This window comes from Ylistrum balloti, unplaced genomic scaffold, assembly GCF_031769215.1.
Source record: "Ylistrum balloti isolate Yb309-2 unplaced genomic scaffold, AGI_CSIRO_Ybal_v1 Utg370936, whole genome shotgun sequence".
In the NCBI taxonomy this organism is placed as follows: Eukaryota; Metazoa; Mollusca; class Bivalvia; order Pectinida; family Pectinidae; genus Ylistrum; species Ylistrum balloti.
The window spans coordinates 3215-147393 of NW_026782529.1; the positions used below are offsets into that span (position 1 = coordinate 3215).

At 33.8% G+C, this 144179-nt stretch overlaps 6 protein-coding genes across 7 annotated transcripts; 3 read left to right on the top strand and 3 right to left on the bottom strand.

The window, feature by feature from the left end:
- The first annotated feature begins 8974 nt into the window (after positions 1-8974).
- On the top strand, positions 8975-38741 carry LOC132559570 (uncharacterized). The gene is made up of 16 exons (XM_060224201.1): positions 8975-9056; positions 10282-12477; positions 13462-13923; positions 16730-16800; positions 18995-19231; positions 20578-20790; positions 24314-24365; positions 25782-25925; positions 26347-26553; positions 26792-26974; positions 29667-30277; positions 32024-33191; positions 34359-35123; positions 36141-36691; positions 37419-37636; positions 38654-38741. The coding sequence occupies exons 1-16, from the start codon at positions 8975-8977 to the stop codon at positions 38739-38741; spliced, it is 7248 nt and encodes a 2415-aa protein (XP_060080184.1).
- Positions 38742-51452: 12711 nt separating this feature from the next.
- On the bottom strand, positions 51453-55699 carry LOC132559568 (lim and transglutaminase domain protein ltd-1-like). The gene is made up of 6 exons (XM_060224199.1): positions 55488-55699; positions 54028-55184; positions 53599-53879; positions 53091-53276; positions 52787-52922; positions 51453-51490 (listed from the first exon to the last, which is right to left on the bottom strand). Exons 1-6 carry the CDS (start codon positions 55697-55699, stop codon positions 51453-51455), a joined length of 2010 nt encoding a protein of 669 aa, XP_060080182.1.
- Positions 55700-61900: 6201 nt separating this feature from the next.
- On the top strand, positions 61901-63877 carry LOC132559572 (amphoterin-induced protein 3-like). The gene has a single exon (XM_060224202.1). It carries the CDS (start codon positions 61901-61903, stop codon positions 63875-63877), a length of 1977 nt encoding a protein of 658 aa, XP_060080185.1.
- Positions 63878-77646: 13769 nt separating this feature from the next.
- Positions 77647-105656, bottom strand: LOC132559573 (zinc finger protein castor homolog 1-like). Its single transcript, XM_060224203.1, has 9 exons — positions 104000-105656; positions 85227-85356; positions 83964-84216; positions 82796-83012; positions 82386-82523; positions 81333-82179; positions 80770-80892; positions 80249-80366; positions 77647-79836 (listed from the first exon to the last, which is right to left on the bottom strand). The coding sequence occupies exons 1-9, from the start codon at positions 105654-105656 to the stop codon at positions 77647-77649; spliced, it is 5673 nt and encodes a 1890-aa protein (XP_060080186.1).
- A 13015-nt stretch (positions 105657-118671) lies between these two features.
- LOC132559576 (leucine-rich repeat-containing protein 23-like) lies at positions 118672-127902 on the top strand. Of its 2 annotated transcripts, XM_060224207.1 has the most exons (9): positions 118672-118861; positions 119929-120041; positions 120419-120672; positions 121355-121485; positions 121906-122042; positions 122715-122794; positions 123498-123652; positions 125129-125171; positions 127619-127902. In XM_060224207.1, exons 1-8 carry the CDS (start codon positions 118691-118693, stop codon positions 125159-125161), a joined length of 1074 nt encoding a protein of 357 aa, XP_060080190.1. In that variant the 5' UTR covers positions 118672-118690; the 3' UTR covers positions 125162-125171; positions 127619-127902. The 2 variants fall into 2 exon arrangements, with proteins under 2 accessions (XP_060080190.1, XP_060080191.1); XM_060224208.1 differs by lacking the exon at positions 125129-125171.
- A 1615-nt stretch (positions 127903-129517) lies between these two features.
- LOC132559569 (transcription factor HES-2-like) lies at positions 129518-134819 on the bottom strand. Its single transcript, XM_060224200.1, has 4 exons — positions 134766-134819; positions 134199-134294; positions 130357-130435; positions 129518-130086 (listed from the first exon to the last, which is right to left on the bottom strand). Exons 1-4 carry the CDS (start codon positions 134817-134819, stop codon positions 129518-129520), a joined length of 798 nt encoding a protein of 265 aa, XP_060080183.1.
- Positions 134820-144179: the final 9360 nt, after the last annotated feature.

Here is a 144179-nt window from a genome sequence, read left to right on the forward strand (position 1 = left end):
TGCATCATTGAGGTGAGAGAAGTAAGATTGCATGATACATGCATAGGCCTGTTCTAAATCCTTGCTCATTATCTATCCTCTATTTCTGCTCTTTCTCCCTTAGATATGTATATAAATACTTATTGTATACATGTACACGAATTATGTATACTTTTTACATTATATAAACAGTATCATTCTTTCGAAGTTTTATTGATCGTTAAACGGTATTACTTGGTGATTTCGGATATCTCTTTCCGTATTCCTTCTTAATTTGTTTACTTCCCAGCCCAGTAAACACTCTCAATTTTTCTCTCACTGTCTCTCTCCCTCCCCATCTCCCATCTCCCCTCTCTCTCTCTCTCTCTCTCTCCATATCATTTACTCTCCATTTCACTACATTTTCGTACTGTTTTTTTCTTCTCTCATTTTGTGGTTTGTGTTGGTGTGAAAGTTTGTACTTGTATATTTAGTAATAATGATTAATAATAATAAAGATGATGATGATGATGATGATGATGATTGAGCGAGTGAAAATGATTGTACTTGGATGATACTGATTGTATATGGTATGATGATGATTGCACATGACATGATGATGACGATTGTACATGGCAGGATGTGGATAATGAGGAGGAGTATGCATGTGGTAATGTGATGATGAGGATGTTGAAGATTGTACAGGAGATTATGATAATGATGGTACAAGGGATGATGTTTGTATATGAGATGATGATGATGATGATGATGATGATTGTACAAGGGATGATGATGATGTTTGTATATGAGATGATGACTGTACAATGATAAGATGCATGAGGTGTACAATTGCTTTGGTGTATGAGGTGTGCAAGGTTGTTTATCTGTATGTTTAAAATGCTTTGAAAAATAAAATAAATTTAAAAAAAAGAGGACGTCTTTTCTTTTTTAAAGGAAACCAATCAGAATATCTAAATTGTTTATATAATAGACATTTCTCACAGGATAATGAAGAAATGAGTGGGGTTTTGAATCGTTTATTTCTCTTTTTGTGGAATTTCTTGTGGGGTTGCCATTCTTCTGAAAAATAACTTTGAATACACAATCCATGATACTGCAGGATAACTGTGGTAACTATATAATTTTAGATATGGAAATAATTGTGACCATCAGCATATCACTCTCATTAACATATATGGTCCAAATCAGGATTGTCCTACAATTCTATTAAAAAATTTCAAATCTAATTGATGTTGACAATTCTCATATTATCATATGCAGTGAAATATATTTAGTTTTGAAACCCGACCTGGACAGTGTATATATATATATATATATAAACAACCCAAAAGCTAGAGATAAAGTATTATTGTTATTGAGAACTTTGCATTCTCCATAATTGTGGGCCTCAACCACTGTTTTATTAAAGAAAATGAAGGTCAGGAATTTTTGCAGGTGATTTGTCAAGTTATCAATATCTGATTACACTACAGGAGTGTGAAAGTTGCCGACTGCAGAGGTTATTCATCTGTGACGTGTGGTGTGGATGACTTGTACTCTAATTGTGAGCTTTGTGTAACTCTCCCAGCCAGTGAGTCGGTGTGTGTGAGGGAGAAGGCGAATGTTTTATATCATAACATTCTCTGTAGACAGTGTAAAATTTGACAGGATATTTCATGTTCATGTGTGAAGTTATTCAGTAGTACTCTACTAAAATTAGTATTGATGTCTGCAGCTCTCATGAGAACTTCAATTTTCACATTTAAAAAAAAAACCCACTATGAATGTCAACTATGACAGCAAATAGATAAGCTGTCTTTTTTTTTGGTCAAAAGGCAAAGATTTTGAATACCCTTGGCAACGAGTTATTTCTGAGTATTTTGGAGTTATTTGTAGACGGTAAATACTAAACCAAAATGACAATGTATGGTCCTCTGTATGTTTGATACCTGTTATAGTTGTCGAAACCGGATCTACACTGGTCCTCTGTATGTTTGATACCTATTATAGTTGTGTCGAAACTACATTGTATGTTATACAACCCGATCTTCACTGGTCCTCTGTATGTTTGATACCTGTTATAGTTGTCGAAACCGGATCTACACTGGTCCTCTGTATGTTTGATACCTATTATAGTTGTGTCGAAACCGGATCTTCACTGGTCCTCTGTATGTTTGATTCATGTTATAGTGGTGTCGAAACCGGATCTACACTGGCATTGTTTAACTGTCTGGGATTTGTTGTCATTAGTCGGGGCAAAAAAGACACCAATGAACATTTTCACTATATCATTTTGATAATATCTAGACACACCTCAATCTTAGTGGTGCTTTGATATAATACAACATGCTTAATTGTATAGCACATATCAAATTATTACACCAAATTAAAATTAAATTACAAAGATCTTTGCATCTCGTGTTAGGTCCTGTCAAATGGAGGTATGAAATACATATATAGTTGACTTAAATTCATACGGAAGACATTAAAACTCATTGATAACAAGCAAAAATACAAAATGAAATGATCACATTTGTGTTCCAACGAACAGAAAGCATTTGCCTTTTTCATCGACGTCTAACTTTCAGCTAGGATTTCACAGGGCAGCTTTCGTATTGCCAATAGTGTTATAATGTGGGAGGAAAATTGGTTTTTTTTTTCGTGTGAAAACTTGGGCTACTACAAAGTTATATTCATTTCAACATACTTGTGCACTGTACTCGAGTTACCTCAAGTGACACCAAGCATTTTTGTAAAAATTTTATTTAAATGTTGATTAATATGTAATACTATTCCTATTAGAACGAGTATGTATTTGTTGGTTGAACCATGCAACTATGTTTTGTAACAATTACACACTTAAAAATACTGTAAAGCAATTTCTCTAAGCCAGGAATAGGCGTCCTTATACATTGCCTAACAGCAAGCAGTCGTGATGCGTGGTAGAAAACCCCAATCTCAGTTGCATGGAACTTGACCAATCACTTATTTCAACCAGCAACACGTCATCAAATAGTACATAATTTTATCCAATATAATCTATTCTATTTTTTAAATTGGCTTCACCTGTATTTTAGGAGTTTCGTTAGGTAGTTTTCTAACTGATGTAAACGGAATGAAGTGCCAAACAAATTGGACTGGCTTGAAAAAAATGAACAACGCATTACTGTCATTTGATTGCATTTGATACTGAACCTTTCAGGCATTTCAACAAATAAAATGAAAATAATGAATAATAATAAAAAAAAACATACGTATAACAAATGAAAAATAAAAAGTAAAAAATACAGACATTTGTAAGTTAGATATATGTAAATTGAGAACTTTTTCAAGCTCTTGTATCTAACGGACATTTTTGTGCAAATAATCTATTTAATACATCTAGATTTCAAACATTTTTTTTCAAAATACCCTAAGCTTTCAGAGTTATATTGCTTAAGGAAATCAAAAGCAAAAATGTGTTCACCTTTTTATAATTTCATGTAACGAGAGAAAAGTGGTCTTTTCTAAATAAATGATCACAATATTACGAACCATAAATGTGTATACTGGTAAATAATCATCTATTGGATATAAAATGCTTTTTGGCACTTAACAAGAAAATAATGAAGGAAATGAATTTGAATCATAAAACATGTAATGAAATACCATTTTGATTTGAATTACATGTATTAACCAACAATATTTAAATGTGCATTATACAATTAATGCAATTCAAATTGGATTATCCAATCAATATCTAAACATATGTTACACAACACATTTACCGAGTGTTTTTTCAGAGATAGTTGAACACCAAGACCATCTGGAGTAATTTCAATATTGAACTTAAGAATTGAATTCAGCCACAATCTTACTGATAGTATGATTTCTTGGAAGTGCTTTAAATAACATACTCAATTCATGGTATGCTTCATTACTAATATTGAAAGTATCCAAGATGTATATGAGTGTATTTATGTCATCAACATTTTGATTCAACTCTGAATTTTCTTTAGACTCGTAATCAAAAAGTTTCAAAAACTCTTCTTTGTTATTTCTCATAACTGATACTGAAATAGGAGTAACCCCATTTTCTGTCAGAAAACTCAATGCTGTTCTACACTTATCTGTGTCTCGTTTCCAAAGTTTTGATTGATACCCAGGCGTACATTCTGTGAATTGTTTGCGCTTCGATGTTTTTTCATATCATTAGTTTCTGTTGCTAAACTAAACTTCCATAACTTCTTTCTTAAGTCATTGTTTTCTTTTTCCTTTTCTTCTAACTGCTTCTGACTGACTGTCTTTATTGTCTCAACCATTAACTGTGTCTCTTCCTTGTCAACCATGACATCCCAACTATATTTTGATAACCCGAGTCCCTCCTTAAACTTCTTGATCTGATTCCCACTTTAGCTTTCAAAGCCTTTGTCTTTAATCTGAAAAAGCTCTGCTCTTTTAAATCTAAAGCTTTCTTCCAAAACTGATCTGATGATAAAATCTCATACAAAATTTCTCTAGAAGTTACAACCATTTTCTATGACAGTATAACTAAGATTTCTAACCAACAAAGTCATAAAAGCAGAAGTCTTTTGATTATTTAAAGTAAGGGGTCATTAAGGAGATGTGACAACATTCTGTGGTTGCTAGTACACAAAAGTAAATACTAGCTGTGTTCCTCTAGAATTTGAACAAGCTTTCAATTTCAATTCCAGTTGATCACTCTCAGGTTTCTTCTTGATTTCATATTCTCTCAAATCTCTTCGTACTCTTAAATATAATTCCAAAGTGACAGTTTTAACATAGCAATTGTCCCCTTCTGCATTCAACACACGGTAGTCCCAAGTTTTCCTGAAAATTTTGGTCAATATAAATCTGGATGTAATAGTATATGTGGTCCTAGATCTTGTCACTTCGTGGACAATAGCAACAATTCTTAATATTTCAAAATCTTTTTCAACTAATGGAATCCTTAGGCATACAAAACTGTCAATCTTGGTACCAACAGTAAGGTGTTCTTTGATAAGGACACCTAGATCCTCCAGAGCCTGAGGGTTGTTTTCAGTTTCAATGAATGAATGGTTCCAATTTATCTTCTATCAGTCAATCATATTTTTTAATCCAACCTGTAACAGAAATGGAATAGTATACAAAAATATTTGTATGATATAGAACTATAAAAATGTGTCTCGGCTACCTTATAATCAGTGGATCGCTATATATAGTGATTTGGGACAGGGCACAATGTGGCAGACAGATGAACATGGGTACAACGCCTGATTTCCCCCCCCCCCCAACCTATTTAATGGCGAAGGCATCATAAAATCAAAATAAAACTAGCTAATTATAAATATGTGCTTATATATTCATATTGTATATATGATTTAGGGGGAATTTCCAAATTCATTCAAAGTTCTGTCTGCAGATCTTGAAAGCAGTATGATTGAAAGTAGAAGGTTATTATGATGCAATGAAAAACACTTAAATATTTCATTGATATACATATCATATTTACCAAATGTAATTCTCAGGGCTTTATATAGATATTGTTAATTCCGATTTAATTCCGACTTGAGACAAGAGTTTCAATTGGAATTAATAAATTGAAAACAATTAATTTGACAGTTACCTATGAAATGGATTTTCACATAGTCATCGTTAGTTTCTGTGTCTTCTAATATCCAGACAGAATATAATCCAAGAGTAGGTCTATCATCTGCCCCGAGACACTTTCCCCTTGCAGGCCCAATATCAACAGAATTCAGTTCTCTGAAATCATAATAAATTAATGAATTTCATTTCAACACAACCCGGTACATAATGATATATAGGCATAGGCTGGTTAGGGATGGGATTGGGGTTATGTCGGGGAGATGTCGTGTAACACAATGACTAAGCATAGTGTTTACTTGGGTTGGCCAAAACTTTAATTTCATTGTATAGCGGTTTTCCATAGTTAGTACTTCACCTTAATATCCATTACAAAAGATAGTTCCTAATCAACATACAGAAGCATCCTGATGTTTTATAGGTTACCTGTCCATATCAAAGAGTTCCATACAAATGTCCTTAAGCCAACTTGGCCAGGGCCCGCTCCATCGCGGAGCAGGTCCCATACGGGACTCTGCCCCTCTCCACATCCAACTCCCAACTCTTTCTAGCTACTCGATCTCAGACTAACTTCTGCTGGCTTTTGTCTTAATATAAATAATACCCAAATACTTAATTTCAGCCTAGTCCCTATTGGACAACAACAACCCAACCCACGGAGCATCTAATTATGAAGGCACATGCGACTAAGAGTATCCATTATCAACTTCCCATCTTTGATCTACCTTATACACTGTTTCTTATCTTGTTTACTTACAAATGTGTTCGCCAGTGCGAGGCAGACAGAAGAAAAAAAAAGCATCTACCTGTTCTGATAACTCATACCGGCGATATTCTGCCACGGTGTTTCAACACTGAGGTACACACCCCGGCCATTATCAGGCATGCATCTCTACCTGTCATCAGAGACATATATATACGTCTCTGCTCTCATTCACAGGATTTTTACCTCAGGAAGCATTAACTGACTTTTGACCTGATGTACTGCTCCTCTCTACGATTTCAGATTAGTCGCTATCTCATATGTATGTCAAATGTTGAAAAACTATTGTCAGTAATCTGTTTTTCTGGTACATATAAGTACCAAAACCCTATATCTTGAAAATGTGTTGAAAGAATAATTTAGTGAAATACTTCTAATTAACTATCAAAACATATTGTAACTGTATATATATATATGTGCGTGTTGGTGTGTACGTGTGTAAATTTATGTAATTTATTGCTGTTTATATAGTTGTCTTTGTAAATCTTCATATTTGGAGGAAAATAAAGATAATAATAATAACTCCCTTATCACTTCAGTCTAAAATCTGAAACTATTATTTCAACACTCACTTCAACTATAAGTTAACATTCATATTATACTCACTTATAAGAACCTACCGGGTCTCCAGTAGCCCCAGCTTTACGATTTGTAATTCTCCGCCTTCGGGCTGTTGCCATTTTTCTTTTCTCCCGGCCTCAGGATAACAAGGGCAGGTAACTCTAATTCGCTGTGCAACATAAAGTTTATATGTTTTAATAGACATTTTACTATATCTGGTAAATCATTTACCAAAATGACAAATACATGGGGCCTAGGAATGATCCCTGGGGAATGCCAGATGATACGTCATTCCATTCAGACTCTTTGCCATTTATTCTTACATGCTGTTTTCCCCCCTTCAAAAAGTTTTCTATCCATCTGACAATTTGGTCCGAAACTAGCTCAAATGGCAGAATTTTTTCGGTTTAACACGTGACAAGAAACTTATGTGATATATACGTCCCTGCTTGACGTTGATTAGGTCTGAGCGGACAGGTGAAAATCGACAACTTTGAGCTTTAATAACTCGACACTGGGGCGACGGATTTTGACGGGGTTTTCGTTATTATTTTTACGGCATTCTTAACATTATATCTAAATATAAAATTACACTAAGGGTACATTTTAACATATTTGATTGTATTTAATTTAGTAATTTTGTTACGCTATAATTATTCTTAGTTGTGCTATGAACTCCCTTTTAGTTGTGTTAAAAACTCATTTTATGGTGATGCCATGCCTTATACATTATGCATGTTCTGTTATTTTATTTCAATATTCCTTCAGTGATTTTGTTCTTTGTGTTATATTTTTGATATTTTGTCGTAAACGAAAGAAAATTAAAGATAAACAATGGGATTGCGAATAAGTAAAAAAGACTCGGTTCTGCCATCAAACCGTTTTAACCGCTCCCGTCGAAATGACCTAATGCCTTGTCCAATTGGATTGCTCGTCTTAAAATCACTCGGGTTGTTGAATATTTCAACTTTTGTTATGTCTGGCAATATGAAGCAAAACGACATCCTAGGTGGCCATGCTGCAATAAAAAGTCACAAATAAGTACTACGAAAAGAGTTTTAACAACATTATTACTTACAGACAAGATTGAACAAATACGTCACCGAATTGTATGTTATCTGCAATTTGATTGGACGAAGATATATAGTTGGTATTTCTACTTTCGTTTCTGCTGAAATGCGACGTCCATATTAGAGTAAAGAAATGCGCCTGTTGATGTAGAAAAAGACTCTCGGTGAGACATCTTATTGTAATGATTACAACACCTGTTGTTTTCATTTATCAAGGCATTTTACACTTGATGGAAGATACATAAATTTGAAAAAAAAACTGCACATTGACAAATTTCACCCAAACGTTACATTTTCAAACCGAAAGTAGAATTTCCGTACAGTGTTAAATTGTTGGTATGAAATATATTGTTGTAACTGCTGTATTTCCTGGCGAGAAGACACAGTGAGCGTTGTATAAGGTTATCATTAGGTTACTAGGAAACTGATATAATCCAGGAAATGACTGGATAGAGTGAAATTTACATGTAACAATGACATTCAGGGTTGAAAGTATCAAGAAAATAAACACCGCTTTATTTTGGTTAACTGGTTAGTGCTGCAAGAAATTAAGAAAAAGTTGCATGCTACAGCGAATGATTAATCACACAATTATTGTGCTGTTGACGTTTTGTGTGCTCTGTACATTAGGTGTTGAAACGTGATAAAAACCGTGTGTGAAAGTAAAAGCAACTAGTTTATTTACGGTCATTTAGTTTTGTTTTTCATACTTTATCCTACAAATGTGTCACCAGGTACTTCTTAGTATGGAGAAGAAAGGCTAAAAAGTACAGGGAGATTTTGTTAAAATGAAAATCTAGGCACCAGTGATGGTTCATTTAAGATCAGCTTTCTGAAAAATGTAAAATGCAATTAAGCCCAGGTGATGTGGAATTGCATAAAAAATTACCTCTTGATCTTGACCTTCTTCTGAAATTTTATTGATTTTGTTTCTTGTTTTTTTGCTTCAGCAACTAGGTTTTCTCCAACAAAACTGTTTATGATGTGAAGAGAAATTACAGAAATTTTTTTGGTCAAATTAGCTTAAATAGTTATGGCAGAAGGTGGTGAGAGCACTGGTGTGGAAGATAAATGGATTCCGCCTGTATCCACAAATTCCCAACCAAGAAAAAAAGGTATGTATGTAAACACCAGAATTTATTTCAACATGTTAAAATTAGTCAATTTCCATCCCCTATATATCAAATCTGTGGGGGAAATTGGTACCATATATTATGGCATTATGTTGATACTACTTTCAGCCCATGTTCAGTTCAGATGATGGATGGTAATCAAATGAACGCATGGCCTCAAGTTTCACATAATGTCACAGAGGTCAGATATGTTCAAGAAATCATGCATGAGAGAAAAACAATATTGTCCATATCCTCCAAAATCACCCTTGTCCCTGAACAAGAGTTAACATTTCAGTATCTTTCAACTGAACTTGGCTTACCAGGGTATTTGGTTTGGGTCAGAGCTAGATTATGCTGGAATATTTGAAAGCATGATTATACTTGTGGCTCCTGGCTGTACAAATTATATTTGGGTTAATGTTACTTTCTATGTCTCATTATCATTTGAAATGCATCTGATTACACACTTCATTCACCTTGCCGCACTTTGTCCAGGATGTATGTTATACTCCATTATGTAACTTCCACACAAGAAACACCTCGAGTGTCAAAACATACAAAGATTAGTTGTCATGCTAAACTGTTAGACTTCTGTAAATCACTTACCAATGTTTCTTGTGAGATTGATTTTCACATTAATACAATAGGAGAGTTAATCTTGGATTTGTATCCCTTACAAATATTTGTACAAAAATAATTCTTGTTGGCATCCATTTTGACTCGTTACCAATATCAGAGCCTCAAAGAGTCTGTGTCTCTTATAGCTCATCATTCGCAAAAATTTTAAGTAATTTCTAGATGAGTGTTTGCGAAATAATATATATGCAAATATATCTGAAGAGGTAAGTCTGTGAAAAAAAGCATTCATGAAATCCAGGTGATTTACACAGTAATTGCCATTTATTTACTTTTAATCATTTTTCTGATGATCAGGTGGCACAGTGTCACATTCTCCATTCATTTAGGTGATCACAGTTTGATTATCCAACTTGAAAAACACATAGAGTCTTCTGCCAAACATCTAGGTTTCTTTTGCACTCTCTGGTTTCCTTCAACAATAAGCAAACATATTCCATTACGAGCCAGCATTCAGAATAAATCACAGCTCTCTTGGATCAGTGACAGTTCTATATATGGTATTGACTATATAATGGTGTTCTGGTTTTATAATATTGATTTTAGTCTGTCTTTTTCATCATTAAATATATGGTTGTTGTTTTTTCAGATTCACCCCAGACCTATCATGTTGATAGCGTTTGGACCACTGGCAGAGTATGTATCAGGAAACCAAGGAATGATGAACTTTACATCTTTGTTCTTAGAGATGAGGTATACTATGGACAGTACTTGTTCAAACACCGTAAAGGGTATCTAGATGCTCATGGCTGGGAATTTGGACACTATAAAGGGTTGCCTTGTATTTCTATTTCAACTGATAAGGTTAGGGAATGTGAACAAGCTGTGCATCAATGGATTTCAGATCAGCGAAATGTCCTGAAGGCGAGGAAATTGGAGTTATTCTCTGATGATATCAATGATTCCCTCCAGAGGTTTCTGTCCTCTCTCATGCCAGCTATACAGAACACAGATGGTGAAGTTGATGTTTTTTATGATAAGGCCATGGACTGTTTATACATTGTGGGATTTAAAAAATCTGTGGATGAAATATTCAAAGATGCTAAAGCTGACATGAAAAATTATGAACTATCAATAGTAGAAAGTATAATTGATTTACAGTCAGAATTACATGGAGATGTCCTGAGATCTTTCCACATTTTTGATAAGTTGAATCAAGATTTTCCAAAAGTTGACATTCATCTGCAGGATTGCAACAAAAAAGTGAAATGTAGAGGAAGAGCAAATGAGATTGAAAAATGTAGAAATAAGGTGGTAGAATTTCTCCGTGGATTGAAAACAGAAAGATTTGACATGCCACCATCTCCGACTAAACTTCTTTTGAAACCTGTGACAAAATCATATATCAACAGTTTGTTGGAGGAAGACAACATATCGTGTGCATTGGGTGTTTCAAGGGAGGGCAAACTACAGCTTGTATATCAACAAGCATCTGATTTGAAGGTGGCTCATTGCAAAATAAAGGAAAACATTAAAGTATTTGCTTTTTCAGCAAGTCAGTTTACACGTTTTATGGAGATGTCATCAAGATTGTTAGGCCTGAGTCAGAAACAATTTGAAAGGCTTATCATAGAAGAAACAACAGAAGGAGTCAATGTTTTAGCGACTTCAGATGTAAGTAAAGATATTACAAAGTGGATACAATCCAGTGCCTGTGGAAGTCAGATGCAACATGCAGCTGTGCAGATGGAAATACCACCTCAAGCTTCAAACAAAAAAAAGGAACGGTTGGCAGTTACAGATTTTGAATTGTGTTTGTGGATTGATTTGAGGTTGGCTGATGTTTGTAGTAAAGTACCAGAAAGACATTACACAACTGAAAATGGATATATTGTGATAGAGGCATTGGAAGAGGACATCAAACATATTCAGGAAGACATCAAGGGGGTCCTTCACAGGATAGAGAAAGATAAGGCAGCATGTTCTCTACAGAAAGATTGTGGAGGTCTTCTTAAAAACCAGAAAGCTAAAGACTATGTTTCAAACAAGCTGAAAAGGAACGAACATAGATGTGTTTGGAAGCTTGGAACAGAACTTACTGTATATGTATATGCACTAACAGTACAAGAAGCTTCTGCTGCAGCACATAGCATTGGTGGAATGGTATCTGTTAGGTCTTTAAGTGCAGATTTCCAACGTGTACAAGAGCTGTTAAACGAAGATGCCTGCAAAGAGGTGCTGGAAAAATACCAAGGGAAGGCTAAAATGCTGTCGGCAAGTGATGAGTTTCCATTAGTTGCAACAACAGATGCCATGGAGGAAATTATTCAAGTGTTTAAAGCTTCTGATAAAAAGATCAACACTGAAATGTCAGTCTCTCTGGAATTGTCTGATGGAATCTGTGCATTTCTCCTGGAGAATCAGTCCAGTTTTTTTAAACAAGCACAAGAAATGTATGGTGTGCGTCTAATTTCATCTGAAGACAAAAGACAGCTTAAGTTATTAGGACATGAGAAAGACGTACGTGCTATAAAATCTGCTCTAGAAAGCCGTATTTCTGATATCACAAGCAAAAGTCAAAGTATGAACTTCCTTCCTGAATTACTTTCAGATGAACGACAAAAGCAACAATTTCAGATGCTTAACCACTGTAACTTATCAATGGAAAAGGCAAAGATACCCAGAAAACCCTGTCCATCAAATACCTGGGTTCTGAACAATTCCAATTACCTGATGCTGGTTCAAGGAAGCATAGCAGAGACAAATCACACCATGTATGCTGTGGTATGTCCTGTCGATGGTAATATGAGGCCAATCGGTGCTGGACAGGCAATCATGGCACATGGTAAGTACCCGGTATATGATATACAGAAATTGTTCAATCCAATGAGTTTGAGGAAAGAGTAAGAGTCCTTGCAGCCCAAGGGAAAGCCCAAGGGATAATTCAGGTCCACGATACGATTGTAAGTTTCCCTTCATCCAAAACCTTAATTTGGAGTTAGGTAAATTTATGGCATTAATTTTTTAGGCTTTCAGAAGGGAGAGTATATAGTCACCACTTTGTCCATCTGTATGTCCCTCCATCTGTTATAATTTTGTCTGGAGCATATCACAAAAACTTTAAAGAGATATCCACATGAAATTTAATAAGTAGGTAGATCTCGAATAGGAGAAGTGCAGTGTACAAGAACCATAACTCTCTTTTGCAATATTTAGGAATTATTGAAACTTGGTGTATACATTGATCATACTATGAGAATGAGCAGTATGAATTGATTGCCTGCAACCAAATTACAGAATTATTGCCCTTTAATTTATTTGTCCAATAAAGTCATTTTCGGGAAGTATTCATCATTTTCACTGATACATTTTTCTTTTGTGTACTTTTTATATATAATGCAAACCAAATCATACTGACCATCTAACATGTTTATAGAGGTTTAGAATCTGTACTAAATTTATAATTTGTAAATGAAACCGACTCAAAAATATAAAATATATACTTTTGTTCCGAAATTTTCTTTCATGTTAAGCTCTGAAATAGGATCTGGCGGATACAAATATGATGTGACACTGTTTCAGTAGGATTTGAAGAATTGCACATTCCTTTGTTGCCTATTAGCTTGCTTTCAAAGACTTGTCCAACTTTCATTCATGGTAAAATGTGTTCAGATTGAAATAAGGCATTTCTTGTTAAGATATGAATTGCCTTTGTAGGTATGCATTTACATATCTATAATTCCATAATACCTCCTGGTGTTGAAGCGATTTGTCTTGCAGGAATAATTTTTTTTTTTTTTTAATTTTTTTCTGCTTTTATTCCTAAAAGGAGGAAACTCTTTAAAAAATGACATTCAACACAATAGCAGTCATGGCCAATCCAGCAGTACAGGAAAATCTGACCCTTGGACATACTTCAGCGACGAGACTGGCAACCTTGACTGTCAAAGCATCATCTACACTGTGTTCCCTTCACAAAAGGAAAAAGGAAGCCAAATGTCCGTATCAAAATCTGTTGTTGCCGCCAGAGTTAAAGAAACATTGGAACTTGCTGATTCAAAAGAACTTTTCAGCTTAGCTATTCCATTTGAATTGTCTGATGTCATACCTGTAGCAAACTGTATTCAAGCTGTAGCAGAATGTTTGTTGAAATCTGTTGGCACCCTGAAACATTTGAAAGAAATATACCTGTACTGTAATGAAAAGGACCTTGGTGTTACCAGGGTTATTTTTAGTCAAGTTCTTCCACCTGAAAGGCATTGGAATTTAGATTTTTCAAAACTGATAAAAGGTGAGTTTTTTATTTATTTACAATTTTTCTATATCTGTCAATATATCTCTACAGATACAGAAATAACTTTTACTAGATTTAAAATTTGATAAAACAAAAAGGAATCCCAACAACACGAAGACTTTTTGTAAAGCTGTCTACATGTTTCGGCCGCTATGCGACCGTCATCAGGACAAATTTTATATTGGAAAAAAGCATCTAAGGTATGAAAATGCGGTGTATCAGATTTTAAATTGTGAAATTTTGACAAGTTTATTCATTAATTTATGAACATGAGTGCTTTCCACACAATTACTGGTGCAATGTATTTTTATTAAACATATGCATTATGTGCCAAGCCAAGTTATCAATTTTTCAGGGACCAAATCAAGTTATTTAAGATATCTAATGTGTTCTGTTGTATATGCATACCTAATTAGGTAACTGGATTTGTGTCCACTTAACATTAACAGGTTAGTGATATGTGTACCCAGTTTTACAGTCAAAAAAATGCTTCCCCCTTTACTCAATATTTTTGTTTTTTTTCCCAGAATTAAAGAAAATTAGGAATATCTTCTAAACTAATAGAAAATGAAAACATTATTTTATTCCCATATCTCCATCTTGGGTAAAGGTGGGGTATGTATTTATCACTTTGTCTGTGTTTCCTTGTATGTATGAAATATACATGTGTGAATAGGTATGTTTGTTAGTCAACGCATCTGTGAACATTGTGCACACATGTCATGATCTTACAAACAGATTTTGTTCATAATAAACATAGTGAAAGCAGACATTAAACCAGTAAACCAACCAACAAAACCATTTAGGAGGGATAATGTGTGGCCTTGCTCACTTTGGTTTTATTCAAATAGCTGCCTTGAAGGTTAAATACATCCAAAGTCAATTTCATGATAAGGTATGTTACCTTTGAATATTTTGTTAGTTACTTCCAGTTTTCTGTAAACACTTGTTTGATCAATAAATCTCGTTTACGGTAATTCATGATTGTAATCGGTAAACATAAGTTTGATCAATAAATCTTGTTTACGGTAATTCATGATTGTAATCGGTAAACATAAGTTTGATCAATAAATCTTGTTTACGGTAATTCATGATTGTAATCGCTAAACACTTGTTTGATCAATAAATCTTGTTTACGGTAATTCATGATTGTAATCGGTAAACATTTGTTTGATCAATAAATCTTGTTTACAATAATTCATGATTGTAATCGGTAAACATTTGTTTGATCAATAAATCTTGTTTACAATAATTCATGATTGTAATCGCTAAACACTTGTTTGATCAATAAATCTTGTTTACGGTAATTCATGATTGTAATCGCTAAACACTTGTTTGATCAATAAATCTTGTTTACGGTAATTGATTGTAATCATGATTGTAATCATTAAACATTTGTTTGATCAATAAATCTTGTTTACGGTAATTCATGATTGTAATCGCTAAACACTTGTTTGATCAATAAATCTCGTTTACGGTAATTCATGATTGTAATCGGTAAACATTTGTTTGATCAATAAATCTTGTTTACGGTAATTCATGATTGTAATCGCTAAACATTTGTTTGATAAATAAATCTTGTTTACGGTAATTCATGATTGTAATCGCTAAACATTTGTTTGATCAATAAATCTTGTTTACAGTAATTCATGATTGTAATCGCTAAACACTTGTTTGATCAATAAATCTTGTTTACGGTAATTCATGATTGTAATCATAATGTTACACACAAAACTCTGTTGAACTCCTATTTCATTATTTTAGAATAATTCTTACATATTGTTAAAAGTAACACACAATTTTTTGTCAGAATCTTGACATGCACATTTTATGTTATGAACTGTACTGAATGACTACCCAAAAATCTGAAGTATTGTTTTTTCAGTCATTCAACCACTTTTTCATAAAGTTTTGAAGAAAAGAAAATTGCATCTGATATGTGACATTTGAATTATACTCACTGGTTATTTGGAAAATATTGTGACCAAGTAATTGTTCAATCAATAATAAATGTGTTTCACTTTCATCAATATGTAAGAATTAGTCTAAAAGGCTCAATTGTACATGTTGAAGTTTTGATCTTTGATAGTGAAAAACTAGGTCAACTTTACTACAATACAAGTAGAAATTTGCCGAAATACGAATGTCACCGCTCACGATGTTTTCTGACATTATTTACAATCAAATAAAAAATAAAACAGCTGTATTATTTGCCTTCTGATCCCATCATCTTAATGGGAGACTTCAATTGTGATAATAAAAGATTACTAAATGCATTGTCATTAAAAAGATACGCTTATCATCAGCATATCAAATTACCCACCCATCATTTTGGTAGTTTATCAAACCATATCTGAACCAGAAACATTCTTGTCATCAAATCGGGCACCATTTTCCATCCAAGACACGCACAATTTTACTTATTTATAGTAGCTGTAACCTACATTTATACTACAAAAGATACAAACATGGATTCTTACAAGAGGTCATGTTTATGAATATGTGTGGGTTTCCATTTACTCTTACCATGTCATACAAATTTGAGGTGTGAGGGTATTTGTATTGTGTGCAATGCCTTGTTTTGTAGGTATCTTGGAAAATCACATGCCCGATCATTTGCATGTTTACTGACTTTTGTAGCCGGTTTGTGGTCTTCGGATGAAATCTCTGGGCTCACAAGATCTTTTATTGGATGTTCTTCTTGTTTACATTGATCATTTTTATGTTGGTGATTCTGCTTTCTGTTATTCTTAAGACTGAAATTTCTTTGTTTTCTTAAGACTGAAATTTCTTTGTTTTGGAGATCAAGAAAAAGACAAAAAGCATTCGCCAATCCAAATGGAGATAGTGAAAGGATCTTTGACTGACCAAAAGGTAAATAAAAGCATTATTCAATGATACCCAGTCAATTTTGATATTTTTATTTCTAGCTCTGTAAATACAATCACACAAATAGCAAAGTCACTGTTTATATGGAAAAAAATACAATTTCAGTATCGTCATATTTAGTTATGAGTCAATGACAGATAATAAGTCAATGTCTGTTAATAAGTCCATATCTGGTAATAAGTACATATCTGGTAATAAGTCAATGTCTGGTTATAAGTCCATGCTGGTAATAAGCCCATACTGGTAATTAGCCCATGTCTGGTAATAAGTACATGTCTGGTAATAAGTACATGTCTGGTAATAAGTCCATGTCTGGTAATAAGTCCATGTCTGGTAATAAGTCAATGTCTGGTAATAAGTCCATGTCTGGTAATAAGCCCATGTCTCATAATTAGTCAATGTCTGGTAATAAGTCAATGTCTGGTAATAAGTACATGTCTGGTAATAATTATATGTTTGGTAATAAGTCAATGTCTGGTAATAAGCCCATGTCTCATAATTAGTCCATGTCTGGTAATAAGCCCATGTCTCATAATTAGTCCATGTCTGGTAATAAGTCCATGTCTGGTAATAAGTACTTGTCTGGTAATAAGCCCATGTTTCATAATTAGTCAATGTCTGGTAATAAGTACATGTCTGGTAATAAGTACATGTCTGATAATAAGTCAATGTCTGGTTATTAGCCCATGTCTGGTACTAAGCCCATGTCTGGTACTAAGCCCATACTGGTAATTAGCCCATGTCTGGTAATAAGCCCATGTCTGGTAATAAGTCAATGTCTGGTAATTAGCCCATGTCTGGTAATAAGTCCATGTCTGGTAATAAGTACATGTTTGGTAATAAGCCCATGTCTGGTAATAAGTCCATGTCTGGTAATAAGTCAATGTCTGGTAATAAGTCCATGTCTGGTAATAAGTCCATGTCTGGTAATAAGTCCATGTCTGGTAATAAGACCAGTTCTGATAATAAGTCCATGTCTGGTAATAAGTCCATGTCTGGTAATAAGTACATGTCTGATAATAAGTCAATGTCTGGTAATAAGTCCATGCTGGTAATAAGTCCATGTCTGGTAGTAAGTCCATACTGGTAATAAGTCAATGTCTGGTAATAAGTCCATGTCTGGTAATAAGTCCATGTCTGGTAATAAGTCCATACTGGTAATAAGCCCATGTCTGGTTATAAGCCCATGTCTGGTAATAAGCCCATGTCTCATAATTAGTCAATGTCTGGTAATAAGTCCATGTCTGGTAATAAGCCCATGTCTCATAATTAGTCCATGTCTGGTAATAAGTCCATGTCTGGTAATAAGTACTTGTCTGGTAATAAGTCCATGTCTGTTGATAGGCCATGCCTGATAATATCCTATCATAAGTACATGTCTTATAATAAGTCCATATATGATATGAACCCATCTTCTGATTTGATTCAGAATTTGTCTATAAGCTATTTGGATGTTTTACTGCAGTATAGATACTGTTTGTCATCACTGTTGTTAGCATTCTGCCTTTACTGATTGGCTTTAATGAAACTTGCAAAGGTTTTTAATAGAAATATTTTACTTCTCCATTGCATTGCTGTCATTTTTTTATTAAATGCACTTAGGTTGCTGTGATGTATTTGGTAAATCGGAGACCTAGAAAGTGGCCTTATTTAGGTCTCTGTTCATTCATACATAGCTGGTGACATAAATTTATAAATTCATAAATTGACACATTGAAAATAAATTTTACTTCCACCACAGCGAAACAGAAAAGTAATCTTTTTTATGTTTTGAATGTGAAAATTAAAAAGACAACAACATTTGAATGTAATGAATCATAAAATTTAGTTTTTTTTTTGTTGAAGTTAAAAAATCAATTTCTATAAACATACTTAATTTTACACAATCAAAATTTAGCACATTATCTCATTTTCATAAATTAGCATATCAATGAAGAAATTATAATAAGCACGATCATATTTTAGCACAATACTTTCAGTGTGAATAGTGCAGAAGTAAGATCACAGCGAACATAAACTCAAACACAGGTACAGTGTCATCGTAAATGAATAATGGGTACAAGATAATTTGAATAATTCATAAAGACAATGTCATCTAACTTGTGAAATAAAGATGTTCTAAAACTGCTGTGTTTCCTGCTTCACAGATTGTTAAATAGATAAGATCTTTATTTTCAAGGTGGATGTTCTAGTTAACACAACTAATCAGAGACTGGATCTAGATATCGGATTTGTTTCAAAAACAATTTTGAAAATGGGTGGAAATAGAATCCAGCGTGAATGCAATACAACTTACAAAGACGGGATCTGTATTGGTGATGTTGCTGTGACTTCAGCTGGAAAGTTTCAACGGGTGCGCAATATATTTCACGTAGTGTTGCCTAGCTGGAAACCCACAGGCAACCTTTCTTTGATGGTAAGTCAAACAACCATTATTGTTTCTCAACAGCTGAACCTTAAAATCAAAAATTTCTTTAAAAATTTATTCTTAAAAAGATGTTAAAAATCAGATTCTTGATTCTGGTTATTTTTTTTATAATAAATGTCTTCAAGTTTTTAAGGATTATCATTTTGGTATGCAAATGCTATGTCATTCTTTGTCAAACTTTCAAGGTTCGAATTTTTATTTTTAGCAAGTGATACATGAATTATGTGAAATGTGAAAAATGTGTTTGTTGTGTTTGTTGAGATTTCAGGTCAGCAAAACGGAGTATTTCTGTTATTTTTGTGTCTGTTAACTTTGGAATCAATAAAAACATAACTGTAAAGAGAAAGAATAACTTTCTATCTTAATCATTATTAGGGGATTCACCAGTTATTCAATTTTATTGTTATTAGGGGATTCACCAGTTATTCAATTTTATCGTTATTAGGGGATTCACCAGTTATTCAATTTTATCGTTATTAGGGGATTCACCAGTTATTCAATTTTATCGTTATTAGGGGATTCACCAGTTATTCAATTTTATCGTTATTAGGGGATTCACCAGTTATTCAATTTTATCGTTATTAGGGGATTCACCAGTTATTCAATTTTATCGTTATTAGGGGATTCACCAGTTATTCAATTTTATCGTTATTAGGGGATTCACCAGTTATTCAATTTTACTTAACTTCAATTGTACATTCATTTATCTGCCGATACCCACAACAAGATAGAAATTTATTCCTTAAATACAAAACAAAATAAATAATTTTGAAAAAATATGGAATAGTACAAAATATAACACAACTGTTATATGATATTGAATATTTTTCACTTTTCATCTATTCTAATAACATATACATTGTATGTCACCATATACTGCTCAGCTAGAGAGAACTTCTTCTTATCTTGATCAGTTGAGCGTCAAGACTAGTAAGCCAGGGGTCCTAGGTTTGAATCCTATCGGAGGCATTGAAATAAATATTGACCTCTGTTACATAAATATTATTGTTAGCTCCTGGAGTGTGTGATGAGAGGTAGAATTTATTTTGACCTGAAAAGAAATCTTTGCAAACCTTGAAACTTTGTCTCTTGATCTGAAGTTTTCCAGAGCACTGAAATTAGGTCAATGTGATCTTGATGTCAAAGGTTAGATGGGTGCAAAATTGTCAGTGGAGTTTTACACCATAAATGACTTTTATCAGGTCATGGTGAATTTGAAACCAATTATAGTGATTAAGGGGCAACTTCAGTGTTTCTGTTTTGAAATATTAGTAATATTCATATCTTTTAATTTCCTTCAAGGGATTTAAAGATTATATGCATTTCTCACTTAGGTTCTCGAGTTGCTGATGACAAAATGTCTTATTGAAGCAGATAAAAGGATGATGCAGAGCATCGCTTTCCCAGTGCTTGGGACAGGAAAACTGCTATATCCAGTCCATCTTGTCATCAAGACCATGTTTGATACTGTCATGAAATATGGTACCAGCAAAAAGACAAATATCAAGGTTGTGAAGTTTTCAATTTTTGAAGATGATATATTGAAGGTAAGGATTCCTTAAGTACAATTTAAGGTCGATTTATGGAATCTGTTCATTGGTATCAGTAAGACGTCGTTATTTTCTCTGAATGATTGAATTCAAGAACATTTTTGTCAAGGAATTTGCAGAAAGAACGTTTTTAGCCAATCTGATAATTACCTTCCATTAGCCACTTTGTGTCCTTGGTCTCTTTTTCTGTCAGTAAAAATGTCTCACTACTATTTCCTCATAGTTCATAAAGGATCTACTGTAAAATCACCTATTTTTGTGGGGTTTAATTTTCATGGTTTTCCAAAAAATAATTCAGTTTCATGGACATTTGATTTTGTGGATCAATGCAGTCAAATTTTGTTACCTTCAAAAATGTTCAATGTGCTATTTTGGGACCAAACTTTACTTAAATTTAATTAAGTTTTTGGAGTTTTCCAAATTTAAGTTTTGCAAATCTCTGTTTCTAAGATTAAGAAAGGACTTTGCCAGGTTTTCGAAACTTCCCAGTTCGAATTAGCAATTTTAAATTATTGTATCGGTTTATGGACAAGAATTTGTGGTCTAAGTGTCCCCATGATATGAACAAAAATAAATCCTCCACGGAAATTGATGAGTGATTTTACATTACATGGACATGTATATGAAAATTTCCAAACATCTTTATTAGGGGTCCTATTTATATTTTACATGTCACAGCTTTAACTTTTGAACTAGACAAGATTTGTAGAATATTTGTTGTTGAAAATGGAAGTTAACTATGTATGGTGCCATGCCTTAGTGTCATTTTTATTCTTTCTGAAAAACACTGATGAGGTCTCGAGTCCAGAAGTACTGACAATTGGTGTTAAAGGGCTTTGAATTTGATGAAGTGGATAACACTGACCCTCCTTCAATGTTACATGGGTCAGATATTTAAAAAGAAAGCTTCTATAACTTCATATACCACATGCAAGAAAGATATGATACTCAGTTTGCAATAGAAATGTAAGTTGCCAGAAAAAAATTCTATACAATCCTATCCATGTCTGTGTTGTACAAGCTTTGATGTCCTAACAAATTTACTTAACATAATTGTTTGTGTCCTTTTGGCCAGATGTGAAGTTATGGAGATAAGCTGACAAATATATGATATTATAGATATATATATATATATATATATATATATATATATAGAGAGAGAGAGAGAGAGAGAGAGAGAGAGAGAGAGATAAGAGAGAGAGAGAGAGAGAGAGAGAGAGAGATAGAGAGAGAGAGAGAGAGGGAGAGAGAGAGAGGGAGGGAGGGAGAGAGGGAGAAAGAGACACAGAGAGAGAGGCAGACAGATAGACAGACAGACAGTTTGTGTAAATAAAGGACTCCTTTCGTTTTGATAAAGTTCCACAAACTTCATCTTAGACAACATGCTTAAATTCAGCATTGTGCAATTTGCCATTGTCCTTTGTTTAAAACTTCTATGATGGCTCTATCTCTGTGTGTTCAACGAAACCAACATTATTCATCACATGTAGCACAGCCTAATGTGACAGCAAGCATGGAAGTGTGGTTACCTTTAACTGTGTTAAATGTGATGACATTGATATTGTGAAGCACATAGATCATGCTTTTTGCCTGCTTAGTTCACTTCTGTGAACATATTTTCCTGTGTCCTCTGACAGTGAAGCAGGACATTCTGTACCAAGTCTACATTTTTCAATTTCATATGTTCATGGATTTGAATTGTAAAAATTTTTTGTAAATGAAATTTTGTCATTGCAACAATATATTTTCACCGCAACAACAAGTAAGGATGTACACAAAATGTGGCAAAAAGGATGTATTTCTCAATTGAAAGGTATTCTGGAATCCATTGAAATCCAGAAATGTGTTACTATGATAAGCTCATATAGTTCACGTAGATTCACATAAACCCATAGAACAGGATGTTATACTCAAAGAAACAAAAGAGTTTTTTACCTGAGATGAAAACTCTTTCTGATAGAAAATGTCTATTTAGCTACCAAAGCGTGGAATTCGTAAAAGGTCGTGAAAATTGTTTAATTCAAAAAGTGTCCTTTTCTTGGTAATTTTAAAACCTATATCAGAAGTCACACTAGACACTTCTCTGTTCTTGGAATAACTTGGATTTAGCTTGTTCATTAATTATGATTTCTTTGTGATTGTGTCAAGTTTTAAATAAATCTGTTATTTTGAAACATGATTGTCCACTAGTATGCCATATTTCCGGTTTGTAAGCTACGTTTTTTTTTCCTCGGTGGTTGGATGTGTGCCTTATATGTGGACAAAAACAAATCAGCCAAAGAAAGTGTATCTATTCTGAAACAAAGTCTAAGGGTGACCTATACCTATTGCAAACCCCTTTTATCTGGCGTAGTGTGTTGTGCGTTGTAAACTTGTAACATTTTGGACTTCTTCTGGAAAACTCCTGCAGCAATCTTAGTGAAAATTTACAAACACATTCAAGCGCACCAAAATTGTAAATTATGTAGACCCCAGCCCCCAAAAATCTTCTTCTCAAATCCCAGGTATAATAGAATCCAGCACTCTTCATTGATGGAAAGGCTTTCAGATGGTTTACCAAAATTGTAAGTTTAGTGATCCTAGAGTCTCACATTTCCCCATAGAGAGGGGGTAAAGTTAACTATAGTTTATAAAGGAAAGTTAATTTTTGAACATTATTTGTTTATTTTCTAATGAAAGTTACGTTTTAGAACATTATTTTATTTTCTGTTGGAATTTGTTCAAACCAGGTTAAAATTATTAGATTAAGATGACAGTTTAATGAGATGCACATATTTACCAAGACTGATCTCCAGGTGCTGATAGGCGGGGCCAAAAATGGGTCAGATTGACTGAATGTGCTACTGTTCCTTGATGGAAGATTTCATATAGAAAAATTCAAATCTTGAGTGGGATTTCTTTTAATTCAAACTTGGTTAGAAGCCATAGCATAGGATAGCAGTTAATATATAAGACAATTTACATTATGTGTACAGTATAGTTAAAGTTCTATTTCTAAATCATTTCTATGACATGTTACAAAAACCATTGTGACTCAGGTGATCATTAAGGCCCTTGGGTCTCTTGTTCTTTATTGTTTACATTACTGGATGGGACTTCCTTGCTATCTGTTTTTATTTCTGCTTTCACTCCAAACCTTCTTCCTTAACTGCTGTTTTTCTGCTCTATCGTCAGTCGGTAGGAAGCTCCGAGAGCTGGTGCAATTTATTCTTTCTTTTTTTTTTTAAAAAAAAACTGGGCCGTACTTTGTACCATAGGGGCTCTGTGTTATGTATCTGTCAACCTGTCTTTCTCTTCAATATATTTTAATAAAATAAAATTAAATGCTCATGAGAGTTGTTTCTTTTCTATTTGCTTCATGGAACCCCTAGCAGAACCCAGGGTTTGGTGACAAGTTGGCTCAGTCCTAAAGTACAAAAAGAATGGTTGACATCATGTTTTAACCAATGGTCAGTAATGCTGGTTGTTTATGATTAAGAATTATTAATGTTATTTATTTTTTTTTTTTTTTTTATTTTAGGCTTTTAAGATTTATGAAGAACACAGAGGCTTTGGAGCTGCTAGAACTGATGGTATGTAACAGCAGAAAAGAACTGATGTATGATGATGAAATAAGCCACTATTTCTGTAAAATAATTGATTGTAATCATAAGAATTAAGAAACACTTTATTAAGGATTATATATGTCTATGTAAATTACAGAGTTATTGCCCTTTGTTAATATTTTGTGTCTGGAGCTCAACTTCTAATTGCTTGCATTTAAACAAGGACAATGTAACTTGGTGGATATAACATTGATCATACTATAATAATGTACAGTGTGCATAATTCAGGGCCCTTGACCCCTCAATTACAGAGTTATTGCCCTTTGTCTGGAGCATAACTTTGGCCATAGTTAAGCAAGAAACAAGGGTCAAGGTGACCTATTGCTATCATGCATCATCTGTCGTTGTCCGCCATCCAAAAACTTTTCATTGAAATCTCTACTCCTGCTAAACACCTGAGCAGATTTCAACCAAATTTGGTCTGAAACTTCATTTGGGGTGGGGTATTATTAAATTCAGAAAGTGAATTTGACTCCTAGGGACTTTGGGACTATGGGGCCCCAAAAATGTATTTAGATAATACCTTGCTTTAAAATTCTACACTTTCTTAATGCTTGAACGAATTCCATTCAAATTTTGTATGAAACATCCGTAGAGAGGGCAATCAGTTCCTAAATTCAGAAAGTTTATCTGGCCCCTGAGGGACTTAGGGGAGGGGCAGCAAGTGGAGAAGTTAGTCAATATTTTGTTTCAGAATGTTACTATTCCTTAATGCTTGAATGGATTTAAATCGAATGCGGTCTGAAATATCATTGTGGGAATTCATCAGATTTGTCAGACTACCATCTACAAATTCTGTGGTTTGTCCATTCATTCTTCAATTGTCAGATAACCAATAATAGCCATGCCCTCTTTTTTTAAAATTTTGTGTTGTATTATTACTTTGCCTGTATTTAAACTAGGATATTGAAAGGTGATATATACATCAGACATACAAAGGCAAGGTGCAGTGTAGCAAAGCCAGGGCCTATATCCACTGAGAATAGAGTTATGGCCCTTTGTTAAATTTTTGTGGCATAAGCATAGCGCTGCTTACATCAAGACTAGGAGCATGAAATTTGATGTTTAAAATTGCATTTGGTCATACTAAGGAAATATGCAGTATACCAATTTAAAGGGCCACAACCCCTTGATTACAGAAATAGTGTCCTTTGTTAAAATTTTGTGTCCAATAAAGTCATTTTCGGGGAGCATTCATCAATTTCACTGATACGCTTGTTTGTTAACAATATTTGTCACAGAAAGTTACATAAACAAATAATGCATTCTAATTTTTTTAATCAATCATATGATTTTTTGACAACATCATAAAAAACAATCCTGGGATATTTACATATATTTGATTTTCTTCTTTGGTCTTAAAAAATTTTCTATGCATTGTAGACAAAGAGCCCCCTTGTAGTATCCTTGAGGCCAGGGTTCCAACTAAAGGGACATCAGTTCAGATACAAGTTCTGCTTTTCCGCAGATGCGCATGGCGAGTTCATGCCTTAGTGGAATTTGTCACAGCTGCAGAATGTATTTCAGGTATCTATATTGACCATATAAGGCATTTAGTTGACAATGTTTGTGCTTTGCGTGATGATGATGATGATAATGATGATGATGATGAAGATGATGATGATGATGATGATGCTGATGATGATGATGATGATGATGATGATGATGATGATGATGATGATGATGATGATAATGATGATGATATGGTTGATTATATCAAAAAGAAAATTACAATAGTTGGATAGTTGGTATCGTAATCATGTATTTTTCTTAATTCAACAGAATTAACACCCATTATTACAACCTAAATCTTAGACACATATATGTATAACCTGTCTGTCAACCTGTAAAGACACCATTAACTTCCTATGCATTTAGCAATGTTTTTTAATTCAATTTCTGCAGACCAAACTGTTTTGAAATACATTACTGTCAATATTTCTTTCAGATCCACAGTACCAAGAACTTACTGCTACTGGCTACACTTCAAAATGGCTTACCAAAGGCTCACAGCATTATCTAAGTATTAGGGCACTGTTTGATTTTGACGATAAAATTACCAAAATTATCCAAAGAGCACTGAAGGATTCATGCGAAGGAAGAGTAACATCTGTGGGATTTGTTGCGAAGACTTTGGAGTGCCAGAAGTCAAAACGTAAAACAATTGTATTCTTATATCAGTGACATGTCTCCATCCATCTGCCATTACATTACAAATAACGGGCTATTCAAATCTTCCTTGGTTTGTGGTCCGTCTGTTTCTTGATGATTATGAGGGTTGTTCCGCTTCAGTTGGTCCTCTTAGAATATTAATTTGTTTTTGAAATTGTTTGTAATGGCTTGTTTCACTATATCACTGCTGTGAATAACTCAGTTTGTCATTTTCACTGCAGGGAAACTGACGTGCAAAGACCTAGCAAAACTGGTCAAGAAATCAGTTAAGGAATTTAATGGAGACAACATGTACTTACAGGAAATTAAAATACTTGTCATGGCAGAAGAAGATTTTTACATGTTTCTGGCAGAAAAGAAATCAAAGAGAAACACAGGAACAAGAAAGGAATTCAAATTATTTGGTAAGCTTTCTGGGAAGTTTACTATTTGTATGGTCAGATGGCACAGTAGCAACACATTTGCCTTTCACTGAGGTTCCAGGGGTTTGAATGCTAGAACAGTCATGAAAAGGTGTAGGGTCATGTGCCCATTTTTCCCAGCTACTCGGGATATCTCCCACAGCAAGAACCCTAGGGCAATTCCATCAAGGCCAGTAATAAGGAAAAATGGAAGCTTAAAGCTTGTTTGGCAGTTGTTGTAAAATTATATTTAAAGTTCATTATACAGTAGAGTTTTTACTGCATCTCTGTAATGGAATATGTTGTCGTTGTGTGATATTGAAGAAACATGTGCATTTCATTAATCTTTTTTTGTTTTGAAATCAGTTCATACTGAAATATCATTTGTAAAATTTGATTTTTGGTTTGATTTTGTTATTGTTTTCATCTTTCTTACCATTAGGGAGATTTTGATGGTTGGCTGTTTAAAAAAGCCTTGGTCTGCTGTTAAAATAAGCCTTGGTCTGCTGTTAAAATAAGCCTTGGTCTGCTGTTTAAATAAGCCTTGGTCTGCTGTTTAAATAAGCCTTGGTCTGCTGTTAAAATAAGTCTTGGTCTGCTGTTTAAATAAGCCTTGGTCTGCTGTTGAAATAAGCCTGGTCTGCTGTTAAAATAAGCCTTGGTCTGCTGTTAAAATAAGTCTTGGTCTGCTGTTTAAATAAGCCTTGGTCTGCTGTTGAAATAAGCCTGGTCTGCTGTTAAAATAAGCCTTGGTCTGCTGTTTAAAAAAGCCTTGGTCTGCTGTTAAAATAAGCCTTGGTCTGCTGTTAAAATAAGCCTTGGTCTGCTGTTTAAATAAGCCTTGGTCTGCTGTTAAAATAAGCCTTGGTCTGCTGTTATAATAAGCCTTGGTCTGCTGTTTAAAAAAACCTTGGTCTGCTGTTAAAATAAGCCTTGGTCTGCTGTTAAAATAAGCCTTGGTCTGCTGTTAAAATAAGCCTTGGTCTGCTGTTTAAATAAGCCTTGGTCTGCTGTTAAAATAAGCCTTGGTCTGCTGTTAAAATAAGCCTTGGTCTGCTGTTTAAAAAAGCCTTGGTCTGCTGTTAAAATAAGTCTTGGTCTGCTGTTGAAATAAGTCTTTGTCTGCTGTTTAAATAAGCCTTGGTCTGCTGTTAAGATAAGCCTTGGTCTGCTGTTTAAAAAAGCCTTGGTCTGCTGTTTAAAATAAGCCTTGGTCTGCTGTTAAAATAAGCCTTGGTCTGCTGTTAAAATAAGCCTTGGTCTGCTGTTAAAATAAGCCTTGGTCTGCTGTTATAATAAGCCTTGGTCTGCTGTTAAAATAAGCCTTGGTCTGCTGTTTAAAAAAGCCTTGGTCTGCTGTTAAAATAAGCCTTGGTGTGCTGTTAAAATAAGCCTTGGTCTGCTGTTTAAAAAAGCCTTGGTCTGCTGTTTAAAATAAGTTTTGGTGTGCTGTTAAAATAAGCCTTTGTCTGCTGTTTAAAAAAGCCTTGGTCTGCTGTTAAAATAAGTTTTGGTCTGCTGTTGAAATAAGCCTTGGTCTGCTGTTGAAATAAGCCTTGGTCTGCTGTTTGGTCTGCTGTTGAAATAAGCCTTGGTCTGGTGTTAAAATCAGCCTTAGTCCTTGGTCTATATCACATGTTTGCCTTAACCAACTCCTTAAAATCGCTATTTCTAGAGAATGGATCTTTCTCCAATTCTATGTATAGACATTATTTAGTATTTGTTGAGTGTGGACGATGAAAAACAAAATGATGACAGACAGCAATCTGACAATTTGAAAGTTGTAAGTTTGTTGTTGCTATTTTTTCAGGAATACTGGATGGATCTTTGTCATATATACATGGACTAAACCTTTGGTTGCCATAGTAACAAGATCACTATACACTGCTCACCTGTCCTTCGATTTTAATAAAAACTTTGTCAAATATTGTAACTTATCAAAATTGATTTTGCGTCTGCAGGGGATTCTGGTTATATTCATTAGTTCTGAAGTTTAAAAAAAAATTGATCTTTCTCACATTTCATCTGTAGACTGCCATTGGTCCCATATGAAGTTTGTTATTGATATTTCTTGAGATTCGCTGGAAGGTGATTTCCTATGAGAGTTCACCTTGATTCCTATCTGCATTGTGTATTTTGAAACTGATTAAAATACCAATATAGCTGTATTTCGGAAGTAGATTGTAAATAGTTTATGATAACTATATAGATCTATATAGTTAATGAGAAAGGTCAAGTATAACAACAACTCGGATGTCAAAGTCATGGTTACTGTTACTATTTATAGAAATTTATATCAATCGATATTCAGTGACATTAATCTATTCTCTTCCTAAAGGGATTTTTATCAAACTATAGATACTGGTTTACTATAACAATACACAGGTGCTTCATGTTTCAGAGGTCAAGGTCTTTATTACAAAGTACTGTTATAGAAGATTGCCAATCTTTACATTGACATCAGTAATATCATGTTTCAGAGTTCAACTTACTGAATTATTGTCCCAGTCTGAGTGACATCACTGTAATTCATATGTATACCTGTGATGAGGTAATGATAATTATTCTATCAAAAAGTGTGTTACATCATCAACATTTTAGAAATTTATGGTATCTTCGTCATTAATATCATCACCATTGATAATGCAATGCTTTACATATCCTGTATACAAGTGTCCATCAATTTTATTTCTAGGTAAAAAGAAGTGCCCATGGAAGGTAGTGAGATACATGAAGCAGTCAGATTTGAGGTTTAAAGTCACCTTGGTTGCAGACAAAAACAACGTTGAAAAGGCTTTCGAAAGTTTTCTGTCAGAAACTGCTAAACAGGATAACACAGGCCACCATTTTGTTAATGAAAATGGACATCTGACTGAGAGAACAGTACAGGGGGCCACTGGTGGATATACCAGTTACCAAACTGACACTGGGCATCCCGCTGAGTCATCAGGAGAGGGTGCCACAGGTGGAGTCATTGGTTACCAAAATGACACTGGGCGTTCTGCAGAGAGAAGAGTTCATCCTACTAAAGGCAGTCATTATGATTTCGAAAATGACATGGGCTTTTCCGGGAATAGAACATCACATGTTAATTCTAGCAGTGAAAATCATCTTCTGCTCAACAATAAGCATGCTAAACCGCATACATTGCATGGTCCAAACAGCTCTCCTGGTTACCAGCTGGACACTGGACAAAGAAGAGATCTTGATAAAACAATGCTGCATTCACAGGAAAGCCATCGCTCTGTTCCAAGTGAGCAACTTCCACTTCAAAAGGATCAGCATCCTCCTGTACAGGACATTGATGTAAGTTATCGCGTGAAATAATGTTTAGCTCACCTACTCTGAAAGACCGGTGAAGTCATATCATGGTGCTGTATCCTGTGTCCATACGTTCATCAATATTTAGCTGACCTGGTCCAAAGGTCTAGTACCATAGTGCTTATACCTTGATATGGTGTCTGTAATCCATGCGCTGGTTAGGGTCCATCAACTCTTTACTAAAAATCACTTTACTAGTCATGAATGACTGAACAGATTTTCATCAAATTTGGTATAAAAAAAAGACCCTCCAGGAAGGGAAACTAATGTTGAATAAAAAGTGTTTTTCAGCCCCCTGGGGTTCTACAAATGAACTTGGGCGGGTGATCTTGATGACTATGTGCTTGTTAAATTTGTATAACAATAGCAGTTAAGATGTTTTATTAGAAACAGAGAAATGTTTTAATGGAGTCAAAGAAACATAAAACATATGTAAGCACATGTCCATTATAGGTTAACTAGTCATTAGGAACATTAAAATCTTTCAAGTTAATATTTTGATTTCTTTACACGAGCTTAAAACTATATTAAAATCATGTTTGAAACAAGTCATTTTGATTTTATAATTTGTCAGAGGGAATTTGCAATATATCGAAGAAACTGATTTTATAGAGAATTGGCAATGTAAAGAAAAAAAGTAAATTTTTAAAATTTTTTGTCAGAGAGAATAAGCTATAAATAGAAAAAAAAATTATTTTCCGTTTGTCACATTAAAGGGGAATAAGCAATATATATTGTAAGTGCCACATTGATCCACAACATATAATTGGGATTCACATGTACCTTATTTACATAAAATACATATTTATCAAACATATTTACAAAGTTTTAATAAGAGCTTCTTTTAATGAAATGATGGTTTACATTGAAATCTGCTATCTTTATCTTGTCATATTTCATGATAGAATATTACAATACACCCTAAGCTCTCCATGATGTTACAACAATACAGGCTCTGAAAATAAGGTTGAATAGGTTACCAAAACAAATCTTCACTCTTAAACAAAACATGCATCTTAAACAAAGTACATGTATCATTAAAAAATAGTGCAAACTGTTACTATGAAAGAAAAGAAAACTTCTAAATCTAATTTTTAAAGTATTACAGAAGAAAATTTATGGACTGTTCATTAAGCTTATGAGCCTTAATCATTCTTTATGAAAGGTAGATAATTTACAACCCCAAATGGTAATATGATAAGTTCTTTACAACTGATATTCAGAAAGATCATAATATCAAAATGACTTCTTTAGAGATTTGATTGTGAAAATGCTGCAGCTGCATTGTCATACAGATGAGGATAGTAATTAGCAAATACTTTTTTCTAGTACCGTTATTGTTCTCTCCCTCCCCGTCTAAGTGCAAGAGCTTGTGAGATTAGCAAGAGCGTCACAGAACGTCATAAGCTTTGTAGTATTATTTGAGGTAAAAACAACTGAGTTTCAACTTAACTAGTTAAGATTTCTGCTTGAGTTTTGAGAAAACTTTTGTTTTACCAAAGGCTTGTTAAGGATATCAGTGACCATTCTAAAACCAAATGGATATGGTTGGACTTTGTTTATCCTGAGGTTATGGGATGGGCTTGTTACAGTAGAATAAAGTAGTAGTCTTGCTGAAAAGCATTTAATAGACATGGGCTTATTACCAGGAACTGGCTTATTACTAGATAAATGTTATTCCTACTATTGTCCTCTTATACAAATGTGATAGAATCCATCTTTATCTTTCAGGTATTTGAAACATTAGTTGCTGGCGTGAATCCTGGGATATCATCACATGCCTCAGAATGGAAGACAGAACTGAAAAGTCTTCATTGTGACGTGAATAAAGATCAAATAGTTTGCAAAAGTCTGCCTAGTCTTGAGAAAGTTGATAAAGCACTTCAGATCAAATTCTGTTCAGATCCACTCCTGGTCAACTGCATTGATGATCACTTCAACAATTCACAAGATCACGGTGTATATGTGGAAAGTATTGATATGTCAGAGGAAACGTTTCTGGCTGTTAAACACTTCAGTGCTAAAGATTACTTTTCAGATCAGATATCTTACAAAAATGGCAAGCTTCGGGTATCTTGCACTGACAAAACAATAACAAAGGCTGTCAAAACTTCTATTGAAAGTAAAATGAAACACATAGAGATCATGAACAAAGATGATTTCTCGTTCTCTGCAGATGAAGAAACCAAAATCAGCAGAATCATTACAGATATTCATCAAAATGTCGATGCAGTTTTCTGCTATCAGCTTGAAGAAGATAAAAGAAGACAGGTCCATTTAATGGCACTCAATTATAGTGACTTACAAGCAGCAAAACACAAGTTTTCACTGGGATTAGGTCGGATAAAACAGACAGAAACACGAAGAAATAGGAGATTTGACAATTCTTCACTTCAACAGGGCACTCCATCAGAGAGAGATAGATTCCGTCATTCATATCATGGAAGCCGATCAGCCGGAAAATCTAACTCAGCTACTGGTTATAGTAGTGTAAGTTCTGTTGACTTTAAAACAGCAGAAGGATTGTTAGTACAAGTTTACTCGGGTAGTATTCTCCATCTTGATGTGGACTGTATCGTAAACGCCGCCAATGGTGACTTACAACATGGAGGGGGAGTGGCCCAGGTGATATCTAGTGCTGCTGGTTACGAGTTTGACAGAGAGAGCAGGGACTACATAGCTAGATATGGTCCTCTGGGAGTTGGAAATGTGTGCACCACGACCGCGGGGAATCTGAAGTACAAAGGTGTTGTTCATGCTGTAGGGCCAAGGTGGTATGATTACAGTCATGACCAGAAGTGGCTTTGTCTGAAAGATCTACAGTCAACTGTCCAGAATAGTTTAGATGAGGCAGACATCCAAGGATACAAGTCTATAGCTATACCAGCTATCAGCTCAGGTAACTGTTCTGATGCAGAAATATTAGAAAAATGCATTTGTTTTGAAAATAATATCTTAAAAAGCAAATATTTTTTCTAGAATTCGTCTAAATTTTCATATAAATGTTATACTTACTTGATAAATGAGCAGCAACAGAATTTGAGATCTTGATTAGAAAAGACTTTCTGGGATAATAGAATCTCAAAGCATTCAATGATTTTTCATATAAATGAAATCTTCTCACAAATTGTATTGATTAAATAAGCTGTAAAGCTAACAGTTCAAACTGTTGTAATTTCAGCAAAAGCTCATTACAAGAGGATGTAGTATTTGTTGATATCCCAAAATGATCCTAAGTGTTTTTTTTGTTAATTTGATTTTAAGCTATTTCTTTTTTTTGCAGTTTTATTTCAAAAATAGCAAAATTCAAAATCTCTTAATTACCTTTGCAGTATACAAATTTATTTATTTAATAACATATTAATTACTGGTACTGATCATAAACAATTACTATCGCTGTGTTACAATGAAATGTTTCATCAATTAGTAATTAAAAAAAAAACACTGTAAATATGTATGTATTGGTTTACTCAAATTTCGGTGTATAACCAAATTTATACAGATTAGCACAATGATGAATTAGTGTACCCACAGTAATTGCAGCAGAAAAAAAGACAGCGAGACTGCATTAGCACAATCGTAATTTAGCAGAAGTGGTTTATACTAAAATATGAACTTTGGCAGTATAGAAAAAAAATCTATTTGATGCCATAATTATTAAAATATGAAGCTCATTTCTGATGAAAAACTCCCCCACATCTATAGCTGTTAAGTAAACATTTAACTATTATTCAATGCCCCTCAGTAAACCCATCCTCCACTTTCAGTTAATATATCGCCCTCCAACTAACCAACCCGAAACCCCAACCCCCTACCCTTAGGCCTGTCATAAGATAATGTATCATGATGGTTATGAAATGTCAGGTCTCTCGATCTGCCGATATTCGGCCCCATTCCCGATGCAAAATAGTATCTTTTTTTCCCCAATTTAGACCCCAAGTTTTCCCAATTCTAAGGAAAACACCGCTATTTTTCCCAATTCTAAGGGCCCTGGGTCCCAGTCCCAAAATGGGGTGTGATAGCCCTGAATGTGTCACTAATATGAAATAATTTCTTCATCACACAGGTATATTTGGTGTTCCAAAAGAACTCTGTAGTCAACAGTACTATCGTGCTGTAGAAGAGTACAGTAGAACAAGGGGACATGACTCGTCCTTGACTGAGGTTCATTTTATAGATAAGGACACCGAAATGTGTCAGCTGATACAGACAACTTTCACAAAATGCTTTGGGAAAAGTGATAGTTATAAAAGTGACAATGGAGACAGGAAAAAATCACCTACATCCACCATTCATCATACAAAACCTCCATCAGTTATTCTAAGGTCCAGAAGTGTGCCATCAGATACAGATGGTTCCCCTGTAGATTCTCCTAGTCTGCTGTCTTTCACTGAGCAGCATTCAAAGCCAGGTGTAAAAGATTTTAAGTACCAAATTGGAAATAATTTGACTGTACACATAGTCCATGGAAATATTGTGGAATTGAAAACAGATGCCATTGTCAGCCCTGAGAATGTCCAGTGTGACAGTACGGGAAGGATTGCAAGGGAAATTGCCCGAGTAGCTGGACAAAAGTATGTAGACAATGAAAGATATGAACTGACACTTGAGCAGAGAAAACCAAAGTTGACAGAGGTACGCGACACTTTAGCTGGAGATTCACATTTTAAATATGTACTACATGTGGTTGCACCTAAATGGAATGTTGAGGCCGTGCAAGACCAGAGTAAATTCTGGAAACAGCTGGACCAATCCTACAGCAACATTTTCTCTTTATGGGATAAAAATTGTCCTGATGTAGCATCATTAGCATTACCAATCCTTGGAACAGGTAAGACATTACATCTTCACACACCTTGTAATATCATAATCCAGTATTAGCAACTCAAAGTTTGTAATGTATGTCATTTGATAATTACACTTGTGAAACTTTATCCAAATTTACTTAACAGTGGACAGGGTGTAAATCTATGATAAGTTTAATACAAGGACTGGAAACTTACAAATAATCAAGATTTTAATCATTATTAGTGTTACATTTGCAACATTTTCAAGGTCATTAGTATAAGTGAGATTGGTTGTTCTGATTTTCAGATTAGAAAATGATACAGAAATCACTGAATTTTTTTCTGTGAGTTTGATGAAATCTGTCATATTGAATACTAATACATAGCAGATACAATGGCTAGTAGACTTTTGATGTCTAGTTGATATAAACAGGTACATTTTCTATTTGATATAAACAGAAACATTTTCGACTTGATATAAACAGGTACATCATTTTCGACTTGATATAAACAGGTACATCATTTTCTAGTTGATATTAACAGGTGCATCATTTTCTAGTTGATATTAACAGGTGCATCATTTTCTAGTTGATATAAAAACAGGTATATTTTCTAGTTGATATAAACAGGTACATCATTTTCGACTTGATATAAACAGGTACATCATTTTCTAGTTGATATTAACAGGTGCATCATTTTCTAGTTGATATAAAAACAGGTATATTTTCTAGTTGATATAAACAGGTGCATTATTTTCTAGTTGTTATAAACAGAAACATTTTCGACTTGATATAAACAAGTACATCATTTTCGACTTGATATAAACAGGTACATCATTTTCGACTTGATATAAACAGGTGCATCATTTTTCAGTTGATATAAAAACAGGTATATTTTCTAGTTGATATAAACAGGTGCATCATTTTCTTGTTGATATTAACAGGTACCTCATTTTTTGTTGAAATTTGAAAATTCAGTCTGATAAGGTATAAGTCAAAAGTAAGATTTTATTCTTATATTCATTTCATAAAATTTTATTCTTATATTTATTTCATGAACAGGAAAAGTCCCCAAGCTTCCAGTTCCAATCATTAGTATATCCAAACAGATAGCTGATGTTTGTAAAATGTATGCTGACAAAACCACAACAAGGAAAACACTGTATGTCTGCTCGGATGACATAGTAGCAGTACGTAGTTTGAGGGATATATTTGACAAGAAATTTATCAAAAGTGATGAGGAATCAATGGCCGACAGGAAAGATCAGACAGCTGACCAGAGAGGTCAGACTACACCTGATGTGAGTGGACATCCCCAAGGGGCAGTTAAAGAGGTTGTGGAAGACTGTTGTATCTGTATTGACACCATCACAAAACCTAAGAAATTATCCTGTGGCCACGCATTCTGTACAGACTGTATTGATCAGCAGTTTAAATACAAACCCGCTTGTCCCCAGTGTGGGGCTGTACATGGGAAGATCATGGGGGACCAGCCAACAGGGACAATGACTACGCAAACCATGAAGTCATATGGAAGCCAAAAGTCCTTGCCTGGTTACAGTGGATGTGGTGTTATCAACATCATTTATAGCTTCCCTAGTGGAATACAGGGAGTAAGTATGTTGTGGGATATTGAAAAATAATGCTAACTCAATCCTAGATTAATATAGTAACTTTACTATTTGTAATTTTTTTTCAGTATGCACAAGAATAAATTCTAGACTTGTTGACAACCTCGATACTACAGGAGTTATGCTCACTATTGCTTCCTGCACATCCTGAAATATTTCATGTTAAAATTGTACAAAAGTACAAAAAAAAAGTACAAGCAGAGTAATTTGATTGGTATTGAGTGGGTCACAGGTGAAAAAAACTGAACAATCAGAGACTGAAAAATCTGACCAATCACAGGCTGATAAAACTGACCAATCACAGGCTGATAAAACTGACCAATCACAGACTGATAAAACTGACCAATCACAGACTGATATGCCCCTTTTTTAAGATTACAAAAGAGGAACACTCAACTTCAAGCCATTACAATATACCGTTATGTGACCATGAGTTCAGTTTGATGTACATCAAAGGATCAGACTAGTCTTTTCGACAAGGTGTTGCACATGGAATCTTCAATTTTGGCATGATGTGTTCTAAGGTTGCAGAAAGTGAATGTAATCATAACCCATGGAGTATCAACAAAAGATTTTTTGTTAGTTCAAAAAAAAATCTCTGTTTATTTTGAATAAGAACTTATAATACTTTTCAGTAATGAATCCCATTACGTTGACTTGATGAAGAATTTCAGGTATTTTCTGACAGCCTCTTTTTCTGTGTTTTTAGCCTGACCACCCCACGCCTGGTAAACACTACCAGGGTATTACCAGATGTGCTTATCTCCCAGACAACGAGAAAGGCCGTCTTGTGGCAAAACTGTTAAAGATAGCTTTTGACAGGAAGTTAGTTTTTACTATTGGAAGGTCAAGGACAAGTGGTTACGATGGTGTCGTTACCTGGAATGATGTTCACCACAAAACCAGAAAGGAAGGTGGTCCTCAGGCGTAAGTATTGATAATCAAGAAACTGGTTCATCAACTTTCTTGCTTTTCATCAGAATCACAGCACAGAAGAGTTCTACCCTGTCTAACACAAGTAATCTTTACAATGTTTAGCCTTAATCCATCCAATAATGGTGGACTGTTCAAATCACTTTACTCTCTAATATTCATTGTCCATCATTAAACAGTTCTTGTTTCGATATTTCTTGAGAAGCACTGAACAGATCTTTCTCAGATTTCATGTTGGTTCCCTTTGGTTCCTATTTGTGCAGTTTTGATTTTGGAACTGATCAGAAATGCAAAATGGCCGCCAGGTGGTCATCTTAGATTTTGGTCAAAGAAAACTTGTTATTACTATTTTACAGGAAGTCCTTGTTGGAACTTACTCAAATTTACTATGTAGATTCCACATGGTTCCTAATAATTTTGGGACTGATCTGAAAAAAAACTAAATGGCATACAGACAGCTTTACTGTATTTTGACTGCAAAAGGTTGCCATGGCTACTGCTGGATGAATTCTTCTCAGATTTAAGATACAGGTTCTCCGTAGCCCAAAGTTACACCCTTTTGACTTTGGGATAGGTTTGTAAGGAGAAGCAGTTTACAGTTGGCCATGTTGAATTTTGACAATTAAGTTTGTTATTGCTATTCTTGAAAAATGCTGGATGGATCTTTCTGTCAGATTTCGTATATAGGTTCCTCTTCTTACCTAGTTGTGCCTTCTGGATTTTTGGGTTGATGAGAGAAACAGAATTGCTGCCTAGCAACCATCCGTAATTTGTCAAAGATAATTTTTGCTATTCCTAAAGAGAAATTCTTAAATTTCATATATTTTTCATATATTTGTATAACTAACAGAAAATAAGAGAAGAGAAGGGAAAATTCAAGTTTTAAACAGCATATATTGGAGATCCGTGTTGGCAGTCAAGGTCCTGCTATAGAGATCTCTTGTTAGCGTAATAGATTGTATGTTTTTCATTCATCAACTTATTTCTATGTTTCAATGTTGTTTGTTTAAGGTTTGCGTACCCAGACCCTACTTATCTGGACCGAGTTCTGGATGAGTTGAAGGTCAAAGGAGTCACAGAGGAATCCCTTCATGAGTAAAATGTTTTGCACTGATCATTTAATGAGTCACACAGGAACAAACTCATCTTTAACTCGGAGAGCTGTCAAGGTGCCATAACTTGACTGAGTCAATTATCAAGATTTTCCAAAACACTGCTGCTGGACGAAGTCTAAGAGAAAATAGATTGTTGAAGTACAATGCACTCACAATAATCTGGAGGCAGATAGATTGGAAAACTCACAATCGAGATGGAAATGTTAGAGCTCAGATTTCCGTAATGTTCATGAATCTGAAAATTATAATCTTGCTTCCGAAAATGCTTTATGGGGGCAGAGGAAACTCTAATTCTGGTTTCGGAAATACTTCATTAGGTTGGAAGAAATGCTAATTCTAATACCAGTAGTATTTCATGAGAACGGTATGGAGTTTCAATAGCCATCAGGACACTTTTTGCAATCATTTTAAAAAAATTGGTTGTGTTCAGTCACCCATGCCATAAGTGTACAACAAACCCCTAGATGCTGTATGTAGTCATAGCAACCATAGCATCACCGCAGAAGTTCACTCGTAGAATTCATATCTTGGGTTAAGAATACTACTATACCTGTTAAAATGAATTAGTTGGAAACAGATAGTCTAGGTCTGGTCTCGATTTCAAACAGTTGCTGATTAATTCTGAATTATTGAATATTTACACATGGCAAGTTGTACATATGGAGAGAGATGTTATTACTGTTCATCATATATTTTGTATCTTTTTAACATTTGATAGTTACCAAGATAATGTTAAACACAATTGTTCATGAGATAAAACATAGAACAACTTGCAATTAACACTTGATATATAAATATGTATAAACCATATTGATAAAAGTAAAATTGATTAATTATGATAGACCCATTGCCCCTCCATACTTCCACATATTTTAAAAGTATGTGAACTGAAAGGAAATATATAGATGTTTCAGTTTATATGTCACCATATTATGTTGATTTTAAATCAGTTAAGTCTCCTTCAGCTAAATGTAGGATATTTTTCATCATTAAATGATTTACTTGATTATAAAAAAAGAAAAAATCCAGTTGAGAACAAATTGTCCTCTTCATCAGGTCAGCATTCAAATTGTGTCAAAACACACTTAATTACACTGTATGCAAAACACGTTCAGAAAGGACAACAGCTTTCACTTTGGAAGCTTTAATGTATGTTTGATAATCTATGGAAGTAAAACATAATTAGACAATGAAAGACATTTTTAATACCTGCATTCAAATTAAATAATATGAAGACATCCTAAAAATAACTAACAGCATACTGAGGACTTTTAATCAAGGGAGATAACTCTGGTTAGGTTGTAATCTTGGTTATTTTTGCCTGAAACGAAAGTATTGAGGAGTCATTGTGTACCCATCTGACCTTTGACTCAAATGAGTCAACATTCTATTGTACGTGTAACTGGAGGAGTCATATCAAATCTTGCAATATCATCATGAAGTATTTTGTTTTGAATTGTAATATGATAGCTTGTATGTAACCACATTTTATAACAGGCCTACTGTAAATTCATCCAGCAATAAGCCCATGTCTGGTAATAAGCCCACCTGCTTATTTTGCAGTTTTAGTAAGAATGCTAACAAAGGCTACATCATTATCACATGACAAGCCCACCACCTGACTTATGTCGGAGTTATGTGTTTGCACCTGGACTTATCAAAGAATACATATGATATACATGTCAGTCTTGATTGATTTGTATTTGTGTTAAGAATCATTTACAGTTTGAGATTTATTTCCTAGAAATATTACTATAGTCACATAACACAGAAATCATATTTAGGGGATTAAATTGCAATTTATAGCCATGTGAAATATGATTGTGGTGATCGCAGTGTTGAATAGAATATGTATATTTGTATAGATTTGTTATTAATCAGTGACATTATTATCATCTTTACAATTAATCATTATTTTTATGGTAGTCATGCCAATATATTTAATATTTTCCTTCTGTTATAAAAACCATTTGCCCTACGAACACATATTTAGTTATAATGAATTTTTTTTTATTATTTTTTTCTAGTTAAAATCTTACCATGTATAATGGTTTTCAAAGTTAGCATTATGTTGGGTTTAATTCTTCTGATATCTTTTCAGGTTTTGAAACCTTTCTTACTTTTTCACAAGATTTCTTGAGAGAACATAAGGTAAAATACAAACTTTCAAATAATGTTCCAACAAATTTTTACTTCAAAGTTTGCAATTAAATATTCACATATGAAAGGAGAGTTAAAGTTGCTCTTAAGTTCATGAAAAATTATCAAAGAACAATCTGTTATTTATTTTACCTAAAATAACCAGAGAGATATGATTTTATGTTTTTGTACACTGACAAACAAAAATATGTCTATTTTACCATTTTTTGAATTTTTTTGTGCTAATTCATTATGATATCACACATGGCATCGTCAATGATTATTTGTTTACTTATTCATTTCACGAGCTTCACTGAATTACTTGGGTAGTGTGAAAAAAAAAAAAAAAAAAATTCTATTTTTCCAACAGTTCGATGACAGTGTTATAGCATTGTGAATGAGTGACAAGCCTGAAGTGTCAATATTCATGCACTGTTGTAGACAAAATGACATCTTTTATCATCAACATGTGTTTATCTATGTTTAGTTTTCAGAAATTTAATTGCCTTTTGATTGGTCTTAAAATGTTCAGGGGAACTTATCTGAATTCCATTTACCTTTGCCTGTATTTCTATTTTTATCAATAATTTTGTGTTTTATCCTGTGACCTTTCCCATGTAAAAGCTATTTTGGATAACGGTATTTTACTCATACAATATACCTGGGTGTGTTTTTGCATTGGTTGTGTCAGTCAGAAATCCGTTGTGATGTCATATACGGCCATACTGTCACTGTTTGATTTTGTCCTGCACAAATTTTGTTTAAAAATCTGTTGAAATTTAATTTTTCTGAGCGTTTAGATAAAACATACCTTAGATGAGGTTTTATTTATGAAACTCATCACAAAGTTTCAATTCTGCTAGCTAAGAAAAGCAAAAATAAAACTTCTAAGGCTTGTTTGATTGAGTCTAAATATCTAGACTTACCACATTACTGCGATGTTTTTCAATCAATATGCTGACAATAACTATGTAATACTTTTGCATATAGTACTTATAACTCATTGTGACGGATGGCTTAATGAACTGAAGTCGTACACTCACAGGTTCCTTCATGACATAACGGTGAAGATCTGTAGATTTCGAGCTGAAATTTCTTCAACTTTGACATGAAAATGTCCATTTTTACGATATTGGCCTGAATAATTTATCGTCTCATAAATGGATCTATATTAAGATTTGCATCCGTTTGAAAAGTTATTTATGAAACTTATTACAAATTCTTCATATCAGAACCACAGTTGAACCTTGTTGTCTCAAACTGGTATAAATTGAAGACCTTGTTTAATACGAAGTATTTTGTCCATCCCGGCCAAGCTTTTCACCAAGTATTGGATCTCGTTGAAATCAAATCCTTGGATGACTCAAAAGTTTTTTTAACCGACTCTGAAATAACAAAGTTCAACTGTATTTGCCTTGGAATAAGTTTAATAAGTCATTTATCAAATTGAAACTTGTGTTTCCATTCAATTCAAGATGGATTATACATAAATGGTATTTATATCATACAAAGTTATGTATGCTGCACTATCACACAGCTGTGATATTTAGATAAGAGAGTTGTATCATACATTACCATTTTTAACCCTGTTTTATCCTACAAACTGATAGAATTAGTACATATAGTTCTATCATTATGATTGTACCTTTCATTTTTGTTACATTAAGTACAATAAATTTACAAACAAACATGATAATATAATTTTACACTTAATTATGTCAAGTATAGATAATGTATACCTACATACATACTTATGTTTTGTTTGTTATTTTATTGCACAAAGTACTAAGAGGTACATGTATATATAGATTTAAGTGTATCAATTTAAAATTTACCATGTTTTTCTGGCCTTGTCGGCTATCTCTAACAGGATACTGTTATGTATTTGGTATAAAGGTCACTGTCATACCATTGTTTCTCTCAGTAATTCTTTTTTTTCTTTTTTTTTGGCAATGATTTTAGATACGATACTGGTTGAGTTGTAAAAAGCATAAAGCATGTATCATTTTAATTTCCATGTAGACTGTTCACTGGCCACAATATTTCCATCAGCTGACCGACTTTTCAACACAAGGTGTATGATTTGTTCCATATGCCAGGCAGCTAGTATCTTTAGCTACAACAGGTCTTGCTGTGCTGTCATTTTTTAAACTTAGGCAAGATACTTTATCTAAATTTTTCTTGATGCATATTGTGGGCCTCCCTCAAGATGATCAGTGGTTTTGCCACCAACTAATATCAGGAGAGCTAACCTCATAATAACCGTTCACCCATTATAAATCAAGCCGATATACAAAATTTTAGAATCAACATCTTATGTGGTGTATTTGGTAACCCAGATGTGACTGAATGCTTGTCATTACCCCATTTTTGATTTTTATTTGAGTGTTGGCCCCGTGAGGAAGGCCCAGGGTTCTCTCTGATGGCCAAGACAAACCATAGTCTCTAAACATGGTAGTAAACCCTCTGCTTACTTTTTAGTATTATTAAAGTGTAACAACGTGTTTGCCATTTGTCAGTATAATGTGACAAGATGGTGTGCTGGGGGCCTTTGATTGTATATTTCAGTGTGCTAACACTATAGATTCATTTTCAGTTTCATAGTAAGAGGCCTACAAGGATATCACAGCCTCTCAAAAATATGTGATCTCACCTTGCATTCCTAGAGAGGTTGTACTTACAAAAGCATAGTTGTTGAGAGCACATTGAACAATACAAACCAAACATAGCCAACAGACGCATTGGTCAGAGATTATGTGTGGTAAGCTAGGTGTTGCTATCTATCACTGCAATACTTGATATTTCTAACTCAGTGTTAAAATGAAAATTGACAATGCTTTGTGGATCAGAGAACACCACAAAAGTGACACATGATTTTAAATCAACACATAATTACAACATTAATTAAAAATTTACACAGTTTTTCCTAATAACATAACAAACACCTGTGAATTAATAATGTTCTGTATGATGATGATTCATTTAATTAAATTTCTTGTTTTAGAATATTATTTTTTGCTTTGTATGTTTAATAAATCAAATGTGGTATACATACTGAATTTGGTGACCACACGTTTGCTACTTAACGTCTACAAGTCAACTTCAGCACCAAACATAAAACCCATTTCCATCTTGTCATCTTGGAGAAGTATATATTGATGTAGTCTGGATATTGCTAGCTTCTCTGATTTGTTATATCTGTATGACATTATGATAGAGACATTTGTAACCAGATTTGTAATATGCAGGGTAAAGAAAGGAGAAATTGCTGTCAGGATTACCAACAGAGATTGATCTGGTTGGTTAAGAACAATATGAATTAGAAAATTTGCAGTACTTTCCAATTTTGTTTTTGAACTGTATGTTTCACATTGAACTTTGTGGAATTTGAATCACTTATAAATTTTTTTTTATGTCGAAAGAATGTGACCTACAGTTTACAAAATTTCTATCAGAATTACTTTCTATACTCCATTCTATACTATTTAAGACTTCAAGACTGATATATTTCAGAGACAAAGATTTTTCTCAGCATTTTCATAAAACGCAAAGATTATTTATCATTATAAAATATTTTAATTTCCACTGGAGTTGAGCTCAATGAAATTTCAAAATTTAGCCTGTTTCATTTGTCCATGAATTTGACCACCAGATTTTAACATTGATCTGAACATATGAACATAATATCCTTTATAGGTTCTGTAAGGGGAGATAACCCTTATACATTATTGATGCTTAAATAAAAGTAATGAAATTTGCTCCAGATTTACAGAATATAAATTGATAATGATAATTGTTAAATATATAATGATTATTGAATTTATTAAAATATGACATTTTTGTCAAATTTTTAGAAGAACAGATTTGTTTTTCACATTTTGATATCTAAATGAAACCTTTCAAATGTTGTCACCTAAAACAAAATAGTAAGCAATTATGAAGATTTTAACATTCCGCTGCCTGAGATGTTACAGAACTGTTTTATGACTATGTTCTTGTTGCCACTGATACAAAGAAGGCTTACAACTAACTCTGTGACAATTTAAAGTTAGCTATTGTCCAGTTTGGAGAAAAAACACAGAAATCAGTAAAGATGTTACTCTTTAAGCTAACTGAATTTTCATAATATCTATATATTTATTGACGAAATCAATTGTTACAATTAAATTATGTTGTTTTGTAATTTTCATTTTAAATGTGCTGCATAATTGTATTTTGCTTGAGCAAAACTCATTTGAACATTCTCTAATTCAAAATGCCGCAGTATATTTTTCAACAGTCCGTAAGACTTGCACAAGTTCATGTAACTGCAGGCTTGGATTTGTACAAATCATTAAACACTTGAATACACATTGTCTTAACTGAAGTATAAGCATTGAACTGTGCTTTAGCCCATTTCATGGCTGATGAATTCAGTTGCTCTTGAGACAAACTTCATAAACTGCAAAGCAAGATCCAAGGCTTAATCAACCATATACATGTGTACATATATAAACAACTGTTTGATGGAATTTTTCTTGTTTCTTGCCTATAACTTTTAGATATTGAATTGTAGTGTACCAGTGGGTTTTCTTACAGGTGTATGTGTTTTCATATTTAGTTGATAATGAACCATTGTATAATGACAATGTTACATTATTGTTGTAAAGTTTGGTTTTCAATGGTCAACATTAATCATGTTGAATTTAGATTTTATCATTAATCATTGTAAGGATTTGGAAAAGTTAAATCATTTATATACGTTAACACGGAAATTTTTGTGGGTAAATTTACACTAAATACGCTGAAGTCATTCGTCCAGGTAAATTTCCTGTCTCTATTGCCAGTGGAAATCGCAAAATCAATCCCCGGAAAAAATAATTATGACAACAGTATTTAAATGATATCTGATACTGCCCCAAACACCTTACCTTGTTCAATTGTTTTGTTTTCACCTGAAACCATCGACTATAATCATTTTATTTATCAACTAGGAGTACATTTTTCAACCTTAAATTCAATATACATTTAGATCTTAGCCTGTACAACACAAATCAAAGATTTGGATTTCTTTGATCCATTTTAGGCAGATTTCAAATATTGCCGACCCCTTGATAAATTTTTATGCTCTCCCTTCACCACTTTGTCCATTCATCCATCTGTTTGTCCATATGTCATAATTTTGTCTGGAGCATAACACAAACACTATAAGAAGTATCAACATGAAGTGTCATAGGTAGATAGATCTCAGCAAGTAGGAGGGCCGTGCACCAATACCATCATTCTCTTTTTCATAATTTAGGAGTTATTGCCCCTTGTTACTTTTCATACTTTAATTTTGTTCAGAGCATTACACTAAAACAATAAGAAGTATCAAAAAATGAGACTTCATCAGTAGATAGATCTCAACAAGGAGAAGTGCAGGGCACCAGAGCCATCATTCTCTTTTTCATAATTTAGGAGTTATTGCCCTTTGTTATTTTTCATATTTTAAATTTGTCAAGAGCGTTACACTACATAAACATGATACTTCCTAAGTGGATAGATCTCAAGAGAAGGTGGGCAGACAAGAATCATAAATTTCTCATTGCCCTTTGTTGTTTTTCATACTTAAATTTTGTCCCATTTGGGGAGCATAACCTGTCTCTGACGGCCCTTGTTCTTGTATATTCACTTCATAGTTTGCACTTATTTTCAATGTGTATCATTACGATTTAATATAATGAGCAAGTTTAATTCTCATTAAACCAGTTTCTTTCTCTTAGAAATTTATTCATTTGATACCAAGTCATTTTGGAATAGTGTGATACATGAATTTGATTGTACAGGAAAGCAACATTTCTTGATATGATATACTCATAATGGCAATATATATCAGTTAATCTAGATCTATTTCAGCTTCATACAGTTTGATCAGACTTTCATCAGCTAGCCCGATACTATGCAATCATACATTTTTCATGGAGTTCAATTTTCGTGGTTTATTAAAAATCCCTATTTTCTGGAAACATGATTTCCTAGATAAGGTTGATAAATAAACTAATAATGCTTTCTGTGTGTGTGAATTCGTGGATTGAGAGTATTCACAAAATCAATGAAAATAAATCTTCCACAAAAATTAAGGACTTTACAGTAAATTGGCAGTTAGAGAAAAGTTTTTGAAAACTGTATTTTCGTCTTTGAATATGTACAATGCATATTTTGATATTGTTACCATTGATGAATTCATAATATCATATCGCTTTCATTTTAGCATATTTAAAGGATAATATCATTTTGTTACTTTGTGTCAACATCATATCCAGCTTAATTTCTTCAGAGGAGATTTTAAAGTTTCAGATCGTAAGGAACAACATTTGGAACTTCTGTTAGAAAATACATATTAAAAAAAAGTTTTATCTCTCAGACAAAACCTCAGTTACTAACAAGTTTTCCTGTTATAATATTGATAGCAATAAGGAAAAATTTTTAAAAATTAAATGAAATATGCTACAGTTAATTTGAAGCTAGGGTGTTTTTAGACTAAAATTGCTGGACTAATGCATAAACTTGGTTTTGATTTACAAAATGAGGTCATGATTAATATCAAGTACTAAGTTTGAAATAGTTTACACCTTATATAAAATGAGGTCGCTGTGTTAATATGCATGTAATTTAAATATTTCACATCATGTGTAAAGAAATGCTGATAAAGTTAACATAATCTTACGTCTTTGGCTGGTTTCCATATATGTTTTAAATCAAAAAGTGTTCAGAAGTATGGAATAAAGATATACATCTGCTTTCTTTCATGCAGCGCTCTCCCCTTTTTAGTGATGCGTTTCCACTTTTTAAGTTAATCATTTAAATAAAAGCTTGTGAAATCAACTGCTTCACTGTAGTTTTTATATAAACATATGATATCTAGATATACTGCCATTTTGTTGATTTATTTTGGCGCTCCGACAGAAGGACAAACTTTGTCGTTGTGCCTACAAGAATTATCATCTTTTCTTAGTAACAAAACAAAAATGTGCCAAGATTTATCTTGAAATAAGGAAACAATTGACGTTGCTAATTTGCAGGGCAGATAAATTACCTCATTTTTTTTAATTTGCACATAAGGATAGACTTCGAACCACAAATTATCGTCTTTTGTCTGTGACAGGACAAAGATAATTGTTTTTCACAAGGAAAAGGCGTTAAATAGCACGTTTCAATTTTTTGTTATTTCTCATCAAGTTGTGGTGTCTTTTCATAGTCTTGCTGTGGAAAGACAATAATTAAGAGAGTGTGAGAAGACAAAAATATCGTTCTGTCGAGGTGATAAAATGAAGCAATGAAATGGCAACGAGGAGCCACCATATTTTAACGAGTTCGGCTCCTCGTCACTTTCATTTAAACAACGTAGTGAAATCTACTCATACAGTTTTTTTTACTAGTTTCGTATGCAACTAGATTCTGGTTCACAGTCTGTAACACCTTCCTTATTGTTCTCTTCAATAGTGTAACCTAGTTTACATTTCACCACACAGGCACTATAAAATTAGTCATTTGTTAATTTTTTTTTCTTTTTTGAAATTCTGATTGAGATCAAAACCGATCAAAAATGATAAATAATGTGATTTTGATTACATTGTGTCAACAGGAAAATTACATTCTGGTTGATTTCTATCAGTTTACAAGAGAATTATATAAAGTTTGATTTGGTAGATTATTTCAATAGATTCGTGTGTGTATGTATTTGTTCACATAACTGAAGGATTAGCGATATATTTTGAAACTTCATCAAATGCTTGTACACACAGGCGACAAAGAATTAAGAGGTTTGTCAAAAGGAAAAGAAAATTCAAAATGACTAAAAATCAAGTTACATATTTTTGTTGGCAATTTAAGATCTCGTGTCTATATTGTTGTTATAAAAATTCAAACGTACATTGTTTTCATTTATAAAATACTTGAAATTATAAAATGATACAATTAGGTACACTTCTTAACCATTATGTCACACACACACACACACATATATATATATATATATATATATATATATATATATAATATGTTTAGTTATTTGTTGAGTTCATTAATATATATATATACATATATATAGAAACCTTTGTGAGTGTTATCGTGTTCTCAAAATAAATGACCTTTTCTATGATCCAAGATTGCGGCTACATACATTGTATGTGATAATAAGGCCTGGAATAAACTTACATCAATATTTTGGTCTGAATCACTAGACATTACAAAGTGTACACGATCACGAACGAACTAACTAAGAATACACGTGCTGTTATTTTTTTTCACTTTTGAATTAAGATTCAGGATTTTATGAAATGGTTTATTCAATAAGCACCTTAGTCGAAATGTGTTTGAATCCTTCCTCTTGTGACCATAATATCATAATAACATAATAAAAAACGGTGGTTTGTGGACGACATGGTTTTATCAACGATTAATAAAACTTTGTGATGAAGTTGTTGAACATCTTAAATTAAGAAGCCGACATTTTTCAACATGGAAGAATTGAACTTCTATAAACGTTGGTAGGTCCGTACACACATGTTACAGTATATCATAGCTTGCATTTGTAGATCTGGTGAAGTTTCACGGATGAAAGATATTAAGAGTATTGCTGTTAGTATAATTAATGAGTTTGATTACTAATTAGATTTGTAATTCGTATAAAGTACTTTTGAAAATAAAGTGTCATCGCAATTATTTTCGTTGCTTTGAAATAAAGTGTCTTCGCAATTATTTTCGTTGCTTTGTTCCTTTGTAGATTTGAATACCAAAAGATTCTTGCAATTTCTTGATATATAAAATCATTCTAATCCCCCAGAGTAACTTCCCTTTGTGTGGCATAGCGATAAAATTTACATAAAACCTACATCGACCGCAGTAGTGTTCATCCGCGACACTCCAGAGGTTACGATCACTTTTGCTCTCTTCACTTGTGGATGTGCCACAAGTTTGATCCGAGGTCGCCAAAGGATAATATCAGCATGTGATTGGTTTGGGTCCCCCCCCCCCCCCGAGACCTGCTCTAAGCCAATCAAATTACTTCGCTCTTGCCTTCAATTTTGCCATCAACTGTACCAGGTGTGCAGTGATCGTAACTTCTGTAGTATCAAGGATGGAACTTGATTTGCTCACCATTACTTACATATAAAAGACAACAACATTAACTCTATCTAGACATTGTTCATTATTCATACTTTTATTCGCCAATCCATAATAAAAAATAAAGAACTTGATTCCGTGACATAATGCTAAATTTGGATCATTCAACTCAATAATACACCAAGGGAGATAATCAGAGTGAGGATTTCAATTTATCGTACACGAGGATCCCTTCATCGCGTAATTGTTTTAATTATTTTTCTTTTCCCCCACGAGCTGACCAACCATTTTTACACACCAATCGTATATGGGTGTTCACTGACGTCAAATCTCCGACTGAGCAATGACCTTGACCTTGACCTTGACCTAGTCAAAGAGTGTATAATAATATTTTTGAGGGTGACTTACCAGCTGACTTCCTCTTGTAAACATAATAGGGAAATTGATGAATAATGTTAAGAATGTTACGCTGCAGCACATTAAAGTATGATAATTGACATTTCAATTATATGTTTTAATAAAAACAATCTCTTAAAAGCTAGCCGTGAGAAATATCTCTGGATAAACCGTATCCGTCGTTTTAGAATTACTCCTGATAACCAGGAAATCATGACAAAGGGGACACAATGATTTGTCGAATAAAGAGAAACCCGCTCTCTTTTTCATGACAGTAAATTTACATGTTAACGAATGTTTAAACAACGGGTAAAAACTACAATAAAGATATTGGGACATATGATCAATTCTAACAAGACACTGACAATTAAAACCCGATAAAATCTGACTGAATAGAAAATAAATCATTTCCCTTCAATTCTCTCCATATTTGGTAATCTCGAGTCCACAAGGACATGAAAGCAATATATACTCGCATATGACCTTTTCGAAATCACGTGTCATTGCTTTTTCTATTTGTTAGGAAGGGGGATGGACTGAGGGACATATTTTGCATTATATCAGGCACTTTTACGAAAATTAACTTATTCTCAATGTTCTTTTTCCGAAATCTCCGTTTAATTCTTTATTTTGTTCATAGTTTGTCCTAGTTTTATGGAATTTGAATTTGAATTTGAATTATGATTATGTTGCCATGTTGGTATTTTCTGATGCTTCTCTGCATAAAATACACAAAATCTATTAAAACGAAATTGAATTAGTTCAATGTTCGACAATAACAGAAAAAACACATATTAGAGATTCTGGAGGAACTTCTGGACAGTCCAGATTATCAAGAAACAGTTCCGTGTATACCAAACCAGCTGTCACGTTTCAGGTGAGAAAACCATAGTATGCCAAAATATCTCACATATATTTCAGAGAAAATCCAAGAACCCTCCGAAGACACTGCTATTGGTATATCAGAAACTGTTTACCGCCAAACTGCATTTTATCTTAAAGCAACATGATATCCAAGAGTTCGGGCATCTGATGACGTCATAGGTCAGGTGCTTATTTTAAATCTGGAAGCTTTAAAAGAAATCATATTCCTCAAATTCCTCTTCAGGTTCTGTGAAAAGAGAAAAGACAATCACACATTTGATTTCTTCCTAGTTATGTCCTCGTATAGTTATCCTAACGTTCTGTCGAGTTTTACATATTGGTAGGTTATTCTATATAGAAAGATACAATTTCAAATCAAATTATCGACGTATATAGCAAGTCTAATATGTATATTTGTGTAAGCCTAGGTTCGAGTTCTCAAGTAAAAACAACGTTGCTAAACACCAAATTACTGTAGCTATGATAACTTTACACTGACAATGAGAATAGCCACTCGACCCATAGAAAAGCACAGGACTGCTTTCAAACCAATTCGGCACAGAAATTAGGCAAGGCATCAATCAATACGAGAAATGAGGCAGGGCATTGATACTAGAAATGATGCTAGGAATGAGACAGGGCATTGATACTAAAGATGAGGATAGAAATGGGTCAGGGTATTGATACTAGAAACGAGACAGGGCATTGATACTAGAAATGAGGCAGGGCATTGATACTAGAAATGAGGCAGGGAATTGCATTGATACTAGAAATGAGGCATTGCATTGATACTAGAAATGAGGCAGGGCATTGATACCAGAAATGAGGCAGAGTATTGATACTGGGAATGAGGCAGGACATTGATACTAGAAATGAGGCAGGGCATTGATACTAGAAATGAGGCAGAGCATTGATATTAGAAATGAGGCAGGACATTAATATTGGAAATTAGACACGGCATTGATACTAGAAATGAGGCAGGGCATTGATAATAGAAACGAGACAGGGCACTGATACTAGAAATGAGGCAGGACATTGATACTAGAAATGAGGCAGGGCATTGATATTGATACTAGAAATGAGGCAGGACATTAATACAAGAAAAAGTCGTATTTCAGCTTAACTGCACGAAACCCATTCTCGATACTGTTAGGGTTACAATCAAATTTCTTCACAAAATGAATGGTCAACTGTGCAACTCCATGTGGGCAAGACGAGAAGATGAGTTTGATCCTTTAATGTTCATCAAACGAATTTCAAGGTCGCATAACAGTATGTCGTACTGGCTTTGAAGGTTGGTGTCGCTCCTTTGTAACATTCAACGAGCATATCAGTCTGTAATTGGTCAGTTTTTTTCTCCCGGAACCCACTCTAAGAACTAAGATTTCCCCTCCTCTACTCACCTTGACATTACACCCACTGTTAGATCTTTTATTGAAGCATATCACAGGAAAGCAGAAATTACGAGTCCATGTTAAATTTGCCAAGTACTTCTACACTTTCAGTAAGTGTCATTTAACACCTCAGACAGAACATGACCTACCAACTTTTGGCTGCGTTGCTGTCAGAAGAGCAATGACCTTTTTGCTCCTTTCAATCTTCTCTCTCGTTGTTCGAGGAACAGTCAGATCTAATTTCTTCTGGTTCCTCAGCTCCATCTCTTCCACCACCGCCATCACCTGTTACGATACGATAACATTGCCATATACTACACTGATTGAAATGTTCGACCAAATCTACATTAACATAAAAATATCTGTCTTTTGTATAATCATTCAAATGAAATTCAAGTAGAAATAGTATACAGCATTATCTATGACCAGGCCCGAAGTAGGACGAACACTTACGTAATCCATGAACACAGCCAAGGTTGGGTCGATAGCTCTTACATCTTCCAGTTCCATTGTACCTAACAATTTCTTGGCACCAAGGGCTATGTCGAGATCCAAGTCATTGATATCGAACTCCCCAATACGTCTTTTCAACGCCAGTTTTGCTGAGCGGCCAACTATCTTCCGAACGTCGTTCCATTGCTAAACAATATTCATTAAATATTTTCATTTGTTTATACGACTTAATTAATGAGGTATACTTGCCTTAATATAATGTTTTGATAAAATATTCGAGTTATTTATAATTTGTGGGGATATCTGTATTGTGACTATGACGTCACAAATAAATCGCCACGCCACGCCATGACACTTCTCTTTTTGTCGTGAGTAAGCTCACTTTGCGATCGGGAAACTGTGCTTTCAAATTTTATTTGATTAATTATAATCATTAGTAAATGAAACAAATTGATAAAACGGTTAAACAACTTAAAACAAGATACGAAACAAAACAACATAATCTCACTCTTAGTTCTTCGTCAAAATGACCCAAAAATAGCAGTAAGGACTTCATTACAGCAAACACTTCCGGTGGAGGGTTCACAAGGTCACGTAGTTTCATTATGGTCTCTGTGTCGAGTATCATGATCTCGTGAAGTTTACTCTGCAGTTTGCGCAGGCGCTGGACCAGTTCCCGCCCAAATTTGGTTTCCGGTGCCATATAACGTTCAAAATCCTTCGTCTCAATCAGATCAATAATCCGTTCTAAGTTGGCGAGGCGTTTTTCTTTATTGGCATCTGTGATTGCTGAAAAAGGGGATAAACGATTTAGCCAAATCCGAAGTTTTTTCATGGCCATCAGCGTGTACATATAGAATTAAGTGAAGGACATTTTCCCGATATTTTAGCACGTGTATATAAATGACCTTGCGATTCAAACATAGTACTGATTTACCTTTCCTTGCATTGTCGATCTCTCTGAACTTGGAATCTTTGGATAACGAGGTACACCTCACCATGTAGTTACATACGTTTTTTTTCACCATCATTGGCAGACGGATCTCTCCCGGCCTCAGGGGAGGTAACTCTAAGGGATCTTCCTCCTCCTCTATGTAAATACACAGGCCGTATTCATTGGCAGGTGGTTTGTCATTGAAAATGATGAACTTCTGATCTTCCTTCATAATTCCTTTCTGAGAAAATTCCACGTCGTCCAGATTTGCCTGCAACGTCGTCATCTTGTAAAATATTTCCGATTCGGCAACATCGCCGTCTTCGAATTTGATGGGAAGATCAAGGTAGCCTCCATCAGCATTAAGGGTCGCGAACTGATGATCTATAGGTACAAGGCCTGCCTCCTCCATTAGAATATTTGGACCCCACAGAGCCGATTCATCACATTTCGGAAAAGCCGTGTTTTTGCCTATCTTTTTAACGTATATCTTATACACCACCAACCAGTCATAAATGTACTTCTCTTCCGAGCGTTCTCGCAAGAGGTCCTTCCCAAGTATTTCTAATCTGTAGGTTCCTGTGTCAGGGAAACGCATCTGCACTGCAACAGAGTTCGCATTGTGTACATGTGCATAGTCATGTTGAAATTTGTCATTTTCGACGGGGACCCAGTCCTCTTCATCGTTTTCTACCGACAGTATACATTTCAGTGCTATCTGATTTCTTTTGCTTGGTGCAATTCCAAACAGAATTTCAAGATCATCATGACACATTATCTCACATTCTGGATGTGATAAAATCCGCATCTCGAGCTCGAAGAAACGCTCTTTTACAAAAGCCCTTTTTTCGAAGTCCTTCATTGACATTTGTCTGTCTAAAAGTTGCCATTTGGGCTCGTCTGGGAAATGGGTATAAGCTAAATTTTCCGGATCAGGGATGAAGAAGGTCTCGTCCAAATGAAAAGTAGTCGCTTCATCGTCATCGCCCATCACGGCGCATGCGCCCCAGTAGGCGTTGACGTGACGCCAGACATTATCAATCAAGACCGCGTTCCACTCTCCGTACATGTTGATCTTGTTTGAGGCAACACTCTGTCCAATTTTGTAAGTACTCCCTTTCATGAACCCATGGATAACCATACATACAAGCCCTGCATAGCTATGGAAAATAAATGAGAAAAAGTATTATCAAATGTTACCGTCATCCTTTGTATGAATTAACAGGTTTGAGAGTAATGCTGTAATGACAGACTGTGATCTCTGCCTTTCTTGGCGTGTAAGAAAAACTATATATATTTATGTGCCTTGGAGATTTTGTACATTGTGATATATCCGGGAGAATGTGATGTTAGTTTTAATTTCTGGAGTGGAGGGGACGTCCCATACGGGGGTTCATGGTAGGACAACTGATACAACTTAAAAACCTCAAGAAAAAAATGTAAGAGCTGAAAATAGTACCTACCTACAGAGATAACACATCATGGAAGCGTAATTTTCCTGTTTGTTCTGTAGCCTCAGAATATACCACAAGACAGATCCCTTGTCTATCCGTGCCAGAGGTGGTTTGAACTTTTTGATGTCCCATGACGTCAGCCAGCGATATAGCACTCTCAATTTGGCCAATTCATGCCCCTTGCACGGTTTCACTAACCATTCCACAAGATCCTCCAGCATGCCACGTTTCTTGGCGTGAGACACCTGTAGATTTCAATTTTAGAAGTAACTATTTTTATTTCTAGCTTGCTTTCGTACAAAAACTGAACTGTTTTGCCGAAAGCTTGAAACAAAAAAGAGGATTATTTTAAAGGCGCTCGAAAGAGTAAGGTTTTCTCCATTAAAAGACATCTGCAAGGCAATGTTGTTCGCAATGTTGCCATCTTCGAAAACAGAAAGAAGAACCACTCGAAAAATAACTAATAATCATAAATTCCACGGAACATTTAAATTTTTTTTACAGTTCACTTTTAAATTTCACTTTTATTAAACAAATTTAGGAAAAAGAACTCCCGCTCAAATTTATTTATATATTTATTGACAACTTTTAAAGTAATTATGAATTGTTATTTCTCAACTGTCTTGACTTACATTTAATGCCCTTTTGTCCAGTAATGCGAAACGTTCAAGTTCGAAAATCTCGTTTTTTCTTGTGTGTGGAACGTGAGGTGGCGGAACGACCTTGAGGACTCTTGGGTCATAGACATACATGTGATGTGACTCTTGGTAGGTACACTTCTTGTCCACTTTATATGTACCAAACATACGCTTCGGGAGCTGAGGTCCGTCCTGGAGCAATATAAACACATAATATACACTTCTTAACCACTTTATATGTACCAAACATACGCTTCGGGAGCTGAGGTTCATCTTGGAGCAATATAAACACATAATATACACATCTTAACCACTTTATATGTATGGGGACTAAAATTTCAAAACAATAAAGCACAATGATCCCCATCTTTGTAAACGAAAATGAGATCCCAAACATGTTTTTATCAAAGCATAAAGTATTACTAATTAAATTTCAAAATAAATCTCAAATATAGGATTTAAGCATTTTTGTCAAAATTTACTGTTTATTTGCAATGTAGATGTGAGCCTGTTATATCAAATATTAAAAGATGTTCTTTATTATCATTATTAGCAAAGCATTACTCAAGTGTATTTGAAAAAAATATATATTTGCCGGAAACAAAGACCGCCCGGAATAAAGCAAAATGAGTATTTCATATAACACATAATCTGACGCCTTCAGCGGAAAAAGGAGTGCAGCGACAAAAGATAATGGAAATCTAAAACTTAAACGATATTTTGGAACATTCTTCATCATTTCTCAGCTGTGGATTTGTTGAAACAGTTAAGATTGAATTATTTTAAATGTTAGCTTTTCTTTAAACATCGGTTTGTTCAATGGCATCTATTTATTTTTTCACGAACCTTAACGAACCTGCGAACAACTTGGGTTTCCATCAAGAAGCCAACATTTCGAACAAAGAACATTTTTATTGAACAATTAAAGTATTTCTAAAATGAGCAATACATCGAAATTCAGCTCATTTGCCTTTATCTCCGTTTGAAGTTTTTCTGTTGTTATGAGGAAGCGAATATCCAACTCCCAAAGTTAACATTAAGCGAGAAGCTAATACGTTAGCGATGCATTACTAGTGCCGAAACCTCCCTTACATATATATACTAATGGGGGAGAGATTCCTTACCCATAGGTTGCACCTAGGGAAAGTTATCTCTGGCGTTTTCAGACCCCAATCTTAGACTTGTTAAATGTTTTTTTCATAACATTGTTAACAAGAACTTGAAATTTAGTATATGATGTACATTCAATAAAAACGGCCAATTTCAATTCATATTGAGTCTTTGTGGTTTATTTACAAGTCTAACTAGCTTGCCATGATAGCTGTTCATAGTGGAATCTTACTATCTATATCAGACAAATGAAAGATATTCAACAGAAAGAAAAAGGTTAAAAAATTTTCACGAACTCGGTGACCAAATGCCATTTAACAAACTGTACCTTGTTTTTGTTATCAAGTACAGACGGTAAATATTTTTTGCTGGCTGTTTGGGTTTTTTCGTTATATTATATAAGGGATGTAAATTCGTGTATAATTACGTCAGCCTTTCTAAAAATATATTATAGGGGTACCTACCGATCCTTTAACAGGCGCCATCTGACCTCTCTTCACGTGTATCTCTATGGTAACGACGCTTTGTCCGCATCCCATGATTATCCTTGTATCACGTCACTGTCGGGATATCCAAAATTTGTTTTTATCGATATGATAAAACCACGCACCTAACAAATGTTTTATGATTTAAATCAACCATATTAATTTGCCTGATACCCATATCTTCACACACTGATATGAAAATTTATGTAAATTCCACAGCAATTTACAAGTTCAACACCGAAATAAAGTTGTTCTTTCGAAATGTGGTTAATCGTACTTCGCTTACATGGTAGTGTATAACGAACTATCCGAACTGATTCAATTACACGAAGAACAAACGCGCGTGAGATACGATCAGCTACCTTATATACACACATATATTTAAACAAGCCGAGCAAAGTCGTCATAATTAAAGTAATTGTTTAAAGGTACATTATACAGGGTTGTATCGAGATAACTGATAAAGATTTGACCTAGAAATGCAGTAAGATAATGTGGCATTATACCAAGTCTAGGTATGGTAAATCATATCGAAAAACACATATATATCGTATAAACTCATAATTAATATGTTTCGTGGTATTCGTCTGGCGTTTGAACTGCTAGGAAGGATCGTTATCAACTATAATTGATCTTTCTAGGTGAGTTACCACAGCATGTGTATTGTGCTTATCTTCAGATTTAGATAAATACTAAAAAAAACTGTTGTTTCTATCAGGCTGTACTGCATGTACGTGCGTGGGGACGCGATAACTCCGTCGGGTTACACGAAACCTCAGGTGGAGGTGCGTGATTCGAATCCACTTATCCGTGGCAATTTGTGATTCCATGGAAGCTGACGAATGGGCGTGTCTGTTGACGTGGTATTTTCCTTTTGCAAAACATTTTTTTCTCAAACTGCACCAGATGACATGCGATAGGATTTCATGGTATGTTGTTCAGTGAGGTCCCGTCTCTGACTGTCCACGGTGCGATAAAACAAACGTATGTGCGAGCGTACGTACGTGCGTTTATCTTACGCAAAGTTTAGGATTACAATTTAAATGTAATTCTATAGATGTTGGCATACCAGAGGGATCCCCCGCATATTGCGAAATATAGTGACTATAATGACAGATACGCGTTCTGTATTTTTGCAGATTTGAAATGTAGATTCTTTGATATGCAAACCTCGTTAACTCGAAATCGTTATCTCGAAAACCCTGTTTAATTCGAAGCATTTCGTCGGCCCCTTCCTAACTTCATACAAAAGATTTTATCTCTCTCAAATCGAAACTTCGGTTATCTCGAAATTTTCCCATGGTCCCATCTAGTTCGAGATAACAAGGATTGACTGTATGTGCTTATCACATTATCGGCCTGTTATCCGGTGAATTCGTCCATGTAATATACCCAAACTCGAACGTTTTTCATTTAATGCGCCGGTCAAAAAGGATTGTGATGTCATAACATGGACAAGAACGTTATATATACATTTTCTGAGCACGAAACCAACATTGACAGTTTTCCACTAAGCTGTATAATGACTGTACATTCTGCTTCCCCAGTCGATGGTATTGATATGACACAGCAGATTCGACATTCAAGAGTTTTGTTCTCTGTATCACGGTTGTAGCGAGAGATGTCAACATATGACAGATGTAGGGTTTCCTGAGATGTAGGATTATGAAAGAGATCGGGAAGTTTTATCATCAGGGTGTCAGTTGAAAACTTTCTTTTGTGATAATTATAAAGCTACATATTGTGCGTGAAAATACCATATATTCTTTTCCATTAGATGAAAAAAAAACTGTTAAGGTATGAAAGAACATATGATATCCGAAATGTTGTCGACACTTACAAAAACCGTTCTTTTAACAGATTTATGATAAATGAAAGAATATCCTTAATACCAACCTGTCAGAAAGCCTGCTGGTAAAAAGGAAATGGGTCCACAGTGTTCCATCTTATACCGAAATCCTAAACGTCAGAAGCAGGGAATGCTTGTTTAGCTTGTCCTCCATACAAACGATTTACCGCTCACAAAGCCATTCAGTCAGGTTTAACAGAGAGTACGGTATTGTTACATCTTATAATAACTAGAATGCTAGCGAGGATTAAATCGAACTACAATAGCAATACAAAGTTACAATGATTCTTGTGAAATTTTGAAATCCATTAAACAGGTTCAATTCCGTGTCCTCGCCAAAATCGATATCATATGGTAACTATCTACAATCAGTAAAACATCTAGATTTTGCCATTTTCTTTTAATCAGTTTTAATTTTCTTCCGTCACCTCCTATGTTTAATTACATTACAATTAGCTCCTTAACATCACTGACGAGTCCTAGAAGGACGAAACATTTCTATGATGTAGTTTAATTCATTATTTGGCTTTTTATTGAAATATACTGTTCACTTTTGTGTCTTAGTTACAATCTTCAAGAAGTAATGTCGATCTGGTGTTTCATCAAGTTATTTAAGATATTTCTAAGACGAAACATTTACAATACTTCTTCCAAAATATCGATTTTTTTTTTTATAAAAGCCTTTCTAATACAACCAACCCAGCCTTTTATTGGCAGGGAAATGTCACATCATTGTTTTCTTTCGACAATTCTCGAGGTGTCATCAAAAACGATATATATACTTGATGCTGCACTTTTTTGCGGATGTCATGAAATTAACTATTTTTTTTAGTAATTTTTATTTTCACCACATCAGTTTTTCATTAGCTTTACTTCATTAAAAAATAGAAGCCTTCAAAAATATTAACATTTACCGTAATATGAATATTTGCAGTGTATAGGGGGATACCAGCAGGTGTCAAATGAGGAGAAGTGTAGAGAGAAGCACCAACGGACAGGGTAAGATGAGAACAGGTGTCTAAGGAAACACCAACAGGGTCAAATAGGGACAGGTGTCTAAGGAACACCAACAGCAAAGGTCAAACGAGGAAAGGTGTCAAGGAAATCACCAACAGCCAGGATGGAATGGGGTCACGTGTCTAGGAAATCACCAACAGCCAGCTGGGTAAAATGAGGACAGTTGAACGGATGTTTATAATTATTTGTGATTAACTAATTAATAACTTGAACTAAAAATGCAAATATTTTTAGGATATGAAAATAATATTTCCCTGTAAAATAAATTTCCCTGAAAATATTTCAAAATTCCGAGGCTTGTTTTCATTAATGACTTTTGATACGATTAACACTATATCATTTATGCAGGTCGATGTTACTGGCAGATGGAATTGTCGTTCTTTATACTTGTGCAAGGAAAGATAACTCTGGGTATACGCATACACCGGAAGTTTGTGGAATTCCTTGTCCCGGAAATATTGCTGTGAAAAAAATCGTGAAATGAAAGACGCTTCCTCTTCTTGAAGGATGTGTCTTCAATAACAACACATGACTATAATTCTGAAGGGTAAGTGACGAAAGCTCTTGTTGAAATACTCATATGTTGTCCACCTCTTCGTAGCCCATCACATCGATGAACTTGAAGTCAAAATGTAAACAGCCTGTAGTCAATTTATCTTCAGATGTTCAATATAATTTATATATAATTCCACCTGTCATTATCAACAACCTTTCACTTTTGTTAGGCAAACAATGAGTTTCGGAAATGTGGTTTTGGTGTTAAAATGTTACAAACAAGGGCATGTTGAAAAATTTCTTTGTTGCCATTGTTTCAGGAAGAATTTGTCAGAGATATCAGCTATTCACACAGTTTATAATATACCTTAACACAACTGCTATGTCTATGATTACATATAGCTGTTTTAAAGATGTATGACCTTTTAAAAGTTCATCACGAGTATTTCGGAACATTTGCTTCAGGTTGGCAATGTCAATATATTAAATGAACAGAATTTCTTGTAACACCATCAGTAAAGATTTGAGGATGACGTTTCGATGACTTCACGGTGTACCTACGGTCACTTTCATCAGATAAATGACTCGTGTGAAGTGTACAAGCACTGACATATTTAGTGTACAAGACGATAAGGAATTTTTTTTTAACTATGTTATAAATCATATGTACATTTTATAAGATTAGAAAAAAATTTACGAGACGGTAAAAAGATTATAGAAAAAGGCACAGTCTGGTTTTGCCACTTATCGAAAATACAAATGTTCTGTCCGACTTCATTAACATATAATGTAATTGTTTCTAATTTCCAGGTGAAGAAGTGTTGCAAGATGGGTATTACTTCAAAGAACCTTTCGCGATACGTCCATGAAGCAACAATGCTTTTCCTGGTAGTGATGAGACTGGTAGCGATTCAAGCTACATTCCTGCCATCGGATCTGCAACCTGATATACAGAAGTCAGTCCTCATCCCTTCCTGTCCGACCTTCTGTCTCTGTGACCTTGACTCTTTGTATGCTAACTGTACTCTAGAACATGGTGTGTCTTATTTAGCCGACGTTAATGTTCAGAATTTGTCATTAGTACACCTTGATTTGTTTGGCAACTATTCTTGTCTTCCTGTGGAATTTCAAGGACAAATTTCGCTTCAAACGCTGAAGTTAACCAATAGTTTCTTAGTGTCTCTGTCCTGTGAAAGCTGGGTGGATTTACCAAATATTGTTGAGATGGATCTGAGTCAGAATTATCTCAGCCTTCTTCAGGATGAACATTTTTATTACTCAGAAAAGTTAAAGGTTCTCAACCTTAGTAGGAATGCAATTTGCCAGATAGATTCTCAAACATTTGGAAAACAGAAGCTCTTGAAGAAGCTAGATTTGAGTCATAACCGGCTGGCTTCGTTAACTAACCATGTATTTGATGGGCTTCATAACCTGGCATATCTGGATTTGAGTTACAACGATTTGGTTCATATCCATGATTCCATCTTCAAAAGTCTGTTAAAACTGAAAACTTTGAAATTGAACAATAATAGACTTGTGGGAATGACGTTTGACACAGTAAAGGCTTTGCCATCCATTCATTCATTGTTTCTTTCTGGAAATGAATGGGAATGTTCATGTATGTTGGAATCACTAATAAGCTATATGCAATCCAATACACAGAAGTTCGCAAATGATGAACCAGTTCTCTGCTCAGTTCCCAAAAGTGTTAAACACAAGTCGTTACTAGAAGTTCCGATCTCAGACCTTCCTTGTCTACCACCAAATATCTCACAGGTTTCACGCAGTCAGAATTTCATTGCCCGAAATAATGTGTATTTGGCCTGTGGTACAAGTGTATTTCCTCATGCCCAAGTTTACTGGAAAAATGTGTGGGGTAAGGTCTTCGCACATCCAAATGTTAGACTAGATTGGGAACAGTTGAATGTTTCTTCAGTGAAAGCTATACAAGAGTATGTGTGGCCAGTGGAATGTATTGACAGAAATACTGTCATTCGTGCAGAAGCTGACGGAGGGTTGTACATCGAAAACATCCACGGTAGTTTTGCTGGAAATTACACATGTTTTGCAGTCAACCACGGTGGTCAGACCAATGTTACGATTTCCGTGGGAGTAATTAGCGTCATCTGGCCTGTGTTTTATGAGAGTCTTATTTATGGTGCTGCTGCCTCTGGATTGATGCTAATAATTGCTATCTTTGTTGGTATTATAAAGACATGTCGGTCATGCTGTAAGAAATTTTCCTGTAGATGCTGTCGCTGCTGTTGTTGTGGAAATTCTTCAGAAGAATGCAAGAAAGAGAATGTTTCTGAGGAGTATATATCTGCTGCGTCATCCATGTTGGATGATTATGAACCTAGTCATTACAAATCTGATGATGAATATGATGGTTCTAAATCACCGATCAGCTGGGGTCAAACTCCGAGATCGTCACCCCAGAAATGCACTACTCCAACTACAGATTCAAAAGAAAGATGGCAAAATATTTCAGGTACTTTGGATGAAGTCAAGATTCAACTTGAAAGAAAAATGGAGAAAGTGCGCTGTCATGTGCACAGCATAAAGGAGTCTGGGTCTCAATATATCATGACAATCAGGGACACAGGAAGTCAGGCCGCCACAAAGGTCAAGGCTGGTATGGTGCTAGGGGTTGAGCAGGTCAAGTCTGGTGTCCAGTCAATGAAAGAGTTTTGTGGGACAGGAGAGATGGGTACACAGACGATTTCTGTGATCTCCGTGTCCACTGACATTGACACTCAGCAGCAGACAGAGGTTGTCAAGTCAATCAAGATGACTTATGTGTGATATAAACTATATCAAAGTTTATATTACACATATATATATATAGGTATATAGTACATATGTATATTGTTGGTTGCTTCATATTTTTATATCTTACAGACATATCTATATAGTATATCAGTATATCATGATAATATGTACTGAACAATTTATACTGTTCTAATGATGGCTCCACTTAGTGGTTCATGTGGTTTCTACCCAAATTTATTACATTCCAGTATCATGTTGTGGTCCCTATATGGCCCTGGTCAGTGCTCTGTATACATACCAGGTATATCTGTCTCTCCCAGCTATTGCTGTGGCTTCCCTTAGATCTAATGGTCAATGACAGTTGATGTCGCATTTTGATTTCTTAGGATGCTCCAAAGTCCATACTGATGAAAGTTTGATCCCAAGGACTCTCCATAGTCCATACTGGTGACAGTTTGGTCCCTAGGACTCTCCATAGTCCATACTGGTGACAGTTTGGTCCCTAGGACTCTCCATAGTCCATACTGGTCTGTAAGAGTAATCCTTGTGGGTCTGTTTGTCACCTTCAGATCTCCCATGGTTGTGGCTCCTATATATAAGACTACCTCTTGTAGGCCTGTTTTTAACCTTGTGATCTCCTTGAATCTCCTTATATACATATAGCTGCCCCTATCTAGTAGATCCAGGGATTCCAGCTACATCTAGTATATATCTCTCACTGCCTGTATAACTAGTGGAGAAGTCTCTATACTGGTAGTTACACATTGTAATCTCATTGAATCTGTTCATGATCAGCTACTAGCTGTGGTTTCAATCTGTGCCAGGCATTTCTCTTGCAGGTTCAGCTAGTCTAACTTTTAGAACAATAGACCTTGACTTTTGGAGTGGATCCTAATCCCAATTTCAGTGATATTAGCTAGCGTTTCCTGTGATTTCCTCCTTGATCAAAAATCATTGCTTGGGGTCCCATTTAATCTTCAGAACCATTCCTCTAACTAATAGGCCTCTAATTTAACATTTTTTGTCACTTGCTGAAAACAGCAAGTGCCTTAAATTTGTACTTGCTAAAATGACTTTTTACGTGCTATTATCGCAAATCTCCATGCTCAAATAATGTGTTTTGTTTTGTGATTTATAATGTATTACCTTGCTTCATCCAATATATATCAACATTATAGAAGAACTGCTTTGTCCCAATATCTACACTTTGAAAATCAAAACTCAAAACAATTTAATTCTGTGAAATGTTAGTAATACACAGACACTCACAGTTTGCATCTGATGAATCCACTTTCTGAAAAAAGCAAGTCATTATTTTTTTCTGCTTGCAATTCTTGGATTTCTACTTGCAAATAGCCAGTAAAAAGACTTAAATTCGAGGCCTGACTAATACGATTGTCCTAGGACTTGCTAATAGTTCCAGTGGCCCAATTTTCCATCTTCTGTGATTGCCCTTACTCATTTGAATCATTGAATTCTGATGCTTCATACCATTTGTTGCCCTTGATAATTAATACTTATCAATCTTTGCCTCTTAAAAGCCTTTATTTCCTGCTCAATATTAGAGAATAAATCATAGTTAAATTTCTCCCAGAGAATTCCTTCATCATTGTCTATTGAAATGTTAATCTCACTGTACAGCTAAAAGCTGGAAAATTTACATTTTATAAAATATTTCTCATAGTTGTAAGATATTAGTTTGTCTTGCTGTTATATTGAGGTTTTTGCAGTTTTTTTTTTTTTTTTTTTTTAGAATTTTCTACTTTTTTCCCCCCAAATACTTCAATGTATTGCTAAACATTTCAGTTCTGAAGACAGGACTGTTTTTCTACTGGTTTGGGATGGGGCAGTTTTGCCTTGTTTTTGGAAGACAGTTGGTGAATTGGGAAGGAAATATTTTCATTAACAAATTGAAAATTTGGGGAATTTTTTCTTGAATATCAAACAATATTAGTTTGAAATGGGGTCACTGTCCGCCCCAGAAAAACACGAAAAGAGGTCCTGGGAGATGTATGAACAAAAGCTCCTGTCAGATAGTATAAGGTGCAGAAAATAAGAATTTATTAGGTGGTTGTAGATCCAGAGGTTATATTTTCTTCTGATCTGTCATTTCTTCTGTTTGTTGAAATTTAGTTCATTATTTATATTTTTTAAAATTTTTGTTACATGATGTAAACATGTACTTTGTTGTTGTAAGATTTCAAAAAGTTTTTCGTTACTTAAGTTACAAACTGTAACAAGTATAAGTTTAAACACTATATATATATATATATGTAATTGATAATTATTTCATACTTTTTGATACATTTGTGTACCGTTGTACTATATATATATATATATATATCTCTAATGTATTTGAATTTGATTTGATGAATTGTTTTACAGTCACATACTTAAATGATGATAGATATGTGATAGAAGAGAATTCCATATCTAACTTAATATATTATATAAACCTGAAAAAAAATGATTTTGACTTGCAGTGAAAAGCTGACATCAGCTTCGTGTGTTATGAAGACTGTCTGTTACTAGACATATATCAAAAATGTAGTATTTATCAGCAGTGTAGATCTCTGTCCAGTTGTCCGTTTTGCCTGTGACCCACATTTCACCTCTCATGTTCTGTTGGGCGGGATTTTGTAAGTGATTTCATTTGTTTTGAACAAGTTCAACAAGATTTTTGGCAAATAGAGAAGAAAACTGTTTATTAATATATCGGTAAAAAGGGTTTCAATCACTGAATCATTATATGATTGTGGTAACATTTGTTATTCAATATTTTGTAATATTGAGAAATGGTGATATATGACGTGGACGATTTCTTAATTTTTTCGGAAATAAAAAGCTGATCTGTTAGTACACTCACTTTCAGTATATTGGTCATATGATGAATCAATTATTCTCTTTTACTGAAATTTATTGAATCTTAAATTAAGCCCAATTGTGTGTAAATTGATTGTTGAACATTCTTCTTCATCAAAAGTAACAGTTTTTTAAAAGGCGTTAGTCAGTGTTCCTGCGTTTGTATCTTGTACATGTTCCATGTACAACACATCTCATGTTATTGTATGTATATCTAGGGTCCATATCACATCTTGTGTTATTACAGGTATATCTAGGGTCCATATCACATCTTGTGTTATTACAGGTGTATCTAGGGTCCATATCACATCTTGTGTTATTACAGGTATATCTAGGGTCCATATCACATCTTGTGTTATTACAGGTATATCTAGGGTCCATATCACATCTTGTGTTATTACAGGTATATCTAGGGTCCATATCACATCTTGTGTTATTACAGGAAAATCTAAGGTCCATATAACATCTTGTGTTATTACAGGTATATCTAGGGTCCATATCACATCTTGTGTTATTACAGGTATCTCTAGGGTCCATATCACATCTTGTGTTATTACAGGTATATCTAGGGTCCATATCACATCTTGTGTTATTACAGGTATATCTAGGGTCCATATCACATCTTGTGTTATTACAGGTATATCTAGGGTCCATATCACATCTTGTGTTATTACAGGTATATCTAGGGTCCATATCACATCTTGTGTTATTACAGGAAAATCTAGGGTCCATATCACATCTTGTGTTATTACAGGTGTATCTAGGGTCCATATCACATCTTGTGTTATAACAGGTGTATCTAGGGTCCATATCACATCTTGTGTTATTACACAATAGACAATAAGAATCAATCACAACAGACTGTGGAGTGATGGTTTATAGGGTTTATTATACCGTCTACCGGTTTCGCCCTCCCGGGCTTCTTCAGGACGACAACATGAATTTTCTTAACCCCCTATTACAGTATACATGAAATGCGGCTCCCTCAAATTTATAAATAGTACATGTGTTATTGTGACGTAACAATTCAAAGTCCGTTCACTGTAGTATATGATGCTAGCTCTATGTAACAAGAATTACTGTACGTCCTGTACATCTTGTGTTATACTTAAAGATTCTACATGTTATCAGTTATAAATTACACTATCTCCATCACGGTTAGTAGGTTAATGAGTCAATTCTTCACTATAATCCTATCAGTGTTCATCTAAACACAGTGTGGATGTAGATGCCATAACATAATTATATTGTTTATAATCTCTCTTCTCTCCCATATATTCGCTTTCTGAGGTATTGGCCATGGATCCTGATGCTTATTACAGAGTCGTATCTAGGGCGAGGTCCTCCTTCAACTGCTCAATTGCCTGGTCCAGTACCGGTTATTACAGGTATATCTAGGGTGGTCCTCCGCCGATAATCTGCCGTCCCGGGACAACCCTTGTGAACTTTGTAAATCTATTACACTTAGTAGACTCTCAAATGGTCTCTTGTTGGATGGTGCTTTCGCCTCCTCCCTAGTATTGTCTTGTATTATTTCTGGTTCAACCTTGTACATGGGATGTTCCGATTTCTGATGTCTTGTGTTATTACAGTTTCTTCCATAAGATCTTTTGCAGATCTTACATTTATACCATCTTTGTGGAAGAGTCACATCTTGTGTTATTAACGTTTACGTGCCTCCTCAGGCTCTTGATGCTGGCATAGCTTTGTCCGCATAAAATTACAGGTATATCTAGGGCTTCCACCCGGATTCCGAGGTTTTCCTTGGTGTGTCTTCGTCTTCACATTGTTACGTTATTATGTTAAGCCCTTCACGGTTGCTCCGTTCTTACATATCCGTATATAACTCTCCTCTAGACGTAGCCTCTTGTGTTATCACAATACCAGTGACGTCATCGTTATTGGCATGGCAACGAGTATACACGACGTCAACCGCAGGCTACGTCTAGAGGAGAGTTATATACGGATATTAAGAACGGAGCAACCGTCCATATAACATCTTGTGTTATTACAGGTATATCTAGGGTCCATATCACATCTTGTGTTATTACAGGTATATCTAGGGTCCATATCACATCTTGTGTTATTACAGGTATATCTAGGGTCCATATCACATCTTGTGTTATTACAGGAAAATCTAGGGTCCATATCACATCTTGTGTTATTACAGGTATATCTAGGGTCCATGTCACATCTTGTGTTATTACAGGTATATCTAGGGTCCATGTCACATCTTGTGTTATAACAGGTGTATCTAGGGTCCATATCACATCTTGTGTTATTACAGGTATATCTAGGGTCCATATCACATCTTGTGTTATTACAGGTATATCTAGGGTCCATATCACATCTTGTGTTATTACAGGTATATCTAGGGTCCATATCACATCTTGTGTTATTACAGGAAAATCTAGGGTCCATATCACATCTTGTGTTATTACAGGTATATCTAGGGTCCATATCACATCTTGTGTTATTACAGGTATATCTAGGGTCCATATCACATCTTGTGTTATTACAGGTATATCTAGGGTCCATGTGACATCTTGTGTTATTACAGGTATATCTAGGGTCCATATCACATCTTATGTTACTGTTTTTAAGGTCCATATCATATCTTATGTTACTATTTTTGGGATCCATATCACATCTTATGTTACTACTTCTAGGTTTCCTAAACTGTTTTACTAGTTTGTACATGTTAATGTCACTGTAAGTGTTTATAGGTAAAACTGATAAAGCCGAGGCCTACACAATATCAGGTTTGATAAATAAATGTACCATGTTTACTGAAGGCGACATGCTCTACATTTTATCATGAATCCATCAAAGATTTGTGTACCACATATTACATTATGGCATGTCCAACTGTCGGTTATCAATTTTTATTTTTCTGGTAATCACACGTATTTTTCAATCCATCTGTTTTGAGATAAGTAACCTTTTTATACCTTTGCTGATATTGTGTTTTCTGAACAGCATTTGATTTTGATAAGTGATATTTTTTTCTTTGCCACTGGATAGATATATAACGTTCAGTGTGGGATACACTTACATTTGTTTGTACATAGCATGAGGAATATGATACCCGAGGCAATTCTGTCATTGAGCACACCTGTCTAGAACTCTAAACCAGACCACTGGAGACCTCGATGAATTTTGAAAGTCCTTAACAGATTCTTTGTCAAATTACTTATATTTAGTTATATCAAATATATTCTTATGTCCTCATGTGTAAGGGAAAAAATTTTTTTTTGAAGACTTTATTTTCAATAATATTTAGTTTATGACTGAAATTTTGCTCTGGAAATTGTCAAATTTGCCGGAATATATTTGTGGCATCAGTCAAAAAATATCAAAACATGGAGACTTATCATGGATAAGATTCAGGACAGTGCCCAAATATGGAAAGAATCTTAATTGGTTTAGACACCCATGTATAAGTTAAAACTTATGTGTTTATTATATTTGATCAATAGATTTTCCATTCTATTTTTACTATTACCATTGTAAATGATATACTGTAGTGTTTTGACAGCTGTTTTTATAGGTCAATGTTAATTGTTTGTAAAATTTGTGACAAAAATATCCACATATCAGAACAAACTGTCTGTGATTATTTTGAGAGCTTGTCGTTTGCGTGAAGGAAGGATGGAAAAAATACCTCTTCTGTTATTTTGAATCCCTTTCATTTTAAAAATGAATATGGATACAATCTTTTCTCATATTCAGGTCCCTCACAAATCAAAATTTGCATTGCTTTTTCAACAGTGCTTAATTAATAGGCTAATTATGAAAGCAGTTCTATGGCTTAAACAATGGCTTTTATAAAATATGTTACAATATCGTATCTGGATTGTAATCCAAATCATTGGTCTGGCAAATGTCACTTCAAGTGTCATGTTTTATAAATTTGGTGGTGAAATCCTGCTACCAATTCTGTCGATCCAGGTTTGTGAATTCATATTGTTTCTTGTGCAAGTGATCTAGAGATAAATAAGCAACATTTCAGCTTTTTGAAAGGAAAGAAAATGTTTTCTTTTATTTTGCAGTAAAATGTTTTCTCTCAATAAAAATTATTTTGTTCCTATATTTTTTTCTCTCTTTTCTGGTTTATTTTGTAGATGAGGGCACTTTCATGTTCATCATAAAAGGGTCATGTCCTCCATTTCTAGAAAATTAAGCCCCTTTTGCATTTAACTGAAGTCTTTGAGCTGAACAGAAGATAGATTTAAAGTATATATTTTCAGTAGATGCTTGATCCCTCTGTCCCAAGTGGAACTAGAATGCCTATTTATATTGAGCACCCTTCTCATTCAGGTGCTAAAGACCAATTTTGTCAAAATGCCTATGGGAGTTCTGGACAAAAACCTCTCAATTGACCTATTGTGATCGCCTTGTGCATTGCACATCTGTAAACAAATTACTTTTGGACTTCTTCTAAAAATCCCCTGAACAAATTTTAATCAAATTTTGCAGAAGAAATGGCAAGTGAAAGTTGTGAAATATAGGGTCCCTGGCCAAAGATTATCATTTATACATTCTTAACGACTGATCAACACATAAAAGTTCATTAGGGCCATTAACTAGTGAAAGACAGCGATCCAAAAGGAAATAACATCAAACAAACTTAAGGTTAAAGACTAATGCTTAAATGATTATATTATCACGAAAGATTAAATGTTAGGCCAAAGATGAGCTAAAGTTTATAAATTAGACCAACCTTTATGGGACCCGAAAGCTGGGCAAAATGGTCAAGATTTCCTTTCAAGGATGGAGAAAATTCACTACAGTTTATGTGAGAAAACAAAATTTTTTATTTTACTTTCATTTCAAATCAATATTTGTAAGAGTTCTTTTTGTTTCACGACCGATAAATGGTATGCATATGATACTCAGACTGACCCTCAGTGGTAGTCAAGTTTACAATGGTTAAAGTAGAAAACTTGCATATTTTAGCATAATTTGTTGAATGTCCAATGGACGTAATGCGAATTGGCTTCTTGTTGATGAGAGTTATGGGAATAGGCCTCATATTGTGCAGCATTACATTAAACACAATGACAATCTCTTGATGGTTATCTTGGGCAGTACACACAGGGAAAGTGTTGTTGAAGACAATTTCGTGAATTACAGTCCTTCATGGAATGTGAAATTATAAGCAAAACCAACTCTTTCTTTGATGTATGTCAAGTATGAAAGTTCCAGTTACAAGAAGCAACAGAAATAAAGATATACAGTACGAACATGATAGTGGAAAGGTTTGAAAGTACACAACACAGAATTATAGCACCCCCCCCCCACCCCCACACACACACACACACACACACACACACACACGCACAACATTTAAGGACTGATTTACAGTTTCATGATAAAGCTTAAAATACTGTGAATAGTTTTAGCCCCAAAGGCAGCAGATATCTGTGTTTTTGTAACTATGACAATACAAATGTAATGAAATAAGAAGACGGAAGACAGGCAAATGTCAACGGAATGTTTATTCCTGTAGACTACAACATAACAGGCAGTCTGTTAATTAAGGCGTGCTCTTACAAGGAAATCTTCATCTAGTGTGTTATCAGCCCCTCATCCCTCCTTCATTGGAGGGTGACAAGTGTATAAAAAGTACACATTAGGAAAGTGAAAAATTATATAATGTATATTCAGATGGACAAATCAGGAGTCAATTCTCCAGACAAAATCATAATTAAAAAAAAAAAAAATAAAAACCAGTATAATTTGGTTGATGGAATGTTTCAACAACATCACTGAATAAAAACAGTGTGTAATGTGACTTTATAGTGTACAGATATGTTAGGTCATATTCACAATTATAGACAATTGTGCATGGAGTTCCTATAAACGGTACCTGACCATATTAAGAAATGTCAATAAAATGAGCACACAAGGAGGACGATCGACGTTATACTGAGCTCTGACAGTCTCATTGATGTTTTGAACATATAGTAAAAGACAATAGAATGGAATGTGTATATTGTAGACTTTGATGTACCTTAAAAATGAATTTGTACATGTAAAAACAAAAAACAGCAAATTTTGGAAAATGATATCTTCACTCTGATGGTTAAAGCTTCAAATAAAGTTCATTTTTCAGTCCATACTGTTATATAAAGCATTTCTTCGTAAGTTTTTTTTTTTGAAGATTATAAGGCATCTGTAAAATAAAAGAAAATATTTCCACTGTCAGATTTGACAGCGGACATGAAAAATTAAATACCTATCCAACTAGTTAACAAATGGAAGATGCACAAACTGATTAAATACATAAATAATGATATACAAGTTAAACACCCAATGAAGACTATTAATTGTGATAGAGACATGATTTCCTATAGTTTTGTTGTATAATAAAATCTGACTGATCCATAGACTATACAAATATAGTAAAGGACTGAATCATTCAAATTCAGTTTTTTAAACCAATTAAATAAAAAAAAATCACTCAATTTTTCGTATGTCTGTACTGTTATAATGTTGAAGTCTCTTTTATCACATATTAAGTCAGAAAACAAAATCCAGTGAGTGCGTAACTTGACTGACAATTCTACAATTTAAAAAAATATCATCACAAAGTTATGATATATATCCTTAATGTTGAAGATTAAAATAACCCCAAATCCCAACTTCTTCTGAGTTACATATAAAGGTTTTTGAGTCCAGTCCAGAATGTTAAACTCCACAAAAGTTTGCATGGAAATGATCTAGATGTACATAAATAACAAATATACTTAAGGAAGAGATTTATATTGTTAAGGTGTTCAGGGGAGGTAACTAATGTTCAGGTCTCAAAAAGTTTAAAAAAAAAAAAAAAAATGTGTAAAAATCCTGCAGCCCAAAGTTATACTGTTGGATTATTGTTTTGTGTCTTTTACATATAAATATACCTATATATATATCAGTAGAATTGAACAGCATCACATGCTATTGAAGGTAACACTGTATGGTACCTGATGGGTGACACAGAAGCACTTTACCATATAAATATATATCGGAATAAATAATCCTACACATTAACAGGTTTCGATATATCTAAGTCATTGATATATCATACCTCAGTACTCATAAAGATCAAAATACAAACCATTCTCAAATCAACAGACTACGGGTATACGAGACATGAAAGTGAAATTCTAAGAGCTTTTTAAATACTGACCATGATAAATATTGCTATGTTTTATCTTTATAAAGAAAACTTCAATTACAAATTCAATAAAACTTATTCTAATGTAATGTTAGATAGAAATTTGAGATTTTTCATATGAAAATAAAATTTCTAATGAAATAAAAGTAATCAAAATTGATGAATGCTGTGAAATCATGAAGGAAAAATAAAACAAATTATGGAATTTGTGAAAATTATAAGAAATGTTAAATATAAATAAATTGTTAACAATTCAATCAAAATAAAATTTTTAAAAATCTACTGAGACAGATTACGATTTGAAATCATCCGACAGCATAATTTCTCCTGATGTTAAGCTATCACAGAAAATGTACAAAATACAACATCAACAATTCAACACAAAACATTCACACAATGCTGTGAAAAATAATACTTGTCAGTAGCTCAGATATATATACTGTACTTCAGCAGTCCTTGATTGGTTGGTATCACAAATTCAATCAATGATAATGATTTGATAATGTATTATTATTATATCAACTACAATATCAGCAGTGCTTTTGTTATCAATTTTCAACAATATACAAAATGTTCTGACAAATAGTCTGTAAACATTATATCGATGGTGGATTAAAAAAAGAAAAAGATGTTTGGTTTGGCTTTCATACTTAAGCAAAGTTAATGAATCCACTTCATCCACTAATTAAAAAGACCTGGCTGGATAAGCTAATCAACAATTCTCTTGTTTGTAAACAAATATAATTGAAGTCACAAAATTGATGATATTCATTACTAACATCTTGAATATGAAAATTTCTGTCAGAAGTTAAGTGTTTCATATACTGACTTTATCAAATACCCAACTTCAATCTAATCAGGGTTTACATTGCTGACTGATGTATGATTTCCTGTAAAGAATCTGAATGGTCTCTGCAGAGACTTAAGGTATTTAGTCATACTATTATAGAAATTGAAAGAATAAGAACAAATACATGTACATTCTCTTGGTATTGAAAATGAACTGATAATTAAGTTGCGCCAATTTTTTTCTATTAACAAGTAGTATTAAATAAACAAAAATGAACAACAATATCTCTTGAAATATCTGATGAAGGAATGAAATATTTGTACCATTGAAAAATTGAAGCTAATCAGAATGTTATAATTGTAAAATTGACACAATAATTACTGTGCACAACAGTCTTTGGTGGGTTTTGTAGATTAATGCAAAATATATGTTGAAAAATAACAAACACAATTTATTTTTTAACCAACCTCACCATACAGAATAAGAACACACTTTGAGTATGAATGTGTATTGGGAATACTGCTTCAATTTAAACAGCCAAAGGGAGACAACCTTGTCAACTCTCACACAAATTCTGATTTGCACTAGTGTGGATATATATATAACTACATAAAGAAAGTCTCACTCTGTATGTGTATTTTTATAATATGCATAGTTTATCTAGACAGCAGCAGTTACCAGTGATAAAATGCACAATATAAAAACTAAATTTGAGAAAAATAGTCAGATGATTTTAAAATTTCACCCCTTCAGCATTGACATGGTCAATCCTTGTTGACCGACATGTAACAGCTGCACACACAATCAATTCAAACAGACTAGAATTTCTACAGACTAATAAACACTTCAATAAATACTGGGGCTATTTTTATCCCTGATAAATTAGTATGTTAGTGATGAAACATCAAGCCGTGGAATATATCTGAAATACCGATATTCTAACATCACACTAACCTGATATATAAACAATGTTATTGCTAAATACAAGCCTGTGGTTACTAAATACACTTCTCATAAAACATCAAACCAGTAATATCATAACTGTGTATCTAACAGACTTATTAAATACACCCTAAGGTCAAAAGCCTACCAACCTGGTGGACCAACTTCAGGGCTGGTCCAGAAATATAAGACTTGGGATGGGGGAGCATGGAGGCACATATAGAGATAAGAAGGAGTTGATGGTGTGTACCAGTGACATGCATGTATCAGATAGATGAAGACAGCTTTAATCAACAAAGCCGGAAGGACCCTTTCAGTTTTGGCCAGACTCTGATAACTTACAGGATTGGCAAGGCCAAAGATTCACAAAGCTAGGAAAATGACTTCCCAACTCTCATTTCCAAAACATTAATTTCATTTCTAATGGACTTTTAACTGACCAACCAGATAGTATGTACAAATTTACATAATTATGACTAGAAAATGAGAATTTTGGTTGATGGGCATTAGTAGATATTGCCTCCTTGTCCCCACCCATTTATTTTTAGAATATCCCTTTATTTTACCTGTATATAAATAAAAAACACCGGTTATTGGGTCGTCACTTACTTAAAATGTCTTAGTTTTAACAGATTTTGAAAATTACAAATCAATCACCTTCTTAATGAATTACATGGATTGATATTCAAATTCTCCCAAAGTTCATGACATACTGATCGTGTTATCCCAATTAAGTTATATAAATAGACATTAAGCTATCAAGTCCTAATTACACATCAAAACATCATAACTAATTAAAGTTGTTAATTTATCAAACCATATCGCTGTAATAGTAACTGCACTCATCCAAAACACACAAAGACATTTTCTTATCACACATCAAAAAAATATCTCCAGGACAACAAGCAACCAGTTATATAAAACGTAGTTATTAAATTACATTTTATATACGATATCTATATAAATATATATATATATATATATAACAAAGTATTTACATTGCATCCCAAACAATAAACATATTGTGATAACAATACTATGGTGTAGAAAGTCAGCAAAGACTAGCAGTTAGGTTGTGTAAAATATATCTTAATACAGTAAACAAAATATCATCTTCATCATCATCATCATCATCGTCATCATCACCATCAACCTCGCACCAGCAGGTGATATAAATCCATCAGTGAAATATATTACACTACCTGTGTAATAGATACTAAAATATCCTCTAAGTTGATTCATTGTAATATTTAAACCATTTCAGAAAATGAATCTTACAAAATAAAATCAAACATCTTTCAACATTCACTAATATTTTCATCTGTTCAAATTTATTTTTAGGAATTTGAACGAAGTGTTTCCAACATCTTATCATATTTTTTTACTTATTTTCTCTGCAGAAACAGAAGATTCTGGTTCCAGTACCTAATAAACAGATAAATATAATCAATTCAAATGTTTTCTTGTTTTGTGTAAATGAAGAATAAAAAAAAAATAATTAAAAAATTCTGCATTCATAATGTTCAAAAACATATGTGTACAATGTATTTCAAATATGAATACCTGCACATAACACCAAGAATTATGAAATCTAAACAATTTTTACATTTACTATATATTTCAATCACATACAATGTATGTTTCCCTATACAATGTACTTACATCTTGTAATACATTTTCTGACAACAATGTAAAAGACACTGCCTGGAATGCAATATGAGAACCTGACTTGTTGGAATGTATTCATAATATGCTGGTCAGTTTACACAAACTTTACCAGTTGTACTCGTCTAATTAAAAGATTCTAAAAACTGATATGAAAATGTCCAAGAAATTCAGAACTGATTGGTATAAATGTAACCAGAATTGATGTTTCTCAAAATGAATGGAATGACTAGCAATAATACTTAAATCAGCAGTGAAGACACACAATTCAATCTGGACGACACTGTTTTTAGCAACAACGGTATTCAAGTTCCTACAAGGAACAAGAACCAGACATCATAGTTCTTCTTGTACAAATTTTTGCAGAATGATTAAAATTTAGCTGGCATGTTTGATTTTGTGTGAGGACATCTGAGCAGGACCTAGTACAGCATAATTACATGGGGTACGGGTACAGTGATAGTGAGTCTGCTTTCTGTTGTACTGGCAAAGTGCCACGCAACATTCTTCGTCAACAGACACCTTCATAAATCCTTGTGAACTGATGCTATCCATCTTGGAATGGTGTTTGCGGTGGGTAAGAACCTTACTCGAGTCTGTACAGCAATAGTCACACTTGAGACAGTGGAAGTGTGAGGCCTTGCCCTGGTACTCGCATTGATCCACATTACAGGACTGGTTCATGCGGAACTGTCTCATCTCTCCACCAGTTAGACTGTCAATACGCTCGTGACGCAAGGTATGCTGAATGAGACGAGATCTGTCACTGAAACTGTAGCCACAGTCCTCACGGATACAGTGGAAGTGGGTCACACCCTGACGATATGCACACTTTTCATGGTGGCAGTCCTCCTTCTGTTTTATACGAGTATAACCCTCAGGAATGGAGTCATCCTTTCCAGTTCGTGGGAGAGCGTTTTTCTTTTGCTTCACAACAACTGAATTACTGTCCACAAAGTCGTTACGTTTTGTTGCTGTCCTTTTTCGTCCAGATTTACGACCAGATCCTCCATCCTTCAAATCCTCCTGTCTTCCATCATCGAACCCATTATCGTTACTCTCAAGGACATCTGGGCTTTTCTCTTCATGAAATCTCTCATCAATGACAAGTTTTCCTGAGAAGCCGAGTCCAGAATCTCGATCATGGTTTGGTAAGGGTTGTGCACTTGTAGCATGAGCTTGCTGTGCTTTTGCTATCATGGTAGAAAATGTTGAGAATTCTAGGTTTAATGAAGAAGACCCATTTAATTCATCTTCATCTTCTTCACCAGGGTCAGACAGGTGTACAACCTCAGGTGGAAAATCCTCACTTTCAGTGGCACATTCAGAGCGGAGCTGAGTCTGTGTAATAACTGAGGCAGGTGTTGATGTTGATTGTGTTTCTTCACTCTTGCTTATCTTGACACCATGCTTGCAGATGTGAAGGCGAAGTCGTGATGGATCAGAGAAGGCCTGATTACATTCAAAACAATGGAAATGATCTTTCTTTTTCAATTTACAAAATGGTCTACCACAGTTCTGGTTGATATCAAAGTGCATACTTTCTTTCAACTCCTGCCAGCTGCGTTGGGGGATATGGTTACTTCCCTTCTGCTGTAGTAACACAGACAGTGGTGCATTGCCTGCGACCAGACCCTGAGTGATGACGGGTGTGGCCACAGAGCTCACAGTGGCCACATTGGGGACAACCAACGCCATGTTCGATACAGCAACTGGCATGGCCTGAAGTGTGGCAACTGGAGACACTTGTGTTGCTAGCTGTGTAGTCAGCGTTGGTATAGACATGGTGCCAGGAGATTTACTCAGACCTGACCAAGGAAAGAATGTCCCTGATGTCTTGATGATGCCTTTGTTTACTGATTCTAATGGGCTGGGGGACAGAGCTGGAATAATTGGCATGAACCCTTGTACAGACACATTAGGCGCTTCCTTCTTAACAAGTTGGAGAGGTTTAAGGTCTGCGGCGCCATCTGTCCTGTGTTTCTTGTCATGTTGCATCATAGTGCTGTGCCTGACAAAAGAATAATCACACTTGGGCTTCACACAATGGAAGTGCCGATTAATTTTGTTATTGTTGCAGTGGTTGCGGCGACAATTGACATTGCGGTCAAAGAATTCGAAGCCCTCCATAATGGTAACAAAGTTGTGGAAGTCTTTGGCGTGAAGGTTGAGGACATCGAGTCTGTCGGTGACATGGTGGCAGCGCGGGCGAGCACAGTGGTAATGCTGCTGTTGTCTGTAGATACACATTTCATCAGGACATTCCTCATGTTCCTCAAACATCTTAAACCCATTAATCACTTTGGGGAGGCCACTACTGTTGACAGCCACTTTTCGAGTGGACTGAGCAATTTCTTCCTCTGTCAACTCAACCTTGGGAATGATGGGGATATCGATTTTTGGATACTTTGGTGGTCTGCCCCTTCTCCGAGGTGAATTATCTTCAAGTTTTGATCCAGAAAACTTGTATGTCTTTCCTTGGGATGCCCTGGCATACTCATGGATACGGTAGTGTTCCAAGCGTCCAAATGTTGGACCAATGTGGGGCACAACATGAGTACAGCCAGACTGCAAAAGTAAAGAATTTGTATAAATTAAAGAGCTCTTACACTACTTTATGGCCAAAATTAAATGAAAAAATAAATAAAATAATAAAAAAACAAAAACAAAAAATAAAAGAGGAAAGAAAATTGGCAGAAATGTTTAAAACATAAATAAGCTTTTATTCGTTTAATAAAATGAATGACAAAAGAGATTAAAAAAAAACATACATATGTTGTTCCTATGCTTACTATTGTAGACATAACATAAGCTTTTCTAATTAATCGTGTAATATATTAAATGTCTGTTGAATGAAAATTGGCTATATCGTTTGTATAGGAGATTTATTCTTGTAATGTAAGTTATTACAATACTGATATGGTATGTACCAGAAAATACAGAAGAATACAATATGCCAGAATATGAAGCTAGAACCTACCCAGATACAGTGGTAATGTTTCTCCTTGAGACTATACTGACAACTGTTAGGACAGGCCTGAAGAGGTTCATACACATGGTAGGCCACAGGTGTGATACGGTCCTGTAGCTCATGGAATCTGCAGGACATAATTAACATTTTCATACCATAAAAAAATTGTTGTCATACTTAACTATTTTACAACTATGAATGACAAATGACTTAAAATATCTCTTTCCATCATAATGAAATATCTTCATGATAAAAAATGTGCATGTTCAGATATTTCAAAGCTTACAGTATCAACAGAAAGTTTTGAAAATAATATTTCTAAGCAAATTTCAACAATTTAACATACATACAGGATAGGAAAACAAGCTTAGAGCTTATATTAATTCCAAAGTTAAAAAAGTTAAAGGAAAAGAAAGGATTTGAAAAAATGTTGGTATACAATAATCCCTTTGATATTTGTATCAATGAATTTCACATATGATGTTGACTGATATAGTTATAATGATACATATGGTCCTGACAATCCGTACCTAGCATGCTCTCGGACCCCGTCCTTTGACTTGAAAAGCACCAAGCATCCCTCTACTTTACAATGGTAGTGATCCTTGTACAGATATTGGCATCGGGAGTTACAGGGGTCATTAGCTGTATACCTGTCAGGGTTCAGAGGTCACAGAAAATATAAAAACTGATAGTGGTTGAAATTAAGCAAGTAATGTACATAGTCAAGTGATTGTCTCCCTTAGATCATTCATAAAACCTCAAACTCGGCATGTAAACTCAAGTTAGCTGTGCATGAAACATCTTTTTCAAATGAGTTAATTCTAAGCAGTGCTTTAAAAAGCTTTGAACAAATTTCATTGATGCGTAGAAATAATAACTAACTTTACAGATTTTGTATTTTTTTTCCCCACCCAATGATTTACTTCAAAGTATGAATTAACTTTTCATATATTTATCGATGAAAAATGACCATTACATTAAACTTCAACTAAAAATACTAAAAAGATTAACACATGTATGTAAATCATGCCTAACCTTATCCTTCCATCAGAGAATGAATGTTAAAACTATAGTGACTATGCTAACATACCTTACAAGATAATTTTTCCAAGCCTCATCTCTCTCCCGCTTCTCCATAATGGGGGGCCTGGCAGGCAGGGGAACGCTAGCTAATGTTGAGCCTGCCTGAGAGGTGGCTGAGGATAAAGCAGGGGACGTTTGAGGGATTGCCACAGAAGGGGCTGAGGTAGGGGTTTGGACAGGAAGTTGTAACGGCTGTCGAACAGGAGATATTTCCTGTTGGGGGTTTATGGTAACTTCATCCTTAACATGCATGCCAGGTATGGGTAGTGTAAGCGAATCGCTGAGTCTGGCCCCAGTCAGGTTAAGAGCAGCCATTTTTGAAGTCTTCTGCTCGCTGTATGGCGTGTCGGGAACATCTGAAATATCGTCCTTTACACTGTCACTGTCTGGGTCCTGGTGAGAAACATCCATGGCAGTGTTTGATTCAGAGGATTCTGACTTTACATCTGAAAAGCTATTTTCATTTAGATTTGATGGTTGGTCCTCCTGCATGAATTTAGATTCATTACTTTCCGAGTCATCAAATGTTTCTTGTTTTATGGCCAGCGGTAGCGACATACTGGTCTGTCCTGTCTTCAATCTCTTGGAGTCATTGGAATCAAAATCATCCAGCGCTTCACGCTTGATGGCTACAGGAAGTGACATGGTCTGGTGGTTATTCATGAGTGTCACATTAGTGAGAGTATTCACCCTAGAGGGCGCCACTGTTCCCGCTATGATGCCTTGAGCATGACCTCCCTTAACGTCCTGTTGTTCCTCACGAAACTTCCTATATGCTGACTCAAAATCTCGTCTTTCATGCTTCCTCTTGTGCGAGTACAGCTGAGCAGTTGAATGCAGCACATAATTGCACCCTAAAACAAAAAAGACAAAATAAAGTTTCTGGAAAAGAAAAATTAAAGTCATGAACACAATAAACAAACTTTGTAGATTCTTACAAACAGAATGGCAAGACACCATTTTGAGAGGAACCCAAATGCCACATAAGGTATGTGATACTATTAAATGACTCTGATTATATAACTAGCTATAGATATGTAGTTATAAGGTGTGTACTTACCAGTGCGTATACAGTGAATATGGTTGCTGACTTTGGAGTAGCGACAGGATGTGTAACCACAGTGTTCATATTTCATGAATTTTTTGAAACCGTCTTTTGCCAAGACTTCATCTTTCTGGTGATAGGTTTTATGTTTCTCTACAAAGTTAGAAATATTCAAATAATGAAAATAAAACTTCTGATAGAAAACACAAATTGCATTTATATGAGCAGGTCAAAAGGTTAAATTACAAATTTAACCCAATACACTTCAGATTTATATTATGAGGTTGGTGTAAAAAAATGAATTATTGTAATTTTTAAAAAATGTTTAAAACTAATTATATATGCAAAACTATAATATATGCATTGATCACTATTTAGATGTTCAATGCTCACTCAAACAACTTTTTGGAACACTCAAGACTTACCCATGTCAGCCTTGTTTTTGAATGTGAAGTTACAGGTTGGTCGGCGACAGTGGAAATGAGTCGTTCTCTGTCCATAAAAGGCACAAGATGGTGTGCCACAGTCTTCTGTGGCTCGGAATCTCTGGAAACCTTCCTGGATGATGGCGGAGTCTTTACGATGATAGTTGGCATGCATTTGTACATCTGATGTACTGATATAGACCTTGTCACATCCACCCTGTTAGCAGAAAGTTACACCAGATAAAGTCTTGGGGGAAGTTACAATTGTATTTTGACTGGAGTTCAAAGAAGTAGAAAGGAAAAGATGATAAGAATATAAATACTAAGTCAAACAATCTATGTCAGATTAATTTTTTACTCCTTTGGAACCCGCCCCTCTGGCCACATGGGAGTCATCATTTATGCAAAATTCCATTTACCTATGTATGATTCAGAGCAAACTGGGACAGAATTCAACCATTCCAACTTTTTTTTTAAATGGTTTTCATGTCCATTTAGTGGTGGAGAATAAAAGCAAGGATTTAACAGCATTCCAACAAGTGGTTGCCTTTTAGGGGAAGTGGTGGTCAGGTGGCGCAGTGGTAATGAACTCGCCTTTCACCTAGCCGTCAGGGGTTCGATTCCCAGAATGGATGTGAAAAGGTATGGGATCACCTGCCTGACCAAATGGGTTTTCCCTGGATACTCTGGTTTCCTCCCAAAATAAGACCCCTCACATGCTTCCATTCGAGCCAGAAAGTGTGATTAATAAAAGTTGGAAAAACTTGCTTCGTAATTGTTGTAAAATAAATAAAGATTATTTATTTATTTATTTCGGAAATTCCATTTAAAGAAAATATACTAGAAACCAACACTGATTCCGAAGGGGCTCCACAGTAGTTACCTCTTGTGCTGGGCGGTCAGATATCAAGGTCTACTCATTTTGGGAACTTGCATGGATTTAAACAAATTGAAACTCATTTTCATAGATTATGTTTGTCTTATCATAAAATCTACAATGAATTTTGTTATTATATCGCATAGTTTTGTTAAAGATATACATTTAATATCATTGCCTTACATGCAGTGATATTGTAAAACATTAACAGTCACACCTGTTTGAAAATCATGTATTTTTCTGTACAGATATGAATAATTTACCAAACATTATGTCTACTATTTGAATTACCTGGAGGCAGTGATAATGTGTCTGACGGCCATTGTGAGTACAGCCTACGAACTTCTGACTGCAATCATCCATAGGACTGTATCTCATGAAACCATGCTGTAGAGACTCCTCCCGTTTGCGGTGCCACTTGAAGTGTCGAACCATTTCTTCCTTCTTGACAAAAACACGGAAGTTACAATCCATGCAGTGGAAGTGCTCACGATATCCAAGCTCATGGCAGTATTTAACTTTACATTCCTGTCCATTGTTGAATCTGTGTACAAAAAAATTACATAAACACTGTATTTAAGTTTAGAAATTCATTAAATTCTCTTGTCTTCAGTCACATTAAAAACTCTCAAGAGTTTCTGAAATTATCAACTTTTGCCTTTTTAACTCTCTAATAAAACCCATGGATACAGTCAAATTGCATTTATCTGTCAAAAACCAACAATAAAATCATCTCCTATTCATTTCAAAGTATAAAAGGGTATATAATATATAACTGTAATCCCATAGAGCAGAGGAGCCCTACCCTGACAGGTATACAGCATATTGTTCAGGAGCCCTACCCTGACAGGTATACAGCATATTGTTCAGGAGCCCTACCCTGACAGGTATACAGCATATTGTTCAGGAGCCCTACCCTGACAGGTAAACAGCATATTGTTCAGGAGCCCTACCCTGACTGGTTCACAGCATATTGTTCAGGAGCCCTACCCTGACTGGTTTACAGCATATTGTTCAGGAGCCTTACCCTGACTGGTATACAGCATATTGTTCAGGAGCCCTACCCTGACAGGTATACAGTATATTATTCAGGAGCCCTACCCTGACAGGTAAACAGCATATTGTTCAGGAGCCCTACATTTACAGGTATAAAGTGTATTATTTATGAGCCCTACAGTTACAGGTATAAAGTGTATTGTTTATGAACCCTACAGTTACAGGTATAAAGTGTATTGTTTATGAGCCCTACAGTTACAGGTATAAAGTGTATTGTTTATGAGCCCTACAGTTACAGGTATAAAGTGTATTGTTTATGAACCCTACAGTTACAGGTATAAAGTGTATTGTTTATGAACCCTACAGTTACAGGTATAAAACATATTGTTCACGACCCCAACACTTATAAGTAAAACATGTATTGTTTATGAGCCCTACAGTTACAGGTATAAAGTGTATTGTCTATGAGCCCTATAATTACATGGTTACAGCATCGAGCTCAGGAGCCTTACTTTTACAGAAAAAAAATTATTCAGTTTTTTAAAATGAAAAACCTACCGTTTAAGGTACTTTGAATAGTCTGGTAGGAGTACTCTCCCTTGAGAGTTGGCCTTGACCTTGCTTTGGTGGTTGAATACTGCCTTAATGTAAGCAGCACTGTTAGTGAACTTGTCTTGATGCTTGTTTGCTGGAAAAAGAAAAATGAATATTAAGCTCAACCACTAAACAATGTACAGGTTCACCACTAAATAATGTACAGGTACACCACTAAACAATGTACAGGTACACCACTAAACAATGTACAGGTACACCACTTAACAATGTACAGGTACACCACTAAACAATGTACAGGTACACCTCTAAACAATGTACAGGTACACCAATAAACAATGTACAGGAACACCTCTAAACAATGTACAGGTACACCACTAAAACAATGTACAGGTACACCAGTAAACAATGTACAGGTACACCACTAAACAATGTACCAATAAACAATGTACAGGTACACCACTAAAACAATGTACAGGTACACCAGTAAACAATGTACAGGTACACCAATAAACAATGTACAGGTACACCACTAAAACAATGTACAGGTACACCAGTAAACAATGTACAGGTACACCACTAAACAATGTACAGGTACACCACTAAAACAATGTACAGGTACACCACTAAACAATGTACAGGTACACCACTAAACAATGTACAGGTACACCACTAAACAATGTACAGGTACACCACTAAACAATGTACAGGTACACCACTAAACAATGTACAGGTACACCACTAAAACAATGTACAGGTACACCACTAAACAATGTACAGGAACACCACTAAACAATGTACAGGTACACCACTAAACAATGTACAGGTACACCACTAAACAATGTACAGGTACACCACTAAACAATGTACAGGTACACCACTAAACAATGTACAGGTACACCACTAAACAATGTACAGGTACACCACTAAAACAATGTACAGGTACACCACTAAACAATGTACAGGTACACCACTAAAACAATGTACAGGTACACCACTAAACAATGTACAGGTACACCAGTAAACAATGTACAGGTACACCAATAAACAATGTACAGGTACACCACTAAAACAATGTACAGGTACCAAACTTAAACAATGTACAGGTACACCACTAAACAATGTACAGGTACACCACTAAAACAATGTACAGGTACACCACTAAACAATGTACAGGTACACCACTAAAACAATGTACAGGTACACCACTAAACAATGTACAGGTACACCACTAAACAATGTACAGGTACACCACTAAACAATGTACAGGTACACCACTAAACAATGTACAGGTACACCACTAAACAATGTACAGGTACACCACTAAACAATGTACAGGCAGGTACACCACTAAACAATGTACAGGTACACCACTAAACAATGTACAGGAACACCACTAAACAATGTACAGGTACACCACTAAACAATGTACAGGTACACCACTAAACAATGTACAGGTACACCACTAAAACAATGTACAGGTACCAGACTTAAACAATGTACAGGAAGGTACACCACTAAACAATGTACAGGTACACCACAAAACAATGTACAGGTACCACACTTAAACAATGTACAGGTACACCACTAAACAATGTACAGGTACACCACTAAACTATGTACAGGTACACCACTAAAACAATGTACAGGTACATCAGTAAACAATGTACAGGTACACCAGTAAACAATGTAAAGGTACAAAAAGACATATTAGCAGTATGATCAGAGTTTTAATTTTAAGCAAAATAAAAATTATTGTTGTTTATGTTGTCTTCTCGGTATCTCATTATTCAAACAAAAAATACTTCATGATATGTTCTAAAGATTTCTTTGGTTGAAGCAAGTAATTCAAAAAGTTAGAAAAAACTTAAGATGTTTAACTTATTGTCTGATAGCATATGTCAGCCTTGTAAGGGCAAAGTAATTTGTATTTCATTTCAGCCCAGGTCACTGTCTATCCAAGTGAGATCTTGTGAACCAAATTTATTTAATATCTCCATTTTATTTATTGCTTTGTGTTGTAATTAAATCTTAACTGAAATATGTTTCTTCTGTTATACATAAAACAATATCACGAAGTATATTACTGATATACATGCACTAGGTTTAATAAATAGAAATCCATATTCATGCATTTCGATATGTACAGAAAAAGGCAAAATACTTCTATCATTCAAGTCAACTGGTACACTGACATTTAATTAATGACAATCAAAAATTCTCGACGGCCACAATTTGAATATTTAGGATTGAAAGCCCAATATATCACGCAAAAAAATGTCAACAATGCCCATCAATTTTCAACTCACAAACTGCAAAATGCTCCAACAGAATTGTTACTTTATCAACTTACCACAGAGAATCGCAAAAGTGATGAATGGGATGAGAGATAATTTTCCTATTCTGAAATTAATTAGGACCTTTTAAATGATTAACTGAAGGAATAAACACAGAGCTTTTATTCACTTTAATGGTTTTTTTGAATGTATAGGTGTGTGTATATACACATCAATTAATGTTCATAGCGGACTGCCAATGAAATATAGTGAACACTTGTTTCCCTCTATAAATTTTGTGCTTATAAACAGCCGTGAGTTATTTATATTGCTATAATGAATATATCACTTTTATACGTTAGAAATTATGGAAACCATTTTAACATTAAAAGTTTCAAGAATAAAACATTTTAATCGGACATGAGTCATATTGGGATAGCTTGACAGTTTGATGTGTCCGTGTCATTTAATCTATATTAATAGTTAAGATCTTAACATGTAAATGCCAAAATACTAAATCAGTAAGACTTGGGAATGAGGTGGTATTAAAAAAACACTACCTGTACTTGTGCGACAGTAACCTGAATTTAACAGATACTTCTCAATACACAATGTCTAAATATCACTGGGGTCAATTTAAAAAATAAAGCAGTTAAAGTTAATAATAAGTCATTAATTTTTGTGGAGTTTCATTTTTTTTTCTTCAAATTTGTGGTTACTCTTAATTCATGAATATGTCCATGAAATGTATGATAAGCTGATAAAAACTGAGGTGGATTAGAATACTGGTAGGTTTCATAACATTTTCCCACAAAATCAAGTGCCAACAAAAATGCATTGTTTTGCTAAAGCATAGAATTTGAGCCCAATGAAAATATTTGATTATATAGTAGGCAATGTACAAGTGGACAGGTTTAATACTTATTTATGAGATAATTTCCAGTCACTTTAAACAAAGTTCATTTAAGTTATAATACATTGGTAATTCAAGTTACAGTCCACTTAAGTTTATTAAGTCCTATTATGGTCAGTCAAATTATTTAAACTGTTGTCTAATAATACAATGTACAGTTAAATACAATGTCAATAAGAATTAAGTCAAGCAGTGTCCAGTCAAATCAAACAATGTCAAGTTAAAACAGTGTCCAGTCAAATTAAACAGTGTCAAGTTAAAACAGTGTCCAGTCAAATTAAACAGTGTCAAGTTAAAACAGTGTCCAGTCAAATTAAACAGTGTCAAGTTAAAACAGTGTCCAGTCAAATTAAACAGTGTCAAGTTAAAACAGTGTCCAGTCAAATTAAACAATGTCAAGTTAAAACAGTGTCCAGTCAAATTAAACAGTGTTCAGTCAAATCAAACAATGTAAAGTTGAGTTAAGACAGTGTCCAGTCAAATTAAACAGTGTCAAGTTAAAACAGTGTCCAGTCAAATTAAACAGTGTCAAGTTAAAACAGTGTCCAGTCAAATTAAACAGTGTCAAGTTAAAACAGTGTCAAGTTAAAACAGTGTCCAGTCAAATTAAACAGTGTCAAGTTAAAACAGTGTCCAGTCAAATTAAACAGTGTCAAGTTAAAACAGTGTCCAGTCAAATTAAACAGTGTCAAATTAAACAGTGTTCAGTCAAATCAAACAATGTAAAGTTGAGTTAAGACAGTGTCCAGTCAAGTTAACCAATATCAAGTAAAGTTAACCATGTCAAGTGAAACAGTATCCAAGTCAGATTAAGGAATGTCCAGTCAGGTTAACTAATGTAGGGTCAAATTTATAACCGTGTAAGGTTAAATTTAAAACAGCGAAAGGTCAAGTCAAACAATATCAAGTAAAATTCAATAATACAAAAAAATGTGCTGAAAAAACTGATTGCTCATCAAGTTTTACAAAAGACTTTTCAATAATACAATGCAATATTCTACAATGTAAAGACTTGTTCAGCAATGTCCAGCATGCATTTTCAATTGATGTTAAACAGTGTTGGGTAAAGATATACAATGTTAAAATAAGTTAATAATACAATGTCAAAACAAGTTATACCAAATGTCCAGTTCTTAGAGATAACATGAGTTCTTCACCATTGATCATATAGTTTTTGAGATATGCTCTAGACAAAATTATGACGGACGGACAAACGAACAAAGTGGCGACTATATGCTCTTCCTTCATTTATCATTATAGATAATATAACACTTTTATTATTCAAAATAATAGATTTGAGATTTTATCTTTCTATCAAACACAAAAGGATTCAAATTTGCCTGAAATTATTTAATATAGACTGTCATCTTACAGGTACCACAAAATTTTATGAACCGACCAATAAAATTTATATGTTCGATAGGACTAGTGGTATATTACTCAACTTCACTCAGAATGTTATTCTGTAACCTGGCTCATCAGTGTGTAAGGGTGGGATTGTGGCGTGGGGGCCTGGTCCAAATGTTTACAGGCTTGTCAAATCAATAGCTTGAATTACATACTGTATGTATTTTTCAAGGACATTATGACACTGTCTTAGGTTACCTCTATTTCATATTCTAGGATAAAGTATCACTTTTCACAATTATATTTCACAAAAAATAACCACCTTTACTGTAACCTCCCATCCTATCTCCCAAAAGTAATCACCTTTAAGGTAACCTCCCATCTTACCTCCCAAAAATAATCACCTTTAAGGTAACCTCCCATCCTATCTCCCAAAAATAATCACCTTTAAGGTAACCTCCCATCCTATCTCCCAAAAATAACCAAAAACACCTTCCAAAAATAACCAATGTAACCTCCCAAAAATCTGTAACCTACCTCCCAAAAATAATCAACCTTTAATGTAACCTCCCAAAAATCTTACCTCCCAAAAATAATCACCTTTAATGTAACCTCCCATCTTACCTCCCAAAAATAACAACCCTTAAGGTAACCTCCCATCTTACCTCCCAAAAATAATCACCTTTAATGTAACCTCCCATCTTACCTCCCAAAAATAATCACCTTTAATGTAACCTCCCATCTTACCTCCCAAAAATAACAACCCTTAAGGTAACCTCCCATCCTATCTCCAAAAATAACCACCTTTACTGTAACCTCCCATCCTATCTCCCAAAAATAACAACCCTTAAGGTAACCTCCCATCCTATCTCCCAAAAATAACAACCTTTAAGGTAACCTCCCATCCTATCTCCCAAAAATAACAACCTTTAAGGTAACCTCCCATCCTATCTCCCAAAAATAACAACCCTTAAGGTAACCTCCCATCTTACCTCCCAAAAATAACAACCTTTACTGTAACCTCCCATCCTACCTCCCAAAAATAACCACCTTTACTGTAACCTCCCATCCCACCTCCAAATAATTACCTCCTAACTCAAACTGTACCTCCTGCAAATTCATACTATAAATTAAAAAGTTTGGTTATGAAATTTTGTTACTGGAAAACAGGAAAACATTGAAATATGTCAGATGTTTTTAGTCTTCTTAAGCCCCCAAAATCACTCAGTTCACAACACTACAAACACTGACCTAACAAAGAAGTGTTAATCTGATATAGATATCAAGTCAATTACTTTGTCCCAATTCTGAATTTGCAAAAATGCTTTTTTTCATAGAATGAATAACTGCTTTAAAAAATCTGGGATTAAAGTTACAAAACAACTCAGTGACAGTGTCTGTAACAAAAGTTTAGAAAGCTGTGAATTTCTCCCCCAAATGACAGCCCTGTCACATATCTCTGACGTACCAAATCAAAGTCTATAGTTGCCCTATTATTAATTTCATGTGTCACTCAGGACCCATCCTGTCACTACTTTCATGAATTTCTCTGACATTTAATTTCATACTTCCTCAAAAATGTAGTAGATGATGTAAATTTATGAACTAGTTTGTGTCATTTTCAGGCATTTCACAGTCATTTCTTCTAAAATATACCCTTTGTTCTCCAGCAGAATCCATGCATAATTAATTATAATTAATTTATGTCTCAAACTTCGACATTTACGACACAATTGGCTTATGCATAATTTTTTCTTTAATGACCAATAAAATTAAACGAAAACGCCAATATGTTGACCACAGCCTAAGATTTCTAGTATATACCTACAAATTAATAGTGATGTTTAATTAATTATTCTCTGTAGGTTTAACGACTTTTTATATTCACATACAGGGACAGCTTAATTCTGAATTATCATCAGATGATAATAAATCTCCCTTTCTGATTGTGATAGGACACCTGATCTCAGTGTCAGTCCATATTATATGTGACAGTGTTGAGAAATCCATATCAACGAATTTGTACCAGATAATACTTTAGTGGGTTAAAACCTATCTTCAGCTTCCCTATCCCTATATATACCCTTTGTCAACTGGAATCACCTGAAAAGTCTCACTGAATTTTTTTCATTTATTCCACAGTATCTTATAATTAAATTCATTGTAAACAGTTTAAATCAATTGCAGCTGCATGCATGATTTAGCAGACCTTATCCACTGTTTAATGTAACAAACAGAAATTTAAATAAAATTAAAGACAAAATAAAAAACAATTAACAGACGTTTGTTTGTTTACTGGGTTTATTGCCTTGTGAAAAGCAGAGGTCAATTAAGAGAACTTATAAAATCAAAGTGATCTGGGACGACTGTTTGTAGTACGAAATCTAGGACAATCTATAAACATTACATGGATAATAAAACACAATTTGAGGACTATTTTCTTATCAGTATTAAATATTAGGGTAAAGGACTCCGAGGTTTGGACAACAGAGTTCAAGCTTCAACATGTGGCTGGTCTATCTATTTACTTCAGATTAAGCGTTTCCTAAAGATAGCAAAAAAATTCAATTCACATGATCTACATGTACAAAGTAATGTCAGAATTTTATCAAAACAGGTCTTAATTTGTTGATAAAACTTGTGAAAAATGTCAGCTGTCTTGAGCTGTGGTCTACAGTACTGAAGTTTTCACGGTAATTCAATAAAAGACCCGAACAACAAAATTAGTCACACATCATCTAGTGTATAAAATACCGTCTGCATGGGACCAGAACTTCAAACATAGATTATATTGCAGTACTTTAAAGAAATAGAGAGAAAAAATGTCCTACTGAAGATATTTGGACTGTAGCCTAAATGGCTTGAGTAATACAGAATATGTTCTGAAATAATGGCTGCTTCAGGTACAACTGCTTAAAACGAGATTTTGGTTCAATTCAACTGAACCTAAACAAAATAACGCAAAGCATAACATTATCTCCCAACCCCCTCCTGTGCTCCATTATTTTAAAGAAACACATACAATCATTTATATACAATACAATTGCAGGACAGGTATTATCTCTATTCCACCATTGTTATTATTATTTTGATGTACATGTAGATCATCTTTTACTGTTAAGGTTCATGAGTATGGTTTGGCATCATTTGCAAATCAAATAATTACATAATCAATGCCAATTGTTATATGATTTATCATATAAATATGAGGATTTCTTGTAAAAAATTGAAAACTTTGCCAATGATTAAAGCTTTTTTTGATAGACAATAGAAAATAACCAAAACGAAAACTCCTCCAGTAGTAAAATACATCATGAAAGTGCTAAAGCTTGTACATATAAGTGTTTACTGTTGCCATGCCCTGTGGAAACTGAAATTTGCCTGTACCTGTGTCTAATCTGTTTCAATGGTAACAACAAAAGCTCAGAACTACACTGTACTAGGCAACTTCTAGAGTTGATAGGATGATAAGTGGACAAAGTTTCAGGTAATTTTCTTGAACAGTTTTGACAATTTTTACACCAGAAACATCAAAATTTGTGATTTTGCCCATTGCCATGGTAACAAAAACAAAACATAAGAAATAAGCACTACCAGAATGTTAGGTTATATTCATCTTGAACCCTTTTAGAGTTCTGCCCCCTAAAACTATAATTTGTAATTTGGCCTATCTGTTTCCATGGTAACAGAAAAAGTATTTAAACGAAGAATTTCTCCTTAGCAAAAAGCACTACTGGAGTACAAGCTTGGTATGTTTACAAAGTCTTGAGTAGTAATCTTGAGCAGTTTCAGAGCTCTGGTCCAGAAAATGCTCATGCACAGACAGATGCAAGCATGCACACATGGAGCCCATTTTAATATCTTCTGTAAATGTGATTCGGGGAAGGGGGGGGCATAAAAATGTCTAAAACAAACTTCGTTATTTAAATGATTTCAAACAGAAACATATTGACCTCTTCAACAGCTTCCACTGAATGACCTGAGATGAATTTGACTTTTGTTTTATGAATTGTCTGTAACACTTACATATACATTTACCAGTAACATCAGACATGTATCAAAAGTATAAATTACAATAAATTACAGGTTTATTAATTAAAATAAGCAGGTAGTTTGTTGAAATATGATCACATCAATTAGTACTGCCCTGCCTCAAAATGACCTTTATTACACTAAATAAACCCTTCTCATCATTGCTGGTTGGCCCAACCCTCCCTATCCATTTCAGTTGACCACACCCTCCCCATCAATGCTGCATGAACCAAGCCTCCCCATCAATATTGGTTGACCTCACCCTCCATATCAATGTCGATTGATCTCCATGATCCCCTCAATGTCAGTTGATCCCCAACCTCCCTATCAATATTGGTGGATTCCCACCCTCCCCATCAATGTTCGTTGGCCCCACCCTCCCCATCAATGTTGGTTAACCCCACCCTCCCCATCAATATCTGTTGATCCCCACCCTCCCCATCAATAATGGTTGATCCCACCCTCCCCATCAATGTTGGTTGACCCCACCCTCCCCATCAATATCTGTTGATCCCATTCTCCCCATCAATGTTGGTTGACCCCACCCTCCCCATCAATGTTGGTTGACCACACCCTCCCCATCAATTTTGGTTGAACCCTATACTTTCATACCAATGATCTACTCTAAACAAGTGACAAGTCAACATATTCAGTCATCTTTAGAGAAGACAAGAAATATTCAAAACATGAAAAGCTTTTATCAAAACAATCGATGAAGGATTGAAAACAGTTAAATTTGATACAGCTGATGACAACTGATACCACTGGTAGTTCAGCTCTGACAACTTCTATATTATAAATCAGCAAGTTTTTGGCTCCATTGAATGTCGCCGTAAGAAATCCAAATAACACTAAATAGCATTGAAACAAGAATACATTGTATACTCAATAATTACAATTTTGCTTCCAAAAATTTTCCTTGATTCAAAGGGAATGCAAGCTGTGCTATTTTATTCTTAATAAAAACTAGTACTATAGTCAGATACAGCTCAGTGGTTAATTGACAATGTGCTTCACTAATTGGTGTTTTAGATCTGAACCATCAATTACTACAACATTACTAATTATAAGCAAACAAAGGTAAATATGAGAGAAAGCTATATTTCACTGAAAAATCCATTTTCCATTTTCCCAGAGTTTTATTGAACTATACACAATATCCATTATTTTCCCATCATTGAACAAACTTGGCTGAGAACAAAAACACTGGCTCTGTCAATACAGGTTCAAAGTTTGGCGTAAGTATTGAGGTAACCGTGGTAACGGTTGATACAGTAGAGACGACAAAGAAAGGGATATTGGTGCGATAGTATGTACCTGTGTCGGCATTACGAGCCCACATACATCAATTTTTCACCACAACGTGGCAGACAAAGCTAGCTGGTATTGATCTAACAGGTAGCCCTGACAGTCTAAACGTCCCAGGTAGGCTTTTGCAAATTTCTCGGAGTATGTTCACAGAGAAAATCATTCGGTTACCATAGCATCCACCCGGCTACAGGCTGTTTTTTCTATCGTTTGCGGGGAATTTTTGTTGAATAATTCATTTTCTTCTCATCCATTACTGCACATGACCTACGTATCTATGTATAACCAGCGATGCTAATCACACTGTTTACAGACCAATGTTGCCAGCCACACATTTTGTCAATATCCAATTCATCTATGTGGAATAAAAAAGGGATCAACACTTTTAATTATGAAGACTGATATTCCTCAAGAACAAAGCAGTATAATTAATGAATGACAACATATGAATGTCTTTGACATAGTCTTCATATATTTGATAAAATAAAACCCACACATACCTGGGTAGTTGAATATAGAACAAGCTAAAGCCAAACCTTAAATCAAGATATTGAATGTATTTATCATTAAGTTGGATCATAACATAGTTTCTGATATGTTACAGTTTTGAGTAATCAATATAGTGTCAGTATTGTAAAGGTTCTCAGTAATTAATCACAGGTTCTGGGGTAATAATTATAGTTTCTGTCAGATAAAGACTCCGAGTAACTCATCAAAAGTTTTTGGTATATTGAGAAGGTTCTGAATAACTGATAAAAAAGTTTATGGTGTATTATGAAGGTTTTAGATCTTTAATATAATTCCTGGTATAATGTTAAGATTTTGGGTAATCAATACATTTTCTGGTATATTGTTAGGGTTCTTGACAAAAGTATAGTTTCTGGTATATTGTACGGTTTGGGGTTATAAATATATAGTTAGTTTCTGGTATATTGTAAAGATTTTGGGTCCCCAATATAGTTTCTGGTATATTGTAAAGATTTTGGGTCCCCAATATAGTTTCTGGTATATTGTAAAGATTTTGGGTCCCTAATATAGTTTCTGGTATATTGTAAAGATTTTGGGTCCCTAATATAGTTTCTGGTATATTGTAAAGATTTTGGGTCCCGAATATAGTTTCTGGTATATTGTAAAGATTCTCATTTATCATTTCTAGTACAGGCTAATATTGTGTTAAGGTTGGATATTTTCAATCCATTTTTGACCTGTGAGACTTTGAGTCAAGATTTACCTATTTATTTAAAACAAAAAAGTGACATCCATTAACTCTATCATGATGCATGTAAATGGTTATAACACCACAATATTTAAAGAATTATGATTCTTTAGGGAAAAGTATTGTTGAAAAATTTTATCATCTTGGGTAGCATTATATCATGTAGAATCAGTTTTAAAAGATGTTTTGTGAATCCAGACAGGCAAAAACAGAAACAGACCATATTTTTTTCCCAATTAAGCTCTACAGCAACTATTTAATTCCGTTTGTATCATCACTTTGTTAAAATTCCTTTAATTTTTTTCTTTTTTCCAGGGCTTCATAAATGTGCATTTTTAAAAAAAATGTACGTCAGACAAACCTCAAGTCCTAAATTTTGTACTTTGATAGCCTCTTAAAGGCAAGCTACAACCCACTAATATTATAAAACAGCTAAAGTACAGAAAATACTCGGCCACATTGATACAGAAACTTCAGATTAATTCTGATAAAGATGTGAACTCTGATCACCCATCTTAAGTTACAGTTTAAACACAAGCCATGGTCCTGCATTAATTAAACATATACACAACAAGTACCAACACCCTCAAAGCTTACAACCAAGATATTACAAGTCTTCAAGTTCTGTCAAGACATTTTTTAACCACTGCACCTAGACAGAGTGAAGTGTAAACTCTTAAAGCTACATTCCCAATCAAAAAGCTGGGAGGAAGTTTTATCTGACGGGACAATTTTGGACAATTAGCCCTATTTATATAAGATCTCAATTTCTAACTGTGATAATATCAAATTTCCATAAAATTATCCTTAACTTAATATTTTCTTTGGCCAATTTAGGGCATTAAAAGGAGATGTGCTCTTGACAAAACTCCACATAATAGGAAATATACACAATCTACTTGTGTCACAGGATGGAGGCGGATTGGGGTGGTGATTTGTCTGGTACAAGTTAGAGGGGTCACTGTATCACAGGATGGAGAGAGATTGGGGTAGTGGTTAGTGTACTACAAGTTAGAGGGGTCACTGTATTACAGGATGGAGAGAGATTGGGGTAGTGGTTAGTGTAGTACAAGTTAGAGGGGTCACAGTATTACAGGATGGAGAGAGATTGGGGTAGTGGTTAGTGTAGTACAAGTTAGAGGGGTCACTGTATCACAGGATGGAGAGAGATTGGGGTAGTGGTTAGTGTAGTACAAGTTAGAGGGGTCACTGTATTACAAGATGGAGAGAGATTGGGGTAGTGGTTAGTGTAGTACAAGTTAGAGGGGTCACTGTATTACAAGATGGAGAGAGATTGGGGTAGTGGTTAGTGTAGTACAAGTTAGAGGGGTCACTGTATTACAAGATGGAGAGAGATTGGGGTAGTGGTTAGTGTAGTACAAGTTAGAGGGGTCACTGTATTACAAGATGGAGAGAGATTGGGGTAGTGGTTAGTATAGTACAGGTTAGAGGGGTCACTGTTGGGGTAGTGGTTAGTGTGGTACAAGTTAGAGGGGTCACTGTATTACAAGATGGAGAGAGATTGGGGTAGTGGTTAGTGTAGTACAAGTTAGAGGGGTCACGGTATTACAAGATGGAGAGAGATTGGGGTAGTGGTTAGTGTGGTACAAGTTAGAGGGGTCACTGTATTACAAGATGGAGAGAGATTGGGGTAGTGGTTAGTGTAGTACAAGTTAGAGGGGTCACTGAATTACAAGATGGAGAGAGATTGGGGTAGTGGTTAGTGTAGTACAAGTTAGAGGGGTCACGGTATTACAAGATGGAGAGAGATTGGGGTAGTGGTTAGTGTAGTACAAGTTAGAGGGGTCACGGTATTACAAGATGGAGAGAGATTGGGGTAGTGGTTAGTGTAGTACAAGTTAGAGGGGTCACTGAATTACAAGATGGAGAGAGACTGTTGGGGTAGTGGTTAGTGTGGTACAAGTTAGAGGGGTCACTGTATTACAAGATGGAGAGAGATTGGGGTAGTGGTTAGTATAGTATATGATAAAGGTTCAGATTAGGGGAAGGATTGGGGAGTGTTACTTAAGGATTTAGGTTTAGAAAGGATTGGGGACTGTAACTGAAAGACAGGTTTAAGACAGAGAAGGATTGAGGTTCAGAGAGGGGAGAAAAAGGGATTCTAACTGAAGAACTGAGGTTCGTGTTTCGGGACTCTTATCAAAGGATACAGGTTGAATACAGAAAAAGACAGATAAATCATATAATTATGCTTTAGAAATCAAGTTGGAACAAGAACAGTAAAAGTAAACAAGTTTTCCTGTATCTAATTTCATGTGATATCGATATGAATAATTACAGTGATAGATGATATACACAAACTGCTTGATATGTGGATAAAAGTATACACTTTTTTCAGAAATCCTTGGCTATTGTGAAAGAACATTTGGCATATAGATTTTATAACTTAAAAAGAGGTCATTCATTATGATCATGCAAGCACAGACATATTAATTCAGAAACTGCAGCCAGCAGACTACTAACTTTTGAAAGAAATATAGATGAAAAAAAAAAAAAAAAAACTAGATATGTAATTCAAACAATGAAATATATTGTTTTTCAGAAAATGGTAATTTTTTAAAATCATAAGCTGCCCTGTATCAGTGTGGTTATAAATTTGTGATATCTAAAAATATATACTGTAATTAGAGAGAAGTAAAGGATTTGGTGTAGTGGCCACTCCTGAGAGAAGGCAACGTACAGTGTAAGTGCTTTGCCCTAATCCTCTTTACTTTGGAAATAAAATTGAGATTTTCACTAGAAACAAACCAAGGTCAACAGCGAGACACTCTAGAATTCTAGACTTTCAGTACTCAGAACAAGGGTTGACCTGGCACGCACATTACCATAACATATACAAACATTATATATGTTTGACAATTTTGTTTTAAATACATAATTTTCATGATTCTGAGAGGTCATATATGAAATTTGGTATTCAAAACCTTAAATCATCATAAATATATATAAAATGAAGGTGATATCATGACCAGGTTCTTCTTCAAAGAAAACAAATATGAATTATGGATAATTATGTTGATTAAGACGTGGCTGAATCAGTCCATTGTAACACTTGGAGGGACGTATCAGATCAGGGTTGGAAATATTCCTTAATAGATCTACATAGATGATGTAGATACACAAAGAACATTTAAAGAACATATAAACTTTATCAAATACGATTCTAGTCTGCATGGTTCTCTCCAGAACCTAAAATTTTCTCCAATTTTTTTTTCTAATTCCTTTTTTTATTTTTCATATATAGTATACAAGTATTTTTTTCATTTTCTTTTTCAGTATTTCTGTAAATTTCTACTCCATTGTCAACTTATATGCTCTTCCATTGTCAAACCTCTTCATATTTTATTTATACACATATTTTATTTTACACAAAGAGGCTTTACCATAAAACGAATATACAGTAACATTTTATTTAATCCTTTAGTGTTGTGGACTGCTACACAAAACTCACACAAATGGGAATTAAAATACACGTAAATCCACATATATTTACCACTAACAAATTATTTGAAAAGACCTGTATTTACCTGTAATTTACTTGTACCACTGCTGAATTTTCATGCTAAATTTAGTTACCATTGTACATGTTAACTGATTAATTATACACGTTTCTACTAGTTCTTCCAAGTTTTTAAAATAATTGATTTCATGCCAAATACATATTTTTCCTACTTTGAAATTAAACCGACTGGCTTACAAATTAAATGGATTTTGTATAGAATGCTATCAAGACTAGAATTTGTCAGAGCTATTTGACCAGAACTAAGTTTGAACAAGGCATTGAGCTCTTCACAATGCCTGTAGTTTGGTGTTACTAGGGCAACATGGTCTGAATGCCTCGACGCAAATCGAATTTAGACATAAAATCATGCGCAAAAGAGGAAATTTTTGGACTAGGTGACGGCCCTACTTGACTGCCAGTCTTACCTGGGTTTTAATATTTCCACCTATATCACTGTTTGTATTATATCAAGGTTTCTGGCAGATTAAACTAAAACCAGCTATTTATAGGCTTTTTCAACTTATATAAAAGCAGATTCGTGTGTGGATTTGGAAAGGTACTTTAATTGTGACTGATAAAAAAATGGGACACATATATGAATTACACACAATTCTCAGTCATTTTATTTTCATACTTATGAAATACAACCCCTTGAAAGCCCATTTTAAAATAATTGTGTATTATAAACAATAAAGACTAACACAAGGTAACATAGTTACTGTACAGTTAGGTCTAAAACTTTTGCTTAGTACTTAGGAGTTTGTATACACATGTAAAATCCAGCTCAAACCGTAAATATTTAAAAGCATGCTAGAAATCTCCAATATTTGTCTAGTCCTAGTACTAGTATGCAGAAACAATATTTAATTTACAACTCATTCAATTTGTGGTTGTTATGGTGACCATGATAACACACACACAATTTTACCTAGGCATTCTTCTATACATATAAGTCTTATCTATAAAAAGAAGGCAAATTTTATGGGGTAGTGTACATTTAGTGCCACAAATATCCAGTCCTCTATATCTATACACACAGATCCCGATAAATACCGGGGTCACTACGATAAAAAATCTTTTAAAATTAGATTTCACTCGTGTTATTAATTACATTCAAAACATGAGTTTGGACTGCCACAGATTTTTTGTCATCAACATCACGTTTCACACTGATACTGCCCATTAATCATGAAAACCATGTATTTCAGGAAATAATCTAAATTCATAATCATAAATATTACTGCTTCTAAATTGTGATGATGTTTCAGTGTCAGTTTAAGAAAAAAGCAAAAAAAAAAAAAACAATTAATTGACTTCAATTGTTCTTTGTTCATTTGACAAGAACACCGAATGATATGATAATGATTATTACTCATAGTAAGTGATGATATTCGTAGAAAACTAACGATATCTAAGATGTATTCCAAGGATATGAAGTATTTTGAAATAATTCTGTATAGTGTTGCGGAGAACATATTAACATAACATGACAAGTTATTAATTAATTAATTAATTAATTAAATCTAGAGGTTAAAATTCCTGTACAGGAAATGATTTCGTGAAAAACAGAAACTGTGATGTAACATTTTTTTGATGCTCATATACTGATACTGACTTTCAAGACTATTTCAGCATTACTTAGGATCCATATATTGTCTGAGAGATAAGAGATTGAAAACATTACTTCTTAGCAATTATTTTTGTTGTAAGCAAGCATTTTCCACTAGTTTTTTAAGTGCTGAATGTTTGTATTTGACAGGTAAGGGAAATCTGATTATTGCACAGAAACTTATTTTCTATTTATAGAAACAATGACCTTGACCGTTGACTTTCAATATTGAGTGAGGAAATATCAAGCTGGCAACGCCTGAGGTTGCTAGGCTCCCAAGAACTTAAGTTACTGGATAGAAACCAGTCCTCTATCAATGCAAATGGTGACTGTGACCTTTGACCTTCATATCTGACAGGCAGTTATCAGAAACTAATGCTAAGATGAATTGTATGAATTTGGAGTTTAATGGGCCTAGGTAAACACAGATTATTGCACAGCAATCAACTATCTACAAATATATAGCAACCTTGACTTTTCAAATTTCAAGCAAATTGTATAAAGTTCAAGTTTTGTGCACTCACATTTAATTCAAGTTTGTTAATGACTTACACTTTACAATAATTAAAATTTCTATCAATCATGTATTTAAAAAGAAAAGATACAGTATCCATGTATCTATAAGATATATTGCCATTATGATAATTTGGAACAATTGGCTGATAAGACAACCGAGGAAAACACAGCTGAGTAACTACACAATTTGTCTACTAACTGCATGGCAACACTCAAAACTTCAATTCATCATCAGTGTCAATATCAGTTAAAATCTATACATTTGTGAGTCTGTATTGAAGTCTATCGCTAGAGGACTGATCTATAAAATACTCAGTGAAACTTTGTCAATTAATATCTCCATTTTGACAGTAAAAGCAAGATCTTTAGAATAATACTTCTGCAAACAAATGGACCACATTTTCATTGATTCTGAGATCGATCCCGCCTGTCATCAGCTGACTGACGAAGAATCAATTTCCTATGGGATAGTGTCGTTAAAATGTCACCGGTTGCCACAGTGATATGAGATTTTGCCCCCAGGTTTCCCTGACAATTAAGTCTTGTCTCTAGACTGATTAACATGAAAAATTAAACATAAATTTATTTACTTTCAAACCATGTAATAAATGTCGAGAGGCGTGAAAACAATAAATTCCTCCATTGTGTGAGTATGTAGAGTAAATGATGCCTGGAATAGTAATGAGATTATATCTACTGCTGTATATACTGGTATTTTGTGAATATAAAAAAAGGGTGAAATGTAATTTTAATTTCCTTAATGAAAAACAGTTCTGAAGATAAGGTTAATAAATTTCTATGAGTTGTCAGAAGAGGTCGCTAAATCTGACAGGTGACCTCAATGAACCCCAAAATAATAAATTCTAATTTTCGCATGTAGAATTTTGATCCATAAAATCTAAAATCTGTACATATAAATGAAGAACGATTCTCTATCAATTAAAAAATACAATGTATTATGTAAACTTTCTTTTCGGATTTATGTTGACTGGCGTAATGAAACTTTGGTACAATTAAACATATAAGTATCCATCTAACGTCAGACTATGAATATGATATGTAAATCAAATATGATCTTTTGCAAAACAAATTGAGGTGGCAATTTGGCCCTTGTTTTACAATTGTGGCCCAGCTTCTAATGAAATGAGCCAAAATGTTACTAAAGTGAGAAAAATCTAATCAGAGCAAACCTACATATCATTTAATGAGCATACCTATAACCCTCTTACCTACATCTTAACATCTTCGCATGAATGGACGAGGCAATATATTTGAACAGTGTCAAGTGTAAAGCAGTCTGTGTGTAATGTTGGTCACTGTGACCTATATCTTAACACTGTCAATGTACGACATCGTGTGTGTAAGGTTGGTCACTGTGACCTATATTTTAACACTGTCAATGTACAACATCCTGTGTGTAAGGTTGATCACTGTGACCTATATTTTAACACTGTCAATGTACAACATCCTGTGTGTAAGGTTGGTCACTGTGACCTATATTTTAACACTGTCAATGTATAACATGCTGTGTGTAATTTTGGTCACTGTGACCTATATTTTAATGCTGTCAATGCACACCATCCTGTGTGTAAGGTTGGTCACTGTGACCTATATCTTAACGATGTCATATGTACCACATTCTGTGAGTAGGGTCGGTCACTGTGACCTATATCTATTTTAACATCTTAAAATGACTGAGCTTTCCGAGAAAATAGGTCACCTTCTCCTCCTAAATCTGACATTCTAAAAATTTAAATAAATGTCAGTCAGAGAAGATAGGTTCAGAATGACCAGGGTTCCATAATTATAAAAGGATTTCTATCACAACATGTACCTTACCATCTTTGCTGTTTTCCAGTCCTGCTGACCACAACATGTTGGTTGAGATATTTAACAAATTTCAGCCCTACCTACTCTCGAGATGTAGCTGGACTTTTTTACCATGACACATTGAATTGAACTATTCTAAATTCAGTAAAGTCAAACAGAAAAGCCTTGTTACACAGCACAAAAAGAAATTTCTATAACAAGAATCTTACCATCTTCACTCTGCTTTCCAGCCTTGTTGACATGAGAGTTGACATAGTTGATGAAGATTCCAGACTTGCCTTCCTGAGATGTAGGAGGAGACTGCTTTGTATCCCCGTTTACTGCTGGATCCATTTGGAAGTTCTTTGGTAGGATAGGCCGAAACTTGTCCTTGCCTGGCATCACCAGACCACCATGTGCTAATATTTTATTTGAAGAGAAGTTTTCTGGGTGAACTTGACCGGTAACGGAGTCTGCAGATCGACTAAGCCCATACATCTGTAGCAATTCATTCATGGTGTTCTCTGCATAGTCTTTCAAGGCAGATATCTCAAGATTGTCTTGCTTTGAAGAATTTTTCGGGGTTGACTTTGGCACTGAAGGTTTATCTGTAGATGCAGTTAAACGTAAATCTTCTGGTGAGTTACGTCCAGACTCACTTCTCAGCGATACTTCATCGCCATCCATACTATATTCAAATTCAGAACTGTCACTGTCCATGTAATCGTCCGCATCTGTCCGACACACAGATAGATCAAGCGGCATGTTGATGCTCTGCGTCATCTGCGGTTTTCTAGCCTTTCTAGAGTTCCTGCTCTCAGAAGATGCAGAAGTGAGGTTTAGTGAACTAGAGCTATCATTAATACTGCTGTTAGAGGTAATACTGTTTTCTGTAGATTGAGATTTTACTACACTCAAATTCTCTCCCACGTCCATACTTTCATTTTGTATTCTCACATTTTCTTCTTCATCCATATAATCATCGTCATTTTCTGGAGGTGGAAATGTTGTATTTTGGTTGTTTAACTCATACTCCGCTAGTTCATCCTTATCATCTATACTATCATACTGTTCGATGATTTCTCGCACTTGTGTAATATTGCGTGGGGTTGCTTTACGACTTTTTCTTCGGCTTGCCCCGAACACCTTTAGTTGACTAGATACTGTTGATGTGGATGCTGATGCTGTAGACATGGAGATCGGTAACGTTGTAGGAGTTGACATAGATATAGTGGTAGATGGTTTTACAAATGACGTATCAACATTCCCTCCATTCTGATCTATACTCTCTACCTCCTCATTTTCCATGGTTACCAAATTACTCCCATCTTCATCATTTCTCTGTGAAAGATTTAAGGTCTTCGATATATTTTTATCACTAATACTAGGATCATGTGCCTCTTTTTCAGTTGTGTCGTTGTTATTCTTTTCACACCCTAATTCTTCTTTTTCACAACATGATGTTGTAATGCTATTTGATATAGGGCCAGAAGTGTCACTTACGGTATCATGGTATTTCCTTGTCACTAGAGACAGTGCATGCTCTTCAGATCCGCTACAACACACAGCTGTTTCATCAACCTTCTTTTCATTTATGTCTGAAGACAAAGTGTTTCTATCATTGTCCTTTACCAGTGAAATCGGGCTATTTTGGGGTATTTCATCTTCACCGTTATCCAAAACCTCTTTTTCAAAAGTGTTCGTTGCCAGGGAGAGGTTGACGGGACTCGTACAATTAAAACTGGCCTGAGTTAAAGGTTCTGGATGACAGGGAGTTGATGATGAAGGTAGGCCAGGAAGAGACAGAGGAGGATCATTGCTGATCAACTTCAGTTTGGCACATATTGCATCAAGCTTGCGTGTCTTCGTTGAGACTACAGAGGCCATTTTGGAAGTTCCTTGGACGGCAGCAGTGTAAAAATGGCTTGTCGAAATGAAGTCACATAATGGTGATGTTGTCTATAAGTTATCAGAAATCCATGCTGTATCTGCAGAGTCTGTGACCATCTTCTGAAATTATACAAGATCTCAGTAAGAATTTCTCATCAGGAAAAAATCTTCTTTTAACACTTTATTGAGTTTTCCCTATGCCTCCATCTTTACCGGTCCTGCATGTATAGATTTGTATTGGACACTACAACACGTACAGAGAAATCGTCAAAGATGAAAAAATTTATAACAATCTAATGTCCTCGGTCATGAAAATATCTCTGTCCCCCAAGTTGATTCATTAGTCAGTTTGTAAATTCCATGAAATTTTGCAAAAACTTCATAGTTTACAATAACTGACAGGAGAAAACTAAGCCAAAACATCAAACTTCTGTAAAACTATTAAATTTTCATTAATTTTTGTGGGTACTCTAAAAGGACTTATCTGTATATCCGTTAAATCATTAACATCTAAAAATCATTAACATTGTTTTTACTCTTTATCCACAAAATCTAGTGCTTATAATAATAGCATTCTTTTTTCAAAATAATAAAAAAAAAAGAAATGTAAGCTTTCATAAAAAAAATGTTTTCACAGAAAAACTTGAATTTGTCAAAAATACACAATTTTTCTCTAATTTCATAAATATAACATACATTGGTCAACATGAAACATAAAGATTTGGTTAAGTACATTAATTTCTAATTCTCCACTGTATAACTGAAAAAATTCTATTTGTAACTTTTAAAGCTGTTATGTGGGAAAATAATTCCAGTATTGGAGGAAAGCATCAAAAGTGTCAACTCCTACAGGATAAAAATGTCAGTGACATTTTAGACTAAACTGGCGATGTTGGAAAGGTCATTTTCTCATGAACATGATAAAACACCCAATATTTCTGCGGAACTGCTTTAATTTACAATAATAAAGTCCCAAAATCAAAAACCCAAATGTCAATTTATTGAAACTGTGTACAATATGCTTACTGTACTACATTAGCACAGAGATTTTACTGTAGAAACACTTTATACTATGTATTTGTTTTTAACTCTCCAATTATTTTGAATAGCTATACTTGAGCTGCCACTTAACTGTTGAATGACACAAATACCTATAGTATTTAAATATTATTATTTAAAACCTGAATGAAACCTACACCAAACCCTCAATTAAAATGGATTATTCTGGCAGTATTGGACACACAATGGCCAATAAATAAAATTGTGTGTATATGTCCACTTTCCTCACTAAATACCAGAGTTTTAACTATCTGTACTCTAATTATTTTTTTTTTTATCTAAATCTAGTTTCTCAATGTCACTGACTAAAACTATAAAATATCTCTGTTTAGAGACAAGTTTCTTTCTAACAAACAGAAATTTCTATCAAACTGCTTTCAGACTGCAAAGAAAATTAAACTTCTGTTACATATTTGTCATAAGTAAAAAGCAAGCCAAAGTACTTATAACATTATTATCGTTTGACACTCTTCAAGTTATAAAATTAACTTCAAAATCAACAAAGAATAAATTTGCATACATCTCAAATTACAATTAGAGGTTTTTACTACCTTATTATCGGTATATATTACTTTCAATCTCTGCACAAAAATCTTGAAATATTTGCGGATTTATAGTGTATTTGACTAACATGATCTAGTTTGCTATCTTTTTCTCTGCTTTGGTTGATTTTGATGTGGTATATCAGTAAAACTTTACCTTGGCCTTGACCTTCAGGCCAGTAGGCTGAAAAATTTGTCCGAGATATTTGAGTTCTGAACATCTGCACAAGTTTTCATACAACATGTATTTAAAATGAGACAGATTTAGCAATGACGGACAGATTGACAGATGGACAGATGGACAGACATCACTTTCAAAGACAGGGTTATAATCCAAACATACGACTCTTCCCATTTGACTGAAAGATACAGAATAATGGTATAAATGTATCTGCTTAAAAGCAATTCCATCAAAAAGAACTTCACAGAGAGGCAAGTTTTGCATCAGTTTGATCAATGAAATGAATTAGGCTCTCTAACCATCAACTATTTCTAGAATTTTGCCGATAACAGATCCGATAAAAACAGAAAAACATAACTCACTATTTTCCCTGTTTTTAGTAATATAAAGCTATGAAGAGAATACAGCTTGCTAAACCCCTTCAACACAGCTTTGGGACAAAAGAGGGACGCTTTTCTCACATTCATTGGAAATCAATTTGCTCTTTCGCATTTCATTGAATAATAACTCTGAAAAAGGATTTTCTCGGCAGACATTGATCATGGAGTTGGGCTATTAAGAGGATTTCACCACCAAAACGGTGAAGTCTTCACTTCATTGTGTGAAATATTGCTATAATGCGAAACAGTCACTACCTTTGTAAAAGCTGCAGAAATGCACAATCTCAATCAAATATTGATGAATTATAGTTAATTAAAGTTATAATATATTATTCAGCTTATAATTTCAAAATACATTTTAATGATTTTCACATGAAATATTTCAGTTATCATTGTCACAATATCAAATTCAAAGAAAGGAAAAAATGTTGAAATAGCAGTCTTAAAAGTATTTAATTAAAATCAGATGTGAAGTTTTCAGTACAAAACAATTTGTCACTGGATGACAACTGCATCAGAAAACTCCTATAATATGCACAAAATATGAAGGTAAATGCTGTCAGATGAATCTTTTCAATTATTACAAGATGGGAGGTTTAGTTTGACTGAGAAAGAGAACTTTCATAAAATCACTGACAATGTAAAAACTGAAAAACTGCATAGAAAATTAACAAAAAATCATTATTACTGCTTTTTTTTATAAATACAAAACAGGAAAAAACAATATCTCTGAAATGATCAGGAACTTGTACAAAAGTAAGACATATTTCTTTCATGTGAAACACAAGATTTTAACATAAAATAGCTTAAAGCTCTGTCAATTTATAAAAATGTACGTAAATGCCAAGTATAAAACAATAACATTACTCATGTTCTTTTCAGAATATCACTTCTCTCACTGTCATGACTGTTAACTTCCATGAAATTAATTGAATTATTGTGTGTAGATTTTCCAAGGGACCTCTGGTTTGAAGATATCAAATTAAAACACTGTCTTTTGTTCTGTCATGAGTGGGGAAACGGGGAAACATAAATCCCTATCATCACTTAACTGTCACTGGCTGCCTCTGATATTGACAAATGATTAAATTAGGCCAATGAACCTGACCCCAGGGCATACAATACCTGTACATAGAAATAACAATAAAACTCCTCATAATTATTAATTCTCATAAAAACACGATTTTGTAATATAAAAAACTACAAAGAGCAATAACGAAAATTACAGGTAAAATTTTAAACTAAGGTATGTTTATCATAGAACACCAATCAAAGGCAAATTTCCTTATATTACTACCTTTAATGGTAACTAATTATATGAAATCTCTTACATGATGAAAATCAAATCTTTGTATATTTGCTGTTTTCAATGATTAATAAATCTAATTAAACTTGCTATTTTTAATAACTAACTAATTTTCATAAATTTGCTATTTTTAATGATAATACATCAAAGTGATTCAGAAAAATCTATAGTTTTTTTTAAAATTAACTGGAATACACAAGATTCTTAATGTACAACAATGAAGAATTTCTTTTCATCATTTACTGACCAACTAATTCAAATACCTGGTAATGACCAGATGTTACAAATGCAAAATCTACTCAATTTCATTATTATGTCTAGGTTAACTGAATCATACTCAGGAAACTGCAGTACAAACTTGTACATCTAGAAGAATGTCTTGTTTTAGCTCATCAATAATTTAACACTGATGAAGAAACCTTAAATACAAATTTCTGCTTTCAATAGAAGCATAATCTACAACATAGATATATCATAAGTACATGTGTATATATATATATATATATATATATCACAAACTTAATGAAGAAATGTGTCTGTGTCTTAATAGATTTCAGAAACCTATACAGACAGACCTTAAGATACACACAAAAGTACACGTTTCATTCTATCATGGAACACAAGTCCATACTTTCTAACCAAAAGGGTTCACAAGTTTTACCTTGTCATGATTAATCATACAGCCAAAAAACCTAACAGCTTTATTACATTACTCATGAATTAACAAATTGCTAAAACAATTTTTTGGTATTGCAATATTAAAAATCAATCTGAAACTTCCATTTGACATTTAATGCAGACAGATTTTAATTTGTCATTACTGTTTCTTAAACCATATTTAAGCTATTTTAAAGCCAAAATGATTTCCACTAAATCTTAACCTCAGAAAGACTTTAAAACTTCTGAAACAGACCTTTAACAATACAGATGATGCTCCAACTCATGAAGCTGACAACATGGAAGTGTAGATCTTATCTGTATAAGAGCTCCAAATGGTTTCCTTCGTTGATAGCGACTAAGTGACACGATTAGAACAATGGACAAATTACTGTTTTATCTGATTACAAAGATATAAGCGAAAGCCTTAATATCACATTTTCTTCATGGCTTTGATTACGATCAATCATTAATACTCACAAGTTTAAAAGTATTTCTTTTCTATTTGTGGTTACTAGATACAATATACATATTATTTCTTTTTCAACAAAAATGAAAATTTTGATAATGAAATATGCATAAGGAATGATGTAATATGATAAAAAAGAAAAAGATTCTGTCGTTACTTCCTACTTCAATAGAAGACAATGGACAACATAAATTTCCATAATTTTCCTTAATTTAGAATCAACACCTGTCAAAAAAATGTGGGAAAGCACTCTGGTCATGTCAAATCTAGTATAACTTGTAATACATTTTATGGTACTCCAGAGTGCAAAATAATGTATGTTCTATATAACTTCACTAAAGAACAGGTATAATGCTCTTTTTTAAAGAATTGAAACCTCGTAATGACTCATTCATAGCTCTTACATAAACATAACGTCTTGAGAAGTATGTATTAGATGAAAAATATTCAATATTAAAATACAGAAAATCACTATATGTGGTTTTCATGTATATATATACCTGACAAAATACATACCTGTCCGATAAGTCTTAGTGTGAATAACAATATGTTAAATACCTGTACAAGTTCCTTTGTTAAAACGCTGCCACTAAAGATTATCGTTTTTGGCAAAATATCTCTTGTGTCACAGAATTATAGCAATAAGTTGAGTGTTAATATAGTCCTGTATCGAATTCTTCAAAATATTTCTACATACATAACGGGGACTTTAGCAACAATGACGGTATATATACTTGGGTGTTCAGTTTATGTCCTCCAGTAAACAGCTCACTTCAAGTATTTTTAAAACAGTAATAAAATTTGCATGGAGGACATTCAGCACTTTTAACAGGTTTGCTGATAAAAAAGTTTTTGAAGAAACTTTTAGCATGAAAATTTGAAATATATAAATGAACATACTATCCAAAGGTGTTGCAAAATTATTCTATACAGTTTTGAAAGCACGTTAAAATTGTAAAGATATATTGGAAATAATTGTCCTTCAGATTCTAAATATACACCACTGTCAACACAAAAACCATAAAAAAATATTGAAGCTATTATATAAACATGAAAATAAAATAAAATAAATAAAAATACCAGCAGATGATGCAAAAAAACAAAACCAGCACATCACAATATCAAGTCTCTCAAGAATGAATGATTTAAAAGATCATGCACGTTTTCATGAAAGTAAGTTTTATACAAAAAGAGTCTTTAGGTATACTTAATAAGCAATAGTGAGGATAAGATTGAGTGTCTGTGTATGACCCCCAGCTATTGTGACCTCCGAGTGTTTAAAATTAATTACACCTGAATTGGTCTATTGATGTACCCTATCACGATATCTGACATATCAACACATCGATGCTCTAGCACCATCCAGTGTTACCGTAAGGCCACCGTATACATCTATCTCCACATCTGCCTTACCTGTTATACCATTGTTCCAATGATAAGCTATTCCTTCATTACTTAACATTTAATGATCTCCGCTTACCTGTATAGATATTCTCGTTACCACAGTTTTACTTAGAAACAACTGTATCTGATGTGCCGAAGTGCTTATATCATTTTCATTTTACTTAGTGTCAACAAAGATATGAATTAGCTATCAAAGTTATTGAGTTGGTCAGTTTTTTTCAGATACAGTGTATGCCAGGTAACTGACATCTTAATAATAAAAGTGCTTTTTGTAAAGAGATTTAATCAATGACAAGATACATCATTATTATTACATATATGATTGTCATCTTTTAAAAATTTATAGCAATTTTATAACAATCATTTCATCACTAGAAAACCATCTCTAAATATCATTTTTTGAGTTCCGAGGAAAGAGTGATTAAATTTCACAGCGTACTATGAGCTAATGATTTACCTTGCCATGGATACTGTCACTCATCAACAGATAATCATCAAGATTTAAAAGATAAATGACTTTAAATGTGTAGAGCGTCATACATGAAACACACTACATCACGACAATGTTTGATGCAGATATAGATTTCTCAAAGTAACTTAGTCATGTAAACTTACAGTTTCCAAAGGTAATGACGACAGGACGTCCCAGGTGATGAAAAGGCTGACAACACCTTTTACCTTAGTGACTGACACAAAGCTATTCATATGAAATGCTACCATGGGACACTGAAAACTATTTCCCCATATAGATTTCAGTTATTCTTCTGTGGAGAAAAAGTCGATCCCATATCACTGGGACTCTCCAACTACCAGCCTAGTCTCTATACCTGTATCCAGCCTACCTGTTCTTACCTGCAAATTTGGGTGTTGCCATGGCAATACTAACAACGTTCCACTAGCGGCATGCATAAATAATAGCGAGGTTGCTATAACAATCTGCACTTCTGGAGAGGCATTCAACAATGAAAATTACTGGAAATCAATCCATTTCTACAGGCTGGGACAAAAACTCCACAATTTTTATAGAAAGCAATATCTGCGATTCTTCTATGTACCTGACTTGCATTCAGATATTACAGGATGGTACCAGCGTAGTAAGCCTGGCCTTTAATATACACAATCAGTATTTTTATCTATATAAAACCTATGTGTTGTCATTCAAAATCTTTTCACACATGGGAGATTTTTATGGCCCGTTTAACTGTCATATTTCGGTGATATAATGAATTTTGCACAAGATGTATTCAGAGGTGTATCGACTACTGGCTCATTGCGTTGCCACGCAGTTCTTAGTGGACCGCTAGAAATTCATTCCTATAAAATCATGTAGCAATACAATTCTAGTGGTTTTAAAGGACTACAGTTATCAGTGTTGACTTAAACTATGAGAACCAAACTATTAATCATAGAAAGCATAAATATATGCATGCATCTGATTAATTCGTTCTTTCACCATTGTGAATGAGAGGGCTTGTCTCCACAGCACAAACAGCCATGATTATTAATCAATGGACCTATTGATAAACACTTAAACTGTATTGACAGCATATGAAACAACAGCTATGCCGGCCAATACAGACATGTCCAACACGATACACACTATTGACACAAATTAATCTAATACCCACAAATCTTCCAACTCCCATCACAAATAACCGGCTTGGTCAATTTTTCTTTAAATGTGAACTCATTCATTTTTGTAATTAAAAAGAAATTGTAAGGAAATTTATTTTTGAGAATCTGCTCCATATTTGGTAGCGCTTGGATTTTTGAAAAAAAATTTAAATAACATTTTTTTAAAGCTTTATATATCTTTTCAAAAATGAACTTTATAAGACGTTTATATTTCAATGAATTTCAGCTATTTAGACATAGATAAATAAATATTCTGCATTTATAACAATCCATTGTTTCTTTTAAACTATTCAAGAGGTTCAGTGTATTAAAGTGTTGAGTTTGGAACATGTTACTTAAACTTGACTGCCTGCAGGCATATAGATACTTTTCCAATATGAGAATATTTTAAAGTTCATCAGGCAAACATTCCACTGCTATATCAGACCATATACCCCCGAAATCTTAAGATATATTGACATGATTTTGATTCAATGAAGGGGAATAACTCTTCCGCAAACATTGTGATAAAGTATATCTGTATTTGTGTTGTGTTGACAATAAAAGTGATTTTTTGGGGCAATCAATTTTTTCTAATCTTTCAACTATTTCTGATACCGATGTAAACTGTATAATTAGTATACAATGTACTTATGTGATGTTAGCAACTAAAAGAGAATTTGGGAATATAGCTTTAAATGAATGCCAGAAATGTATCAAGACATGAATATCCCGGATTTCTAACTTTTTAGATAATCTGATTACAAATGTTTGTTCCTTCTCATCATTTCAAACATGGTTGTACCATATCAATTTTGGATTGGCTTTATATTGTTTAACGTCCTATCAATACTTTTTTGTCTGCCATGGTCATGTAAGATGACCCGTCCCATGTAGTGCATGTGTTGAGTGTTTGTGTTTGTGGGAGGCTGCAATATGTTGGTATAAGCTTTGTGATAGTGCAGAAATGAAGTTGACTTTATGGTGTTCCCAGCAGGTGGTCAAATTACATTGACAACAGGGCAAACCAGTTGTCACATTACCATAATACTGATAGGGATAGTCTCTAGTTATGTCTCTGCCAGGGAACAGAACTCAAAGCCTTCCTCACAGAGGGTGAACCCTCAAACTAAAAGCCAAAAAAAGATGCTGGATGGAAGACAAGATAACACTAACACAAAGTGTGAATTATCCCCCCCACCTCCCCCGCCCCCGACCCCTTAACCTGCTGTTTGAAAAAAAGGACTCACAATAATAACACTGGTACACAGATTAACTCTATTCCACCACTGATACTGTTATTTTGATAAAGATCATCTCGTGCCCAAAAAAAACAAATTACATAATCAATAACCTTTGTTATGGGATATATAAAAGTGTAAATATGAGGTTTACTCATAAAACTGGAAAACTTTGCCCGTGATAAATGCGATTTTTTTTTAAAAACAACACAATGAGGGACTTGTTGGAAATATTATATGATATCATATTAATGAATATACCACCGTAAAATTTGCACTTTTGCCAGTCTGTTTCTAATCTGAATGGGTTACATGGTAAAAACATAAAAACAAAACAAAATTTGAACTACACCACTAGAGTTATGAGATAGCTAGTGGACACAGTTTCAGGCATTTTCCAATCTGTTTCCATGGTAATGGGGGAGGGGGGAGGAATCCTCCAGTGCAAAAAGCACCACTAGAATTGATAGGGTAATAAATGGACAAAGTCCATATCTTGAACAGTTTTGATATTTTAATCAGGAAATAACAAAATATTATAGTTTGGAAAGAAAACAAAATATAAAATCCCAAATTTCAGTATTCTGTTACTTACCGGTAGCTTCTAAAGTGAATGAACACTGCCATATTTGACACACAGAATACCATCACAATGTTAAAATCCAAGTTATTCAATTGCCATATATAGATCACAAGCTAATTCCTCTGAAACATTTAAGAAACTTAAGTTTTTCCAGGATTTTCTTATACTTAGAGATATTGCATACATGTTGCAGTTGATTCGATATTGGTAAGGGTTCCTGTTCCGAATATCACAATTTTTGTGCAAAATTTCGCCTACTGACAGAAAAACTCAGGATTAAAGGATAGGCAGGTTGATAAAAATTATGGGAAAGTTTTATGATCATTCTAGTGAATAGACGATGATTCAAACCATGTAGAAAAAAGAATGCCTTTTCAATCTTAAATTTTAAACTGATCAAAGATAAAGTTGAAAATAAAATTATTTCACAGCATGTTATTTAAATTTTCTTTACCCTCATGTCACTTTAGAAAAGGCATTTTTGCAATAAGTATGCCCTGTTGAACATAGGATTCAAATTACTTAAGACTTAGCTATTTTAACAAAAAATAACATCATACTTTCTTAAATAAAGAAATTATTTCATGAAGTTAAAAACAACAAAATTAAATTATTTTTTGTACTTTCAGTTACATTTCTATGCTATCCCTTTATTCACAATTGATTTCCAATGTCCAGCTTAACCACTTCTCTAGTTTGGGAAACCCTTCCAAAATTTAGCACTGATCACATGATGGATTTAAAAACCAGGCAGTCCAGTTTGCAAACACCAACACATGATGGTGGCAAGAAATGACAGCAACAGTATTGACACAGTTCTTAAAATCACACTTTTTAGCACCAGATTTTGATATAGGTGTTATTTGATAACTAAGACAATTCATAATTACAAATTAAGTTACAACATTGTCACGACCTATTCAGCCATGGGTAGCCATTTCTGTTTACAGGTGATGGTGATTGTGGGAATGTGTTATCATATATGACACAAAAATTTACATATCCAGACTGTTGATCAACAGATAAAGATTACCCTATTTATGACAACTAATAATTCATTTCATTTCAGCGGAAACCAATTGTAATTGTTCATATAGCGATAATCTTGATATATGTATGCAATAATAAAAATAATGAGTTAAAAAAATATTGTTTTATCGTGATGTTGTTTTAATATCCATAACTTATAAATAAAGAAAAATTGTACCATTTCTTTCTTTTTCTTTGTCATAATTCTTGTTTAAAAAAAAATTATAATTGGCTTTAATACAAAATACTGGTGAAGCAATGCAATCATACAGATTTATTTTGAGATAGTCAATCAACTTTGCCAAAAAAAGTCCAAGGTTTACATATAAGATCTGCAAATATGATATGGTATCTTATTCACAAGTTTTTGTTATATATGCAAAAGTATTTGTCTACAATTCTCTATTTATATAAATTTCAGTATAATACTTTATTTTGAAACATTTTTAAATACCACAGATTTGAACAATATATCAAAATATAGATCATCATACAGCAGATGTTATCAATAAGACATGATTGCCAAATAAAAAGTCTATGAATACAAGGATTATAAAAAATGTATGTATATACTTCAAAGCCATTCATTCTACACAACCTGCCAAGTTTCTGGCCTGTACAATTATACCACTTCAGAATTTTTGCTTGCTAATTTATATCGCAGGACAATTATTATTGAAGTTGCCAGTGGTAACCAGTCTGTGAACATTTGACAAACTACTTAGATATACACACTAAATCATGCTTGTTGTAGAATCGTTTATCAATTGGGCAACCTTTAAAAATAACCCACTTGAATGGAGAAACGTCCTAATTTCTCAATAAATTGATCAGGATTGGGTCTGCTAGAATATCAGCTTAACAATTCTTTGGAAAAATAAATACACACTATTTTGTTATTGAGCTCAAACATTTGCGACATATATCTAAAATCCTTGTAAACTGCTTATTCAGAACATTATGTATTAAAAGAAATTGTTTGCTTCACGTTGGGTGCTTGCCAAGTCAGTGGGTTATAGATTAATCTTTAAAAGTCCCTGACTGAAAACAATGGCTATCTAGTTCCTATGACAACCCTAGCAGTTGAATATAAAACAAATTTGAACTTGACAAGAGAACATGGCATTGTTACTAACATGTCTAGCTGGGTAGATTATATGTGGGGCGACCACATGACCAGGCATGTATAACTGGTATAATGTGACTTGTTTCTATGGCAACTAAAATATACAACAACCAAAACAGGCCACCATTATCAACAACTAGATAAAACAAATAAAAATTTTGTTCAACAATATTTTTTATGGAGTTCTATGATATAAATGTTACTTCAGGGATTATAAAAAACTGCATTACCAGTCTACTATAAAAAGAACCAGTCAACTTCTCTGAACGGGAATATTTTGCAAATCAGTCGTCTGCTAAGCTTAGACCTATCAATCAAAAATCAATAGTTAGGAAGATATTACTTTCACTTCCAATACTTAATAAATTATGAAATTTAGCATCTAAAGAATATATTTACTTCAACTAAAAAACAGAGAAAAAATACAAGCAATTTTTAACGAAACTGAAACACAACTTGCACAGGCATGATAACAATGCATTACGAGCTAATACCATATATTATCTATCATTAGTGCCGGAGTCACACTTAGTTTGATACAAACGTTGTACTTCATTTACTTTATAAACATTTAAATAATTTAATCTAGTTATGAAACGTCGTATTTTTTATCTATCCAGATATCACTGTTGTTCGGCAAATTTTATCAAATCGAGAACCAGGCCAACACCAACTTGGGCCTATCAGTTCTTGTGTCAATATACACGTTACCTACAAAATATTACGGTTTTCATCGGTTTCTTGTCCAAAACATGAATACATCAACATGATATATAATGAAATATCAATACCGTGAAATAATTTGGCACCGAATCAAATTCCATTCACATCTATATATTTAACGTTAGCTGACCTTTGAGGCGTGAATTTGCGATAATAAACTTTTGGGGTGAAAAGTACGAAATCTGTCCGTAAAACTTTTCGAAGTTTTTAACTGTAATGTGAAATATAAGGAATTAACTACAACAAGAAACAAAAGCAACATGTTGTACACTGTTACTACCTTAATTACAAGAAGGAACATGTTCCATTAATTGTTTAAAAACAATACAAAAAGTAAAATAAAAGTAGGTTAAACATTACCTTCAACCCTCTTCGATCATATGGGATGAATACCGAAACCACACAGATTCTCGTTTTGTGCGAAGTTTTACGAGACTACGCTTCTCATACTAATTTGCTGTTTCCAGAGAAATCACTGTATTTCATATTAATGTTTCCCTTTTGTTTAGGTTAACTATCTATTCGCACTTGAACATAGACTAAATTATGCCCCTAAAACGTAAGAATAACGAGATCGATTGGTAATATCGCAAGCGGTCTCCTTGACAACGGTCCGCCATTTTTGTAATCAACCTTTCAGTGTGTTTACAGTTCTCTCCGCTTTTGAAAGTGTTTTCTCCTTTTGTGATCAATTTTGAAAGGTGACAGCTATATAATATGTCTGACCAGGAAGACGATTTAGGTATAGAGGAGGAGGAGACACAAGAAGAAGGCGGAGGAGAAGAACAGGCGACAGTGGATCAAGAAGAGGCAGAAAACGATGAAGATCTCGGTGACGAAGAAGAGAAAGAACTTGAAGAGGAAGAAGAACAGAAAGAAGAAGAAGAGGTTGGAAAATTAGTATTTTTAGAGAAATCACGATTGCTTCCCTGTTCATTATTTTTCTGTTGAGATAAAATATTAAGTTGTTTGTGACAGATAATTCATGGAATTTCCACTCCAATATCGGCTTGACTTTTCCCCATATTTCAGTGTGTTTGACAAAATTATCAAACACGTCCATATCCTATCGATGGAATGTGATGAAAGCATGTTTGAATCTCTGCAATTTTATAGATAACGTCATATATTTTGCTTCTTAAATACGTGTATTATATATACAACTACGGTGTGTAGTTGCACGTACATATCATTTGATGTGTAGTTTAGAGTTTTTTTCCAGAGATAAATAATTTAAATAGTTAACCACTCCATAGTATTAGATAGAAGAAAAGATGAGGGATGGGGTGCCTTGCTCACTTTTTTTGATAAATTGCTTTAAGATAACATTTCATTTCATAGTGATGCTAAATTTAAACATTTTCATCAGCAATTGCTATTCATGTGACATTCATTTATAATTTGAAGAGTGAAAAATACATCATCAGAAAAATGATATATCTTTGTTGTGGAGTTTTTCTCATTTTGGATACTATTTTGTTACCATGGGAACAGATGTATCAGATTTTTCAGAGCTTGATCCAAAAACTTAAGAGCCCTGTAACAGAATTGTTTATGGAGATAAATAAAAAAAGCATTGTCATCAATAGTACCTTCCAAGTCCCTACATAGGTACAAATGTGACAGAAATCATTATTACTCTACATACCTCACAGGGGAACAAAAGCTGGGTCGAAGGCTTTTGCTTAACAGTCTTATTCTAAAAAAAATGAGGTCTCTCTACCTGAAGAGTATGTTGTAGCTAGTCAATCAGTTTACCACAGTTAAAATCAAAACAGCTAACATAAATGTTTAAAATGTTTTAAATGTAGAGGTTTCCTGTTCAATACCTCAGTGGAAAGAATGTTGATAGATTTAAGATATATCCTGGTGATTTTTTTCCTGCAGACATCTTCAAGTGTATTTTAAAAAAATGATATCCATTAATCATTTGAAAACTCTTTTTTTTTTTCTAGAAAGTTCCAGAGAACCCATTGTCAGAGGAAGCTGTGGCAGAGAGTCTTTCACTACTGTGCAAAACAGGGGATGGGTTATCACATGCCTATGTTCGTCTGGATGTACATGAAAAGTGAGACTTAAGATATGACATTTATTAGTTTCTGATATCTCAATCTGAATTATTCTGATGTTTCATCCAAATTTTTATATTGGTATTGTAGTCAACTCCAAACTAATAATTATAGGATAGTTGACAGAACATCAGAATAACATCAGACTACTGGCACCTATGTTTTCCTTCAAATTTGAAGAAAACAAAGAAAAGATATAGAAAAAAATTAGAAGCAAAACAAACACACTTCATGATGAGCATCAATAATTTTTTCATGGTCTAGCTATTTTCAACTTTATTTTGAGACTAAAGGGAGATAACTTGACTAAAACGTGTTAAATAGATGACCAGCAAATAGAATATTACATTCAACAAATATTTTTATTATTTTTCAGAGAACTAACAAATGTTTCTATACTGAAGTCATTTATTCACCTTCGTTACGTGGATGTGAGCAAAAACAATTTGAAGGACATTTCATGTCTGAGTGCACTGACACATATGTTGACATTGAAAGCAGACTACAATATGATAACAAGTGTCAAATTGGAAGAAATGCCATTTTTACAAGTTGCTAGTTTTAATTTCAACAAAATCAACTCTTTAGAGGGAGTGAGTCACCCAATGCTTGAGCACTTGAGTCTCAACAGTAAGTATTTCAGCTTGAGTTTCTATGATACTGTGTCAATTAATTTTCTAAATATGAGAGAATGCATAATTGATAATTATACTCTATGTTGAGAATTTTTATTCCCACACCTATGTTCTAATGCAGTGTGGTACAATCTTTGCTTTGTCTGTCCATTCATCCTTGCTGATGTCTATCTGTCTGCTGTCCAAAAAGAGCTTGTTTTCCAGATGAAATAGTTCTGGAAGTGATTCTAAAAGATTTTCTTTATGCATTGAATTATTTGATGTTTATTTTCTGTATAACTGCATTTATTGTTCATTTGAGTCTTTGTTTATCGATCAGATCAGCCTCAACATTTTAAAAGAAATTCCTTAAATATGGATGTAGAAATATCACCTTCTGATATACAAATATCAATTTTGCAGGTCGTAAAAAGATTTAATTGTGAAAAAAATATGTTCTGTTTTCAAAAACCTTTTTTGTTCAGGGTATCACATTAATTTTCCAACACATATTATAAAAGAAAAAAATATGTAATGTTCACATTTATTTTCATTGCAATGTTCTATAACATTGTAGTTTCACAGGAATTTTCTAAAGCTGTCTTAATTCAAGTACAATGTACTTAAGATTGATCCATTAATTCAAATTAATTTGAAGTTCGTTATTTTTATTTCTTGTTTTTTTTTTTTTTTTGTAGATAATGAAATCACAGAAATATCAGGGCTGGACGAAGCTAAACTGGCACGTCTCCACACACTGGAAGTACGAGGCAACAAACTGAAAACGACAGGCGGTGTTCACCTTCCAAATCTAAAGAATTTATTTATGGTAAGTGTATATAAAAGAGGTGTAAAGTTATTTCTTCAATAGACAGTATCACCAATAACTTATATCTGAAAATATGTATAGAATTCAATGAACTCAGAACCTCCTGAAAACTTTCATTCATCAAATACTGCCTGCTTGAATTAATGAGGCCCGCGGCTCAGAACTTTTTGAAAACTTTTTTTTTACATCAAACACTGCCTGCTTAGTCTATAATTGAATAAATCAGGCCCGGAGCTCATAGTCTATTAGAAATCTTTTTTACATCAATCACTACCTGCTTTAGATTAAAATTGATGAAATGAAACAAGGAGCCAGGGATGATTTACGACATCATCAACTGAATGAAGTTGGAACCCAGAATCGTGATATAAGATGAAGATATATGATGTTGTATGATATATACTGTTCATCCTTTTTTAGGCTGCCAACACGATAGATAAGATCGAGGACATGGAGTCACTCCGAAGCCTCACTACATTCCACCTTAGGGACAACCAACTGGAAAACTTAGACGGCTTCACAGACCAGCTCCATCTCCTCCAGTACATCAACCTTAGGTATAATATCATATTTAGTACAATTTAGAAAAATAGAAATCTATAATTTTGTAAGAAATAAAATTCCTGCATTCAGTTTCCTTTGTCAAATTTTCCTTCAGCAATAAAATAACTTCATATAATGTCATTTTTTGTACATGTCCATATCTGGCACAATCATCATATGAATTTGAAACTAAATGGTCTGCTTTGCTTGTTTTTGAGTTTTTGATTGTGTCAGTTGAGGACCTATATATAACTATGCTTATGAACCAATCTACCTTCCCCCCCACTTTTACTCAAAACCTTGATATAACCCATTGTAAATTTATATGTTGTAATATTTTAGCTTATTTAAATCTGAAAAATAGGCTTAATTTTGAGTGAATTCACTGTTAATTTGTTAAGCCATTTAGGTTTTAAAAAATTAGTTACTGTTAGGTCATTAATTTTCATGGGAGTTTTATTTTCATTTTATTTTGTGTGACATCTTAATCAAAGAATTCATGTCTTTAAATTGATAAACAGATACAAGTTGACATGAATCGTAGTTAAAATGGATTCTGTGAGTAAGATTTAACCAGGAAATAATAAGCCATTAAAAACATATTTTATCAGAAAACCTTGAAGTTTAAACCTAAAGAAAATAGGATTTTGCAATAATGTTTCATTTTCACTTCTTATTTTCTTCAGGGGAAACAATATAACATCAGTGAAGGAACAGGTTCCAAAGATGGCTTGTCTGCCAATGCTGAGGGCTTTGGTGTTGTTTGGTAAGCTGTCAATTTGGTATCAATGACAAAGATTGATTCCAAAAATAAAAGTAGTAGTCTTTGGGCGTAGTCCGTAATCTGTTGGTCAGTTGTCATTTACAAATAAACACTTTCTAACTTCTTAAGATTAATCATGCAAATGTTCTTGACCCTGTGCAATCTAGAAATTTTTGTTGTCGCTTAGAACTTTTCAACCCATTCCAGAAAAGGGGGATTGAGATTGACTTACTCATTAAGGAGAATATATCAGGCCTCAGTTGCTAAAAACTTGTTAAAATTTACAAGGGTTAGAAAAAGTTTTTAATTGTTGTCACAATAAAAAAGACTTTCGAATAAAAATTAACATTTATCAATCTGACCTGTCATATCTACAACTGTGAAATGATCCTAATTTTATTTAATTTATGAAGTATAGTTGAAATTTTTTCATGTCACCACTGGTCAATTCTTACCGAGATTTGAGCAACTGGGGCTTGATGGAAATCAATATCAGACAGAATTTCATGTTCACCTTTCAGTCCAGATAATGAGAAAGATTGACTTTGAGAAATGCTGCAGTTCTATACTGATTTGAAATTGGACTATCACAAGAACAGAATGAAAATAACTGATTTTCAGTTATTTTGCTTTAAAAAGGTCCACTCCTTACTCTTTTTAGTTAAATGTAAATAAAACTATTATCTATGTAATTTTTTGACAACAGAAAACCCAGCTCATGAGGAGGATGAATACAGACTGGAGGTTCTGATTGCTCTCAGGAAACTGGAACGACTGGACAAAGATGAATATTCTGAGGAGGAGAGAAACGAAGCAGAGGAGATTTACGAACAACGCCTTAAGGAAGATGCAGAACGAGAGGTAGGGATTTGTGATGATATGATATACCAGGCACATAAAGACACTCACCATAATTACACAGAATTTATACACTCAGAAAAAATTAATTTTCAGCCATCATCATGTGCTGGATTTTGGTTTTTACTTGAAAAGATAAACATCCCACCACCCCCATGTCTTTTATTATTTTTTTTTTTTTTTTTTTTTGTAGTGCCACTTTTATTCTGACATCTTGTTAAACAATCATCAGTTTTTATTCAGATTTTCTTTTTTGTAAAATTTACTTTGAAATCCATAGAAAGAAAAAATGTTTTTTCGACATTGAAACAACATGACTTACAAATGTCACATTGTCTTTTTTTATAATGTCATTTTAAAAAAATATTGTAAGTAGTTAGGTAATGTTGAGTAAGATAAAATTACAGGACGAAACTAGATCTTATTGAAAAATGTCCTCTGGCTGTCTTATATTCTTGTAGACAATACAAGAAAAAAATCAAATCACTCCAAACATTGTCTTCAAAGTTTCAAGAAGTTTCTCAATGTTTAGTGTGGAGTATTAAGGATCGAAAATCCTTGAATTGGTGAATGTGATCTGGGATTAATATTATGTGGAATGCCTTATATGGAAAATATTGAGATTAATTTCAAAGTGTAACAAACATGTACCAATGTCTGAAAGTTAATACATTAATTAGGAATTAATCAATGGATTAAAATGGTATTTTTTGGTAACCTTGGAATTGGAACAATACTGTGGAGGGTGGAACTCACAAAGTACACACTATATTGTCCTGTGTTTGGTCACAGCATTGTTAAATTAATACAAATGTTTAATGTTCAAATGTTACTGTATTGTATATGACAGTGTGGTCAAAGCCCTTAATCTGTGTGAGATGGTAATTTAATATTATTAAAGAGACAAATTCTAGTAGTTAAATTAGTAGTGCCTAATTTCATTTCTGCAGTTTAAAGTCATGAATCCAATTACATGGATGGCAGTCTATTATCATTTTCTCTATCAATATATGAGACATGCAGAATATCATTATCAAACATAAATATATACCGGTATGTATTTATTAAGCATCATGAAGATTCATCAATGAAAGCACTACTGCTTATTTCAACATGTTGTTTGAAGTTTGGTGCCGTAAATCATGAGTTCGATGCCTTAATAAGGCATGAGCCAAAAAAAGTCTTCCTTCATTAATTGTGCTACAATGTCCAAAACATACATATATATATATATCTCGGATATATTTGATTTTTTTTTTGTTATGAAAACGATAACAGTACATTTTTTGTAATTTACATATAAGTCAATCTTGGTGGTTTTTTTTTGTGATATTTTTTCTGTCAGATATCTGCCAAAGGTTGTTTAAGAATTTGTCTCTTTAATCCCAAATCTTTATCGACCGTTGTAATGAATGCACAGGATAAAATACGTTTACCCTTTCACCTTTCACCACATGCCATGTGACCTTTGATTGACAGGCAAATGGAGAGGAACAGCAAAATGAGGATTGATGAGAACTGAGTATGTTGCTATGGCGATGAAAAAAACTTTAACCATAACCATAGGACCAAGCTATTGAAGCTGTAGACTTAGTGCTAATTGTGTCCTCTTCTTTATTAACCAATCAAATTGTTCGATTTTCTTCTCTTCCATTGAATGCGTTGTTGAACATGCTACCAATAAATAGTTACACCCACTCCTCCTCTGCCCACGTAAACTTTTTTGATGTATAAACTAAGTCGTTAATCAATCACATTAAAATACATAATACAACATTTATTACATTTATTATAATGATCATGATTTTTCTCAAGAAATTTATGGAAACTTCATAAATTAAATGGCCTATCTGTAAAATAATTCTTCCCCTTCCAACAAATCCAATTGTTTTGACTAAAACAGTCAACTATCCTGCTTTAGATGTATCTTAAAACATACATTTGATAATTGCATGCTTGATAATCAATGCCTCATGATTTAAAAACTTGTAGAATCTATGGACGAGTATTTTAACGAAAAAAGAACTTGTTTGCCCTGAGCTGGTGATGGTTGTTGTCTAATACATTGTGTGTGTACCTGTTTGGTCCTGTGTGGTGTGTTATTCCCCGCTACACCTCAAACAATTGTAACATGGAACATTATCACTAACTCATAACAGTCTTTATACTTAATATGCTGATGGCTACTTAATGTGATATTTATGTACATGTGTAAAACTAGAATAAAATAATGGATAATAATACAATTGAATAATTATACACAATTTAAATATTTTTATTTTTTTGTTTCAGTTACTGTGACTTCTGTTCATCGTACATGTCCGCATATTAATTTAATGAGATGTCTTTTTTATGCTACTTTCAATTGCATTGAAAAATTTTTTGTTACTAGTCAATATAATAGGTATTTAAACTTTTTCTTTCTTTTACCTCAAAAGTAAATTTCTAGCAAATTGTTACAATAAAGAAAAAAAGGCAAGGGTAAAAAACACTCCGAAGACTAGAAATTGAAATACTAGTTTATAGTTTGGATGAAATATGATTAAAGGGAGATAATCCTTTAAAGATGGACAGTCTGTAAAATGCCCAGTTTTCATAGATTGATTGTGCACATGCAACAACCTTATCGTATTCTTTTCAGATTTAAGGTTTCTAGTTTCATTGAGATCCAGTGGTTATGAAGGTTTACAAAATACTCAAAGGACACGAAAACTGTCCCATTTTTGTTAACCGGACAATGTCTTAGTAAACTTGTACAATTTGTTTCAGACAAAACCAATTAGTACATTACCTATTGTCTCAACAGACTGGTAAGATGGAGCACTGAATCAAATTTTTTTTTCTTTTTTAAATTCTCTCCCTTTCAATGGTAGTGTCTCCTCGTACTAGGATCTTTGTTTTTTATGATCCCCTTCCCAAAACCAATGAAACCTTTTATATTTTTATATAATTGTACTTATTGTTTAGTGCTGTTGACTGTCAAGCACTCCTTCACTCAATATCTCAATTTCAATTATCAGGCCAACATATTGTTCTAAGTAATTCTACAGTGCCCCATTTCATCATTGCTTTTTTTGTTTCAGGACTTTGCTAAATTGAATTTGTGGTGTGATATTCTATTTGTGCTCTGGAAAAATCCTGGATTATAATTTCATTCCATGCAGTGTTTCCCCATATATAAAAATTATTTTGCTTCGTTAATTTTTTTTCTTTTAACATACTTCATCTTAAAACCAGTTTGAAATTTTGATTTAGTTATCAGAAATGATCTATCAAAAGTCAAAGATAATTTTTTTCATAATCATCTACAGTGGTATAATTATAATCTACAACTGGCTGATGTTTAATTCTCAGTACTTGCTCAATTGTTATCTAATTATATTTTTAGCAAATTCAGAAGACTCTCTATGACCAGCATTTTAAGACAAAAAATCAAGCATTACCTATTTGGGAAATTGTTATATTGCTTGAATTCCCTCTTGTGGCCATTTTTTTTTTAAGAAAACAATTTATTCTCAATTTTCTTTCACTTCATTTCAGAAAAAAATAAAAATAATCTTGTTTATTTGACCATATATGGAACAACAAAATTAGGAATTCTAGTATTGATCAAGAAAGTAACATACTTTTACCAATATTTAAGTTATGAAAGTGTGTAGACCTTTTAAGATAATTTATTATAAATTTGAAATAAAAAATATATACTTTTATCAATGTTTAAGTTACAAAAGTGTGTTGACCTTTGAAGATATTATATTATTAACTAATCTTCGACCATTAAGTACTTACAGTGTATATAATTTAGTTTTTATCATGAAAAAGTCAATGCAATGTTATGCTTGGAAAAGGAACTAATATCAGTTCTAGGCTTGTTTCTCCACACCATATGTAATATATGTATGTGTTATATTGATGAACATTGAAGAAGAAATTCTTTAAACTAATGATGTCCTATTTTTGTTGTTTCAGAACGAAGACAATTCAGATGATGATGATTGAATCTGAACCCAAATATGTGGATCTAGGATGTTACATGTATGAGGACTGAGCTCAATGTCTGCAATGTGGTGAAACATTGGAAATGTCAAAATCACTTCATTGGAAGTATTAAATTAAAAAACAAACTATCTGTGATATATATGAAACAAATATATGAACAAAATTTTCAAAAGCTGTCTTCAGTTGTATAACATGCTATAGTGAAATAGCAAATGTCATTTTAAAACTTGAAAAAGACTAACAAATTTATCATATTTTCCGACCAAATGTCTTTTGTAAATATTATTGCAATTATTTATGTAAATATACATTTCATTTTTATTTCTCTTCCTCTTTGTTGTTGTTTTTTTCATGAATTTGTTAAATATGGCAAGATGCCAAGATGATAAAGAACAAGATTAACATCTCTGTTCCATAATCTTAATACATATACCTGTATATTACAATTCATATATATTTATATATATAAACAAAGTATTGTTTATCAGAATGAGATCAAAACATCAATTCAATTTGAATTATTTTTATTAATTTTTAATAAAAAATAAACTCTACAGCACAGGAAATGTACAATACATGTATTGTGTTATGTATCAACAAAAAATGGCCCAGATATCTGTAGTACATGGAGTGTGAAATATTCACAATCTGATACCTAATTAGCATAAAATCAATTGTATCTGTTGGCATTGAAATTGACGGAATATTTCCAATATTTCTATACATGTTGTTTTATTTCTTCTATGCATTTTTAATCTATCATACTGGGTCTGAAGTTTCAGCAGAACCTCTTGTATTGATGAGTTTATTTAAAAACAATTTATAAAACCATTATTTTATATGCATGAAAGGATTTTTTTCTTAAAAAGTGATTGGAAATTTTGAAAAAAACATTTCGGATGAAAACATTTACAAGGAGTAAGCTTTAAAAATAATGTGTGATTTTTTTTTTTCCACTTTGAAAAAGCATACTCTTTTAGTTAACACTCTCACCATACATACAGTTATACAAAGCACACTACATGTACATTTGGCAATGTACAGGAACATTAAACATCACATTTATTTATATACTATAAAACACATAACAAATATTAATAAATTATCTTATAATTTAAATAAATTCATGGAAAATGTTTCAGTTTTAATTCTTGCGGGAATTTAAATGAACCAGATTAAATTAAAAATCTTGTAGTCTTCTTTTCATTTCAAATCAGTATTGTATAATGAACTTCTGTTGCATATTAAAATTCATAACTGAAGGTTTTATCTAATTTTCTAGAACATTTGATGTGATCACTAAGATTGAATTAAATTTGAGTAAAGCTGACTTGCACCGAGAAGTGTTTAGGAGATCCCTGCCTCACAACGCAGAACCCAACAAATAAGTTATCATATATATTCAGCAGTAAGTCATCATTCTAATAATATTCCCAACTTGTGTATTTTAACATTAGAAAAATTTCAAACAACTACTAATACTGTTGTCCTGGAACGTAAACCTATCACACAACATTTTACGAGAGGTAATGTACATCATGAATTCACTGAGGGATTTTATGAGAGATAATATACAACACAGACTTACTGAGGGATATATATGATATTTGTATAAAATAATTTCCACACAAATTGATTTCTTTTGGGATTTGAATTGGAAAGAAGACATAGAAGCACATTATTTATCTCATTCAAGCCACAGTCCAAGGGAGATAATCTGTATGTTGGGCACCTAATCAAAGCACAATACATTGCAATCTCACCTAAATGTTCTATATTCCAGTGTCAGCTACTCCAGTAGTAATAATTTACCAAGGTCTGTGGATAATCTCATAATATTAAAGAAATATTTGGTAGCTATGATGATAATCACCACGGTCTCCACATGGATGAGCTGGAACTGTCACTGGTCATAGATACACTGTCCTGGGAAGTGATTCTAGAAATCTCGGACACTCCTGCTGTACTCAGGTCTGGACTGACAGAATTGGCATCTGGACTAGAGTGATTCCATTCGGAATATCCTCTGAACCATTCCATGCTGGACATGTTGAATCCATTTGGAGTGCACATTGGTAGGGAGGAGGCAGGGTCGATGGAAGACTGGTCAAGGGTTGGACTGGAAACAGCTGAGGTCTGACCAGGTGACCACTGATGACCAGAGACAGATCTGTGAAGGTCAGTTGTGTACATGGAATGACCAGGTGTGCTGTAGCTGGACATGACTGGACAGGTATATTCACTGACAAGGTTGGCTGGGGACTGGTCTACACTGTAGGCTGGCGCCTGATGGGATGAAACATTCTGGAACCTGGACAGGTGACAGAACAACCTCATCTTAACATCACTACTAACAGTTACATCCTGGTTGAGAAGTCGGAAAACCTCCTCTTGACAGCGAGTAAACCCTGTTGTGTAGTCCAATGTCTTGGAAGTTCCTGCAACATAGGAAAGTTATAATTAATAATGTTCAGCATCTTCAGTAAAGCGAGACGAGATGGTAATACTTTTCCACTAGATACAGATAACAGCAGAATATCATAAACAGATAAAAATATCATGACATTGTATCAACCTTGTGGAAGGGAAGCCATTCCATGTTTGAACCCAAAAATAAAACCTGTACTTGTTAAAAGAAACACCACAAATGAATGAAACAAATTTTGAAATGTGCCAAACTGCCACATTAATGAATAATGAATAGTTACCTGAAGTGGTATCATTTTGTAGATACTGCACAGTCATTTCCAGGATGTCGGCTTTCTCCAGTCTGCAGTGTTCATTCTCCTACAATTCCAAAACAAACGTCCATGAAAAACAGGTACTTCATAAAAAATTTTGTCTGTGATATACAGGTAGTAAACATTAAAAAAAAACCCAGTGTTTGTGAAATACTAGTGTTTGATAGTAGAAACCAGCACCTGTGATACATACAGGAAATCAGATATTTTTATAGATTGTCTCTAATATTAAGTTTTTATCATCAAAAACATAATAAGAAATAAATCTGCACATAAAGAATCAGATTTACAGAGAATTGTCTGAAAATCTTGCCTTTGATATTGCAAAATTGATAAAAAAGACAAAGAACTGTCTTTTAAAAAAAAAGTTTTGTCTTTGTAAACAATCTCTCATGATGTAATGGACACTTATCTGATATGTATGAATCATTGATCTCATACTCTAAAAGAAATGTAACAGAATATTTTCATCAATGAACAAGCTGTGACAGAAAGAACCTTTCATCTCAAAATTTAAAAAAAATGTCTCTATGAATCATAATAAAGTACTGTGTAAACATATAATTTCAGAGGATTAAAATGTTGTTAAGGCTACAGGTGGCCTTACACATTTACCTCCCTTTCTAAGTCATACTTAAAATACTATTAAGGCTATATGTGACCTAACACATTTTACTCCTTTTTCTTACAAAAACCAAAGTATTCAAAACTTCTGGTCCAGCTAAATAATGTTAATAAAACAATATCACTAAAAATATTTCAAAGGTGGAACTCTTTAACGTAGAGGTATTTAACACAAAGGCAGGAAATAGCCTTAAATTTATCAAAATTTGTAACTCTTCAATTATAAAGTGCCATTATATTTTTTTAAATCTTTGTACAAATTTTATATTAACGAAACAGCTAAAGCAAACAATACACGTAATTATCTGTTTAATCACCTTAAGTAATTAAACAATGCTCTCTTCACACCTGGATAAAACTTGGTGTAGGTATCAGCTTACAACAATAGCGTTTAAAAACCAACTTTATATACATTATTAAATAATAAAACCTTATCGTTGATATTTGAGATATATGACACAGGTTTTGGTGATGATCTTCTTTGTCTGGTTTTATTGTAAAAGATTTAAAACATTTACACAATATCTTGAAGCCTCCATTTTTTGTCATCAGAGCTATTGTTTTAATAAAAGCAATCAGAGTTAGATACGAGAAATGCCCCAAGTAAACAATGTGTAAAAGATGCCCTTAAATCAGAGAAAAAGACATGTATTTTATAAGTATACTTGAATGAAACAAAGAATATGTAATTATATGCAAATAATATTACACACATACATTTATATAAAGTGTACCTTTCGGAATATCATGATCAGAGAAATTGCAGAGTGATATTTGTCACGCGTCAATATAGGGAAAATGATGAGAGAAGTCTGTACTTATCTTTCAAATCAAAAGTTAAAAATTATAAAATTTGAGAAAAAAAAACACTTCAAAATTATCAATACTTATTATGTATGTAAATAATGTTTCTATAATGTTTCTTCTATAAGTTATCAAATTCTGAATCCTTAATCAACGGTATGAAAGTTATAAAGTACCACAATTTTCTGTACATTAAGCAATGTTTTAAAATCTGATTATCTACAAAATATTTATTCATTTATGGAAACAAATAAAACAATTTAAATTATTCAGACATTTCAAAATTTTAACAGAAATGTGAAGTTTGCATATTAATATTTTCAAGGTTTTGTAGACTAAAAGTAGTAATTTGGTTGTCTTTGATATTAAATCTGTGAAATTGATAACCGGAAATTTATCTAAACCCATCCATCTTTTACATAACTGCTGTGATACTAAATACCTTTCAATATAAGTATGTTGTAATAGTACTTGAACGAGTAATATTCTCCGCTTGACACAAATTACACAAAAAGTGTCACAGCAGAAACTATCTGCAACCATCCCTGTTAATTTCTGAGCATAATTGATTTCTTTATTGGACTAACGACAAATTGATGTGCCTGAAGCTGTTTGTAAAATTGGGTTGTAAACACGGATTTTGACAGATCGACAACATACCGACGCAGCGCTTAGGGGGTCTGGTATTGTAATTACAAGCTCCGCGCGTTTAGTTTCTAGTAGTGTGGTTGACATTCACACCTAACCGGTCGAAATGTATTACAGGTATATTTTATACCAATTAATGATGGTAATTATCCCGTCTGTTTACCTGGCCAGGTACAGCACGGACTTTCAGGTGACTCGGGTGTCGCCACGTGTCACGTTAGTTATAAATGGATTAAAACGCTACCATTGCGATTTAACAGTTAGAATTAAGAAAGAAAAAAAAGGGCCGTTTTTGGTTACCCAAAGCTAATACAATACTTTTTGTCAATATTGATCATTTTAGATGGAAAGATATGCTCCTTATTTCTCAGGCACAATTATTCTGGATAAATATTATGCATCGCCGTACAAATATATCAATGAGGACAGTTTGAGTTCATAATGAAAATTATGTTCAATATATGCTTTTTCTAATTTTTACCGTAAATGTTTGTGCTTAGAAACATTCAATTATTTTTCAAAGAACTGTCAGTATGTTTTAGAAATCAGGTACGAAATTCGGTGAAATTTTATTAACGGTGCATTATTTAAAAAAAAAAAAAAAAGAATAGAACAATCAATTAAAACATCCAGAAAAATTTAATTGCAATCAACAACTACACATGTTTTTTCTTCATGAAATGCTTGGAGAGAATCTTATCAATACGAAAACTACCTGAAAACTTTGTCTTTAATATTCCAACGGAAATCCATTTATCAAAACGTCAGTCGTCAGTTGAATTATTTCACACCAAATTACAATATATAAAGATACGCATCAAACAAGGTTAATTAATTTTTGCGAAGAAAACGAGCGATGAGCAGAATATGGTTTGTCTATGTACTTTTCTAATTTATTATGTTTTATAGGATCCCAATGGATATGATTGGATAAATAATTACCCTAGGTTTCCAATTACGAATTTTTCTTGAGAAATTCGACATGAAAAGAACATCGATTGACTTAACAGATTACACGTTCTTTGTTTGTTTATAAAGATCTAAATTCTAAAATACAGTTTGATGAAGACATTTCTAAGTATTTTTCTTTCAGATGTGAACATTCAAAATATAGAATATAATAAATTACCAGATGTAGCAGGCTTTCGTTAAGATTAAATCGCAATAGATATTATTGTTTGATAGGCCTCAATTAAACAAAAAACTATATAACATTTAAATTCAAGAGATTAATATATTTGGGAAAAGCAAAGAACGTTGGAGAAGCGGGAAATATATCCACAGATAATCAATGCAGTTTTGCAATTTATTGAAAAGACAATTTTTCTTCAACTATAGAACTTAGAAAGATATAAAATACTAGCCATTATGTGAAAATTGAGATGTAAAAATGTAAAATTTGTTTTCTGAACTCATTCATTTATTTTGAGCACTTCAAGGCATGAAAAATTCAGTTTTTTGATGAATGATGTCTGTTTATTTACGTTGTTTTTCAAAACTTTCATTAAATGACACGCATTTATGTTTTCTCTCTCTCTCTCTCTCTCTCTCTCTCTCTCTCTCTCTCTCTCTCTCTCTCTCTCTCTCTCTCTCTCTCTCTCTCTCTCTCTCTCTCTCTCTCTCTCTCTCTCTCTCTCTCAATATATTCAACAATAATACTTAGCTAAATGGGAACTTCGTAAGGTTTTATTAATCTTGTATCAACAAAATAAGAAAAGAACAACATGACTAACCTGCCTGTCTGTTTTTTGGAGAATGAGGGTTTTAAGTTGACTGAGGAAATTGTTGATCTTCTCCCGACGTTTTCTTTCTGTCAGTGGCTTGTTGGACTGAAATGTTGTAATAAAAACCAATGTTAGTCAGTCCATTGTATAAGAGACTGTAAACGTTATAAGAGAAAATATAATGTTCCTACAATAAATTAGGTCTATTGTTTGCTACGAATGAAAAATCTGTAAATTTCTCAAAGTATCGCGCGACAAAACAATCGTAAAGCACAACCCAAATAAAGCAGGGTAAATTATTCTAATAGCTATCAATTAAGATAGTTTTAATTTTTTCACCAAAGAAAACTTTAGAAATGACGCTAAAACATCTTCTAATTTAAGACCGAAAATAACCAAAATGGTAAAATAAAATGCGAAATGGAATTAAATAAATTTTCGTTTCATGTTTTCAGAGTTTGTATTTTCATTATGAAAAATACTATTTATAATTATAAATTTAACTTTCATAAAACACCATCCGTAGAAATCCTAACTTGGTCGAAATATCCCATGAATACGATAAAAATTAATTACCTGACGTTTTCTAGCTACCAAAGGGGTAGAAGCTCGTTCGATCTCAGGATGCATGATTTTTTTCGGAATCGTATGGAATGTAATATGAGTTTTCTTATGGTATATCAAAACCAAAGTGTAGACAGAACGAGGAAACGGCTACCTATATGGTACCACGTCACGTGACGGGTACAAATACTCTACTCGCCCCACCCCCCGTGGGTCAGACAATTAGATCACCTACTGTGCAGCACGTGGCGATAGACAGGTAACTACCGTTAATTGTTATATAAACGTCACACGGATGTCGCATCCCAACTACGGGACAGGTGGGCAGCTTACCTGGGGCGCGTGTCTGTGACACGGAACAGGTATTGTACACAAATTGCAATAAAAGCTCACCTGGATACCTCTGTAAAGGTAAGACAGGTAAGACATACTCAATCATCACCCAGATCTACCTGGGGAAACCCTATTATAGCAGCCTGATTGATGGGGTGTGTACCAAACCGAGTATAGTTTGTCTAAAGATTAGTGTTGTCCCTACATACATACCTGTACCTGTGACACGTGTGTAGATAAAGATTATGTCAGGGATATGTATATCTATTACATACACCCACCCCTCTCCCGTACACAGGACGATTTTCACAGGCCTAAGTTTAATATCAATAAGTAAATAACAAAAGGGAAGATTTTTTTTCTAATATGGTTCAAAATTTAATTTAAAAGGTTAAATTTTGTAAAAAAAAAAAAAAAAAAACAGAACGCCGACCGTGGGAATCTAAAAACATCGTATTTCAGACAATTTATTCAAAATTTTGCTATTTTGATACTGTATTCCGTAAAGGGGCAGTTTCTTAACACATATATATATATATTGCATACAGTTACGGACTAAGATATTGATCTATTTTCAGTATGATTCAATTTTAGACTTTTGACGGGGTCGATAATTATTTTATCAACCCTAGAAAAATATCAACCGAGGATGAAGTTTATAAAAATATCTTAAATCATCTCACATGTGCATATATCAACCTTTATGGAACACGGTTTTAGGTTACGTATGCTACTACTTCCATGTGTATGGTTTATAAACTTGTCCTTTGATTTAAATCAATACATTTTTATAAGGCTTTAAAATCAACAATATTGTTCAGCTAAAAGGGTTGGTGATTTTTTAGTCGCAATAATTTGGAATGTCAATATCTATATTTCTATAAACAGATTTATCATTAACATCGTTTCATAGATTTATAGTTGACGGAGAAGTGTAGCTATATCCTTTGGGTTTTAATATCGGTTATTTCAACGCATTTAACTAAATGTGAAAATCGACATTATTCGAAGATTTTTTGACGTATGCAATAATTTTTACATTTATTTGAAAATCGAAAAATTCTAGTACCTCATACTTGAAAAGTCGTGTACAGTTTAGATATGACAGAAAGAAAATCACCCCTTGCATGAGAGGTAAGGATTTGTGATATACTGTTTGGCTCTACTGTATCTATCCCTTAATTAGTAAAAGGTGCTATTCACGTGTGAATTAAAATCTGACATTATTTCTAATATTTTTCGAATGCAACGACCGAGAGAAACTGTCATACAGATTTGTTTTTATCGAGATTCTGTTTTTATTTAAATCCAAATAAGGATGTAATAATTACAGCAAAAATGTGTTTCTACAAGGGCTTAGACATCGATGCGTATTCAGCCATTGAATAAGAAGATGAACCACAGTACGTCCGTGATCATGAGTTGATGAAGCGATTTTTTTTTCATGGAACTTTTCAAACCGCGTGAAATCTCGGGCCTCGAGAATTGAATAGTCGGTCCAAAAGAAATTTCTCAGTTTCTTATTCATCTTTATCTAAACCAGGGGTTTCTGTCATTAAAGTACATATAATGTTCCGTTCATTAATCTCATCAGAGACGTATATATCACATAGCATACGTCTCTGATCTCATACAAATTTGTGTGTGAAAAATAGGAAAATTGGATCTTGTCTGCTGAAAGACTGAATACTATAACGGTATACGCCAAACGCATCAAATAGATATATAATAGTGTAGGAATTATCTCTATTCATTCAAATAGTGACAGGTTTCAGAAAAGACACATTTGATTCTCAATCTTTTGAAATCGCTCAATACTGAAAATCATGAAATTTTTTGTGTTACCTCATTTCCCCGTCTTGTTTATGTTATTTATTTCAACCAGTTTTTGATCCTCCGGAAGTCGCCTCCGAGGTTTCAACAATTTAGGATCTCTAACATCACTGGCGACTCCTAGAAGGACGAACCAGCTACATGATGTAGCTTAATTAATTAATTTAGGCCGTATTTTATTCAGTCTAAATTTGTATTGACAGATGCTATTGACTCGTGTGTGTGTGTTTTTTTTTTTTTTTACACAATATAATATAATATAATATAATATAATATAATATAATATAATATAATATAAATAATATAATATAATATAATATAATATACATAATATAATATAATTTAATATAATATATAATGTGATGTAATGTAATGTAATGTAATGTAATGTGATATGATATAATATAATAAGTGAAAATGGCCATGTGTGAGTGGAATGTTTGATGTGTTATGTTTCATGTATTGTTGAAAATCTTCAAAAAATAAAAAATTATAAAAAAATAAATAAACTTTCATTCTAAAGTCCTCACAATGCTGTAATTTTGTTCTGGTTTTCGCATCGAACACACTCCTCAAGGTATTTCTTCATATCACTTACAAATGTCACAAGCTTTCACAACTGACACTAATTCATTTGTTCTTCTTCCTTTGTGTGGCGGATTACGACTTTGCCCTAGATTTTGCTGACTCTTACAGGAGAGTGAAAATGTAACGTCTATCAGGTGTATATAAATAAGTACTAGATGTTTAAATACATTTAAAAACATGGTAATTGCAAATGTCGGGAATGAAATCGGTTTGAGTTAGCTCTTACGCACTCTCGTACTTATTTATCATAATTACATACAGTATTATTTTAATCATTTCATTTTCCTTTTTAAGTTCATACTTCACATGATCGTCAGCAGACATTGGGAGGACAACACTTATATGGTTTAAAATTTAATTAATGTTTAATTACCTCGTAGTGTGATATGTGACGCTTTTATGATCTCTTATCAAATACAATAAATATTTGTATCAGATATATCATTTATGAAACCCGGAGAATTCATGTAACATTCACCGTAATGTTAGATTTTTAGATCTCGATGGAAGTAACATCGCAATTTAAATAATACATTCTTGACAGTTAAAGTTCGTAAATTTTATGAAAGTTTGGTAAAATATAATGAGTTGGTATCTGATGTTATATCGATGGATAATCTGTACAAACCTGACATAGATCAGTACATTACACATACGAAATTTTTACTTACTAAACTATATAGGAGAACGTAACCTAATAGGAGCTCGAATTATCAACATGCTATAGATTTGAAGACATTCCACGATTAAAGGGAAGTAACTCCTATGAAACAGAGAGAAAACAAGTAAGACATCCAATATTCCAATTCATATTTTGTTGCTTTTTGTGTGTTTTTTTTCCCACAGATTCCGTTAAACATTAAAGTTATTTAATATCTTTTCAAGAAGTATATTGTCCTGGAATATTGGATATTTTTCTCCTTGTTTAAGTCGTATCCGTGTGAACATTTCCTAAATACTGAGTTTGTCCTCGTTTTATAGAGTACGTTGATATTGATGTCGCTCAATACAAATTTGAGAAACTTTAAGTTCTTTTTCAGAATATATGGCAGATCAAATACAGTGATATCCAGGACATTCACACAGCAAGATATACTGTGGATAATAAATTTATACCATTGTTCTTCACTTCCTCAGTGTAATGTGTTACTTAATAGGTCTTATTTGTTTACACCTACGACTCGATAAACGCTATGGGAACGTAACCCACGGTACCTCGTACAAATAGCTGCAAACGAACTTTTAGTTTTATTTATTCATAATATCTATTTATTGTTTTTTTTTTAATTTTTCGGAGAGGAGTTGTTTAAAATTTATGCAACCAATCAATCAATTAATTGATCTGTGTGTACATAAATGGGAAAAAATTACCTGTTTAGAAGAAGAGTTCCGTTATTTGATGCAAGAAGAAATTAGTATTATAATTATATGTGAGAAACAATTTCTTCAAATTTCTCTGTGTGGACAGCTAAAACGGTCGCTTTAAATTATATTGAGAGTATCTGTAGAAACGAAAGTGAATTCAAAAATAAATATGTGGAAATAACACAGAATGTCTCTGTCAACGTAGGACACGTCAGGAAGACTGTAGTGTTATTGGCTTTGTGAAGAGGTGTACTCGAGACATAAGCTTTTAAAATCCCGTCAAATGTCAAATAATTTGAAATAAATTCGCAGAAATTATGTCCGCAGAATCAACAGTAAAGAACCTGAAATAAAATTGCCACCCGATTTGTTTAAATTTCAAGTCACCGGAATTAGGTAAGGGTCTCTTAAATTGATCTATGCTTGTGAAATTTTCATTTTTCCAATTCGTTTACCACTGATATACACTAAAACAAACAAGAAAGATAACTCTATGTTATTTTACGATTAAATAATCCATTTATATATCCTGATCAATGATGTACGGGTAAAGTGATTAATTCATTCAGATTAAATAGATGTCAAAGTTAATCATAAAATTTTGAGTTCTGTTTTATATCAGATGTAAAAGGTGTCAATTTTAAATGTAACGCCATTAAAAACAGATTTCGCCATCGTCAAAAATGAATTTGGTATTGAAGACTATTTATTACGGTTGAATAAAAAAGATGCAGAATTTATCTGTAAATTCAGAACAGCAAATGTTAAATTACCGGTAGAATTAGGTAGATGGAGAGGGATACAACATCTTGATCGAGTATGTCCCATGTGTAATAATGGTATAGGAGATGAGTTTCATTTTTTATTTTTGTGTAATAATGATGAAGTAAAACAGCTAAGACTGAAGTATATCCCGGGATACTACTGTAAATATCCTAACCGATACAAAATGAAAGGGATGTTCACAGTCTTTAATAAAAAGTTATTGATGAATGTAAGCATGTTTATCCAACGATTGTCATACATTTTATAATGCGACTGCGTTTATTGTTAGCATTGATTGTCCTAGATATTAAAATGTTTGAGCTGCTTACAATGTATGTTTTCGGAAAATCAACAAATATATAACATGTTTATAACTATGGCTGCCTGTCATGTACTAAAAATGTTTCAATATGTATGACCTCTTGTCACACATTGTTGTTGTCTGAGAGAAATAAAAATCTTGAATCTTGAAATCTTGTAAGTAAACTTGCAATTCGACAGATCATTCGAAAAAAAGGAACCAGTTTGATTTGCTATATAAAATATGGAGTGTACGGCTGTTATAAAGCTGCACTGTCCCTGACTGGGACCGGTGTCATATCATATTTGTATCCCCGATCAGAAAAGGATCCGGATCACTTTTCCCTCATTAGAAAAGGACCCGGGGATCGCTTTTCCCCATAAGAAAAGGATCCCCCCTATAGTATTTTGATGCCCCTTGTGAATTTTATTTTAAACTTTATAGCTTTATAAATAAAACAAATGTAATACGATAGGTAACTGTATCTGGGACATGGTCACTGATACCTGGGTTACCTGTACAGGTGTGATTACATAACACCTATGGAGCCAAAGCTGACGAGGTCAACCTCCAGATTACCCTGTAGTGATTGACAGGGGCTTAAATGAAGACTGCATACATAATTACTCTATACCTAACCTGTCCCAAATATGTTTCATGGAAAATAAGTTTATGGATTCAATGGAGAATTTTTATATACATGTATGCATGTAGACTTCTGCATGTATATGTGCAAAGGGAAAATTAACAGTTGACCTAAAAGGATATATTTTGATGAAAGAGAGATTTTAGGGCCAATAATTATAAACAGAAAAAGACATACGATAAGAAAATAGTATTTTTAAATTGAAAAGGAGAAAGTTAGTTACAACGGTGTCATCCTGTTTGTCCCAAAACTGAAAAATCAGGTAAAAATATTTTTTGGGACAAACAGGATTTTGTATGTATAAATCTGTAATGGCTAAGAACACAAACCAGCAATTAATCTTAGTTTTATTTAAAATACAGGTAAATTTAGCACTACATACCACTATAATATAATGTACATTTTATATAATTATACAATTATACTTACAACAAAATTTAACTTGGAAGGATGTGATATAGTGTACATTTTATGTTCAACTATACAGTTCAGGACATAACTATAGAAATAAATGAAACCGATAAATTAACACAATTCAAAATAAAACGAAATCAGTCCATGTTCAACAGGTATGTGGTTCTATCTCCATAATTGATGTAGTTGATGTTGTTGTTTCGTAGGAGAGTTTTCAGTTGGATAAGACGGTCATTTAGCATTCTGTAACGACGTCTCTTTGGCACAGGCAGTCCTCATGCAGCATGTTGTAGGTGGTTAATGTAATTGGTAGTTTGAATGTATTTCAATTCTCTGAGGAATATGAAAATGCTTGGATGTGCATGTGGGATCTTTTTCTTGAGTTTGCTATGCCATCCTTCCAAGTTGTTTGTGGTCCTGGGTCCATCGTTGTTAAAGTGGTTCCAAACTTGTCGGCCTCCTTCTATCCATTGGGTGGTGACGTAGTCAGTGATTGTATCTACGGGTAGGTCGACGTCTTCAAGGTCCTCCAAGGCGTTGAACCAGCAGTCCTCGATGTGATGTGGTGGTAGTGGAAGAACAGCGACTCAGCGAATATTTTAACAAAATCATTTCTTTCTAATATTCTATTTAAGTTATTTTATTTAATTCATATTAATTATTCATACATGCATATATATTAGTTAACGTTATAATAATATTTGTATTTGATTTTTTCAAAATGTTTCAAATAGCTTTATGGTTTACATGTGTATAAAATTTTGGACAAATTTTGTCCCTGTTAAAACAACACACACGGGTACCTTAAATGTTATAACAACACACTGCCCTATTTGTGTACATAATGTTTTGGGACAAACAGGACATAGATTTTTTCAGTTTTGGGACAAACAGGATTAAACCGTTACAATTAATGTCAAAATTATAAATACAAAGTTTACAATAATATACAATTCTGAACATATATGCAGAGTGGGAAATTAACACTTAGTGATGCATATATAATTAGTTTACTCTTACATATTTATAAAACTTTGAGGTAAATATATATTTATATATAAGAAACCATTGTATAACTTCGGAGGTAAAAAGGAAATAATTATTTACCAATAATGTACACTAAGACCCATTTTTATTAATCAAGTCGCTTACAGGAAAGAAGATGCAACATACATGCATGGAAAAAAAATGATACTAAACAGAGGGGTGGGAGGTGTAGGGGGAGAGGAGGGTCATTGTTACAGATATAATAACAATCGAGAGAGATATAGGGGAGTATGATGAGATATAAAGGGGGATCAATATATGATAGCCATCAGAATAGTATCTAGGAGGGTACGATGAGATGTAAAGAGGGATCAATATATGATATCTATCAGAATAGAACAGAAAAAAGGTAAAGAAATAACATGAGTGTTTTTTTTCATGTGTCAGATTCAAATATACCAAATAGTTGTTGGTAGTAGTTGTACGTTCATTGTAATATACATGTTTCTTAATATTTTCATTATACGAATATCTTTTAATTGTATACATATTTAGTTGATTTCAAATTTCTATTAAATCAAATATTAATTAAAGGCCTATGTTTTGGCAAATATCAGTTATATTTTCATAAAAACAAGAGTGTTTTTTTTTACATAAAATTAAATCCCTAATGATCCTACACACGTACATGTATAGCATACATTTTTTTTTCAATTTGATAACTGTTAAGCAATTTATGTGCAAGTTTTAATATTCATGCAAATATGAATATATTAATTTTAAAGTGGAAAATGTATATTAAACACAGCTTTTATGTAAAATGATGATCTTAATCAACCTGTAATGGAATTTATCCACAGGTAACTTTAATTGATCACTCGGTATACCTGCCATGAGCACATGGGTGCTCACTGGCGGCGACTCATGATGGTGATGGACGTTTTTTCGCTGAGCGGTCCAAAATGTTGTGTAATTTGCTGTTTTTCCAGTGTTCCTCTGGAGGATAGCTTTGTTCAGACGTGAGTGCTACTGTTTATGACTTAAATCTGTAATGATGTCATCATTTGTTTACGTGGATTGACAGTCTAAAGTATATTTTTGAGCGATCTGCATAGCCATATATATACTCAACAAAAAAAGAAAGGTTAACATGTTTCCTTGGCGAATACCTGTAAATGAGTAAAAACAAAATGACGTTTGTGCAATATTAGAAAATGGTAATGTTTTACATTACAAAATCCAAGGGGGTTACCAAAATCATTCAAGCGTGAAAGTCTGTATTAGCGAAAGAGCTGCACGAGGTTTTCTGCGACTAACTTGTATCTTCTCTTCAATTTCAAAAACATTCAAACTGATAACTGTTCCTTAGATTCTTAGGACTTAGAAATCACCGAATCTTGCTTTCTATCAACTTAAAATCATTATGCCCTGGCTGTCACAAGTACAGAGAAAAAGGGCTGTAGGCATGATCCAGACTGGGGAGTCTCGCCGTCGAGTTGCACGGCATTTTGGTTGCAGTGTTAAGACAATTTGCCAGTTGGTAAGTCGTTTAAACCAAACTGGGTCAACATCCGATCGTCCCCAAAGCGGCCGACCCCGTAAAACGACCGTTAGGGATGACCGTCGGATACGATTGATACACTTGCGCAATCGATTCGTAACCGCAGTAGAGACTACAAGGACATTGTTTGGGCGTCGTGTGTCTCCCTAAACAGTCCGCAACAGGCTGAGGGCCTACCAATTGAAAGCGCGGCGTCTCTACACTGGACCCAATTTGTTGTGACGTCACCGTAATAATCGGCGTAACTGGACCCGTGTTCACCGTCGTTGGGCCTTACGACAATGGAACAATGTTCTGTTTTCAGATGAGTCCAGGTTTTGTTTGCAACACGGTGACGAAAGGCACAGAGTGTGGAGGCGACGAAGGGAGCGTTTTGCGAACTGCTGCGTCGCAGAACGGGACCGCTTTGGCGGCGGAAGTGTAATGGTTTGGGGTGGTATTTGTGGGGGACTCGTATCAGGCTTGTTGTCTTAAATGGCAATTTAACCGGTATTCGATATCGGGACGAAATTTTAAGACCAGTGGTTCTGCCATTCTTAAGTCGCCATGGCGTTGGCGCCATTTTTCAACAGGATAACGCACCAGCGCACACCAGTCGCGTCAGCAGAACTTTCTTGCAGCAGACTAACGTAC

Excerpts from the sequence above, each read along its gene's own strand:
- LOC132559569 (XM_060224200.1), bottom strand. The coding sequence starts at position 134,819 with ATGCATCCTGAGATCGAACGAGCTTCTACCCCTTTGGTAGCTAGAAAA. Across the intron at positions 134,295-134,765 it reads TGGTAGCTAGAAAACGTCAG|TCCAACAAGCCACTGACAGA; the intron begins GTAATTAATTTT and ends ACAACATTTCAG. Across the intron at positions 130,087-130,356 it reads ACAAAATGATACCACTTCAG|GAACTTCCAAGACATTGGAC; the intron begins GTAACTATTCAT and ends CCTATGTTGCAG.
- LOC132559570 (XM_060224201.1), top strand. The coding sequence starts at position 8,975 with ATGGCAGAAGGTGGTGAGAGCACTGGTGTGGAAGATAAATGGATTCCG. Across the intron at positions 19,232-20,577 it reads CAGGCAACCTTTCTTTGATG|GTTCTCGAGTTGCTGATGAC; the intron begins GTAAGTCAAACA and ends TTTCTCACTTAG. Across the intron at positions 26,554-26,791 it reads GGAGTGCCAGAAGTCAAAAC|GGAAACTGACGTGCAAAGAC; the intron begins GTAAAACAATTG and ends TTTTCACTGCAG.
- LOC132559576 (XM_060224207.1), top strand. The coding sequence starts at position 118,691 with ATGTCTGACCAGGAAGACGATTTAGGTATAGAGGAGGAGGAGACACAA. Across the intron at positions 120,673-121,354 it reads TGAGCACTTGAGTCTCAACA|ATAATGAAATCACAGAAATA; the intron begins GTAAGTATTTCA and ends TTTTTTTTGTAG. Across the intron at positions 122,795-123,497 it reads GAGGGCTTTGGTGTTGTTTG|AAAACCCAGCTCATGAGGAG; the intron begins GTAAGCTGTCAA and ends TTTTGACAACAG.
- LOC132559568 (XM_060224199.1), bottom strand. The coding sequence starts at position 55,699 with ATGCTGGAGGATCTTGTGGAATGGTTAGTGAAACCGTGCAAGGGGCAT. Across the intron at positions 55,185-55,487 it reads ATGATGTGTTATCTCTGTAG|CTATGCAGGGCTTGTATGTA; the intron begins GTAGGTACTATT and ends TATTTTCCATAG. Across the intron at positions 53,277-53,598 it reads ATTTTGACGAAGAACTAAGA|CAATGGAACGACGTTCGGAA; the intron begins GTGAGATTATGT and ends AATATTGTTTAG.
- LOC132559573 (XM_060224203.1), bottom strand. The coding sequence starts at position 105,656 with ATGGCCTCTGTAGTCTCAACGAAGACACGCAAGCTTGATGCAATATGT. Across the intron at positions 83,013-83,963 it reads CACATTATCACTGCCTCCAG|GGTGGATGTGACAAGGTCTA; the intron begins GTAATTCAAATA and ends TTCTGCTAACAG. Across the intron at positions 82,524-82,795 it reads CAAAAACAAGGCTGACATGG|AGAAACATAAAACCTATCAC; the intron begins GTAAGTCTTGAG and ends CTAACTTTGTAG.
- LOC132559572 (XM_060224202.1), top strand. The coding sequence starts at position 61,901 with ATGGGTATTACTTCAAAGAACCTTTCGCGATACGTCCATGAAGCAACA.